The 129,715-nt window shown below is 40.6% G+C and overlaps 3 protein-coding genes across 10 annotated transcripts; 1 reads left to right on the forward strand and 2 right to left on the reverse strand.

The window, feature by feature from the left end:
• Positions 1 to 32,781: 32,781 nt before the first annotated feature.
• tcea2 (transcription elongation factor A (SII), 2) lies at positions 32,782 to 44,231 on the forward strand. Of its 3 annotated transcripts, none has more exons than XM_071477482.1 (10): positions 32,782 to 32,917; positions 36,501 to 36,563; positions 37,237 to 37,342; positions 37,921 to 38,020; positions 38,239 to 38,393; positions 39,017 to 39,071; positions 40,397 to 40,553; positions 40,670 to 40,816; positions 40,951 to 41,022; positions 43,771 to 44,231. In XM_071477482.1, exons 1-10 carry the CDS (start codon positions 32,849 to 32,851, stop codon positions 43,777 to 43,779), a joined length of 933 nt encoding a protein of 310 aa, XP_071333583.1. In that variant the 5' UTR covers positions 32,782 to 32,848; the 3' UTR covers positions 43,780 to 44,231. The 3 variants fall into 3 exon arrangements, with proteins under 3 accessions (XP_071333583.1, XP_071333584.1, XP_071333585.1); XM_071477483.1 differs by having other exon boundaries at positions 38,242 to 38,393; XM_071477484.1 differs by lacking the exon at positions 32,782 to 32,917 and adding an exon at positions 33,299 to 33,453.
• A 5,118-nt stretch (positions 44,232 to 49,349) lies between these two features.
• On the reverse strand, positions 49,350 to 82,555 carry rgs19 (regulator of G protein signaling 19). Of its 5 annotated transcripts, none has more exons than XM_071477488.1 (6): positions 82,234 to 82,555; positions 74,075 to 74,185; positions 59,041 to 59,213; positions 56,790 to 56,876; positions 55,094 to 55,328; positions 49,350 to 53,303 (listed from the first exon to the last, which is right to left on the reverse strand). In XM_071477488.1, exons 2-6 carry the CDS (start codon positions 74,087 to 74,089, stop codon positions 53,115 to 53,117), a joined length of 699 nt encoding a protein of 232 aa, XP_071333589.1. In that variant the 5' UTR covers positions 74,090 to 74,185; positions 82,234 to 82,555; the 3' UTR covers positions 49,350 to 53,114. The 5 variants fall into 5 exon arrangements, with proteins under 5 accessions (XP_071333589.1, XP_071333588.1, XP_071333586.1 ...); XM_071477487.1 differs by having other exon boundaries at positions 56,790 to 56,888; positions 82,234 to 82,522; XM_071477485.1 differs by lacking the exon at positions 74,075 to 74,185 and having other exon boundaries at positions 56,790 to 56,888; positions 82,234 to 82,522.
• Positions 82,556 to 110,476: 27,921 nt separating this feature from the next.
• Positions 110,477 to 115,983, reverse strand: LOC139619951 (Ig-like V-type domain-containing protein FAM187A). Of its 2 annotated transcripts, XM_071475017.1 has the most exons (6): positions 115,612 to 115,983; positions 114,721 to 114,998; positions 113,978 to 114,340; positions 112,551 to 112,789; positions 111,794 to 111,832; positions 111,564 to 111,689 (listed from the first exon to the last, which is right to left on the reverse strand). In XM_071475017.1, the coding sequence occupies exons 1-5, from the start codon at positions 115,804 to 115,806 to the stop codon at positions 111,828 to 111,830; spliced, it is 1,080 nt and encodes a 359-aa protein (XP_071331118.1). In that variant the 5' UTR covers positions 115,807 to 115,983; the 3' UTR covers positions 111,564 to 111,689; positions 111,794 to 111,827. The 2 variants fall into 2 exon arrangements, with proteins under 2 accessions (XP_071331117.1, XP_071331118.1); XM_071475016.1 differs by lacking the exon at positions 111,794 to 111,832 and having other exon boundaries at positions 110,477 to 111,689; positions 115,612 to 115,982.
• Between the last annotated feature and the right edge of the window lie 13,732 nt (positions 115,984 to 129,715).

The following is a 129,715-nucleotide window of genomic DNA, read 5'->3' on the forward strand; positions in this document are numbered from 1 at the left end:
CACACGCACTGACTTTCCTCCCCACGCCCAGCTCCAGGGGAGACTGCTGTGGCGTCTCAGAGCCTCCTGCTCGACCAACCAGGAACAACTCCCACTTACCACTGCTATCCCAGGCTCCCTGTGTGTGTGTGTGTGTGTGTGTGTGTGTGTGTGTGTGTGTCTACTACATCTTTATTTCATTGTTTAAATTGAGTCTCAAGCACCCACTTATAGCTCCTGCACCTGATCTGTCAGCACATATTATATTGTTTTATTGTATAGAGGAACTATTGTAAAATCAGTATCAGTTACAGAGTCATGCAATAGCTGTGCATACACTCAGGGTAAGTAAAGCAATTAAAAAGCACAAACATGAGACAAACATGCAACTGAATTAAAAGTTTGAATATGGTAAAATCATATAAAAACAAAAAGTGGCATCAAACCAGGAATAAATACATTTAAAATAAAAAAAAAGAACAGGTGATCCGATTTCAGCTCCTGAAGTCTGTTCTATCTCAGCGGAGCAAAACATTTAAAGGAGTAGTTCGAAGTTTTGGGAACCCTGCGTTTAGATGCGTTAGATGTCCATGTCTTTTCTGATTATAAAGCAGGTCTAGGTTCTATATTAATGCTGAGAAAGTATCAAAGCAGTCACCGTTCTCAGCCACACCCCAAGTCCCGCCCACCTGGACCAACTATCCGACCTTGCAGGATTTGGTTTCTCTGATTGTTTACCTGAAATTTACTATATATATATATTTTTATTAGATCACTCTGAAAATAGTCGGCCAATCATAAGAGAGACTATGAGCCTGATTGGCTGACCGACCTGTTGTTATGAGAGCTTCAGAGAAAGGCCTGAGAGAGAAGATGTAAAATTACATTGAGATGTGCTCAAAACCACAAATATATCTTCTTATAGATATAAAAACTGGAAAACATGTAAAATATCGGACCTTTAAGAAGATCATGCTCTGGTACCTGTACAGGGACCAGAATAAAACCCAGTGCCCACGACTATCTGCATTCGGCGCTGTAGCCCAGCAGACGGATAAAATAGATGTGAGTATGAACTTTTCCCTAAAACCACAAATATTTAATTGTATGGTTCTGTTTTTGTATGGCTCAAACCAAAAAGATATACAACGGAGGGAAACAGACTAATTGTTTCCAGTCTTTGTGCTAAACTGGACTGTCACCTTCCAGCTTCAGCTCCAGCACGGCCATCCTGAGTCAGGATTTTCAGGGTCGACTCAGAGTCGAACTTCAGTTCAACTTTGGTATTTTAGTTTGTCATGTGCTCGCTTGTGGGTTCATGCTTTTTCTTGCAGATATCTTCAATACGGCTCACCTACACGTCTGAGAAATATATCACTCACTCCCCTGTGTCAGCTCAGCTCACCTGCAGAGCAGCTGCCTCACACGCTGTGGAGCAGCTCTCCCGTGAGGCTGCTGTCAGCGCTGTCAGCCACACACTGTTACACTGGGGTGACAAGGTGTCTTGTCAGAAACTACCATAGCACAAGAGATCATTTCGACCTGTGCCTCATGTAAAGCCAGACCATCAGGTTTTTATTCTCTATGGACCTTGAATCTGTATAAATATCAGCTTTCCTTTATTAGTTCATTTATTTTTGCTTTCACACATTATGGTAACGTAGCCAGTGTGATCTGAGTGAGGAAATGTTGGATTCAGCAGAGGAACATAGATCACCTGACATCCCAGCATTCTTCACCTTCACCTCGTCTGTTATGTTCTTATATCAGGACACCGCAGAGTTCATTATCACTTCACGTCCCATCCACAGTGTGTGTGTGTGTGTGTGTGTGTGTGTGACAGTGTCGTGGCACCACACCTTTGCCACAAAGGAAATTTGGCAGTGACTCCAGACTTTGTGGCGAGAAAGAAAAGAGAGAGAGAGAGAGAAGGGAGGACATGGCAAGAGGGACATTTTTCCTTACAACTTCTGATAATACACACACACACACACACACACACACACACACACACACACACACATACAGACACACACACACACACACACATTTCCTTGCACGCACATACACACACACACAAACACAAACAAACACGCACCCACATTCTGGACAAGAACCCAAGACACAATGGCATCATAATGGGTGTGTTTACTAGCGTGTGTGTGTGTGTGTGTGTGTGAGTGTTTATGTGTGGGAGAGGTCATGTTCACACACCGTTCTATTTTCGAATGCGCTGAAGGAGGGAAGTGTGTGTGATGATGGATGGGAGACACACACATGCACACACACACTGTTAACACGGATCGCTGCGGGAATCCCCCACCTCTATCACCCACTCACACACACACTCACACACACACACACACCCACACACACACACAGTTGCATAATGCACAAACTGCACAAAAGAAACTATAGACACACGCAAATGCATACAACACACATAATTTGTATGACCTTTGACCTTTACAAATTGGACTTTACAAACCTTCATGAACTGAACAAGTAGCACTTTAATTAAAAAACAAAAAAAAAACGAATATTTTCAGGATCATTAATTTTTTCTTTTTGAGTTAAAGTGATACAGACAAAAAATACTTGTGTCAGTTTGTATCTTTACATGCACTTATACAATGGCCTCCAAAAAATCTTGAGATTGGCTTGAAGATGTGGATTAACTTTTGTAACTGAACAAATATGATGCAGGTGTTTGCAGTTATTTTAATTAATGTCCAGTAACTGTGGGCAAAGATAGTAAGACAGGATTTGCTGAAAATAAATAAAAAAATAAAAGATGACTTAGCACAAAACAGAAAGCACAGCTGACACTAATGGGAATGTTGGTTTTTGTGATTATTGGTTTGTAAAGCAAAATACATTTTTGACTTCACAATTGCGCTGTATGGAAAGTTTAGGGATCAGCACCAAATTTCATGGCAATCCATCCAATGGTTGTTGAGACATTCCACAAAAGAAAATGTCATCCTTATGGTGGCACTAAAGAAAAAGTCAGGGATCACCAAAATCAGTAGGATTCATCCTCTGGGAACCATGAATGTCTACACCAAATTTCATGGCAATCCATCCAATGGTTGTTGAGGTATCCAGTCTGGACCAAAGTGATGAACCAACCAAGATGGACTTTGCAGTGGTTGTTCCTTGAGCCATGCTTTAGGGATGCTTCAGCATGGATAAAAAAATGGTTATGGAATAAAAAGTATCACATCTTAAATCGCGCCGCACTGTTGCCTCACAGCAAGAGGGTCCTGGGTTCAAACCCGCCCACCAGCTGGGACCTTTCTGTCTTCCCTGTGCCTGTGTGAGTTTCCTCCAGGTTCTCCGGCTTCCTCCCACAATCCAAAGACATGCAGGGTAGGTTAATTGGTGACTCTAAATTGCCCTTTACTATGAATGTTTATCTCTATATGTCAGCGCTGTGGTAGACTGGCGACCTGTCCAGGGTGTACCCCACCCTCACCCACTGTCAGCTAGGATTAGGTTGCAAACACTGGAAAAAGTACAGAGACGGTCTTTTGGGTGTGTTGATGACAGCGGAGGACCTACATCATGGACACAGCGACATCATTAAACTACATAAAGTTTATTTTTGAAAGCTCTGGTCATTTTATTTTGAGTGTTGAATGTTGCAACCTGCTGACTCTGCACGAATACATCTTGTTATATTGTGTTTTTTGGTAATTATCCTTTTTTCTCTTCAAGTCTTGGCATGCTGAGTGGGCTCCACGACGAGTTTCACAATCCCATGAAACCCATTCAAAACCCACTGTACAATTCAAAAGGTGCTGCCCAATGAGAAAATGAGTCTTGGTTGTTTTGGTATTTTTCTTGTCTTAGATGTCGCCATGGTCATTTATGTGTTTATGTGTGATGTTTTATGATTCAAAAATGCTTGGGTGTGATTGAGAAAATTAACCATTTTTTTCCAAATGTTCCCCTTGAACTGGAGGTTTATACGAAGCTTCACATGCTGGGTTGGTTTCAGGGTCCTGGAGTGTCTGGAAGTCAATCCAAACTCTGATTGAATAATTTCATAAATATCAGCCTATGTGTGAAAATGAGACTGTTTTTCCAAACAGCTGCAAAGGCTGATAATAAATGTTTTATTTTTCCCTTTTGGAGACACAGTAACAATATGAAAACATCTGTTGCTCAGGCTCTCCACAGCTGGAACAAATACTTCTTAAGACTGTCTCGTTGTCTCATTTTCTTTATTTGTAAGAATTAAGCTCTTCGAGAGCATCGAAAGTCTTGTATTTATCTGTCAGATTTGCATTTGAAGAGAATATTTACCTCACGGCATTTAACCTTGAGCTGTCAGAGCAGATATCGCTATTAAAAATACACTCAGGCAACAATTATATGGAAAAACCTGAATAAATAAGTGGAGAAATGAACCATTGGCAGATGGTGCAGATCCATGCGGGGTATAAGGGGTCACTGACTGACTAATCAGACTCAGAAAAAACTTAATTGCCCATCTTAAGAGATGGAATGTGATCTGGATTTGATCTGACTGAGTATGAAAATGATGCAAATTTAGTCCATTTAAAGCAAAAGACTGGGTTGACATTTGTGGTTTTGAGAGGGATGTTAACAACTATTGCATTGATTGCCGTGAAATTTGGTGCGGAGGGTGAAGTTGTTGTTTATATTTCCTCTTGCACTATTCTTAGTTCAATTTTAATTTGTCCAATACTTTGATTTATGACCAAACACCTACAGAATTAATGACAGTCCCATCACTCTCAGCAGTGCTTTGTGAATGGTGCTAAATAGCATGTTAGCATGCTAAAATGCTAACCTAAGATGGTGAAAATGCTAACTTGTCTTTCCCACTTACAATAACTGTCTTGATATTTCAGACCCTGCCACTCCCACCTGCCCTTTAGTAACCCCATCACATCCCATCTTTCCAGTCACCTGTTCCCCACTCCCTGATAGATTTTCACCTGCTCCTTCCCACATTGCCAATCATGCCATCCACAGGTAGCTCCTCAGCCTTTTCCCTGCATGTTATTGGACTCCAGCTGGTTTCCACCTGTCAGCCTGTTACTGACCCCTGCCTGTCTACTGACTCCATCCCTCACACTACAACACACCTTATAATAAAGGTGAACTGCTTGAACTTACCACTGTAGATTGGAATTCAGACTCAAACTCTTGGCCTTGTTTCCGTCATCACTGATCTATATATCAATTTAAAGAACATTGTTGACGTGAAATAACACGTCAAACTAGGTGATTTAGTTTTTACACCTCTCTTACTCCTTTTATTTGAATAACATCTATGGTCTAATAATTACCATAGGTTGGTTCAGTCAATTTTTTCTTGAGGCAAGAAAGACATTGAATGTGTTTCTACCTGCTCACAGTCTCTGAGGACGTCGGGCTGAACGCCTAACACAAGAACACCAGCTCTCTTTCTATCTTGATCTTAAACTGCAACTAACCCAGAGACAGTCAGCATCCGGTTGCACTGTCAGCTATCTGTCTGTCTCTCTGCCTGTCTATTCATAGCCCAGCAGCAGAGCTTATCATTTCTTATCCTGTAATTAATGCACTGCAGCACCGCAGGACAATATACGACCTTTCCCACTGAACACAGCGCCTCTGTTCTCTAGTCGAACACTTGTTTTTGTCTCTCATCACTTGTGTCCCGTTGTCTTCTTTCTCTCACCGCCCCTGTCATTTTCTCTTTTTCTTTAAGTGACTCTCACGCTATTGCTCTCTCTCCCTCTCCGCCCCCCCCCCACCCCCACCCCAAACACACACACTCTGCCTCCTTGACAGAAGTATTCAGATACATATATATATATTTTAAAATCTTCTCAATGCTCAGGAAGTCTCAGGAAATCAGGAAACTCTGCTGCTTTTTCTCAGAGCAGGCAGACACAGGAAGGTGAGCAGCAAGGGTCAGGAGATAAAAGAGATGCATTGTGGGAAAGAGACCAGCAGGCCATGTGATGTCATGATCAGGATTATATGTGTCATCATTTATGACGGGTAGATCAGTGACTCAGTGGTTGGAGCTGTGACCTGAGATAGAAAGCCCCGGGTTCAAGTTTCGGCCGTTGTCCTTTTTGCACTCACAGAGTTTCTGTTTTATTTTTTCTCATTTGCATGAAAGGAAAAAAAAAACTGCACCAATACATACTTTATTTATCAATAAAGTTCAATTCTAAACTGTTCTCTTCCTCTACAGAAATGTAATATTTGCCGTATATGTCATTTATAAGGGAAAATATTATCACATATATACTTCCTCTGGATATATTATATTTATAACATGTATGAAATACCCACAGTAAAATGTGAGTATATTAAAAAATCTTTTTGATGAATTTTTATGTTATAACATGTTGCACATATATGTTAATGATATATATTTAATTGATAAATGCAAGTTTACTGATAATAATCATATGTTTAAACATGTTTTATTATGAATTTTTTTATGAATTTTAAATTAAATGAAGTTGAGTGATTACATTGGAAACAAGAACTGCTCGTGGCTAATGCAACATGACTTTCCCAAATGAAATGTAGGACTCAAAAAGTGCTGGTATTTACCTTAGTGCCCTGGTAGCCAAAGGGTTAAGGTGCATAACGTGTAACCGACATCCATGGCCTGGGAGCTTTGTTGTATTCAAGTGACGACTGTGCTACAACCTTTTAAAAGAATATTTTAAAAGTTTGAATAAAGTTTTTCCAGTTTAAAGTCTGACAAAGTTATACCCACTTTCAAAAGGCAGTGTGTTTCAGGTTCCTGACAAGCCTTTCCCATTATTCTTTATGGGAACACGTATGGCATTTCATCCTATTTTAGTAAAAGTATACATCAGATCTCTGCCAAGAGTCATAGCATACCATTCCTCCTGATTACAATGTAATGTGGCGCCAAAAATGCGGTGGCAACAGGAAACAAATAAAGCAGTCAGATTGCGGGGATACAGTATATATATTTAGTAAATGCTGCTGACATTCTCAACATATAGTAGAGTGTATAGTTAGGAAATAAAGTAAAATATAATGGATTAACATACTTGTGTGACAGTCATGGTGCCTGTTGGTATTCTGTCATCCACAGAAGACACTCGGAGACGTTTCCATGCGTATGATGAGCAGTTTGGACAGACAGGAAGCGTTAGCTCACCAGCGGCTTGAAATTACAAACCTCTGCTGAGCTGCTGAGTTATTCATTAAAGTCTCTTCATGAAGGAAAGTTCTCCTTTAGCAACCGCATCAGCCACATGAGCTTAAGCTCTGTCAGCCGATGTCAAACTCCACCATGCTGCCTAATAACAGGTTAAAGGTTAAAGGTTTGCATCTCTGCACCGTCTGGGAAAATCTGACTGTGTGAAGGAATAATTAACACTCTTCTCTCCCTAATAACCAGCGAGGAGGCCAAAGTTATCACAGGGAAGCGTCCCAGTGGTTTCACTGTGGTTAGACTGACAAGTCTAAGTCTGGCTTCAATATGTGGAATCAGAGTCATAATGACCTGCAAACAAGACAAAGGAACCATGTTTGAACATCCATCCATTATCTACACTGGTTTATGGACTGACAACCAACCACCAACACTCACATCCACATCCACTGGCAATTTCTTTCAAGTGTGCAGAAAGTCAGTAGGGAAATCAAAAATGGGTAAAGTGTGTTAAACATGGATACTGAAAAAGGTCAAAGTGGATACTGGCTGTGTTGAGATGCTTCAAATGTGTGGATGGTGTGACGACCCCGCCTCTTTGGGCTGCTTGCTTTTGTCCTTGTGTAATGTGTTGCAGGTGCCCAGCAGGTGTGGTCAGATCACTGGTTATTGGGAACACCTGGGCCCAGTGTTGTAAATACACATCCCCACCGATGTCATGATAGAGAGAGAAAGTGGCAGGCTAATGCTGCTCCATGCTGTCGGTTTTGGTTTCCCCTTTTAATTTGAAATTGTTGGTGGTTCCTATTTCAAGATGTAAAACTAAAGGGGAAAGAGCTTTTGCAGTCTGGGCACCACAACCTACCTGATGAACTTAGACCTGTAAAATCAGTATCTTCTTTTACATTACTTCTAAAAACAGCTTTTGAATAATGTCTTTTAAATAGACATATTTTTACATAGCTGTTCTTATTTTTATCTTTAATAATTTGTCTGGATGTGATTTTGATAAGTGCTTTATGAATAAACCTTATTCCTATAATTATAATTATTATTATTATTATTTTTACCATCCAAAACTTCACCCAGCATTGTACAATTCATGCACACACTCCCACACCACTGATTTACTGACTGCCACACCTCAGAACGTTTCATTTTTGTTCATTTCTGCTTTAACTCCTTTGTCTGGTCTCTCATTACTTGTCGTGGTTTTTGAGCCAGTTGCACTTCGCAAGTTTTTTTAAAATTTTTTTTTTTTTTACAAGAAATGGTACAGAAGTAGTCGGGTAAGGAATGAATGAAAAAGCTAGAGATGACATCTGATCCTGTGTACTTTCACACCTCCAAACCTCCTCGTGTGTGTGTGTGTGTGTGTGTGTGTGTGTGTGTGTGTTTGTGTGTGTGTGTGTGTGTGTGCGTGCGCGTGCGTGTGTGTGTGGTCTAAAAATGTTTAAAAGTTGTGGTCTCTTTATTGTCTTTCCAAGTGATCAGTTACTTGAAAAAATAGTTGATACACTGATAGTAGTAATATTGATTATCAGGATTCTCAGAATATTGATTAAGTAATTATCTTTAACAACAACGTGGCAACAGGTTACATGAGCAGCCTTTTCATGATCACTGGTGCAACTTGTTTTGTGCTAAGTTGACGACTGGCTCCATGTTAACTCAACACATTCTATACTGTAAATTACTGGCTACATTCAGACTGTTTAGTTGCTCATCATAACAACTTCAGGATGGTAAAATACGCACACTGTCAAGGCTGCAGTAAAATAAAGCACCAACGCTTAAAGAAAAGATGGAACTATGACAATAAAACAGTCGTATTTCACAGGGTTCACCCTGCACACCCAGCATTTCCAAACTATTTTCACACAGACTCTTTAAAATTATGACTCAGAGATGTTTGCAGTGCAATTCTTCGTAACCTCGCTCTGCGTTGAGCCGCATGTTTCTGGCCTCCCTCACACATTCCTTCAGACTGGTATGTGCCACTGACCTGCCAGCAGAACACTTTTTGATTTCTGGACTACACATGTTGTTTGAGTTTTCTGGAGAAATGATTCATGTGTGATAAAGACTGTGAGGTTAGAGTGAATTTTATTCTGTCAATGAACAACAGTATTTTGTGAGACACGTCCCGACATCGCAGGTGGCGAACAAAGTCGAAGGAGAGATAGAAATGGACACAGACACAGTTACTCCAGGGGAACTATGTGAATCAGCTCAGTAAGAATTACAGTCTGAAGGTGTAGTCACATAACATTGTCAAAACATGTTTTTTTCCCTGTGTGTTCAACGATAGTCAGCACAACATCGCTCCACATCTCCTGGTGGAGCCACAAGGCTAATGCTGCTAGCAGTAGACCCTTATGTTTCATTATGTTTAGCTGCATCAGGATGCTGATACTTCACCAAGCGAATATATTTTTTTGTCTGGTTCCTGAAATGAAATGAAGGCAAACTTGGTTTTGACCAAGTATTTTTTTTATTTCTTGCAGTTCAGCAGTTGCCAAGAGGGACTGATTGTGCCCAAAAAGGTCAACACAGTTTGGGGTCAAAGTTGCACAAATTTGAACTTTATCTGTGCCCTTGCCCTGATTGGCAGTGGCGCCGGCAGGATTACATTTCATATTACACACAACAACCACCTGTCCGCTTCTAGGCTACCTTTAGGTTACCCTGTAGGGTTGCCACCAGTGATGTAAAATACGGGATCATCCTGTATTTGAAGATAAAATGCTGCAATACGTCCTGTATCCCATGCTGTAAATAATGTCATGTTAAGTAAAACCAAACTAGTTATGGCCCATATGTGGATTGGAGAAGTTTATCAATGACAAGCTCTGTGTGCTGAGGAAATACCTGTATTTATATATAGAAGTAACCATGTTGTGCTGTGCACCAGGAGCATACCTGGTAGAGTGCAGGTCTCCAAAGTGTTCATATCATCAGCTTTTCTCTCTAATACTAAATAATATACTATACTACAATATACTAAAACTAAATAATCTAATCTAATAGTACACTGGATGTATTTGTTACCCTTGATATGTTTTTGGTGATAAGCACATGAGAGAGTGTGTATCATTTTGGAATCTCTTTCTAAAACAAAACTTTTCGCACAGTGCGTACAGGGTTACAGCTGCCGGCGCCACTGCTGTTTGGGATCTGTGCAACATACGCAGTTACAGCAAGTTTTTTCCTGCAACAATGTGAATACACAATTAAGGGACGAGTAGTGAGAGTATAGATTTTTCTCATCAGCAGATGCAGACTTGTTTACTGTTGGTCTAAGAATCACAACTTTGTCCAAGAAACATTTCCCAGTTGGAGCCTGATGATCAGGTCAGCACTGAGCCCTGCAGCTCCACAACCAGGAGTAACCCCTGTCATCACCGCTGCAGCTTTGAAAACACAAGTGCTGTGTAAACACACAGTATATAACCATTTATTAAGGCTTCGCTCTCCAGTTTGTTCAAAATGTCCTCCTGTCACAGACTGATCGGCTCTGATCAGTGCATGTCCTGCCCATGTTTTTTGCTGTCATTTAGTGCTGTGTTCGCAACCACATCAGTTGTGCGTTTTGTGTTGTGCACTGCTTTGATTTGTTTCCACGTGTTGGGCTCCAAGCAGTTCCAGCTTTAAAGCATATGGAGAAAACTGAACGGCCGCCAGTTTGGATCAGTTTCAGCGTTTTGAAGGGTGGGAGTTGTCACATCATTAACTGCCGCTGTTGCTTTGAGCAAAGCAGTTTAGCACTTTGTAAACTCAGCGTTCGATAAATGCAATGTTATACAGTTTATGATTATTATCGTTATAGATTCAGAGGAATAACATCTTCATAACATCTTTGAAAAATATGTTTTAGCCGATTTAACCTCCCATTTTAATGATGTCCTGCTCTGCATGTAGGTCGAGAGGTTTCCAGCATTGCTTTCACATGTACACACAAAAAGCGAAGCAATGAGTCTGTGCAACATTTCACGTATTCGCTCTTTGTTTCATAAACAGACCAGGGCCTGTTTAGTCTGTACGTTTCCACTTATCTTATTTTCCCATTTTTCTCCCCTTTACTTCTTGCTAACAACAACTTTATGTAAACTCCCCACATTTTTCTGACTCGTGTTCATTTCCGGCAGCAACCGAATATCTGCTGTCTATCAGACGGGATTCTGAACAAGAGAAAGAGGGTGAGAGAGAGAGAGAGAGACTGCAATGCATACGAGAAAGAAATGAAAGGAGGGAGGGGGTGAAACAAGTGGGACTCTGGATTGTTTGGCACAACGAAAGGAGCTGGGTGGGAGATAAAGTGTTTTTTTTTCTTTCTCTTTTTGTGGTGTGCGAGTGAAGTCTATTTTTTTCTTTTGTGGTGTGTGTAAAGTGTGGGGTTTTTTTTTCTTTTGTGGTGAGTCTGTGGGAACTGCTGAATGAGATGGAGTGATTCCTGAAGTCAATGCTATCAGCCTTAGACACACTCAAACACTGGCCCTGGTTCAGAGGGGAGGAGGGGGGGGACGATAAGGACTGGGATGGGGCCGATGGTGGCCCGGGGGTGATAAGGAGTGGGATGGGGTTTGTAAGCTGCATGGAATTTCATCTTGATACCGAACAGACCAATACAAAAGAAAAAGAAAAAAAACAGTCCGAGTTTAGGATCTGACCTGGGTTCAAATCCTGTCACTTGAATGCTGGATTATCTCTTGTTTTCTATTTCTGTTTTACAGTTTCTTTAATTCCTCCAACTTAAATTAGTTCTCACTTCAGAGCTGAATGCCTGATCTCAGGCCTACAAATGCAAAGAAAACCCACAGAAGACCCGTATTCACTTATTTCTGAGGTTTTATTTTCTCTCATGAAATAAAATTAATGAAAGTTGAGTCGATAAAAATTATTAGTCTGAGTGTTGTTTTCTTTCTCCGTTCATGTTGGCACAGTGTTAAGTTAACTAATTAATTGCAAATTAATTATTTGTTGTGACAAGATAAAATTAGCTGGAAAAATACGAAGCTTTGCTTGTCGTGTGAAGACAATAAGCTTATTATGTCGAGATCACAAAACAAAGTTCTTGTGATCGTGAGAAAACAGAACTTTCCACACACTGACATCTGAGACCGAATTTCCATATTGAAAACATCAGCGTGTGGTTGTCACTGAAGTTCACTTTCCTAGGCTTCAAAGCTTTTCAAACATACTACTGTTTTTAAACGTGAACATGAACATGTTCGTCTGTCCATATTTAAAAGAACGGCTATAAAAACTTCAGCTTTCTGACATTGCCGGACAACATATAATACAAACTTTTTTTTTTCTTTCTTTTTTTTCTTTTGAATCTGAGTAGCACTTCTCTTGTGTCCCCATCCTCCAGCTCCTCCTGAGAGGTTCCCATGTGTCCTGCTGAACCACCTCCGCTTGCTTCTTTTAAAATGAAGCAGCAGCATTTCTCCTCTGACCTCTTTCTAAATATCCTCTTCACCCTCTCCCTTAAAAATCAGGGCTGACATCCTTCAAATTTTTGGCTGCTTTAATCCACAATCACATTCTTTTGGTCACATACCTACAGCTCAGGGCTGGAACGTAGATCAACTGGTGAGGCTCGTGAACAAGACCCTGAGAAAACTCCTCCACTAGTTCTCAACCCAAAGGGGGGCAATCCACCATGTTACAGTGGCCTCAGACTTGCGGGGGGCACTCACTCTCTAAAACCACCCCAGGCTGTGCTTGCAGGTCACAGCTCAGTGAATGGAGCTACAGTCCTGCAAACACAACCTCAGTCCTACAGCAGAGCCACTAATTTAAAACTTAAGTAGTATCTTCTTCACCACTATGCACTTACTAAGCCAGTGCTCTGGGCTGCTGTTGTTTTGAGTGTAGCTGGGAGAACAGAGAATGATTTAGCTGCAAAGTGACATAATTATAATGTTTGTTCTAGTCATTTGTGGTTCACCATCATCATTAATTAAAGCAGAGCTGAGCATCTCTGAAGATTAAAAAGAAAACAGTGCTCTTCTCCATGGGACGCCTTTTGTCTGCAAAGCAACACCACCTCCATCCTGTACAGGCGCTGGCGTAAAATCCAGCAGCTCTCAGCAGCAGCTGTTTCACAAGAACAGAAAATGATTTAAGCAGTGATCTCACCTATGGTTTGTTTTCTTTGTCTTTTTTTTTCTTTTTTCTTTTTTCTTTCTTTTGATTTGTTTCATTTATGTTCAACCACACCAATTACAGGTAACTGAGGGTTTGACATGAGTCACCTGACATACAGGAGACGCAACAGACCTGCAACCTTAACAGCACCCTAACCAGTTTATTTGACATAATGACAGTCTATCCCTGACTGTAACCTCACTGTGGAGCTGCGACGCTCAGATACTGTAGAAAGTGAGAATTTAAAAAATGTTGGTTTTCTGAGTGTTCATCCTTCACTGCTGTTTGGGTCACTTCCTTAATTTCTGTCTCCTTAAATCCTAAACACAACAATGACATATTATAACTATGTCATTTGATCTTTTTATTGGAGTAGGGAGTGAACCGAAGTTATGTTGCACACGGCATAAAATAAACAAAGTAAACTATAACGCTCCAAACAGCTGAGGGGAACTGCAGAGTCAGTGCTAATTCTCCGTGGGTCCATCACTACAGGTGACTGCTTTCAAATGGCACAGTCTTTTTTTTTATCATCTTACCATAAAACTCATTGGTTATAGCCACTTTAATTCCATGTCCCATGTATGTTTTGCAAAAAAAAACTAGAATTACCACCTCGTGGCTGCAGACTAGTTTCAGATTACATCCCTGTTTATCCAGAGACATAGAAAATATTTACAGAATTGCGTGGGATTTTGTCATAATTACTGTGTGAAGTCTTGAGTAATAGCTAAACACACTGACCTTGACCTTTGACCACCAAAATGTAATCAGTTCATCCTTGAGTCCAAGTTAAGGTTTGTGCCAAATTTGAAGAACTTCTGTTAAGGTGTTGCTGACATATCGTGTCCATGAGAATGGGACAGAGGCAGAGATCTGGATAAATATCTGGATCTGCACCACACTGTATAAACTGATAGGTCACCGTACATCATGAATATGCCATGATTTTTTTAGATCAAGATTTAAACATTATTCCTTGAGAAACTGATGAAAAATTTCACAAAATTCTCACAATCTTAACAAAATACGGGATCCTGGCCCTTTAACTGGAACCAAACCACTGAATGGGTTCCTTCCTGGCCCATGTCCCATCCCTCCACCAAGTTTGTTGCAAATCAGTTCAGTACTTTCTGTGTAATCCTGCTGACAAACAAACCAACCAACAAGCAAACAGACATAAAACATAACCTCCTTGGCAGTCCTGAGACCACTTTCCCATCCACTTGTCATCATCAACATCCCCCTGATTTGTGACAAGCTTCCTGCATCCTGTTCATGATCCTCACAACATATTAGACATTTTATTGAGGTTCAAAGTTTATTCTTGACCTTGGCAGCGGTTGACAAAACAATCTCACATCACGTCCCATTGTGTAGCTGCTCTGGAGCTTTTAGCCATGTATCATAAATCTTCAGTTTGCTCAGGTGTGGTGTGCGACTGTAGATGTTCAGTCTTTCTACGATTCCTAGCGACTGTAGGACTGCTCATTTATTTTGATGTGAAAAGTCAAAGGAAGCTTTGTCTCCTCACTCGCTCATACACGGTTTTACCGAAGCAAACACAACCTCACAGCTTTTACCGGCGTCTGTTTTCCAGACCGTTGCTTCAGCAGAGCGAACAGACAGATTTAGCCATAAAGTGGGATAATGAGAATGTTTATTTTAGTATTTTTAGTATGCATTTATCATTGTGTTTGAACATGATCATTGTTGAAAACAGGTCAGCACAAACAGTGACCACTGTCTTAACCCAAATACAAGTTTACAAGTGTATAGTTTCATGAGTGCTTTCTCCGCTGGAGCTGTGTGAAAACATCACAAACCACTAATTTCAAAGCTAAACACTAACCATTTTTGGGGCCAGTGTTTTCGGCTGCAGTTGTTTTGAAAGAGAAAGTGATTTAGATATGAAGTGGGATAATGATGATGTTCATTCTGGTAATTTATTCTCTACACAACTTGAGCTCTGCCCTAGTTTTACTCCACGTTGTAATTCGTAGCAGGTTTGCAGAATTAGGAACACTCAAAGATTATTATGGAGGCTAAGTTTGTTTGATTCCTCAGCTGTTGATAGATGTTGCCCCACCATTTCGCTTAGCCACTCACAGCTGGAAAACATTTCAACAAATTGTTGACTGTGGTGAAACTGCTCCTCAGAGATGTGGAAAAGACTAAATAAAGTATTAAATCTTTGGAAAACTGTGTTTCTTTCGCTTTTCTAAACTTTAATATTTGAAAATGATGGTAGCTTAATTGATGGCAGTTGGTGCTCGTCTTCCTCTTAATCCACAACCGTGAAGCAGATTTCTTTCTTGTAGCCTATACCAACTGCTAAAGTAGTTGTGAACGTCCCAGACCCTCCGTCCCACCCAAAACTGCCCGGCCCGGCCATTTGTTAAAACAACACAAACTCATTCCTCCAGTAAAGCCACTAATTTAAAACCTAAGTACTGTTTTACCACTTTCCAGAGGCTGCAGCTGTTTTGAATGCGGTTGAGGGGAGAGAAAGTGATTTAGAGGTGAAATGGGATAATGATGATGTTCATTCTAGTAATTTCTGAGGCAAAAAACATCCTCATTTAAATCAGGACAGACGATCTGTGATTAAAGCGTGGCAGAGGAGGCCAATGCGCTCAGGGCAAATATAATTATAGGTGCTATTGCTGGCATGATTTTGACACTGGTATCTGGTTTTCTGGTGTCGTCTCATAAAAATTAGTCTGGAAACATTTTAACTTTAACTTAATTTCTCTACTAAGTTGTTTTGGTGCTGAATCTGTGTTCATCTACGAAGTCCCAGCAGCTGCAATGGGTCCCGAGAGAAAAACATGTTTGGATTTAAAACATGTTTAGCTGAACAACTGAGATAGACAGAAACAAAAAAGACAGAAAGAAACACAATAGGCTGTCACTGACAATTTTTGCACATGTTGATGTAGATCAAGGTGTGGGGTTGTAGATGTAAGTTTCAAAAACTGAAAATTAATAAGTTAATAATTTTATAAGAACTAGTCATTAATAAATCATACAAAATTTTGACTTAATTTATTCTGTGAGATTGCTACAGAAAAGTGCAGAAGGGCAAACATAGAGGATAAAATGGCATTAGCTTACATGCTAATGCCATAGCTAATGCTATTAGCATGTTAGTGTTTCCATTAGTCTTAGCATGTAGCCTGTCAGTAGCCTGTGGTAGATAATGACAAGCTAAATAAGCATTTGTGGACAGTGATATAAACATCAGTTGTACGTAGCTTGTTGCTAACAGAATTTTAACATGCTTGTAAACACAACTGTGAAAACATTACATATTAGCTTGTTGCTAACAGAATTTTAACATGCTTGTCGCATAACTGTGAGCATATTATACATTAGCATTCACTTGAGTCTAAATGTGAGTTCAGACAAGAAAAAAGCCAGTTTTAGAGGCAGCTGAGGACACAATTTGCAAATGTTTCAGTTTAAGAGTTAAAAAATTTGCACCACATTAGTTCTGTTTGTTGATAGCAAGCTAAAGAGTGCTGCAGGACAATAAACCCAGAAATTAGCTGCATTTTAGCACTTCCCTCGTCCCGAAGTCTATGGGTTTTTGATTAGATGGCTGAAATACAGTAGCTCAAAACTATTTCACGCTTTATTATATGACATACATCAGCAAACACCCAGAGGAAAGGAAAGAGGAAAGGCTTTTGTAGAGGAGGTAAGAGCAAAATGAAACTACAAGCTGGGGGTTGAGTAGTGGTGACATTTAAGTCAAACTTTTGTTTGTCGCAGAACTTATTTTCTGCAGTAATCCAAAAAGCCCATGTAAAAATCCTGTTGAAATGCGTCATCCCTGTTGCACTTTTGTCATTGAAAATCCAGCAATTTTATTTTGGGTGTGAAAGTCATTACAGCATCACAGGGCACTATAATGAGGCTGTAGAATCCAGATCTTTATTCTTTTAGTTTTGTCCTTTGCCTGTTGAGCCCTGTGTCTGTCCAGGGTTCAGTTGTTTGATAAGATTTAGATGTGAAGTGGGATGGAGTGACAGTATTTTGGAGGAGAAGTAACTCAGCAGACGCCCCCCCCCCCCAACTCCCGTCACTGCCGCAGCAGACAGATGGCAGGAATGCATCGACTGATTTTTCTTGGCTGATACTTTTTGTTTTGTATTTATTTGTTCAGTTATGTTTGGTGGATTAAGTCTGTCAGTGTAGCGTGTTGCATAGTTTCCAGTGTGTGGTGGGTCGCCGTAAGGGACCTCAAAGGATTATAGTGGTGTCGTTGCATGTTTTACCTAATTCAATTAAAATGATGTGTACTTTGATTTACTGCTGACCATTTTCCACAGCACAGGCCTACAGTGAGTTTTTATTTTGATTTCCCTCTTTCCAGGCAGTCTGTGGTTTCAGTTCATTTCTATAAAAATCATTTTGTAGAGACTTGAAACTTGCTGCAGACAACTAATCACAGTCAGCATTTATTTTTGTTTTCCAAAGTCTTTTCTGACCGAGCCTTTAGATGATGGCAGGAAGTAGCATCATGTAAGACATATAGACATGTAAGTTAATATCTGTGTTCGTTTTTTGTTTGTCTTGACTTCAGAGCTGGCACATGAATGCACCACCTAAACAGCTCTAAAGGACAGTAGGCTGTTAGCTGCATTGAACATATGATAATAAGAAATGATAATGGATGAAGTGTTCGCTGTCATGGATTACCTACTGTATCTAGTGTCTGTCAGTTGATTTTTATAGTATATTGAAGCAAACTGAAACCATGGATGGATGGATGGTGTCCCATCATGGTCTAAATGATCAGAGGCTGTTTTTGAAAAATCATATTACCACCGTATAATGAGACAAAAACGCTGATATTGCAATTCTGCAAAACCCTGGATCCCATTCAGTTCATTCTTTCTAAAATACCTGCACATGGCATCTACAGTATGGTTAAGTTTAGGGAAAGACCCTCATGTTGAGAAGATGAGAAACATTAATCACAGGTCTGTAATGGGACCTCCTCCTCTGTATAACAGCTGAGGCTGAAACCTGCATCTCTGGGCTTCACATACGTGAACGGCGGCCAGTCGGGGGCATTCACGCACCGATCCACCACCGCAACCTCCACACCCTCACTCTCCACCACGCGCCATCATCTGGGCAGATCAACTCAATGACAGTTAGGTTGAATTGTGCAGCAGACGAAATGTGGCTTTGAACTTTCAGAAAGGTTTTGTGTCAAATATTTGCTCAGTACAAACCTGCTGTCTCTCTGTGTATGAGCTTCATTCATGACTGTATGAGCTGTACTGGAATAACACTGATACACTGATTCTCCCTTACTTTGTGATCAAAACTTGAAATTTCTGACCACAACAACAAGCACTTGTAAAGGATTAATACGTTTCCCAGACTCTTTTATTTGTTTTCGTGATGATTAGGAATTCCTCAAACCCAGATTTCTAAAAGGAAGGGCTGTGAAAGAAGGATGAGGAGTTTGAGGAGGAAAAAAAGGAAGAAAAAGACAAAAAAAATCTGTTGGAAAGCAAGAAATGACAAGGATCAATTCAAGCCGAAAGAAGAAAATAAAATGAGGAAAGGAGTCGACCGGGGACAGATGGAGAGAAAGACATACATCTACAGTATGGAGGTGACAGATGGAGAGGAAGAGGAAGGGATGAGAGGGAGAAAGAAGAGGAGTGATGGTGAACAAACTCAGAGCCTCCAGTTTAAGTCAGCCACAGAAAGTTGGGAAAGTATTCTGTGGTCGCTGCAACTATTCAGAAAATGTTAGAGACGGAGGGAGGGGATCACTGACTGTGTGTGTGTGTGTGAGTGTGAGTGAGAGAGAGAGAGAGAGAGAGATGTTCAATTGAGTGCTTCATGCAAATTCTCTGTGTGAATATCTGAACATGCACAGTTAAGTAATATCAGTGTGTGTGTGTGTGTGTGTGTGTGTGTGTGTGTGTGTGTGTGTGTGTGAGAGAGAGATCGAGAGAGAGAGACTCCACAAACACATGCAGTGCTGTGTAATGCAGTTAGTACTTAAATCAAACTGTGAAATCAAATTTTCTGAGAAGATTGCAACAAAAGTTTGACATGACATCCCTCTTTACACTGTCCCTGACGTGGTTTTGATGCCTGTGACTCACAGAACAGGCGCAGTTCACTTCATCCACAACAATCCACAGTGGCTCTGAGAGACACGTGTCACCGTGCGGCCACTGCAAAAATCAGACGTGTCGGTAGTCGGCAACAGTGAGTACCAGAAACCAGTCTCCAAGAAATGACCTTCATAGCATGTTCAATAATTAATTGCTGGATGAATTATCTTCACAGGCAAGATTTTTTTTTTTTAATGAATGAATGTTCAATCAAGGTGGTGAAAAAAATTATTTCCGTGGAGTTTCTCCTTGATTCTGTTTTCTTTGATTACACACTGACCTGTAGTGACGGGGTCAGATTCATGTAACTTTATGTAGAGAGGGTTGGTGCAATAAGCTCCACCTTTTTTGGCCAATATTGGTCAATTGTGTTTTTGTTTTTTATGTGTTTTCATATGTATGTGGGCGGAAATAAATAATAATTGAAGCTGCAGAGTTGTCAAGCAGCAGGCCTACTAGCTAGCTTAATATTAGCTTGTTGAGGCTATAGTCCCCTCACTAACTAACTAAAAAAAAAAATGCTGGAGACACTACATGTGGAGATTGTGCAAGACTGGATATTCTGGTGGAAAAAATATGTCTGTGATTCCTGTAACAATCAGTGTTGATTTTTGTCACTTCACCAAGTGCATAAATTAACAACACATGTCCATTATGTTAACACAAGATGTAATCCAGTCACATGAATTCCCTTCAAATCATATTTGCTGTTGCAAATTAGTTATATATAAACATAATTTTCAGTAAATAGTACTGTAATAGGTGATCAGAGGGAGAGCTACAGTGGCTGAGAGAGGTCAATGCACAGCAACTTCAGAAAACACATGCAAACAGAGTTATCACATGCAAATTAAGAAAACACCTTCATCAGTTTGACAACACATGAGCTGCAGATACTCGTAACACTTGTTTTCTTAAGCTGCCGTGCATTGAGCCCTCTGGGCCACCGTACAGGGCTCATCCACACAGACCATCAGAAAGCAGCTGACGGTGCGTTCTGTCTGCGGAGGAAAACAAACACAAACAAAAGACACACAGGTTCACAGAAAAGCAAACATACATCCCCTCTGTGTGTGTGTGTGTGTGTGTGTGTGTGTGTGTGTGTGTGTGTGTGTGTTCAGTCATCAGCAGTGTACAGACACACACACACACACACACATAGTGCCATGCCACATTCACCATGTCCCACCATTGTCCCTCTGCACTTAGTTCATACACAATGTAAACACAAGTTGACACACGTGTAAAACGTGCTGTGCTCACTTAAACACACAGCTGATAGGAATCTATAGTGTGTGTGTATCTGTGTGTGTGTGTGTGTGCATGTGTGTCCTGGATGGAGGGCAGTTTCTGGGAATTGTGCTGCTGCCATAGTGGGGAGATGCTGAGAGCAGCAGGAGGGTGTGTGTGTGTGTGTGTGTGTGCGCGCTCTCATTGTTTTCACTTGTAACATGGATAAAGATTAGAGTGCCTTTTCAACACTCAAAATCACACACACACACACACACACACACACACACACACACACACACACAAAGCCATGCATACACCCTAGTCTGACCTATATCTAGCTCTGCATGCAAACACACTCACACACGCACACATGGGCTCACACAGACACACACACACACGCTCAGAATAATGAGGGCAGGCATGCTGAAAGAAGGACAAAGCCTGTTACTTCATGACTATATTGATGGAAAGTGACAGAGACTCATTTACCTTATTCAACCTCTTTCCACCAGTTGGACGTCAACCTGTTGCTTTGAACGTTTCATTCACCAGAGAAGAAGTGGATCCAACAGTATTAAAGGAAAACTGTTGTTTAATGTAACTTGATGTTTGATTGAAAGTTCACTCTTGACTTTGGAAACAGCTCCAAACAACAAACTCAACAAAACTTGAAATAGTTTTTGTCAACTTGGCTTTTATTTTGTAGGTCAGGTGATCGGCTTGATTGGTTATGAAAACACCCCCTGCTGAGGCCACATCCACACTTATATGTTTTAGTTTTAAAACTTTTGCTTGGTTCATACCTGGCATCCACACTACTCCACAGTTTTCGAATTCCTAAAACTGAGACCTGTGGAAACTGTCCATGTTTTAGTTTGAAAACTCCGGGGTGGCGTTTTAGTCTGAATGGGCAGAAAAACTGAGACTTTAGGAAACTATGACGCAGACATCCACGTTCACCTCCTGTGTCTTATCAGCCTCGACTACCAGTGGTGAATGCCGACATGCAAATGCCAAGTTTATGTTAAATGTCATTTGATTTGCATTTCCAGGTGCGTTAGTATGGGCGGAGATTATTTCTGAGCTACATCGCTTGTATGGACTGAGATCATTTTTATTGCAAAATGCCATCGTAAAATGAAAACATATTAGTGTGGACGTAGCCTAAGGTAAAGGCCAACACTCGCAATTTCACAAAAACAAGGCCCTTGGTTTTTACAGTTGTACCGTTACCTGTTGAACTGCTGAACAGCTGAAACCCACTTACATTTAAAAGCGTAATCCTCTGACTCTCTGTCTAATGAATCATATTTACATAATGAACCTTGGGATAGGCTGGGCCACTAAGGATGTGCTTGCTGAATCTTTCGCTGGCCTGGAAAAGAGGGCCACATTTCTGGGCCACATTTGAAGGTCAGTAGCCTTCGAAATGGGACAGCCTCACGCAGCTGTGACGCAATCTGTCTCAAACGGATACAGCCCCTGAATTGGGACGCAGCTGTCTCATCAATACTTTTTTTTGTTAATGAAAGGAAGGAAAAAGGGACATTCCTCTTAAACTTGTTCTTTAACCTACATTTAATGTCGTTGTTAGTGGTGATTGAAGAGTAATGAGCGCACCAGTGTCGAGCCCAAATGAAGACTTTCAGGTACGCTTACATGCTGTTTAATGTGCTGCAGCTGAGCCGCTAATTAGCTGCCTGATGTTAGCAGCTTCCCCGGTGAGTGTTCGTTTGAGAAGCTAACGTCGAGGTGTGTTTATGTTTGTAAGGTGGATGAAAAGGAGAAAAGCTGCTGCGGGTTGTTGTTCAGGGTCTGTGGCTCTTGCGTTGTGCAGCAGGCTGCTGTGTGGCTCAGTGTGACACTGATCTTACTGCTTCGTGCAGATGTAGAGTAAAATAAACTGATTTAATTGGTTGTATGGGAAGAAGTTCTCCATCGGTAACAGTATTCAGACAGCCGAATGCAAAAATGAGGGGCATCATCAAACTATGTAAATGTTTATCTGTCTTTTGTTTCTTCTTCTCAGAGGAGAACAGAACGTGATTTACAGAGCAGGTATGCAGGGAAAATGCTTTTTAATATCAGTTTATTGTTTTCTTTTTTGTTGCAAGTTTTGAAGAAGATTGATTCGACTCTGATGTCTGTACGTCAGGTCTAATTAGGCTTAAATCACATCAGCTGGTTAGCCTAGCTTAGCATAAAGACTGGAGTCAGGGGACACAGCTACTCTGGCTCTGTTCAAAGGCAACAAAATCCACCTACCAGCACCTCCAACGCCCATTGACTGACACGTTACATCTCGTTACTTTAATACATCCAAAAACTGAAGCATAAAAATAACAGCTTGTGGTTTGATTGTGGGTTACATGAAGGCCCACCAGTTGCCTGGCAACCTTATGGTGACATCAAGACTGAGCATGGTATCAATGGTGCGAACTTGCATCAGACTTTATCAGACTTAGACTGAGATGATTCTATTCGAAACCACTGACCTTCACCATCACTGTGATTTAAGCCTAATTAGACCCAAAGACTGAGCTCATGGAGTAGAGCTACGTTGAACTGAAGAACTGGACAGTAAAAACAGACCGAGACAGACAGACTGACTGAGGGACAGATGGGCAGACATTTTAATTCCCATGAGTCCCATTGAGAGGAAGTGGTGGTGGAAGTGGGGGGACAGGAAGAAGAAGCAGGGAGCCAACACTTTCTCAGTTTCACATCGCTGCAGAGACGCAGCTATTCTTCTGTCCTTAACCCCAGAGGAGCAACACACACACACACACACACACACACACACACACACACAACAAGGCAATAAACAGACATGGAGTGTGTGTGTGTGTGTGTGTGTGTTTGTGTATGTTTAGACCTCATACATTTCTTTTATTTTCTTAGATTTTACCAGCCTAGACGTAATTATTCATCACTTTATTCTACACTTGGAATTTTTTGACATTAGGTCATATTTTTCACATATTTTTTACTTATGATGGACAGTTGTTTTTAAATGTATTTCTTTATTTTTAATACACTTGTACATCATTGGTTTCAGTTTTGTAAGGAAAATACTGGTACAGCCGTCAGCCGATAGTGACCCCAGTCTCCTCGGAATAACAATTTTACAGGACTGGTTTTATGTCCAATGCAGATTTTCAATGCCAAAGCAGGAAGTGTTGTGACGTTCATATAGAGCAGCGAAGGACAAGAACCCGGAGGCTTCATTCACCAGCTGATAACATTTGTTTCCGTGTCCTTTTATAGACGTAATCACCCAAAACTCGGCCTGGATATTGTAGGAATTAATTATATTTGATGTGGAGTCAAACACATCAACACAGTGAAAACTTTAATCCAAAAGATGCCAAAAAAGATGCTGAAAGTAGTTATAGATATTTTATAATGCAAAAATACATAAGTGAGTTCACAATAAAGACTTGTGTGTCTGCATACACTATGTAGGGGATGTGACAGGGAAGTGTGTGGGAGTGGGGCTGCCAGGGCCTTCCCACACACACACACACACACACACACACACACACACACACACACATATCATAAAACACTCATAAAAGACACACACACACACACACACACACACACACACACACACACACACACACACACACACATACACATTAATCAGAACAGACACGCACACAGCCCAGGAGCAGACCAGCGGACTTCAGTCCTGCTGTGACCTGGCCAAGAGGAAATATCACACACACAAACACACACACACACACACACACACACAGACATGCAAACACTGTTTAAAGCACTGTCTTCATTCATGAGGACAAATCATCTCACAGTAGAAGCAGATTGGAAGCAGAACGAGAGAGAGGAGAGTGTCTGTGATAGTTTATCCAGAGTCTCTGACAGACATCAACCTGAGTCAACAACAACATTTATCCATGTCACATTAAAGTTTATTATATTGACTCATACTTAACTCAAATCAGATGTGAATTCTGATTATATGGCTGCAGGACATTATTCTTCACATGCATTAAAACTTGCAGAAAGGTTTATGATTTATGTCTAATTTTGTGTTTCTATCAAAGAAGTGAAATTAATTCCTATAACTATTACTAGGTCACAGAGAGGAGTTCAGTGGTTGAAACAACCTTCCAGTGTCAAACTCTGCGCATACATGTTTTTCTGCAGAGTGAAGGTCTAATATCTACATTTACTTTAAGTCAAAGTTGGAGGAACTTCCTTTACCTTTTTACTACTTTATACTTCCACTCCATTACTTCAAGTATTGTGCTTTTTACTGCACTGACACAGTTACTGGTTTCTTTTACATGAGGAAAATGTATATAAATCGTAAATGATAATAAAATACAATGTGCTGTTAAAGATTAAACCAGTAGATTAAGAGTAAACCAGGATGGAAACTATTGGAATAAAGTAACAAGCTGTATAATGAAGTTAAACGAGCTCCACCAGACACAGGAGCCAGAGCTTTTCTGACTTTTAGTGCAGCTTTTCCCTTTAAATTTCCTTTAGTTCGTTTTGTTTGGTTTAAGGAAATCTGAGTCTTTACTCCTCCGCTGAGGTGAAGTAACAACAAACTAAACACATTTTCAAGTGGTAGGAGACTTGAAAGAAAGGCGGACATGTATTGAATATGAAATATGTACTGATGAAGATCCTTCTTTAATGTCAGTAGAAGTCTGTCATGGGTTTTACATTTGAAACTCGTGCTGAACCTGTGTCACGACAGGACTGCCACTCTCATTCTCAGTCCAAGGATGATGACATCATCGTCATCGCCACCTTGTTCCTGACTTCCTGTCTCCTGGTGTGGTCTGCTGGCTGGAATGTTGGCACCCAGCGGGGAAATAAACAAACACACACACACACACACACACACACACACACACACACACACACACACACACACACACACACACACACACCTCATACACCCAGAGAAACTGAGCTCATGAGATATATAAAGGGATGAACATGCAAAAAATGTTAACTGTACTGTGTCAGAGTTATTGCTGATGCATATTCAATGTTTCATCAAAGAGAAGTCAAGTTAATGAAGTAAATTTTCTGGAGGCAGAAACAGCAGCAGGATCAGAGACAGTGAAATCCAAGAAAAAGAAGGAGAAAACTTGCCAATCTCACATTCAAGAATAATATTAATGATCTTAAATAGTTTCCTGTATCACCAATGACACATTCTCCTGTATTGCAGACTGCGAATCCTATATATGAGTTTATTGATAGAGTCAGGAACCACAGATTATTACAAGTCCTCCAACCTGAACAACCATACAGGTCGTTTTTTCAACCCTCAGATACGACTCATAGGAGCGTCTCCTGAAATAATGCCCCTACGGCAGTAGTTGCACAAGGTCTTGGTTGCCGTGGTTACAATAATAAACACACAGACTGTTCTACAAGCGCCGTACGTACCTTTGTTGCCATGGTTTTTATAATAATGGTCATGGCTTGGTTAGTTATAGGAAAAGATGGTGATTTGGGTTAAAATAGGTACTTCCTCAACATTAGACGATCTTTGTTGTCATGGTTACAATAATAACAGCGTGGTTAGCATTGTGGAACAGGCGTAGATAATAGAAATAACGTAACCTGCTGCTTTCACATGGGAATCGAACACCGCTCTCACCCCAAACTCCTCCTGACGTGGACTTTGTCCTGCAAAAAAAAAAGAGCCCATAGATTGAAAATTTATAGAGCGACAGTCTCAGTCGCTGTATTCTGGTGCTGATGAAAGCGTCCTAACCTGCAGTTCTTCTAGTGGCCACCGGGAAACTCTGACTGTATTAAAGTAACAGATGTGGGCCCACACAGCTCAGTCATGTCCGATGTCAGAGAGATTTTAATGCTGCATTCATGTTTCCTCATCCTGTTTCTGGTCCTTTGATGTTTGAAAAATATGAGTCTATTACAGCTGCACTTCCCTGATATAATGATGCCATTGTACAGCTCCAATAACGTCAGTACAAGAGCTGTATGAACATTTTATCACTGAATTATTCTTCCAAAGGTGCTTTGTTGATAATTGTTTTCTTGTGAAAGCCAAAGATTTATCTGTTTCATGCGTGTTAAATTTTAAACAGCAGAACTGGCTCCATATTTTTTGTGGATAATGTGACATCATGTCCTGGTTTTTCCTTCTGCGTCAGTGTTTGCTAACAGAAAAACTGAGATAATGTAAAACATAAAGGATAAACTGTAAAATCATTCAGTCGCAGCAGATGTGCATCAGTGTTTCTTCAAGAATAAACCCATTGTGGACATATTCTAATATGTCCAGTATTGGACTAATGACTAATGTTTGATTTTCAGATTATCAAATTCATAATTTCACAATAATGAATTTTCTAATATTTCTAAGACATGGGTTTGTGCAGATGGTTAGAGGTGGAGCTGTCATGCTGTCTGGTGTTGGGTTTGGAAATTTAGGGCCATGGGGACAGTGTTGATCAGAGCTTTTTGGGATGTTGGAGTGTTTCCCCTTCGGGATTCTTTTGATAATTTTTTGTTGTATTGCAGAGAAAGCAGTGAGAGCAGTTTCATTGTTTTCTTGCTCTAGTGGTTTTCTTGTGTATAAATCCCCCCTGTGGGGTGTAGTTAGCATGAAGACTTTAATGTTTTAATCAGACCTTGGGGATCAACACTGTCCTGTTTACTCTGCTCTTGCTGGCTCTGGTCATGCTCCTTCTGTGGAACCTCTGAATAGACGTGACGCTGATTGATTATCCCGGTGATGATGTAGGAGATAAACGATTAAAGATAACATTAAAAGAGCGCTAAAGGCCACTTCATTGGAAAATAGTGTTACAATACTGAGTCCAAGCGTCAGTGCTGGCGAGTCTAGTTTCTCCTACAGTCGGTTTAACATTTGATGTGTTTTTAGGAGGGAATGTGTTTTGATTTAATATTATTCATCTCCTCTGAGCTCCATGTTGTTACTGGAGATCAATAACTTCATTTCAGGTGCTTTTTTTTATTTATTTATTTTTTTACATTCACAAGAACATTTTACTTCTCAGAGATGTGAGCTTCTTTGGTCAGAACAGACTCAAGATGTAAAGAAAAAGGCAGAATATGAAACACCTGGCTCTTTGGCACGGTGGATGTAATGGCCTGGGAGATTGTCCTTAGCTGAACCGTAATATGACACAGCTGTGTCAGGTGGACGGTGGGGGTACTGGCAGTCTTTTGATTACTTTTTTCTGTCCTTGGTCTTTTGCATTAAATTTTACATCAGGAACTGTTCATTCTACCTGGAGTAGATGTTTGTATCCAGGAAGTGTTTATTCTGTGTATTAGATTAATGAAACCTACTATCAGCAGCTGAATTCAGGAAGTGTCCTCTCCTCTTGATCTATAGACTCATTCAAAGTCACCTCTGACGCCAGGAAGTGTTTCTCTATTTTAACTGGATCTTTGGAGTCTCAGCTATTAACCATCTGTAACAGGAAGTGACCACTCTCCTTGATCCTAAGTTGTTCATTTTGACCCTCAGCACCAGGAAGCGTCCTTTCTACTTACACTAGATCTATGGAGTCACTGTTAGTAACGGCCTCAGACAGGAAGTGTCCTCTTTGCTGGATGGATGGAGCCATTCTTATTTCCTTCAGAAAGCTGGCCAAGTATTGTGTGGTGCTGGCTCCTTCTTCCTCTCTGATGGTAAATGAGTCTGCCGAAAAACTTCGTCAGAACAGAGGCCGAGTTCATTACCTCACATGTGAGCAACACACTGATACAGTTTGTCTGAATAATGTTATCGCTTATAAAACAAACACAGTGCAAAGTTAGACCTGCAAACAAGACGCCCAATAGTCCTGTCAGGCTAAATCACAACAGGCTGCAGCAGAGAGGAGTGAACCATCTCTGGTAATGCGCACCAGCCTGAAAGACTTTTCTTTGTTTGTCAGAGAGAGAAAAAAAAGTCTGCTCAGAAACTTCTAGGTGCAGTGAAACTGGCTTCAAATGATTCTTGCTGTGGATCAGTGGCCAGGTTTCCATCCCGGTTTTGCATAAAAAAATAGAAGTTTCCTTTTTAGAGAAGTCGACAAAACACAATGGCGACCGGTCTGTGGATGTTATGTGAATAAAGTTGGGTTTTCTCATCTCGTGATGTCGTTCCAATGAAATATGGTGACAGATTTCCAGCATCTGCTAATTGTTGGGACATTGCATCAACCACTGTAGTATTTAATTGAAGGAGATGGCATCTGGCCCCCCCCCCCACTGTCCTGAGCAGCGAGGCCCTGGTTCGGCTCTGTTGTTATTTCCCTGCTCTTCACTGGTGCCGTCCAATAAATAAGGGCATCAAATGGCCAAAAAAAAGGACTTCACAAGCGCTGGCTGAAAGTTCTGTTCGCACAGATTAAAATGAACTAGCTCATATTCATTTCTTCTGTTTTTGTTTTAATGAGCTGCTCTGAGCTGTCCTTCTTCAGTAGAGCCTCCCCCTCCTCCCCCTCCTCCTCCTCCTCTGTGAGTATATGTTTTTTCCATTTAAACAACATCTCATAGAGCAGAAGAATTTAAAACAGGTCGGTTTGTAAATGTAATTCATCTCTATGTACATTTCATTATGCAGGAAGTGAAAAAAAAATATTTAAGCTAAATAAAATTTCCATTGTATCCAGAGTAAACCTTCACTGCACCTCTTTCTTCACTCCCTGCACCATAAACCAGAAGAATCAACGTCAGTGGAAGTTGTGGGTTTGTAAAGTAAAAAAAAAAATGTCATCAACAAAAATGAGAAGCAGATTTTTTTTTACCTGATTCTCTACAGAACTTTTTTGTTCAGACTGATACAAGTGATAAATAGACAGAAAGGAGAGGAAAAAGAGGAAAATAAGAAAAACGAGATGAGAGGTCACAGGGGAAGGAGGAAGGAGAAAGGATGAGAGGAGAGAAGGTAAAAGAGACTAGAAATGAGAGAGAAGGGTAGAGGACAGGAAAGATGATGAGAGGAATAACTAGGAGAGAGAAGAATTATGGTAAAGGAGTAGAGGGGAGGAAGAAAGGAAAGAAGAGAGGTGAGAGAAGGAGAAAACAAATCAGAGAAGAGAAAACAGGATGAGAGAAAAGGACAAGAAAGGATGAGATAAGCAGCAAAGAGGGAAGAGGATGAGAGAAGTGAGGGGAGGACAAAGTCGGGGGAAGAGGAAAACAGAAGAGAGGATGATACAGAGAGGGAGGGAAGACAAGGAGGAGAAGGAATGAAACAAGATGAGATAAGGAAGACAGAAAATATGGAAGGGAAAAGAAGGACGAGGGACCTCGGAGCAGGAGGGGTGGGGATAAAGACGAAGGATGGAAAGGATCAGAGATCAGGAGAAAGAAGGAAAAAGAATGAAAGTCAAAAACATATGAGGAGAACGAGAGAGACACAAAGTAAGAAATCTGATGAGCAAAGGATCGAGGGAAGAAGCAAAAAAGAGGGAAGGGTAGAAGAGAAGACGGGGGGATTAGAGGAGGGAGGAAAAGAAAAAAGAAAAGCAGAGGGGGATGATGAAAAGAAGAAAAAAGAAGGAAGAAGAAGCTGCTTTTGTTTCCTTTCAGTCAGCTCTTGGATGAGTTTGTATCCTCTGCATCTTTCTCTCCCTCGCTACATACCTCCGAGCTCTCCAGGTCCTCTCTAGTAAACACACGCACACACACACACACACACACACACACACACACACACACACACACACACACACACACACACACACTCAGACTGGCAGCTATCTCATCCAGCAGCTGTTGATGCCGCTGCCAGCTCTGCTCTGCAGATCCTCAGCTGCAGGAGATTCTTGGCTGCAGACATCAAGCTGCAAGAATTCATGAGACAGGAAAAAAAAAAAAAGTTTCTCCAACAATTATTTACTCGTCTTGAATGTGGGAAGGACAGCCTGATTTAAATTTAGAGGGAGACAGACACACTACAGTGGACTCTCAGTGATTTGTTGCTGGCAGGCAGTGCAGGGGACATTTGTTGAAAAATGTCATCTGTTCTAAATTACATGAAACACATGGGGCCTTTCCGATTATTTTCTGCTCATTCTTGTCACAAATCAATACCCCCTGCATCCTAAACTGATACTAGAAGATAGGTGGACTTGAAACTACGGAAGCTGAGAAAGGTCATAGTCGCAAAGATTTTTTTTATCCTGTTATCTCGAGATAACAAAGCTCATTATCATGAGATAACGAAATAGTAGCAGGAGAAAATGTTTTTTTTTACTTTCTCGTAGTAACGGGATAATTATGCCATTATCTTAACATAACAAAACTCTGTTATCTCAAGATAACGGGATAATATCTCGAGATAATGAACAATCACTTTCTCCTGATAATATCACATTTTATCAGGATAACAAAAAATTCAGTTTCTCCTGATAATATGTCGCTATCTCAAGCTAGCGATCTTTGTTATCTCGAGAAAACCAGATAAAAAAATATTTGGATTATGGCCTTTCTGGGCTTCCGTATAAAACACCTCGTCACAGCTCATGTCTTTAAAGAGCTCTCAGATTCAGCGTTACAACCCTACAACTGATGAAACACAGGGTCAGAATCAGTGAAGCAGAACCAGAGATGTTACTGTTTTTAATTCCATGTTTCTTCTTCATTGCCAGAACTTGGCACCTACATCACCCACAATGCAACTTGACTGCTGACAGTTGGAGATTTGGGTTTGTTTTGCCAGTAGCAACCAGCCTCAAGCCTCTGGCCTCTGGCCTGAAACAAAAGTGAGGGGCAGGCTACAGAGGTCTGGTAATCCCACTGCTTTTTAACTCCATACCACCCGATTTTTTTTCATTTTCAAACTGTATTCTTTAGACCGATCAGGTCCGATCAGAGTCTGAAGTGTGAAATTGCTGACTGATATGTTGATTTGACATTAAAGGGGACCTCCACCGGGAGGTCCCCTTTAATGTCAAATCAAATTCTCTTTTAGTTCTCTTTAATCAAATTTCATGTTTGTTTTTATAATTTGTTGATTTTGAAGTTTCCTCATGTGAAGATTTCTTTTTAACTTGAGTTTGAAGTGTTCTTTAAAGAAAGATTATTGTAAGTACTTTTTAAAACGTTAAAGTGGAAGAAGGCCAAATCTAAGGTGCAATGATGTAGCCAAGCCTTCAGTCACTAACTCATTATTGATGCTTCACCGTTCTGTACATACATGCTTGTGCGGAGCCTTGTTTTCTGCATGTAGAATGAAACTGTTTCCAAAAACTGTGTATTTTAGTCGTAGTTTAACCTCACACACTTACTCTACACTGTTAACAACAGTCCTGCAGGGTCCTCCAAACACAAAATAACTTTACAACACTGACATCTAGTGGAAGGACTCAGTCAATACATGTGTGGATTCGGTAATTGTGGGAACGTCTGTCAGAGTCTATAAAACACACTCGCATCTTCCTCTAGAGGAATTGAAATGGACTTCAGTTATTTAACAAAGTTTTCCAGCCTGCTTGTTTTCATTTTCCTATCAGCTTCTGTTCATAGCACCTTCATTAGAAATAAATAAATCATTGCCTAAATTGCTTTCTGACAAACTACAGATGTGGCTCAGTACCTGGTGAGATGAGACGGATGTGGATAAACAAAGGAAATCCAAGCTCAATGAAGTTTGTCTTTCAAACTATTAAAACAGTCAAAATGAAATAATGTTTACAACATTAATGTTTAATGTTTAGACTTTTAATTGAGTGAATGGAGCAGGGTAGAAAGGCTGAACACATACAGAGGACACTATTTTATATTTTTTACATATTACATACATATTTTTTTTTTACATGGAAAGTAACCAGCAGTCAAATCCTCACAAGCTGTCACACATCTACAACAAGTGAAAGCAATGATCTTCAAACCACTTTTAGTTTCACAATGTTACAGAGGTGGTGAAACATCTCAGTCTCCTCTCAAGGTTTGTCCAGGTTAAATTTGGAGACATCCAAAGAGAAAACTACAAGTCCCAGCATTCCACGGTGTCACACAACAACAAACGAGAGGGAGGCAGCAGCTGGTAGAGAAGGAGACAGCCAGACTGTGCAGAGAGAGAGAGAGAGAGAGACTGGGAGAGTTTTGCTTCCACACCACTGGAGCTTTTCTCCGCTGCAGAGGAGCAGAGCTGTCCGAGAGGAATCCGCGCAAAATGGCTAAAAACCAGGAAGTGGAGCGCATCGCCAAAAAGCTGGATAAAATGGTGCACAAGAAGAATACGGTGAGTGAAACAGCAGTTGCTGCATCTGCAAAAAAACGCGATCAGGTGATGGGCTCTACCTTTAACTGCTGAGAGAGGGAAAATTCTGGAAACACGGTGAGTGTGATTTAACTGTGCAGCAGGGTTCACACACGGAATCTCTATCTGCATGTAACGTGGGCCGGAGGTGTACTCACTGCTGCGGCTGCTTCGGTGATGTTCGGGAATATCTGGTCATAAATCACAGCAGCTTTTGATTGGTCAAAAAGCTGCCAATTCAAACATCCGCACCTGGAGTCAATTATCCTGTCAGTTCACCTCCCTGTATCAGCTGCTGATCCAGAATTCATTCAATTACAAAACGATTGGAAGCAGACTGAAGTGAAAATGGACTTAAAATATATATTTTAAAATGTTTTTAATTGTGTAAGTGTGGTTTTCACACGTTAAAGAAGTTTATTTTGAAATCTGACAGGAGGAACCTTGGAGCAGTGATGGCTACAGGCTGAGAGCTGCGTTGGCTTCAGTTTAGAGTGAAAGAAATGGACATAAATGAGGTCATTAACATGACACTTGAAAATGAGTTCAGTTGAATAATTTTAAACTAAAGTTAAGTTTCAAGAAATGAAACAAAAACAAAACAACTTCCTCTTCCAGCTGAAGTAAAAATACAGATGACAGGATTTAAATACAATTTCTTTTCTCTTGATGTTTGACTGAGTCATAAATGGGTCCTGATCAGCTGTCAACACGTCAACCTGCATTTGGCCATTTTTGACCACAAGGGGAAGAAAGACTCCAAACAAGATAAAACCCCAGACAGATAATAGTATTACATGTTGATATTATTGACAGAACGGGGCAGTAACGAAGTACATTTACTTTTGTACTGTACTTAAGTATATTGTTTGAGTATCTTAACTTTTGAAAGTTATGACTTTTACTCCACTACACTTCAAAGGCAAATGTTGTACTTTTGACTGCACCACAATTCTGTGAAGTAGCTACTCGTTATTTCGAGGCAGAGCTTTTAGTCAGTGAAATGAATTTTATTATTTTACTTTTATTTTTGAAAATGCGATTGACCATACATTTTGTTTGCATGTTATTCTACAAGCTCTTTATTCTACAGGTTCCTCAAGGAAGTCGGTGCTTTCAGTAGCTTGTTTCAGAGTCATTAGGTTCTGTAAATTCACTGTGGAACAATAAGTACTCCAGTACTTTAACTGAACAACTTTCACTTCACCCCAAGTATTTATACTTTGACTCAAGTAACAGAGTTGTGTACTTTGTCCACCTCTGATTAGGGATATTATTATTATATATTAAGTGCTGGTGGTTAAGGTAGAAAATAATTGCCTGTTACACATCCAGCAGACACAGAGCAACGCTCCACATCGTCCCACTGGAGTCATATTTGATGAATGTCAGTTAATTCCCAATATTCACTTTCCTTTTTGCTCTGGTTGTTACTCCACCAACTTATTATTATTATTATTATTATTATTATTATTATTATTATTTATTTATTTTTTTTTATTTATTATTTTTTTTGGTCAAATGTTTTAGTAGCTTCAGCAGCGAGCTGACAGCTGTCTGTCTGCTGCTTGGTGCTGGCCCGGTGCGTGGACTGACTCTGGATGTCTAACTGAGAAAATATGTTTGTGTGATTTGGATGAGTTGGTTGTTCTGGCTCTTATGTGAAGAGGTGCACTCTTAGTTAACGCTAAGAGTAACAGGTGCACGTGAATCGTGTCACTGTTGTTGAATCTGACCAGTGTAACACACATGACTGGGAGTTTGAAACTGCACTAATTTGCTTTACCAGGTCTGAAGACGGTGATGATGTGCAGTTTATTAGTCAAATACATCAATCTTAGGCTAACTGTAGCAGCTAATGCGTAATGTGCAGTGATTACACATGAATGATGACACAGCTTTGGTCTTGAACCTCAGAGTTTTGTGCCTGGGAAGTTACCTTGGAGGAATGAAACATTGTTTGGGGACTTTCGGTCTCATAGTAACGGTTTGCACAGAAATGTAGTGAGGTTATTTGCTTTAAACGTCTCAGTGGGATTCTGGAACAGATGCTACAGTTTGTCACTTGTCTTTGCTTTTCTTCAACAGCCTCTTCTCCTTTGCTGCTTCTCTCTCTCTTCCTCCTCACCTCTCTTTCTCCTGCTCTCCTTCACCTGTCATTCATCTGGCCTGCTCGTTAAAGCCAGATCTACTTTCTGCTGTCTTTGTTTGTCTCTACCATCTCATTTGTTGTATCATGTTGTAATTTCTTTATTTTCTTTTCCCCTGTCTTTGCTCTTTTGTTGTGTCTCACTGACTCTTCTACTCTCTTCTGTTGTACAATGTGTGGCGTCATCATGAAGGATTTCTTGAAAGGTTCCATATTTTACACATTTCCCGTGTTGTATTTGAAGTGTTGATATCCATAAGAGGATATATTTGTGGTTTTAAGAACAAAAACATCTCCTCTCTTAGGCTTCTCTCTGTAGCTCAAGAAACAACAAGTCAGTGAGCCAATCAGAAGAGAGGCTCAGAGCCTCTCCTCTGATTGGCTCACTGTTTTCTTAGTGATTGAAGAGAAAATAGAGCAGATTTCAGGTAACTTTGTGACATCACAAAGTTCGAGAAGACCTGACGGCTGGTTTTAAGGCTCAGTTTCTGAATACAGGCTGTGTGCATTTCTCTGTGGACTGAGGCTTTGATACTTTCACAGTATTAATATAGAACCCAGACCTGCTTTATAATCCAAAAATACATGGACATCTACCTTTAGACTATATGGGACCTGTAAAATAAACCTACTGTATCACCTTTTCTCCAACCTAAATTGCAGCACAGAAGCTGTTGCAAAGATCCCATCTAATAACACTGACTTGTGTATCTGTTGGGTTTAATTTGCCAAAATAAAATGTCCTGGTTTTCATTTATGGAAATGCTACCATTAAAAGCAGCAGTTCCTGTTTGCATTGCACTCATGGATGCACAGGCAGCTATCACTGGATTACTTTGATACTGAAGAAATCTTAAAATTGTGATAACTCTGAGGGAAGTTATAAAGAGCTTCTTTTTTATGATTTCAAAGTGGATTTATGGACAAAAGAGATAATGATATAACCGGATAGTGGATGAAAAGATGTGTATGTTATGTTTGTGTGTTTAGATTTGACTGAGGTATGGCTCAGAGGAGGGGCGTGATTTTCGATGCAAATTACAGCAAGCAGGCGCTAAGTGTTTTTAAAGTATTTTAATTGCCTCAATGAACTCTATAGTCACTGCTGACTGCCCCCAGCATGCACCTGTTCCTTTCCTGTTCCTGTTCACCCTCCCACCATACACACAGTTTAGAAACTCTGGAGTAAATTTATGATTTCCACTGAAACACATCTGTCACCTTGAAATGTTTCGGCTCTTTAAACAGACACAGATCTGGCAGAGACTGTTATAATTCCTGTATAACAGAGGTACATCATTGGAAAAGGTTAAATAATGTGACTCATCCTCCCCAATGTTCATCCACTGAGGTTGGGCGAGTAGGCCGCACATTCACTGGGTAAGAAGTTAACATGTGTTGTTGTCGTTTCTACAGGACGGTGCTCTCGACCTGTTGAGGGAACTGAAGAACATCAAGATGTCTCTGGAGACCCTGCAGGTAATAAACTCCAACCACCTGCCAAGTCACCATAGGTCAGACACAACCTGATGTGGATCAGTTATCATTGCTGTTTCCAACACTAGCACTCTTACTAGTAAACCACAAGCAGTGATGCTGCTAAAGCAAGACAGGGACGTCCAGCAACACCAGCAGTGGCTTAACTTGTCCCCTGGCTGCAGTGATGTAGAAGCGGACTCCAGGGTGCGTCCACACACTGTGACATCACTGCTGGGTGTGGGTACAAACACAACAACAGAACACACACAGTGACACAAAGATCAAAATTGTCGGTGTTTAGATGTAAATAATGCACCAGGTACTTATTCACATCCAGGTTAACGTCAGTTCACAGGATCAGCTCTGTGCTCTGCTTCATCTTTTAAATCCCATGTTTGTGTGTCCTTGTGCTCACTTGTCAGTGAGTGTCTGTGCACAGGGCGTGCAGCTGCTTGCACCGCTTGGTGCAGCAGAACGGCTGTGGGAACGGTGGAGCTGTTTGTGTTGGAGCTAAAGACCAAATCTTTTGACTCCTCCATGTCTGCGTGTACATTTAAACAGACTAGATACCGAACTCTCACCTCCAGAGTTCAACAGATGGAAAACGTTTCTACCGTGTGTTTTCTCTTTCCCTCTGTCTGTTTCTGATCTCTCTCTTCTTCTCTGTCTGTAGTCCACCAGAGTCGGGATGTCGGTGAACGCGGTGAGGAAACAGAGTTCAGACGAAGATGTCCAGACTCTGGCCAAAGCTCTCATCAAGTCCTGGAAGAAACTGCTGGGTGTGTGTGTGTGCGTGTGCGTGTGTGTGTGTTCGTTCTTTTACTTCTCCTCTTTTAGTTGTTATTATGAATGCAGAAGTATAACTGTGTGTGAATTAGCAATTGAATTAAATTATTATTTTTTTTAATTATCAGTTTAATCTGTAAATTATGATCAATTCATTATTATTCTCTGACATTGTGACATGATGCCTTTGCTGAACACAGTAAGCAGACTGTCATGATACAAGTGAACCTGCTCACATAATAACTCACAGTTTAATTCATCCTTTGACTTGAGTGTCCTTCAAGCTTCTGCTGATCAGTGTGTGTCTGTGTGAGGCTAATGTGAAGTAATGATGTTAGAGAAATTGTGCTGTGATGTGGGCGTTTGCATATTATAAATCAATATTTAATCGCTGTGTGTAATAACCTGTTCTTTGTACCTACTTGCCTGCCTGTCTAACTTCATTGTACCTGCTGTGTGTGTGTGTGTGTGTGTGTGTGTGTGTGTGTGTGTGTGTGTGTGTGTGTGTGTGTGTGTGTGTGTGTGTGTGTGTGTGTGTGTGTGTGTGTGTGTGTGTGTTATTGTCCCACAGATGGATCAGAGGGGAAGTCGGAGGAGAGGGAGAAGAAGAAGGAAGGCTCTCCTGTGAGGTCATCGTCCACCTCCAAGGACTGTGGCAGCAGTGAGAAAAGGTCAGTCGCACAGTGATGACACCTCCTGTCGCACACTGATGACACCTCCTGTCGCACAGTGATGACACTGTCTGCAGCAGGAGGGGGTCATTGATGAAGACTCACTGCTTCTCATTCTCTTTTCCGTTTCACTGTGTCGTCAACATGAGAAGAGCAGAGCGGAGTTTGTCTCGCCAAACTAAACTTCTCTCCTCATCGTGTCTCCTCCTCCGTCTCAGCAGTAAGAAGTCTGGGGAGACCCCCACCACCCCCACCTCTCCCACCACTCCCACCCTTCCCTCACGGGTCACCTCCTTCCCCCCCGCCCCTGTCACCACCGACAGCGTCCGGAACAAGTGTCGAGAGCTGCTGGTGGCCGCACTGCAGACTGACGGTGAGGAGATACAGTGTTTTCACAATGAAAAAATGTTAAGACCCAGATGTTCTTATAATCCCCCAGAGAATAAATGATAAAAAAAGATTTGACAGCAGCTTGCACAGAGGTTTAATGTCAGTTTGATGTTTGATTTCTCCAGACTGGAGCTGCAGACAAGACAGTTTAATGTAGATTTTCTGCATCTTCTACACAGATCAACAAGATCAAAGATTCAGCAGTATTCTAACTGTCTTCCTCAGCAAATAGGAACTGTTCAGACAACGTCATATGAGCCAAGTATGGGGAAAAAAAATGATTTGAAGAATGAATAACCCATGCTCCTGTGATGTGTTGATTGACTCTAAACCAATCAAATAAATAGGTTTTCCATCAGTCTCAGATGAGGATTTTATTAATGTTAATTGACTTACTGGCAGTCAGTGTGTGTAAATGTGTTACAAGTTTGGTAAAAAGGTCCCAACTTCAGTCTTTTTATTTTGCTTTGCAGTTTTGCAAAACACCAGCTAATTAGTATCTAAAACTTTTAAAGTGCACTGAGCTAAACGTGTGTGTGTGTGTGTGTGTGTGTGTGTGGGGGGGGGGGGGTTGTGTGTGGGGTTGTGTGTGGGTGTGTGTTCCAGATGACCACAAGACCATCGGTGTCGACTGCGAGCACCTTGCAGCACAGATTGAGGAACATATCCTTTTCCCGACACCAGCGCTGTAACACACTGTGACTTGTATCTCACAGGATACACATGAACAAACAGAGCAGGACTGCACACCTAATCTGGATGTGTTGACAGGGTGTGTTTCACTTTGTTAGATCAACACTCGAGCTGTGTTAGCAGTGTGGCAACTGTGTGATGGAGCCGCTCAACACTTTGGTCCAGAGTGAGAAATCTTACCAAGTGCTGGATGTACAGTCATTATATTCAACACAGACATTAATTGTTACCAGAGGATGAATCAGGATGACTTTGGTGATCCCTGATTTTTAATCTAGTGCTACCAAAAGGTGGAAACTTGCACATTTCCAACACTTCATAAAAGAATACCTCTGAAACTAACAGAAGCTGCTAAAACGCTGTTATTGCTGCATTTAACTCAACACAAAGCAAGTGTGAAGAGTCACACAAGAGAACATCATCATTTCTCAAAGTAAACTGTTTTTTATTCATGTTCATCCCACAGTTGTGTGTTTTTAATTCATGATGAACATTACAGCGTCACAGTTGTGCCTACAGGCATTTAATCCTCCCTGAATTGTGCTTGAAGCGAAATATTTTTGCAAGATTATCTGTGTTAATATTTCACATATATGCAGACTCAGCATGCTTCTTGCTTGATCGAACGTTTCATACAGATCCAGCCTGCAGAGGGCAGCCAGGAGGACTTGGACTGGAGCTAAGCTGTTCAAGTTTGTTCACCTTTCACTTCAAGAAAGTGCGAATTTCTGCCTCATATGTTCAGAGCGAGGTGGAACATATGAGGCAGCATCACATCTCTAACAAGCCCAAAACACTAAAGCAGGCCTTTCTTCATATTTTAAATAATTTAAATTTTGTCTAGTTTTTTACTGAAAAACTTATTTCAGATGATTTTAGTACAACATTTAAATCAGAAAGTAACTGAATATTAGTACATTTTTAATGTGTGCACATGTGTAGATGTATGTTTATTTATTCTGAATCCACATCAGCTGTTACAGCACAACGGCTTCTCTTCCTGGGGTCCATAGGGAAAAAAAACACTATTTATGTGGTTTATCTGATCAAGTAAATAAAAGTAAGTAAAAATACTACAACCCACAGGTGCATATACATATACACATATAGTACATGTCTATAGTGAGCACAGTTGGGGTCCAAAAGTCTTTATTACCTAAAAAGGTTATTTCAATCAGAAAGTAACAACATCAGTGAGATGTTCGATGATGCAGTGAGGTCTCAAGCTTTTGCTGTTTGATTCTGTACATGTCAGTTGTGTGTCCGTTGTGTCCTTGACTGCTCGTCGTGCTCACAGATCTTCCAGGAGTTTAAGTCTACAGACATAAAATATAAGACTCGTCTACGAAGCCGCATCTCAAACCTGAAGGACCAGAAGAATCCCGACCTGCGGCGCAACGTCCTGTGTGGAAACATCTCCCCTCAACGCATCGCCAGCATGACAGCTGAGGTCAGTCCCGCAGACGTCCTGTGTCGTGCTCGCTTTCAGTGCTCAGACTTGGTTTGGGGTTGTGGTAACACGTAGCCTGGCTCTGTGTGTGTGTGTGTTTGTGTGTGGGTGTGTAGGACATGGCGAGTGCAGAGCTGAAACAGATGAGAGAGGCTTTGACTAAAGAGTCCATCAGAGAACATCAGCTGTCGAAGGTCGGAGGAAGTGAGACGGACATGTTCATCTGCAACAAGTGTCATGGAAAGAGCTGCACGTACACACAGGTATGCAGACAGACACACACACACACACACACACACACACACACACACACACACACACACAAGCAGATAAAGACTATGTCTGGCCACAGTTTAGACTAAGATCCTTCCCCTGTGTCTCCGTGTGTGTGTTGAAGGTGCAGACTCGCAGCGCTGATGAGCCCATGACGACTTTTGTGTTGTGTAACAGCTGTGGCAACCGATGGAAGGTAAAGAAATACTATTATTAACCATTAAATATTTGATAATGACTGAGGCCAAATATACTGAAATAAATGAATGAAAACTTGTCAGGGAGACGGCATCTACCTTTAAAGAATAAGTGCACAGATGATCCATATGCTATGCAGCAGTGGTCCATTTTGATGCTCCAGTTTTTTACCATGGATGTAATCTTTTATTGCACAATCACACTGAAGTAGCAAATAAATATAAAATGTGGTCTGGCAGCGACAGTATAAAAGTTCCTATCATTGGCTTATCACAGTGTTCGGCCCTAATATGAGAAAAAAGTGTTTTTTAAGAGTTCTTAAAACATCATTACAATTAAAAACATATTTTAATTTTATTTTTTTTATTTGTAATTCCTTCGTGGCCCACAAGCTGGGAACCGCAGTCTTTGCATGTATGTGCATGTCTACAAATAAAGAACGTGTCCTCCCACCACCATCTTCTGTGAATAAACAGTGACACCTTCAAAATAAGTAAATAAGAAACAAAAGCTCAAAATGTACATGAAAGATTTCTGCCTGCTTACAAACCAAATTCACTCAAAATCTGTTGGTTTTAGGAAATGTGTGAAAACTTTCAACACAAAAGCTGAACACTTCCCATCATCCCTCCAGCTGAAAGGCACTGTGGGAAATGTAGGACTTACTAAAGTACAAATGTACGAGGGCGGTTGAGGGAAACAGCCTCACCAAATAAGTCAAGTTTCTTCAAAGTGTTATGGAGGGAAAATCAGTGTCAGTAACACACGTTCACCACGAGATGGCAGCAGAGACCGCACAGTTTCCTCCTCCTCCTCACAGCCCTTCCTCTTTACTCACCTTCAGTTAGAACTCCTGCTTCCTTTTCATGTCCTCGTCAACCTACTCCTTTTTCACATTTTTTTATTTTTGTTTCTTACCCTCTTTGTCTCCATGTCCCTCCTTTTTGTCTTTCACTTATACTCTTTCTCCACTCTCGCCCTTCCACTCCCTCCTGTCTTGTTTATATCTTACACCTCATTCGTCGTCCTTTTCACCCTCCTCCCTGCATCTTTTCCCTCTCCTTTCCTCTCCATATTTACTCCTTCCTCCTCCTCCTCTGGTCCCTCCCTCCCTTATTTAGCCCCTGGCTGTAGGTCAAGGTGAAGCAGCTAATTTGAGAAGCTGATGGTTTATGGGTAATTTGTTTTGTTAGTTCAACACGTTGAGACGCTGAAGAGACTAAAAGATGGTGGGAGGTTGCAGCATTTTAAACAGAAACAGGTCAGTGTAATAAAGACACATTAACTTTCATGACCTTTGAATCCATAGGAGCTCTAATCTTTTCAAACGAGGCAGTTTGTTCTCAGGAGTGATGATGTTTTTGTTTCTGATAGATGGGAAAGTTTACATTTTGCTGGAGATGCGGGGGTTTAACAACAAACAAAACACATTGGAATAAAACCCTGTTTTATTTAGATTGAAAGCTAATCAAGGAGCAAATTTATGGTAAAATATCAATAGATTCAAGTGACCAGAGCTGAGGTGCTTAATCTACTATAAATTTAAAGCTGCACTGATTTTATATTTTTTTATTTTCCCCCCGTTATTTATTTTCTATATTTTATTTTCTACAAGCTGAAAACAGAACGCTGACATACAGTATTACCACCATATGAAGTTGTTTTTGTGAATGTGTTCACTTTATGAATATAAATCCACTTTTCACTCTTTTTTAGCTCTGGTTGGGTCTCCACCAACTCTAGAGAGAAATGTCTTTACCTGCTAGATGTTCCACTTTTTTCACTTCTAGTCTTTAAGTTTTTCTGTCGTGCATTTGGAGCTGAACATGTACTATAGAGAGAGTTTAGCTGAAAACAGTTGTGGGTTGCTACTGAATGTGGGGTCGATGAGCCCTGCAACTGAATCAAACAGTGCATGTGCCATGAAATCAAAACAGGCTCAAAGGCGCCATAGACCCACAGAGTTGGTGATGATTGCTTTTAAATTCATCACTCCACGCAACACCTGTCAAATCACAAATATACTTGATCTTTGTTAATATATGAAATTATTGATTGGTGCAACTTTAATCTCGGAAAGTTCTCTCAGTTTGGCAAATGTTAGATAAATATTTTAAATAAAATATGTAAAAGTGGTTCATCCCACCTCAGCTCCGCTCAGGCTCTGCAGCTTTGATCCAACAAAGACATTCTACCAGGAAATGAAGCTTAAAGGTTCTCTGTGGAGTCTTCGACCACTAGTAGGCCTATGCAGCAATGTTTGAACAAGTGGGTCACCATTTTGTTTGTTTTGTGCGTATGCTTGTTTGTGTCGTGCATTTTACACATGCATGAGTGCAGCGTGATTCACATCCTGCTGTTGGTTTCCTGCTTATCCGCTGATGGTAACCCGCCAACAAATGTAACAGTGTGCCAACAAAGATGCAGAAGAAGAAGACTGCTAGCAAGTAAACATGGATGTAAATGATGCAGGAATTGAAATATTTAAATACAAACAGTTTTGCTAATGTTCTGAGGAAGGACATGTGGATTCACACCTCAAGGATACAAACGATGAGTTTGGTGAGTAATGCTGAATTTAAACATTAGCTGTCTGATTATGACAAAACTCCACAGGGCACCTTTTAAGTCCAGGGTTTCAGCTTTTTTCAAAGTTGTCCAGTGGATGTTGCTGCAGATTGACCTCTGAGTTTTTACTGATCAAGTTTTCAAGAGTTTAATCACAACCTTTCTTTCTGTCTTTCAGTTCTGCTGAAGAGGACGTGTGTGTATACATTATTCCATCATGAAGCAAACTAACGTGAATTGAATTTGGATTTAAAAAATGAGTTTAGTTTTTTTATTTTTTATTTTTGTATAATTTCCTTTTTATATATTATATATATATATATATATATATATATATATATATATATATATATATATATATATATATATATATATATATATATATATATATATATATATATAAACTAAAAGCTGTAATATATTTGGAGAAAATATGCCAGTTCATGTTGTCTATTGGTTTCATTTGTTTTGTATGGAAAACTTAAGAGTTTATTTCTTATGCTAGATGAAGCTTTAAGCCAAATTTAAATCACACTTATGCCTTGTGGAAACAGTGGATGTGCCTTTCTTTGCCATGTTTGCTGCCACATATTTTGCCCTTAACATTTCTATTAAAGTTGCTCTTGGATGAAAACCAAATCACCAATCACTGTATTTCTTTTATTCTTTTTGGTTGGTTTGGTTTTTATAGTTGGGCGAAAGTAGAAGACAGATTTTGCAGATTTGTTGGCTTATTTCAGATATCAGTATCTCTGCAGGTATTTGTGTCACAGAGACGCTTGTGTGATTACAGAGTCGGTCGTGTGGGGATTAAAATACCATGCAGTGACAATATAACACTATCTGTTCAACTTGGGTTTGATTACACTGATTGTTGGACGTTGGCCCGTGTGATGTATTTTTCCTGATGTGACTTCCAAGTTATGAAAGATGTCAGAAAAATCTGAGTCTCCCAGTTGTAAGTACAACTTGTAAGTTAATGTGAATGCATGTTAATAGTGTAATTGTGAAAACTCCAATATGGCATGAACACAACATTTGAAGTAGTGTCACCATTACATAATTTCAAAGTTGTTCCATTACAAAGTTGGGATTATTTATTGTGTTAAAGTTGACTTTTCAGCTGCAAAATGTCTTGGTGAGTACACGTCTTTGTCGTTGTATTTAAGGGCTGATTATACATTTTTATGTTTTTAAAACAAACATAGGTATATCAGCTGAGATAGTGTATTGTTGTTAGATTTAAAAAAACAATATTGGCTTAAAAAAACAGTATTGATTAGATTATTAAAAAGACAAGGAGCAAGTGATTTGATTTTGATGCAAATCCAGTAACTTCTCAGTTTTTTTTGTCTTGCAGTTGTGAGATTTTAACAATACTGTAGATATTTATTCTCTCTTGAACTTAATACTAAGTCTGAATGTAAAATAATCTGAGGCATGTATTCTTGCTGTCAGTGACTGTGTATTTTAATACAGATTTGGATCCAGATACCGATTTTCTATCATTGAAATAACATTGTAGAGGATAGTTCAGCTTGACCGAGTTATGAGCCCTCGGATTGTTTTTTATTTCGCAATATAGAATTTGATTGCTTTGGAAAAAACTCCTGTATTTGGTAGTTTCCTGTTACTAAGTCTAACCTTTCACATCTTGAGTTTTGTTTCCATATGATTCAGGCGTGACACAGCAGCCACATACTGTAACTTTCAGAGGTTGTCTGAATTTAGTGTGGCACTTCTACTCACCCTGCTTTACTTTACATCCACTTCTGGTGCTCACAAGGAAATAATGCTCAGTTTACCTTCTCAATCTTTAGAAACGGTGGCTGGATACAGCAGATCAGTTTTCACTGCCCTCTGTGGCTGAAAGTTTCAGGATCTGTTTAACCTCGACCACAACTCAGCGAACATCCGCAGTGATGTCTGACACACACTGGAATTCACTGTAAGTCACTGCAGTAAGCTCAGTAGTTGAAGCAGTGGTTCTCAAACTTTCTCACATCAAAGGCCCCTAAACTGACAGAAATTAGGCCACGGACCCCCATTTCATAAGAGTTTTGTTTTTAGGGGGTTTTATTAACAGAAAGTGTTTGAAACCCATGACCAACAAAATTGTCAAAATTCTGTCATTGTGTTACTTATGGATGGAATTATAGTGAAAACAAATTATTCCCCTTCTTGCTGGGGAACCTCAGGAACCCCCTCAAGTTCCTGGACCCCACTTTGAGAACCACTGGTTAAAGCACCAGAGGTCAAAAGATTTTACGTTGCATTTTATGGCCTCTGCAGTTAATATTTTACAGCTTCACATTAATGTCTACTGCCTTAGATCATTCTTAGGAGAAGTGAGAAGTGTCTCCAACTTAACTGTGGACAATATCTTATTTTGCCAAATGACATCCAGATGTACATGTTCAGAGTTTACATGAGTTCAGGCAACGCTTTAGTTCAGTAAATGACATTTCCTGACATTTTCTTAATTTGAACTGTGGTAGTAAGTAATCAAATGAAAATGTGGGAGATTCCAGCATCATAACTAAGTTTGAGGTTGAATACACAGATCATGTAAACACGATCACTGGTGATGAAATTCATCATTGGGATGACAACAGAAATGCCTGTGTCACCTGAGCCTGATTTACAGCTGAAAGAATAAATAAAATAAATCACAACTGACCTGAGAAGGAAAAGAAACAACAAAAAAAACAGAGTGGTTGACTCAGTTTTCCAAATGATGCTGGTGGTGCGAGTGTTGACAGAGGTGATGAAAAGTGGTGAGAAAGCAGAGCAGAGAAAGCTCCTGTTGTGTTTGTTGTGGAAACACTGCTGAGCTCTTTCCATACATGAGCATGGGAGGGAGAGAGGGAGGGGGGGGGGGGGGGGGGGTGGAGGGGGTGGAGGGTGGAGAGACACTTGGAAGGCTTGAGGTCTGTGTGATACCAGGTTCTGTTAGGTCTCCTCTTCCTGGATGGAAAACAGACTGAGGTCATGTGGTTTAGACAGAACACAGGGTGGCTGGATGCCTGGAGAGAAATATGGTCACTTGGTGAACTGGCAAACTACAAACTGACCGGGTCGTCTTTGATTTTTGCCCAAATTTGGCATCCAACATATATGGTTAGGGTGAGAAATCATATCTGAAGGATGCCATAACTGATGGTAAATTAAACCTTCCAAAAATTAAAGATAAATTCTGGTTTAATAGGACTTTCATCTTACTTTCATGTCTATCACTCATATTAACATCGAACTTATCAAGTTAATTATCAGGCTTTGCACTGTAGTAGCAATATCATCAATATATTGGTGATTTCAGTAATTTGGTGAACATTGTTGGCATAACTGATAAAAACAATTGTCAAAAAATATGAAACTAGAGAACAGGAGGCTAGCAAAAGTAGTCACTGTTGCTAGTTAAACTTAAAGGTCCCATATTTAACACTTGCTCTGTGTTTTTTTTTTTTTTTTTTTAGTATCCATGAAAAGAAATATCTGTGGTTTTAAAAACCATCTCAATGTAGTTTTACATTTCCTCTCTCAAGCTTCCCTCTGGGCTGGACTTGGGGCATGACTGAGAAAAGTGACTGCATTATTGTGACATCACAAAGTTATGGCAGTCCTGACGGCTCGTTGGCTTAGTGCATTCCTCTGTGGACTGAGGCTTTGATACTTTCACAGTATTAATATAGAACCTAGACCTGCTTTATAATCAAAAAAAGACATAGACAGCTACCTTTATACAATACGGGACCTTTAAAAAAAGTTCAAACACTACAGCAGCTGATATTGGGGGGGGGGGGGTATAAATTGTTTTTAATGGGAGAATGCTGTGAAAAAAAAATATATATATATATATAAAAAAATAAACATGGATGGAGAGGAAAGAATTGTCACTGAGTGTGGGAGTGTGTGTTTGAGTGTGAATATGGAGGTATGAGTAAGTATGAGATCGTGCGTGTGTGTGTGTGTGTACTGCATGTATGTAGGTATGTGTGAGTCTGTGTCACTTGGAGAATTAATCCCAAACACAAACAGATCATGTTACAGTCAACTGTGGAAAAAGACCAGACACACAGACACACAAACTACAAAAACACAGTTTCACAGGTTGTGTGTGTGTGTGTGTGTGTGTGTGTGTGTGTGAGAGAGTGTGTGTGTGTGTTGGTTTCCTTGAGGAACTGACTGTTGGGAGTATCAACACTGAAAGTCAACTGCAATAGCTCTGTCTGCTTCTTCTCAGTTCATGTTCACTTTCAGTTTCAAACCATCAACTCAAACAGCAGTTCCATGTTTGAGGTCACTGCTTCCCAACCTTTCTATCAGCACTGGGACTTTGTCTGAGGAGACCACTAAACCCTAAATTTAGACATAGTGTCGACATAAGATTGTTGATAAAGGAGCAATACTGAGAAAAATACATAAATAAAATCTGAAAATCAAACCAGGTGGTAATAAGATGCGAGAGAAAATGGATGGGAAGCCTGTGAGGGATCATATTCTCATCACTGCAATAGGAATGCCTGCTAGTTAACAATGACTATAAAGAGCAAAATACGTAAATGACAACTGATCAGTTTGAGGTCTGTCATTTTATGCTCTTTAAGGATCTGCCTGAAGATTTGACACCGTTTTCTAACCTCGAGGCAGCGGTGAGTCACTGGTGATTTCCCATGAAGTTATTTGCCGGTTTGTTAACCTGATATATCTGTGTTAAGTTTTGCTTTGCCAGTGGGAGATGTGTGTACATTTTGAGTGTGTGATCTTTGTCTGACTAATGCTCTGACCACTGTTTATGTTCCCCTAGTGACACAGCGGTTACAGTGTGAGGAGCTGCAGATGGGGTTAACCTCAAACCTCCAGCACACACAATCAAGGTAAGAGAAACCTCTTCCTGCTCCACCCCCAACAACCGCCTGCTTCCTTAAAGGACTATTGTGTCCAATTCTGGGCCACGATTCGGTTGAGTCTAGAAACACAAGCGTCAGATAAAATGGAAAGAAGCCAGAAGTTTTAGCTGGATGATCCGAACCAATTTATTTGAAGGTAAAACTAAAAGTGAGTGCACATGAAACGTTGCTAATACTTCATCGCTGCACAGGATGAAGACTGTGTGTACACAATTGCGCTAAGGATGGGAGGTCAAAGTCAAACCAGGAAGTGGTTTTATAAACTGTGATTGATGTTTACAACAGTAAACATTTTACTATTCATGTTTGTTTCCTCATTTATTATCTGACTGCTCATGTTTCTTGCCCTGTTGGATGTCTGTTTAGTAATGCAATCCTTTGGTATGTTATCCTTATTATAGGAAATAAGTAGAGCCATCAGCTTATATTAGTATAATTTATGTCGGCCGATAAGTGACAAGAAATAGCAGAAACTAGGTTTGTTTTCCCATCAAAAAGTTTATCTTCACAAAAAAGCCTAAGCTCCATGTCAATATTGTTTATATTCCACATCTATGTTAAAACATTTTTAGAAAACTTTATCTTCCGATATGTCGTCATCAGATTTTTCTTAAAAATTTTGATATCAGTCTGAAAAATCTGTTATCGGTGGGGAAATAAAAATGAGACCCAATCTTCTAAAACCTGTATAATATCAAATGCAGGGTAGGGAAAGGCAAGAGTGAGGGTTTGATTCCCTGTCGAGCCGCTCTTAAAAAAAACCAAATGGACTCGAGCTGCTGTAACGAACTTCAGATTAAAGAAAAATCACTTGGACACAAACACCAAACAAACGAAGCTGCTCCTCTTTGGATGTTCAAGGGTTTCCGTTTATGTATGTACAATTAAAATCACAGTTTTAACAAAATATAAAATAAATAACATTAACAATACTAAGATAAATGCATTCTGAGTGACCAGTCTGGTTAAGACCTAGGCATCTCTTTTTTTTGTTTGTTTTCTTTTTAAATCTGTTGTCTCTGCTTCTGCAGAAAACTACAAACATTTGTTTTCCTCAAACTACATTTCCCATGAAGCCCTGGGTGTAAGCATCCCAGCTCACATAATAGGTATCTTCTTTTTATTTCTCTATATATTTTTTATTAGATGTTTCTCATTAATATATCTATATATTTTTTTGCACCTGGGATTTCCTCCCACTCCCCTTCCTGAATCGACCAACCACAGATCAGCCCTGCGGCCTCCTGCTGCCAATCAGGAGCAGGCGTCCCGAGAGGGTGACGGACAGTGGTGAGGTCAAAGGTGAGAGGTCACAAAGGCAGAGGTCAGCAGCAGCAGTGCCCAGGTAGGCCACCCTGGTGTGTGTGTGTGTGTGTGTGTGTGTGTGTGTGTGTGTGTGTGTGTGTGTGTGTGTGTGTGTGTGTGTATTACTATACTTATTAGGACAACTTAGACTTTTAAGTTTACAACACTTATTAACAAATATTGGAGATTTCATTGAATTTTTTTTTCCATATTTATAAAATTCATTTTTTCATTTCCAACTACAAAATGGTCTGAACAGTGTTTTCAAGTGTGAAACATGAACATCCAAATGAACACAGCATAAATTTCATTCTATTTGTAGCTGGAGGAAAATAAAGGAAACTTGATACATTTTATTTTCTAAAGAAAATGTATCATAGTTTGAGTCAAATTTTCATCCCCGTCTCCATACGGAAAAAATGCCTCAGGGCTCTTTCTTCTCTGTTTGTGTTTTGAGTAGATGAGGCATCAGAAGTTTTACAATCAAATTTTTGCCTGGTGCAGCTTTAAGTTGAGAGCTGATGCCTGAAGTAAAAAAAAAAAAAAGTTGACTGATATATGGCTGCAAGTAAAATCTATTTTTATTTTTTGATTTTTCAGTCTATAGAATAAAAAAAAAGATTACAAGATTAGAGAGCCCAAAGTGACATCTTCAGATTGTTTTGCTTATGAGTCCAAATCCCAAACATTTGAGACACTGTCGATCAACTAATCAATTTATCGACCAACTGTTTTAGTGCTGTTACAATTTCAAATCTCAAAAAACAGACTAATGGATCTAAAATTAAAGAAGAAGAGTACAAGATATACCATAAAGTTTACATTTCAAGGGTATATTGCAATATGGTGCAAATAAATAAATAAATAAACAATTTCTATATTTTAAATAAGTGTCCACTGTGGTTTGAAAAGCACTGTGTGGGGTCTAATAACATCAGCAGAGTGCATTCATTTTTACAACTGCGTGGTGCAGAGTGAATTATCGCTTTATTACTGACAAATGTTTCACAGGACAGATTAACTTTTACTTTTTGTTTTGCTAATTTGGTCGACAAATCTTGCAAATGATTAATGGGTTTTGATGGGAAGGAATTGCACTAATAGGTTATTGAAAGTTGCCCGGAAGTATAGTAACACAAATTCTGTAAATGTGTGCATGTGCTTGTATTATACATGTGTGTAGTTTTTCTGAACTCCAGTGTTTTATTGCAGTGTCTGTGGTGTTGCTTCGGGTGGGGATCAGTACAGCCTCAGAGGAATTCTCCTCTTCTTGCAAAACATCCAGGAACGGGAGAGAATAGGAGAAACCAAAAAAAAAACAAAAACAAAATCAACATAATTGAAATGTTCCACATAGTTTTCTTTTAAAAAATAGACGTCTTGTCTGTTTGTAAATCAGTAGTTGGAAGGAAGTGACATCCATCCATTCGTCCGTTTGTTTATCACAGGAGTGAAATGATTCATCCAGCAAATGAGGCGGGAGAAATAAACAACAAAAAGAAGAAAAAGTTTTTTGTCCATGTAGCGGGAGCACCCTGTGTTTTCCAGTTGAAAGAGAGAAAAAGAAAGAAAAGGAATGAGCCACAATCAATCTCTTTATTTTGCCTTCCGCTGGTCCTGAAGTCGAGGCAACCAAAGGATGGAAAACAAGGCAAGGAGGTGGGTGGAGATCAGTGACGTCCACCTTTAATTGGCTCTTAAAGGTGACTGGAGGGGAGGGGCAAACTGGTAAAAATCCACTAAGAATCCATGGCACAGAAGAATATTTCTCCCCTTTGAAATGCATTAAAATCTCCCAAAGTAATACGTACATCTCCACGTAACAGTAGATGATATCCCAAAGAAATACTTTCACATCCCAGATTCACTTCCTTCTCCATTCAGGTGTCGTTGTCGAGGCGAAAAACAGGAAGAAGTTAGTAAACAGGAGGAAGGTGAGGGAGGAGAAGAGACTCTAAAGATAGAAAAACACTGGAGGGAAGGATGAATAGAAGCAGTGACGTCAGAATTACGGAGAAGAGAAAAACTGATTTGAGGACCGAGATCAGAGGAGGTTTATGAATCTTAAGGACGAGTTGAAAACTGAAAATCAAACTGAACTGCATGGCCAGTAGAGACATGACAGATTTATTCTCAACTCTGTAAATACCTCAGTTACATCTCATTGACAAAATAAAAAAAAAAAAAAAAAAAAAGATAATAACAGCCACTGAGGAACGCTGTGAGATGTGGTTGACAGCTTTGGATAAGTCAGTAAGTGGACCTTGTTACATTGTTAAACATTAAAAAAAAATAAAAGAAAGTCCACCTGTTAGCTTTAGCTTTCACCCACATCCAGCAGTCTTCCTCAGCAGATGGAGTTTGCTCAAACCTTTTAAACTGTGCAAACAGCATCTGTGGAGGATGACTGTGAGAAGCAATTAAAAGCTCTAAAAAAAGCAAATAAAAAAAAAAAAAGTAATTGGACATTCAGGTACGACCTTTTTTTTTCAAACTGATCAAAATTGTTTTATCTTAATATCCACTATCTGTCATTACAGCATCACTGCCTTTATTCAACTGTAAAATAATAAAATCTGCCTTTTAAAAATGCAGCATTGCATTGCATATAAATTTCATGATTTTACTATGGTTTCACTGGTGTTTTTTTCTCATCAAATCAAACTGTGGAGATAAGTTTTTATGGGTATATAATAGAAAATTTTAGATTTCAAAATACTGTCCGAATTACAAAAACTTGAACCCATGTCCCAACATTGTTTTTTAATTTAATTCAACTGCTTTTTCTTCCTCTTTTCACAAAACTTGCAGGACAGATATTTTATATTCAATACTTTTGGGTTTTTAAATGTTAAACATTTAATTTAATATACTTTTAATAACACTTTTATAATATTTAAAAAAAATCCTTTTTTGTTTTCTTGTTTTTGAAGGCCATGACACTAAACTGGAGAGTGAAAAGAAGATTTAAGTTGAAGGAAGAGAGAAGAGATGGAGTACAGAAAAGAGGAGTCAACTGGAGAGAAGAGATTAGAGGAGGAGAAAGGAGACGAGAGGAGGTGTTCGCAACAGTACTGAAAGTTTAGGATATGAGGGGAAAGAGAAACGAAAAAGAGAAGAAAGTCTTGGCAGTAATTGGAGAGATTTGGGATTCTGAGAAAAGGAGAAGTGAACTGAGGAGGAGTCTGATCATTTTTTGGAAAGTTCTGGACCTGGAGGAGTGTGCGAGAGAAGCGATGAAATGGTCTGGCATCGATCCTGTAAGTGCAGGACCAGGAGAAGAGGATGAGGGGGAGGCGGTGTGGGACTAGGATTCAGAGGAGGTACGTGAGCCGCCGTGAACGAGCGACTTGTAGATGTTGGAGGAGAGGAATCGTGGGTAGGAGTCCCTGTGCATCAGCGTGTAGATCTGCAGCTGAGCGTCTTCAAACGTGTGAGGCGTTGGGTCCTGCATCTTCCTGTTGATCACCTCTCGAACCCGGGCATCCAGACTCACCTGGAGGGAACGTGAAGACAGAAGACGAAGCATTAAAAGGACAAAGTGCAGGGTTTTCATGGTATGATTTTTTGTTGAGGAGAAAAATAGAAATGATTAAATAGTTGCTGATTAATTTTCTGTCCACTGACTGATCGTTTCACTTTCCGTACCTTAGACAAAAGAGTCCTCAGAACGTGAGAACATCTGTGAGAGCTGGTTTAAAACAGAAGCACATCTGGATTCTGTAATTAAAACGTGTGCTGCACCTATAACTCTGTCTTTGTGCCCTTAGATCTGGATTCACAGGCTTAGTTTTGTCAGTAACAAAACTTCCATAGAGGCATGGCTACACACAGTTACCAGCTCTGGACACACACACACACACACACACACACACACACACACACACACACACACACACACCGAGTGGCCCCACAACCACAGCATCAGCAGATATTTATAGAATGACAAGCTTTCTCTTATGTTTTCCCTCTGCTCTCATTTAGGAAACACACACACACACACACACACAGAATGAGAGATAGGCATCGTACCAAGGTCAGACATGCAACCAGACAGTCAGGCATGAATCTCCTCTGCCAAACTCACACGCCTGGATATCTCTGTATTTTAGTGTGTCTGTGTCTATAAAAAGCCTCTACTGCTAGACGGTGATGAGAGCAGCAATTTATAGCTTCCCTTAAACATGTTATACGCGCATGTGCGCACACATGCACGCACGCGCACACACGCACACACACACACACCTGCAGACAACTGTAAACACACCAGTGTCTAAACATGCCAACACACACACTAGTGATGGAGCCTGACAAGCCTCCAGCACTAAATAAAGCAACTACACACACACACACACACACACACACACACACACACACACACACACACACACACACACACACACACACACACACACAGAGTTAAAAATAGCAGTTAAGCAGACAATGCGTCCCTCATTTCTCAGCAGAAAGTTGAATTACCGCCTCTTGGTTTTATGCCTTCACCAACCACTCCAGTTACTGTAAATTAACCTGTGTTGTGTGGTGACTGTGACCTTTGACCTTTATACCACCAAATTCTGATCAGCTCATGTTTCAGTCCAAGTGGACGTTTGTGCCCAATTTGATGGGATTCCCCCGAGACGGTCCTGAGAGGTTGCGTTCACAAGGCCAAAGTCATGTTTTGTGGGATCACAGTGACCGTGACCTTTGACCTTTGACTGCCAAATTCTAATCTGTTCTAACCAGTATAGGTGAATGTTTGCTCCACATGTAATGAGATTCCATCTGGGTGTTCCAGATATATCTCGTTCACGAGAATGCGAGGACGCCATAACCTTGACCACCAGAATCTAATCTCACTCTCATCGACTCATTCACTTCTCCCTACACACTAGTAGGGTGTAGTGAATGAGTTCTGTGCAGAGGACTACAGAGTGAGCTCACTGGGAAAAAACACTTTCGGACACGACTGGTGTCAGTTTGTCTTGGTGTCAGCATGGTTACCATCAGTTGTGCACTACTTTTCACAATGCATTGTGGGATACTAAGAGGTATAATAATTCTCACTACATGTTGTAGTGCTGTCCAAATATATAAACAGCCCTTTATCATACAATCCAATTAAATCTATAAAACAAAAAATCTGAACAGGGACAATATTATCAAAAAAAAAAAAAAAGAAGAAGTCACATAAAATGATTACAGCAGCAGATCTCACAATAGATAATAATAATTATGTCAGGAGGGTTTCAACCGGATAACTTTCTGTCACATGGTGTAACCTACCTCTTTTGGCGACAATATGGAAATGTAGTCCTCGTAGATGGAGCGCGCTTTCTCCTCGATGGCGCTCTTGTTGATTTCCTGTTTGAGGTCTTCGCAGGCCAACCAGAACAGCATGTTCTCCTCGCTGTACTCCGTCCGCAGGAACTCCCGGAAAACATTCCGGCCCGCCGGGTTCCTCATCAGCTTGTCGAAGGACTGGGACCAGAGCCGGATCTCTTCCGCTGAGGGTTTGGTGCTGAGGAGGGAAGAGTGGAAAGATGGATCTCGATTTGTTCGTGTACACGTTGAATGACTTGAAACTAACTCATGAGAAATAAAAAATCGCATCCGAGTTTGTTTCATTTTTGATTGAAGTAATGCTTTGGACACTGTTTTTGTCTTACTTACACACCACAACTACATCAAGTAACACTTTCTGGTACACTGATACACCTGTACGTCTCCATGTTTAATTTAAACCAGTTAGGTCCCAAGCATGGAGAGGTTGGTCTGGAACCTCCCATGAGGTTCTGTACAGACATTCATGGTCCTCAGATGATGAATCCTAATGACTGTGCTGATCTACCACCACCAAGATGTCAAATTTGCTGACATATACATGCAAACAGTAGCAACATTAACATGCTGAATGTTAAAATTGGAACCATGGTACTGGTATTCATTTATAAAAGGTAAGTCTGATGATGTTCTGTATTTTACTTATTGTTGAGAAATCCCATAAAAGACCGAAACCAACAATGAGTTGATCCTAATAACAGCATTGTCTCTGCAACATAGAGCTCCATTGTCAATGAGCCACACTGTTGCACTGGACAACATGTTTGTATATAGTCATGAACACAGCAAATGTAGTTTGACCCAAACCTTCATGCTGCTGAATACTCATCTGAGAAACAAATGAAAACAGTCCCAAATACATAACCTACTCCTGTTTCAGTAACACCTGCTAAAAACTACAGTGCCCATCTGTTATAAGAAATTACCCAGCCTTTTTTTTTTTTTTTCTTTTTTTTTTTTTTTTTTTTAAATAAAACTATATATTTGTGACCTGTTTTTTAAGATTTACATTTTCAGTAGGAACCAATGTGCTGTGTGCCACAGACAGGGTGGAGAAGCAGGGAATATAACAGATGAACACATTGTCTATAAGAGAAATACTGAATATCACATATATTTTAATTTACTGGATGCTAAATATAAGATACTTAATGTTAGCAAAACAAACAATTACATGGTAATCTATTCTAATCTCATTTCCACTTTAACCATTCAACAATCCTAACTAACCCTAAACCAAATTAGATTAAAATTAGTTTACACATTTTCAAGATCCCCTGCTCACAAAGAGACTAGACTGAAACACAGACTTCTCTGCAGAGGGTCAAACCAGCCAGAGAGCACATTTAAACCTCTGGCCTAACATATGCCTACATCCCCAGCCCAAATCCGGCTCATATATTTCCACATCTGGGCAGATTCCAGCTGTTGTCCTGTAGTATCGTCTGACAGCTGCAAGATTTTTTGTGTGTGTGCCACAATGGGTCCGGATGTGGAAGTAGCAGCTGACAGTCCTGCTGTGTATGGGCCAGATTTGGGCCATGGAACTGAACGTATCCTGGGCCAAAAGAAAACAAGCATGTGGCCCAAGTCTGGGCCGGATTTACGTGGGATTTATGTGTTAGCTCTGCAGACTCACCAAGCTTCACAGTTTGGTATGGTTTCCATCTTGGTGTCCTGTGATATTCTCTTCCTCCTCCTCTGCCTCCGTCGCTCCTCTTCATTCCTGACGGTGAGACTGACATGATAAAACGGCTTTCAGACAGGAAACACACACACACACACACACACACACACACACACACACACACACACACACACACACACACACACACACACACACACACACACACACACACACACCACCGCTGACACAAGAGTAATTACTCAGAGCTATAAACACATGCACAATCGCACACAACAATGTCACTACCCCATTTAATGACAACACTAACCACAGTTATGTTAACAGGACAGTAAAGCTACAGGTGTCTACACCTTCTCTGTGTGTGTGTGTGTGTGTGTGTGTGTGTGTGTGTGTGTGTGTGTGTGTGTGTGTGTGTGTGTGTGTGTGTGTGTGTGTAACACAGAAAGACAGAGAGCGCTATAAATAATTAGTTCCCCTGTGGGAACTAAAGAGACCTAATCACTGTATAGCCCCTGGCTCAGTGTGTGTGATTATGAGCAGCTCTGTCCTGTGTATTCCTGTGTGTGTATAAACTGGGATTACAAAAGAAATGGCTGTGAAGTTCTTTACTTTAGGTCCATTTATGCTCTTAATACATATCAATAAACTATCATATAAACTAAAGGGTGAGCTCTGTTAACACTGTTCTGAAGCATATGAACGAGATATATATATATATATATATATATATATATATATATATATATATATATATATATATATATTGTGGGGTCGTGAAATCATAATGTAGTCGGAAAGATGAAAAAACAACGTTCTGTTAAACAAATTCCTGTTCACTTTTTGCACTTTTCTCTCATAGTTTTGTGAAATGTTGAATAATTTCACCTCTTAAGGTCATGAACAGGTGAAACGTGAATATATATATATGTGTTAAAGCTACAGCAGGTGAGAGAACAGCCAAGTGAAGACCACAAGAAGCGTGACTGGTCAGCGCGAGCTGCTTGTGCTTCCTCCTACATGTTTCTGATGCTGGTAGAGATTGTTGCGAGAGAAGACAAGATCAGGCCACTGAATGAAAGCCTTTAATGTTACTCCTTCTGGGTAACATTACACCGCCGCTGACAGTAACATTAACCATTCTGTGATACAGAAAACGCAGCTGAGGCTGTAAACGTTCTGCTCCCTATGATGACAGAGGAAATATTCGGGAGGGAATTAAAGAATATAAACATGACGACATCACAGCTGTTGGCCTCTGTTCAGTAATGATTCACGACAGATCTTCCCTTGTTGCTCTATGTAACAAAGTGAGAGAAGCATTTAAACAAGACTACTTTGGGTTTATAATGAGTCCCTGACATGGTCTGATACTGAATGGGTGAAATGTTACAAAAGAAAAGATTCTTTCTTTCAGTAGAGTCTTCTACAGCTGAACAACTAAAACCTCATTCAGAGACATTAATCTGCCTTAAAGGTCCCATATTTGAGACTTTTCCAGTGTTTTATTTGAGGTGTTGATATCATAAGAAGATATATAAATAAATATATATAAAACCATCTCAGTGTAGTTTTACATCTCCTCTCTCAGGCTCCTCTCTGGAGCTCTATCAACAAGAAGTCAGTGAGCAAATCAGAAGAGAGGCTCTGAGGCTCTCTTCTGATTGGCTGAGTGATCAAATAAAAATATAGTAGATTTCAGGTAAACACTCAGAGAAACCAAAATCTGCAAGGCTGGATGTTGGGTCCAGGTGGGCGGGGCTTGGGGCACGGCTGAGAGCGGTGACTGTTTTGTTGTGACATCACAAAGTTGCAGAAGTCCTGACAGATGGTTTTAAGGCTCAGTTTCTGAATACAGGCTGTGTGCATTTCTCTGTGGACTGAGGCTTTGATACTTTCACAGTGTTAATATAGAACCTAGACCTGCTTTATAATCACAAACACATGGACATCTACCTTTAGACTATATGGGACCTTTAAACAGAAACTAAAACATAACTTTATTAGGTCCTTTGTTCAATTGTTGTTGCTTGATAAATTTTAAACAAGTTGCATCGTCAATTACATTACAACAATGAGAAGGTAGCATTGTGTTGTGTCTTTTTCAGCTGTGTTGACAGTGCTGTCAGAGAGCCAGTGTGTGCTCGCTTACATTAGAGGTGCACATGTGCAAGGCTTGGTTTGTGTGTATTTGTCTCTGTAAAGACAGTGTGTGTGTGTGTGTGTGTGTGTGTGTGTGTCCTACCATGAGCAGCTGCAACAGCAGCACCAGCAGAAGCAGCAGGCATTGGGCCGTTGGGAATTCTGGGTAGTGGTCACGCCCCGCCCCCCTCCAGTCCCGCTCAGTGCCGAGGTCTCGCTGCGACCTCCCCCCATGGCCAGCTCGCCCCCTCGCTCGGCCGGGATCGGACCTGTGTACTGCACAGAGAGAGAGAGAGAAAGAGACTGTGATCTCTTACAAACTGTTACAGCAGCGGAAGTAAAAGCACCAAGACCACAATGTAAAAATACTGCATTACAAGTTAAAGTCCTACATTCAAACACATTATTGTGTTGTTTTACTGTCACAGCTGACTGAGGTGGAGCCACTGTAGTTTGAACTACCTTATATAGTTATAACTAGTTCAGTAGTTCCCACAGTGTGGGTCAAGCCCCTTCCAAGAGGTCACAAGATAAATCTGGGGGGTCGTGAAATCATAATGTAGTCGGAAAGATGAAAAAACAACGTTCTGTTAAACAAATTCCTGTTCACTTTTTGCACTTTTCTCTCATAGTTTTGTGAAATGTTGAATAATTTCACCTCTTTAGGTCATGAACAGGTGAAACGTGAAACTGTCTGAGAAGTTTAGAGTGGAAATTGTTTATCTATTTTTAGTTTTTGTATTTTTATTGTCATCTGTATTTTTATGTAAGATCATTTGAACCAGAACTGTAGATGTAAAATTATAATGTAGTGGAATCAAGAACATGGTAATCTTCTCTGAAATGTACTGGAGTAAAATAAAGCAGGAAATACAATACAAGAAAAGTAAAATACAAGTATTTCTCAAGTACTGGAGTCCAGATACCTCAGAAACTTCTAAATGACTGAAGGTGTAACATCTTTTAGCACCACTCAGGCAATCCTCAATTCATTTTAAGACATTAGTACAATTTTATGAGCCCGACAAGAGACAAGAGAAAACAAAAACACGAGGGGAAAACTTTTCAGATTTTTAACTTAACAGCATTAAGAAAGAACTTTTGACATGTTCAAAGAGAAAAGTGTGCGAATATGGAGAAACCTGAGCTGGAACAACACCACTGGTGTTAGACTGAGGCTAAAAATTGTCTTCACGTGATCATGTTTGCTTACAGTAATCACACTGAGATAGCACAGTTAATATGGCAATCTGTGTGTGCGTGTGTGTATGTATGTGTGTGTGTGTGTGTGTGTGTGTGTGTGTGTGTGTGTGTGTGTGTACACTTGTACTTGCTACATAGTAAGGACCAAAAAAAGTATTTTACTAACAGAGTGAGGACATTTTGGCCGGTCCTCACATTTTGAGACACCTTCAAATCACATGTTGAGGGTTAAGACTTGGTTTTAGAGTTATGGTTAGAATCAGGTTTAGGTTAAGGTCAGGGTCAGGGTTAGGGTTAGGCACTCAGTTGTGATGGTTAAGGTTAGGGTAAGGGGCTGGGGAATGCATTATGTCAATGAGAGTCCTCACAAAGATAGAAGTACAAGTGTGTGTGTGTGTGTGTGTGTGTGTGTGTCTCAGTGTTGTCTTTATAGAGGGGGGGTGATTATAACTTCACAGTAAAAGACACATTTAAAGTCAAATGATCAATATCCTCAGCAAGATCTGAATCACTGGATTATAACGTGTAGACTGTGGCAGCGTTAGCTTCAGTCCTGCCAGACCGTTCTTTACACTCCGTGTCTCTGTGTGTCACACATGCTAATAATAATCTCTTAACTGTGTGTGTTGAGGTGGGAGGAGGAGGAGAAGTGCAGAGTAGAGAAGAAAAAAAAAAAAGATCTGTCAGTGAGATGAAGCAGCAAATCTCAGTGACCTGAAGCCACAGTGAGAAGCGCCTCTGCTCGGAGGTTTCCTGAAGAGACGGAGCACAAAACTGTTTACATGAACTCACTTTATACACAAATGATTCCGGCCTGAACACATTCTAGTTTTCTTCACAAATAGAGAGAGAGGGGGAGAGATAGTGATGGAAAAAAAAAACAAGAGAGGGAGGTTAAATTATGATGTGACAGGCAGTGAGAAAAAGAGAGAGAATAAATAGAGACAGAGACGGACGACAAGGACGTTATGGAGTAAAGAGGAAGGGAAAAACGAACAAATTCCAAACCCTGTCTACCAACTTTATACAAGGTATGGAAGAAAAGAGAGAGAGAGGGAGAGAGAGACCATGTAGAATAGAGGAAGTGAAAGAGAGCGGGTATGGAGACAGACCGGCCAATGTGATGCATCATGTGATTGAGCTGTGATCGCACAAACACACACAAAGATAATCACACACACACACACACACACACACACACACACACACACACACACACACACAGGTTCCTCTCCTTTGGGTTCTAGACAAAGAAACCTGAATCCCTGGATCGTTGGATTTGCAGATGTTGCTGCAGATTCCTAGGGTCAACATTTGTTTTTTTAAAAACAATTAAAATAGAACCATATTTGTACACATTCGACGTTTCCTCAACGATGTTGTAACAGGGCGAAAAATATGTGACACGACTCAGAGCTCAGATACAAGTCATGGGGCCAGACAGAGTGAAACACGGCCATAGGGGCAAATATACACACAGTCTATTGTCACACACAGTAACTCATGTATGAGCACCATGTACACACACACACACACACACACACACACACACACACACACACACACACACAATTCCATGCTGATTCTATCATCATTACATTGGATGCATTTGTTATTTTTAAATTTCTCTAAAATGCTCAAACAGCAGCTCAGCTAACATCAGCCTCCAGCTGTCGACTCTGTCTGTGTATCTGCCAGCCGCTGACCTGTATGTGTGTGTGTGTGTGTGTGTGATCCCACCAGACTGCAGGTCAATGGGACAGAATGGTCAGTGATGCTGTGAAATCAGAAACTGTGCCATAAAATGAGCCGTCAAGACTTCTGTAATTTTGGGACCCAAATGTACAGACCCCGCCCTCAGAGACACCCCCAGCATAATGCATCTTCTTTTAACTTTACTAACAACACAACACCAAGCAGTCTCTCTGTCGCTGAGCTGGAACACACATTTAATTAGCATTAGCATTAGCATTTCCTAAGATGTAGTCTGGAAAATGTCATGTGCACAAAAATACATTTTCAGGAAAGACTTTCTTGAAAGTTTCACAAACTTTTTAACTGCCCAGTTTTTACCAGTTGTGCTGCCAACGGTTTCACAGATGTTTCTCTTATAATGGCTGTCTATGGCAAAAACGTGTGTCTGGCTTGCAGTACCACAGCTGGCCACTAGGAAAATTGGAAACAAGGCTCATATTACACCCATGGAGGGTGATGTTATATAATCACCTTCATACAGCTCTTGACAAAACAAGGTTACAAAGTGGTTTCCATGGTTTTCAGCAGGATTATTATTATGAATATGCACTAAAACTCTAAATTTAAAGTAAAAACAAAATAAAACTGTGTAAAATACCCAAAATATGAGCTAAAACAATAAAACAAACAGACGCTGGTTGATCAAAGGTTAATTAAGAAAGAGGAAGTGAGGGCTTCAGGTCTGTATGTGACCGTAACGCTCAAGGGAAGACGACCAACTTCAATTTGAACTTATATCGTCCTCTGTTAATGTGTGTTTGAGCAAAGCAGCCAACGGTGGAGATGCTGACAGGTGTACAGTGTGTGTGAGTGTACTCACTGCTAAACACACACAAATTACACACACACACATACACATACACACACACACACAGCACTGATGTCACCGTTTACCTAGCCTGTCAGAGCAAAGACAGAGGAACACTCCCTTCCTCTCTTTTATCACCCGCACTATCTTTTATAACACACAGTTATCAGATTTCTGCCTTTGCATGTGTATGTGTGTGTGTGTGTGTGTGTGTGTGTGTGTGTGTGTGTGAGTGAGAGAGAGAGAGAGAGAGAGAGAGAGAGAGAGAAAAAAGAAAGAAAGAAAGACACTTAAGTGTACACTTCCTTTTCAGCAAATGTCTCACTTCCTCTTTTATGCCACGTGTTTTTCTGTGTGTGTGTGTGTGTGTGTGTGTGTGTTTAACAGGATTTGAGTTGGAGTGTTAATCTGATTAAACTAGATGACATTAGAAAGACTTAGAAATTACTCTCTCTCTCACACACACACACACACACACACACTAGGTAGATCACTTCCTTATCATCTAGACTTCATCTCTGTAAATATTTTTTTTATCTTTATTTATCTTGGGGAGGTTTAATGAGCAACACCCTACCACTTCAAATGAACCAGTTAGGAGTGTAAATGCCTTGCTTAAGGGCACAGGCCATCTACCACTAAAGAGAAGAACAAGCAGTCAGTTTCTTATTGAATTTCCTTAGTGTCATTGTTCTATGGAGAAATTAAAACTGGAAACCTCTTAGATGCCAGAATACTACACACACTCATACTGTGTCCAACCATTTCACCAACTTTCCTAAAGATAGTTGCACTCACTTCACAGCGTGATTGGCCGGGAGTGCAGAGGTGAAAAAGGAACTAGATTTTGAACTTGCCCAAACACCCCCATATTTCAGTGATATCGTGTGTCTCTACAATGGACAGTTTGCAGTTTTCATTCAAAACAGCTATAAACTATTTTGATTTGCCACATTGTCGAACAACACATCGTACAAACTAGTTATTTTCTGGCACAACCCAACCCTGACAGTTCTTTTAGACAGGTCAAGTACATTTTTATTTATATAGCACCAAATCACAATTGAAGTTATCTCAAGACACTTTTCAAATATAGGTCAGGTCTAGAATAATATATATAATACTGATTATGGAGACCCAACAATTCCCACCATGAGCAGCACTTGGCACATTCTCTGGGTCTTCCTGGAAGCTTTGTGATGTAGTGTCTATTTACAGGTCTTTCTGTAACGATAAACCCGCTAAGACCCGCTAACATCTGGCATTTGTGGACAATGGGAAAAGGTACAGTCGGCATTCACACCCAGGTCAAATGACTCTGTAGTAGACGCGGGTATTACTCCAGCTCCAATTGGCATTGATGTTAACACAACAACCAGGTGAACATGCTAATTTTTACTCCTCTTCCGTGCTCTGACACCTTTCAGAGCAAACACTGTAAACACACCTGTCGCCTGTCCTGCTGTAAAACCAGTTACACTGCGCTCAGGGATGGAAGAGTGCGCACAGCCCTGAAATAAGTTTCAAAAACACAGACCGAAGCATCTCACACGGAGGCTCCATCACAAAGAAAATGGCTAATACCAATTATTTTTGGTGTTAAAGGGGTATTAGTGTTTCCTTGCTTTAATCAATCACTGTGGAAATTTGTTTGGGTTTCTGTCCATATTCTGTTCTGTCCATAACGGACTGGAGAGTAAACATTGACAAATAAGCAAACTGAGAGTTATCTCATGCATACTCTTGTTAAGATGAATGTATTAATGAAATTACCAAATTCATACAATATATTTAAGGGCACATAAATGAAGTTGTGATCACACTATAATCCAATCAAAATCTATTGGTTAGTTTTTTATAACCTCAGTGTGATCACTGTCTTCGTACTGCACTGGTGTTTTCAGCAGCTCTGCATGTTTTGGCAGCACAGATGGACTCACATACCATGCCAATAAAGCAAGGTGAAATTTAAATTCAGAGAGAGACACCGCCAGGGCTTTTATGTGCTGCATGTACAGTACATCTACCAACACACACACACGCAGCTGCGCCTGCCAGCAGGGTTTAAGTAATTAAGCGCTCACTTGAAGTATTAATCTGAGAGATTACTGCTTCATAATCTCACCACCTGATCACCAACAGCCCTCCCTGTGTGTGTGTGTGTGTGTGTGTGTGTGTGTGTGTGTGAGACAGAGGTGAGGGTCACAATGACAGATCAAGAGACAGAGAGATGAAATGATAGAGAGAGGCGGCGTATGCGAGAAAAACTAGTTCTATATTTCTATCCATTTTTTAAAAAACGTGTTTGTACTTTGTGTGTTTTAGTTAAACTGAACTGAAGTGAAAGTTCAGCAAGAAGAGGGCGACAGAAAATTAAGAGTCAGGAGATTTAAGAGTCTGAAGTCAGGACGTTTTAACAGTCAGGAGGTTATGAAACTTTTGCCTGGCTGCGATTTACCAGAGCAGACTGAGGATGGTAATTATCTGCTAGTTGTCAGTTCTTCCAATTCTTAATCCAGAGCAAGATATTTTTTAAGGAGTTCTATCATGAAATTGGCCTTGGGGCTAATTGCGCCGAGAGGATGATTCAGACTCTGGTGACCTCCTGAACCTTCCTCTGGGGTCAGAAAAAAAAGTGATGAACAGAGAGGCAGCAGTAGCAGCAGTTTGACCTGTGTGATGTAGATGTGCCAACGTGCAAAGCAAAAGCGCTGCAGATCTGATACATGTGCCACCTGCAGACAACGAGCGCAGCAACCACTGCTTCTGTACACAGCTGTTGCTTCTCTGTGCACAGCTATATGTGTGTGTTTGAGGTTTAATATTTGACATTATAGACGCCTAAAAAAAAGGTTTTGTTAACTGTTGCATATTTTTTTGCTGAATACTGGAAAGAGTCCAGAGTTCACTCTGCAGTGAGTGTCACAGAGGACACAGGACAGAGGGTGGGAGAGGATCCTCACCACATTTCAAGCTGTTTGAAGAAATGAATGGGAGTTGGTAAGATGCTAAAAGGACAAACGTCAATGGAGACCCACTCCTAGCACTAGAGCTTAATATTTAAAATGTCGACATGTTAATTTTCAGGTCTTTAAAGATAGAATCAACACTTCCTGAAGGTTCACTCGTCTGTGTCGAGTGACTGTCTAATTTTACAGAGGTAAATACATTGTCTTCATTTTCTTTACTAGTATCATTATTGTTAAGATTGAATTTAACTTCAGACTATGACCCTCTACCCTTAAAGGGACTATTTGCAAGTTTTCTCTGCTGTTATACAGTCAGGAGCATGTGGTGGGGATTGTTTTTTTTTTGACAAGCGCTGCAGTCATAGCTGTGTCAGGCCAGGGCTAGCTGGTTAGCATGCTAATGTCAACAGAAGAAAGGACATGATAGGAGACAAGAGTTAACTTTGGTTTCCACTGCTGAGGACAGTTGTTAGCAAGAAAAGGAATAAAGTTTGTTGATGACCTTGCAATGCTAATGCTAACACTGGGGCTATGTAGCGATAGCTAAACTAACAAAAAAAGCTCCTTTAAGAATATAAAAGATATCTATACTTTACTATATCTGATTTATTGTTAGAATTCTACATGATCAAATAAAAAGCTGCAGTTAAGGTGGAATTTTTTCCCCTGATTTTCCTGGAAAAAATTCACTATTTTCTCTGGATTCCCAGAATTTCTCTTCAGAAATTTTACGGTCTGACTCGTTCACTTAATGCTAAATATATTTAGTCTCCCAGCTGAATTGCAAATTGCTATTTAAACATGAAAACAACTATCAGAACTACACAGAAGAAACACACGAGTACGTCCATGCTAAAAATCCTGGGACCCTCCTTGGGGAAAAGCACCTTATTTTGGTGAGAACTCCCTAACAACACCAGGATCTGGATTCCCTAATCCCAGTCCCAAACCTGCTGATCAAATCATCATCCCTACTTCACGCAATCATGGATAAAGATCTTTTCCTCAGCCTCCAGTGGTGAATCTAGTTTTTTTTTTTTTATTCACACATTTCCCACAAATTTGACTTATGCAACACCATGTGTCTGCAACTAAGGAATTTAAACAAGCAGCAGTGTACTTCCTTACACCTTCAGGCATTATTTCCTCAAAAGTGGGTGGTTTGTTTCTCACTAACTTTCTGTCATGTTCTCTTGTGTTATGGCAGTGATTTTAAATTGTGGGTGCGACCACAGTGACGTAAACACTTGAAAAAGCCCTCAGCTGAGTCTGTCTCATCCTGACAAAAGAAGACTTTGAGTTTGACTCCAACTCCTGAATTAAGAGCCTTGAGGTTGGGCAGAAATGAGCTGCAAAACAAGAACCATAAAACAGAAAACATTTCAACTAAAGCTGCAAAACACAAAGATTTTAATTATTAACCAACTGCCAGATTGTTAAGTGTATGACAGTCCAAACAGCCCAAAGATTTTTAATGTGAAATGATAAAAAACCTAAAATTCACATTTGAGATGCTGGAACCAGAGAATATTTGGCATTTTTGTTTGAATAAACTCTAAAGATGAAGTAATTATCAACATGTTGCCGATTAATTTTCTACATTCAACTGATCTGAACTGTTTCACTTTATAGCCCATAACAAAACACATCCACATGAACTCAGTCTTCTTTACACTGCTTAGTTCTCTCATCAGGCCTCTTAATTTCACCATTACTGATACAAAATCTTATTCTCAGCACTAGATAACTGGGTGTAAAATGATTTAAATCTTAAATTCCCCGGCTGTAGTTAGTGTGAACTTGGCTGTTGTAAAGGCTGGATAAAATCAGTGTAGTTTATTTTCTGGTTGCCTCCCAGATCAGTGGTACAGGTGGATTTCAGTGAGTCAGACCCCAGATCCAGCTCAGGAGAAAAGAGGAAATGTTTTATGGAGCAGAGGAGCTCTTCCAAACTCCTGCCCTGACATGTTGAACACCGCTAAAGCTGCGCACACACACACACACACACACACACACACACACACACACACACACACACACACACACACACACACACACACACACACACACAAGCTTCATACAGTTTGCTTCACTCCACTCCTCCTGCTCTTGATCTGTCTCTCTTCATTTACTCTTTCTTAGAAAATGTCACACACATTCCCTCGCTTTCACACTAAAACTCCCTCTTACTTTACAACAGTCACACACACACACACACACAGAGTAAGTGGGTCTATAAATCCAGCCTAACAGCGCTGTGGTGACAGATTCAAGGTTTTTCACCAGAGGGCTGCACCGACAAACCATATCAGCTCCTAAATTCATCTCCTCTCCTCTCCTTATATGGACAAGGTTGTCTTAACACACACATACATACATACATACACACACACACACACAGAGAGAGGCTAAATAAACACAATCAAGCTACAACTACTTAGAGATGTGTTCAAAGTTATACTACACTAACACACTATCATGCCCGCACAATCAGAACTACTGACACATTGACTTACAATCACATCACAACCACCCACACACACCACTACAACTATATACAAGCTGCAACGCGCCCATTTCAAGAGGATGTTGACATCCAACTAACTCAAAAAAAAAAAAAACACTTAATGTGACGACAGTGTCTCTGTTCACAGAAAGGTTTCAGGACAGACTTGTTGGAGGTGAGCTCTTCAGAAAGCTTTTTTTCAAGGCTTTGATCACCACAAAAGAAATTCTATTCACCTTTGTTGCAGTAGATGCAGAGACACAAATCTCAGAGACAAATACAGATCTCCATGACTGGATACCACTAAAGGTGGTAATTTTTTTTAATCACTGGGGCGGACTGACCCTTTAAATATAAGTACAATGGCAGGTATGAGTTTTGGCTCCAAATTCACGAGTGATGCCAACGTGTCAGACAAGTCACACACTGACAGTCCTCAACCGGGCAAAGACACAGGGAACTACAAACAGGACTGGATGATTTCTATAACCATAATTCAGCAACTTCTACGTCTCAGCAGGAAATATTCTCTCACTTTGACGACTCAGGGACTTTGTGCCCGTCACTGTCTGTCCTCTGTTGAACCGACATGCAACATCCCCTGCTGTAGGCTATATCATTCTCTCATCCAACATCTCCATGACTGTCACGTCCCCATGACCACCTCTCATATTAGTCACGGACTGCTTTGCTTTACAAAGATGTTTTTAACATCTCACTTCACACCATCCCCTCTTTATTTGTGTCACAGCTCTGCTCTGATGACGCATCGTCATTAGCTGTATGATTAATATTTTCCAGTTGTTTCCAATCCCCTGATAAGACTCTTCACATAACTATTTTTTTTATTATTATTTTTTTTTACTTTAAAGTTTTTGTCTGAGCTCTACAGTGTGACATTCTACTTTTTACTCTTTTAACTCTTCGTCTGCTATGACATTATCATGGTCACCTATAATGCAAAATCTCAGCAACACGTACCTCAACATGAACGGTTGCCATTCATCAAGTCGCAAGATATGATTTATGACAAGTTTGTTCAGTTTATGAATCCGAACTGGAGCAAACCTACTTTCTGTAGATGCTTCAGCATCAGCTGAAGCTGAACTCAAAATAATGGCAGCATTAGATCACTCCTCTACCATCGCTCCACAACATTGTCCACTAGCAACAAACTTAACAACATTCACATGTTGGTACCAGCAGTCTACTGACTACAAACTGCCCTAACATTACATTACACCAAACCATTTTCCATTGGTATCAGCCACTGGTATCATTTTACCTTAGTACCAATACCTTCGCTGTCACCTGAAACCCGGTGAATGATTAGTGCTCTCATCATGTTGTAATGTTGTTGACTGCTACCAAGATTATTATTATTAGAATATCAGACCCAGAAGCCATTCAGTTAGCCAGAGCTGAAACACATAGCTTATTTTAGCTTAGCTAACAAACTGTATTTGGGTTTTAGACAAAGGAAGGAACCAGATGCTGTCACCTTGGGTTTTAGAAAACAGTGATGGGTGACTCTTTGGTAACTGGTAATGAAAATAATCGTTAGCTGCAGCCTTACAATGAGCAAAGATGAACATGGAAACAAAAAAAAAAGTTCTTGCATTTCTTGTTGCCAAATCTGACTCTTCTCAGATTTCGGAGCATCCTTGAATGCACCAGAACTCCCTTCTGGCATCTGCAGTACAGGTATGTTAGGTTTCATGGTGTTCCTGAACCTGTTTCCAAAATGATTTCTTGTGTTGGATAAAATGGATATAGTTATTTGTAGCATGTAAATAAGTGTAAACATTTGCTAATTCTACCATTTTTTTTTTTTTTTTTATAAAGATGTTGTTGCCAAGGTAACAAAAGGGGCAATCGAATAAACTAAAAGCCTGGAAAGAAAGAAATCCATCTGAAACCTTCTGATTTGAAACATGTAAAATACGCAGATTATTTGTCATTATTCAGCCAAAACATGCAAAACTACACATCCCCAAGACGTCTCCTTTTCAGGAACTGAGAGAAACAGCCTGGTTTAAAGCTTGATGACAATGCAATTTCAAGTTTATCTAACAGGGTGTTGAAAGAGTTTCATCAGAGAGACCAGAGAGAATTTCCACAGAAACACCCAGAGGGGTCATTAACTCGCATAAATTTGAGTAATGAAGCGACACTCAGTTTGGCAGACACTCTCACTGACAGTACAGCATAGGCAGCCACAGAGGACATCCAAGCACCAACACTGCTACTGATCCATTGAGCTAGAAAGTCCCAACTTTTTAGAGTTCACAAAATGAGCAAACCCTGTTCAATAACCTTTGCGCAGCAGCGAACCTCACCAGAGACGAGACGATTCAATGGCGGGTCAGCGATGGACGAATGAATGAAAGAACAGACGGCTCCTTCTTTTGCTAATAGCTATGATGATTCCATCAATCAACGCTCCTTCACTCCAGTGAAGGAGGAAGAGAGACGAAAGGCAGTCCAGGGAGAGGAAGAGAGGGGGAGAGAGAGAGAGAGAGAGAGAGAGAGAGAGAGAGAGAGAGAGAGAGAGAGCGAGCGAGCGAGCGGGGAGGAAACAGAGTCAGAGCTATTGTGACACACAGGGCTTCTTCGTTTCTTTCTGAAACTTGATGAATCAGACCTGGTGTCTACACACACACACACACACACACACACACACACAAACGCCCACACACACACACACCAACCCAACCCAATCATGACTGCATAGGCCTATTCATGCCATTATGGCTTAAAGGGAAAATCTGCTAAAAACCAGCACTTACATTCCTTCTTTCTGTGAACTTAGACACGACTGGAGTCCAGTCTAGACTTGTCAAAGTCGCTCTCTTTTTCACGGGAACACCAAACTCCAAAAGTCTGACTGTGTTTCCCTCTGGCTACACAAATGCTCCAAGCATCCACACATCAGATAGAAACATCTCTTAACAACTTTGCCTTGTCTGTCTCCTTGTTCTTTGGCAGTGAGAAAGAAAGAGAGGGCAGCTGTTGAGAGTAGGTTTTTTTCTTCTGATTGACGGAGCTGTAAAGGCCCCTCGGTTCCAAAGAAGGGAAACCTTAACATTACAATGACATTGCAGAGAGTAGCAGCTTCAAACTTTGTACCGACAGTTTGGGGAAGGGCCTTTTCCTGTTTCAACATGACTGTACCCACTTTCCTACTTTGACATGGAAGAACTTGATTCATCTGCACATATGCACATATAAGCCTGACCTGAACCGCATGAAGCTCCACTGAGAACAGTCAACTCTCGTCTCTTATCACCCAACATCAGCGTTGGACCTTCACTTATGCTCCTGCAGCTCTCTCAGAAGAACGGAGGCTTGTGTAGCAGCCGCCCATGATTTTACAATGAGATGTTCAACGATCAGATATGGGCCACGGTTTCCTGCTGCATATAAAAATGGAGGTGCTGCAAAAAAAACAAAGGCACCTCCAATAATGTGGTGATGAAATAACAATTTTCTGAAATATAACACTTGTTAAGGTTCTGGGGAAAACAAGCAGCCGTCTATTTAATGAGCGAGCCAATTGTTTAACCTGATAACTTGGATAGCTAGATGATTTTACGTTTGCTTCGCATGCATTCATCAGAGCAGTGTGTCGTAATGTCAGAAAACAGGAAACCTCGTGAGGTTGGGAAAAGTTGAAACAAACAGCCCAAAAAGTCACAATCAGGTGGTGAAATGTGAGGAAAAACATGTATTACAGCTCAGTTATTTTTACAATCATCATCTAGTTGCAAGTTTTATGACACAGAATTAGAGTGAAGTTGGACTGGACATTCTGTATCCCCTTTTCAATTCGTTTTATTGAACTTATTTGACACAGACACACAGGAATCTCCTGGATAATGTAACACAGACTTTCTTATCAAAAGAACCGGATATTTTGTAACATGGTTGTTAATCATTTGGACTAATGATTGAACCAGGAGAGTTTCACCTTGATCCAAGTTGAAGAAAATGAATAGGACTTTTTGATTCCTCCTACTAGAGTCTGCATCAAGTTGAAGTTAGTTTTACGAAATGGCCTCATCAGATACTTTTATACCACTTACTACTTTTGCATTTTGCATATTTACATTGAAAAAATTCTACCATTTGCCTCCGTTAACCAGTTTCCTGGTTTGATTATTTCAGTGAACTTCTTACTGCTGAGTTGCCATCAAGCAATGAGCCACATGACACTGCTGCACTGTGCTGCAGAGCCTGCATCGAGCCCTAACAGCAACTCTGCATAAGGAAACATTCAAATGAAGGATGATAGGAATGTAAAAAAAAAAAAAAAGAGAGAGAGATGGTGAGATGAAGAGGGTAAATGGGTGAGAGGCAAACATACTGAGAGAAAAAAGAGTGAAGGGAATGGGAAGAATGGGGGAGAGCAAGATAAGAAAATGAGAGAGCGAACGAGAGAGTTAGAGGAAAGGATCGAAGACAGACAGAAAGAGAGAGGGAGGGGGGAAATGACAAGCAGATAGGAGGGAGACAAGCTGACAGCAGTTATATATAGTCGACAGTGGCGGTGACATGTGGAAATTATATGACAGTTTAATTTAGGAAAATGATGGAGAGCAGGAGAGGAGAGAGAAAACATTCAAATGAAAAGCAGAGTACAGTAGAGGTAAAATCTATGATAAGGACGCACCGGCCGACACATATCGGTTTGATTAAGCAAACTAAATCAAACTATCAGTCAGAAGCAAGAAAGTTAGGCTTTATATTGTTCGCTCTCAGTTCTCTGATCACAGCCACCATGCAGCCAGGGACTCACACGGGTCTTTGAGGGGGTTCCTGGTGGTCCCCAGCAAAAAGGGGAATCATATATTTTCACTATACTTCCATCCATAAGAAACACAGTGACAGAACGTGTGACTATTTTGGTCGTGGGTTTAAACACTTTCTGTAATAAAACAAAAATGTTATCAGATGGGAACCCTGGGATAGAATCTTATCAGATCGGGGTCCTTAATGTGGAAAAACTTTGAGAACTGCTGCTCTGGTGGACACTTGAAATGTCATCATTCATGGTCCAACTAATGTGTTGTGGGCCAAGGATTCTTTGGGAGCCGACTTGTGTGTGGACATCCCAGCAACTTGCTTGCGAAAGCTGCCCTGTGAAGTTTTCATATGAACAAACAAAGGTCATTTTTACATTTAATGTGTCTTTACCAAAATACATCATTTGTATTCTTCCTTCATAAAACCTTTGCCAAGACAAGTTTTGAATATTTAAAATTAAGTTTGAGCTGATAGTCGATAATGTCGAATATTTATATTACATATTATATATTATATTTCCATAGGCAATATTTTTTTATAATATTGAAAAGCATATTATGAAATTAACACAATAATATCATATAGTATTTGAGCTGAATTGTAGTGAGATGTTGAATTTCAGATGTATATTGTTTACATCCATGTTTGCTGCCTTGAAATCTTTTTTATTGCCTTTGTTGGTGCAAGGATAAATTTTTTGGCGCATTACCGCCACCAGTCCTACCAACCTATGGCACCGTTTCTCTATCAGTGAGCTTTATTTATGGCTACTCACAGTCCAACCAATGGCAGCACACCATTCCACTGATCTACAGGTGGAGGGTAAAATGTCAGGATATACAGCAATGCACCAACTGATTTGTCTAATCTGTTGCAAGTACTCAGTTTATTGTAGTAATCTTTACTGAGAAGAGCCAGTTATTAATTACTTATCCTGCTTCTTTGCCAGCAGATGGGTGTTTTAGTTACAAAAACATTAACTGGACAGTGAAACAAAGAAATAGAGAGAGAGATAAAAAAAGATGAACACAGAGAAGATCAGTACAAAAACAGCATCTGGGAGAGAGAGGAAGAGGTGCAGTTGGTTTACCAGTACGTCCGTCATGTTGTGAGGGCGGGCAGTCAGTTAGTGTGCGAGTCGTCAACGATGTTAGCAGGCCGGACACATGCATGTCATCCCCCCTTCTGCCTCGGACCTCTCCTTTATAAATATATACACATACATACATACATACATACACACACACACACACACACACACACACACACACACAAAGGGGAATGCACAAACGTACGTGCAAACGTGCAGTCACGCAAATATGCCACACAGAAGCACACAATACAAATGCATCTCCAAAAAAAAAAAAAAAAAAAACATTCATACATATATATGTGTGAAATCCCATGCAGTCATGGACCAAAGACGCAATTTACACACACAAAAAAAAGCACACACAGCAAACACAGCATGTAACACCCACAAAATGCACCGAAAATCCCAGGGGAAAGACATTTATCCACAAAAACATGGGTGTATACAGGCAACACACACACACACACACACACACACACACACACACACACACACACACACACAAGGAGAGAAAAAAAGGCCATAGTGAGTGTGTGTGAACCAGTCATCCACCTGTCACCCTAAGGAGTTTCCATCAATGGTGGATCCTCTGTGTATTACATAATAGAGTGAGAAAGACATACATTTCAAAATAAAATCTGATAACCACGAAATAAGTTTCCATTCTTACAATCCTCAAATTTTTGGCAGCTTTCCAAAGATTCATTGAAAGAACAAGTGAACCAGAACCTGCATCCATGAACTTCCCCTGTGCAAGCGTTCAGAGAATGTCCTAACAAGATTATCTAATGGAGAGATGCAGAAAGTCGTCTCTGAGAACATCACGGTGTGTCATCGCTATTCCCCATGTAAGATGACGTGTGTCTTACATGAAAACTCCATTAAAGCAATGATCAGTACACACACTGAATCAGCTGCCTCCCTGTGGTGTGAAAATCCACTGAATCTGTATCAGCACTGATGCTGACTTCATTGAGCAAACTGGGTTACAGTCATGATGTGACCAATCCACATAACGTGCAGACGCCTTATGGATGTTATCGTTACATTCTGCTTTTTGTCTCTCAGTTAAATTCATTGACTGATGGTTGGCTGCAGTCTCGGTGAGTTCCATGCAGGGGGGTATAACGATTTGGGTAAAAGAGACTTGGTATCGCATCAGTACTCAGCATTGGCTATCGATCCCTGGATGGAGTTCATATTGGACCAACCTCAGTCTAAAACAGAGAGAATATTACATCAAACCAAAAAAACAAGAAAAAAAATTGCAGGATGTCAAAGACTGTTATTTTTTTGACCAGCAATTGAGAAAGCAGTAGAGAAAAAAAAAAGCTAAAGAGCCTGGAGTTGTAAGGTATTTAAACAGCAGCTGCCCTCTGGAAATCTACCTCTAGGGTTCATTTTACTTTGAAATCTGCCTCAAATGGGTAACTTGAATTCTACATTGAAATCATGAGACAGAGATTAGTGGTAAGGTTGTTGCTCATCATGCCAATTAGCTTCAATAAGGAAAGCTAATGATGCTAAGAAGTTATCTTGGGGAAACAGAAGGACCAATTTAGGAACTCCAACCTGACAATTATGGCTATCAAACAAGACTAAACAAGACTTCAAGACTTCACAAGCAGAGATTTACCGTTACTGTTATACACATTCATATATACATACATATACATCATCATAAGCAACATATGACAAGGTCACTTAGACCACTATGAGGGTACCTTCCTTGTAGTATTTGGATTTGATGATTGCAATGGTGAACTTGAATTTTGAAAACCTCATTACCTAGAAATCCAGTCAAGTGATGACAATGCCTAAAGCTAAATTTGCACCGCCTGGTAAAAGTGACCCTTTTTTTTTTTGCCTTCATTCTAAGTCAACAGCGAGGAGAGAAGACAGGAAACAAGGCCGTAGATTCGGATGTGAGATGCAACAAAACTACCGGTCGTAGCTACATGGGTGCTCTCAGTTGACCCATTTCTGAATTTTCGTTGACCTGCATCACAGATCAGATATGTATCATGAACACATAAGCAAAGATAACACGTGGAAGGCAGTGACGGCTGATTTTTGAGGTTCTAATATTTAAGATCTGTTATGTGCCACAAAGAAATATCATTCTGATATCTGCTAAAATAACTTCCGCGGAGCAAGTAAAGTAAATCTTAAAATTTTAATTTAGTGGGGAAAGAACAATCTTCTCTGTTGCAGTCATGGCTTGATTTAACTACAGCTGAAACAATTTATTTTAACTATTTTCTGCCATTTTCTTGGCCAAAAGAATAATTAAGAAAATAATTAAAGGTCCCATATTGTACATATTGTACAATTTTCCCAAGTTTTGATATCCAGAGGGAAATGTGTTTGGCTATAGGAAGCAAAAACCATCTCAACGTAGTGAGATTTCTCTCAGCTCGGCTGAGTGATTGAAAAAAAAAAAATTGAAAAAAAATATATCAGATTCCAGGTAAACATTCAGAGAAACCAAATCCTGCAAGGTTGGATGGTGGTTCCAGGTCAGCTGGGTTTGGGGTATGGCTGAGAGTGGTGATTGCTTTGTTGTGACATCACAAAGTTCCAGAAGTCCTGACGGCTCATTTTAAGGCTCAGTTTCTGAATACAGGCTGTGTGCATTTCTCTGTGGACTGAGGCTTTGATACTTTCACAGTGTTAATATAGAACTTAGACCTGCTTTATAATAAAATAAAAAAAAAACACATAGACATCTTACTTTATACAATATGGGACCTTTAACAAATGAATCAATGATGAAACTAACTTTGAGATGAAGCCCTATATTTAACTAAAAACATCTTGCAGCTTTGTTTCACAGCCACAGAAACAGAATATCAGTTTTAACTCCACTTTTGGAGCCTTTTTGCTGAGTTTGTTTTACTTGAAGAATGGTCCTCTATGGGCTGAGAAAACACGTTGACCTCTTGATGGGAGCCTTTCAAAATCCCACTGGATAACCCTTAAAAAATGTGTGGTGGTTAAACTAAAAATAGGGAAGTTTTCTTTTAGGTCCTGAACAAACATGAGAGCTTCAGTTTTTAATCTGATATCAATGAAGACATGGGAACGCTGGTTTGGATGTTCATAGACTTAAAGGTCCCCTATTGTATACAGTCAGATTACTGTGTTTTTTTTTTTAAATATAAAGCAATTCTAGGTTCTATATTAATACTATCAAAGTATCAAAGTCTCAGTGCACAGAGAAATGCACACAGCCTGTATTCAGAAACTGAGCCTTCAAATGAGCTATCAAGACTTCTGGAACTTTGTGATGTCATGACAAACCAGTCCCTGCTCTCAGCAAAGCCCCAAGCTCATCCCACCTGGACCCACCATGCAACCTCGCAGGATTTGGTTTCTCTGAGTGTTTACCTGAAATCTGATATATTTTTATTCAAACACTCAGAAAACAGTCAGCCAGCCAATCAGAAGAGAGCCTCAGATCCTCTCTTCTGATTGGCTCACTGACCTGTTGTTACTAGAGCTCCAGAGAGCAGCCTGAGAGAGGAGATGTGAAACTACATGTGAGATGGTTTTTGGTTCATAAAACCACAAATATATCTTCTTATGGAGATCAACACTTCAGACAAAACACTGGGAAAATTTCAAATATGGGACCTTTAAACATCTAACCAGCAACGTAGAGCGACCAGTAGAACTGCCAGACACTAATTAGACAAGATGATAATGAAGACACACAGTTTTGAAAGAATGGCAACCACACACATAGACACATTTCACTTACGTAAAGATGGACAGACAAAGAATAACAGACACTAACATGGAGATAGAAATAATGAGAGAGAGACTCAGGAAAGAAAGGTGATGACCAGCTTGAAAAAAAGAGGAAGCAAGCAACAGACACAATGAAGAAAGAGGCAGGAAGAGGAAGTGTGTACCAACTGGCAACACGAAGAAGGAAAAACACTTGTAGACTTCTGATTGGGCGTAAGTCAGTATCTGAGATGTGGTGTTTCTTTATCTCAGGGTTGGGAACCCAAAATTAGCCACAGACCTCGATTTCTGAGAGCTGATATTGTTTATCCTGGTTTCCATGGTGACGCAGTATTCAACTGCTGCTTTGGGCGAACTCCCAAAATAAATGACAGATCATATAGAGGAGGAATGTGGATGCATCTGAGTTCTGAATGCTTCTGAAGCTGCTAAATAAAGTTTTCCTCCTTGCGCTCGTTTTATTTAGGCAGATGAGAACAAAGTTTTTACACCAATGAACCGAAAACAAATCTCACTTCTCTTTCAGGAGGATTTTTTTTTTACCAAGTAAGTGTGTAATTCAAACCCTCTACCCCGACCCCAAAACAGGAGGATTTATGAGGATAAAAGGAGCTGGATGTTGACATTTGATAGCCTGCAGTTCCACATGCTTGGACACACCAAACTTAAAAAAAAAAAAAAAAAAAAAAAAAAAAAAAAAAAAAACAGGGAAGAAAAAAAATTCAAAGAGCTGTACTTTCAAAACCTGACATGTCTGTCACTTCCTTCCACCTTTACTTCTGATTTCAAAAGCACCTTCCTGTGCAATACCTTCACCCGCAGCTGTCCTGTGTGATTCATGAAGGCAGAGGCATTTACCACACAATGAAGGGATGAGGAAAATGACAGAAATTAAAGGAGGGATTAGTTGTATAATACCATCTATCCTCAAACTAAGTGGACTTAAATACAGCAACACATTCATTTCTGCTTTTGTTGTGTCTCTTCCTCTTAAAGTGCCTGACCAGAGGCTGCACCTTATATGGTCATAAATAGGAATAATACCACAATCCTAAAAGTCCCAATAGGAATATTAAAGTTTTAGTTTATGCTGAAGTTGTGCTACACAGGATGATGTATACAATGAGGCTACCACTGGACTGCTGTATGTAGGTACTTCACAGTGTCAGTTTATACATAAACATACCATTGAGTACAGCAAGGTCACTATAAACTCACAAACCAGAGACACTGTAGGAAACGTAAAGAGACACTGGTGATTTTTTTTCCCCCACATATCAGCTGATGGAGCTCTTTAACACATGTCCTGGCGAAAACTCTTAATTATCACTTTTTCTGTTGAAGAAACTTGTGACATCACAATAACATTCACTGTAATTTTCTGGAGGGACTGAAAGTGTCAAACTCAGATCCAGAGAAAAAAATAAAACACTTCCTCTGTCATCAGGATGACATTCAAAGTCAAGCCCATCATCATAATGTTACAACACATCATGCATCCTTTTAATACAGAAATCCCGCTACACTGCCATTAAGAAGACCTCTCATCCTGCCGCCTTTACTTGTTTACACTGAACCAAACAAAGATGCCACAGTGCCGCTCCAGTGTGTGTTTAGATAGGACACCGACAGGTATCATGACAGCGTCAGCATCCCGCCATGCTGGCTATCCCTTTTACACATATGTCAATCCGCCTCGGTGGCTACCTCCTCTGCCTGCATAAAGGCAGAACAAAAGTGGTCCCCCCATTCAATATTTGTACCTTTTATGCAAAACAGCAAGGCGGAATAAAGGCGCAACATTCCCACCTTGAACAGGGTGTGTAAAATCCTCCCACTCTACAACTTCAATGCTGATAATGGAGGAATATTAAAGGGGCACTCCAATCATGATGAGCAGTTTTTAAAAAAAAATCTTAACATTAAAAACCCTGCGTCTACATTAACCACAATGCAACTTGACCATTGAAAATTCAGACCGCTGAGATTCTGTGTGTTATGCTGGTACCGCCTTGTGTTGCCTCAAGTCGCTGGGCTCAGGCAGAAATGAGGAGCAGGTTACAGGGGTCTGGTAAGTTCTCCTCTTTCTAACTCCACACTCTCATGTTTTTTTTCTTTTTCCAACATGTAGTCCTAAGTCTGGAGCCTTTTGTGGCACCAGACTTTGCACAGCTCGCTCTGGAGCCACAAAAGGCTTCATACAACTTTTTACACATATGCGGAAGTACTGCCCAAGACCTTTAAACAGACTTAGTTGTGTTAAATCAGTGTTCTCCTTTAATATTACGCCATTGAATATAGTGCTTCAAATTGGCCAAGAAAGGGCAATAGTTGAAAATTACATCTACCTCCACTAACTGATGTATTCCTCCTATCAAATAATTCTGCCAACAAGTCTCAGCTACACAATGGTAAACCAACATGAGTTTCATGGCCTACAATAGAAGAACCAAAGCCAATTAGCTGAATCAGAATCTGCGATGACACTGGCTTTTTTTTTTTTAAAGGGGAACTATTATGCTCATTTCCAGCTTTATATTTTTATTCTGGGACTCGAGCTTTGCATGATTCATAGTTCAAAATTCTCCTTGTTTAACTGAAACAGCCTGATATGCAGCCCCTCAAAGAGAATTCTTTCTGCATTTGCAGGCTAAAACTAACCGAACTCTTCCCAGCTTCCGCTGTTACTGCCTTTGTTTGAGGGCGCGCCAAACTTGCAGGTAGGTGAGCGTCATGTGAATGTGTTATATAATGACATAGATAAGTTACGGAAGAAAAGCCTGGAATACATAGCTCCCTTTACTGTGGACTTTGTAATCGTTGGATTGGCGGAAATTGGCAATTGATTGGAGAATAATGAGGCATTAGAGTCAAGTCATTCCTGAAACAAACAGCCAAGATTCCACTGGCATCTCTGAGGTTAGCGCTCAGAAACAGAAGCTACCAACATTGCTGGTTAACGAGCTAGCAAACTCATCAACTAAAAACGAAAAATCATTCTGCCAAAGAAGAACTACTGAATCATAAACGGAAATCGCTGAAGCTAGGATAGTGTTCTTCATTTTTTTTTTTTTTTTTTTTTTAAATCCACCTTGCCACATCATTCTCAGACCTAAACACTGTAAAGACAATTTGCTATTGGTTGTTGGAGAAAAACTGACGTGTCAAAGTAAATCGAAATGGAAGTAAAAACAAGAACTCATCGCAGACATATCCCTTTTCCAAGACATGGCTCGACTCGACTCGACTTGCTTTTCCTGGTTTTCCATCGGGCAAAAGTTGTGGATAGTACCTGGTACTTCTTTTGTCTCACCTCCGCAGAGGTTCCTGGCGAGCTGAGGCGATACCAAAAGGTGACGTGAAAACACTGCAGACTGCCGATGGAGAACTGTCACTGTCGCGTTATCATTGCGCAAGATGGGAGCCACCAGTTCTAAACAGCCAAGCAACAGTAAACTGCTCGCTGTAGCGCGTTACTTTCCTTTAGTTTTCATATAGTCTTAGTCAGGCTAACCACAAAACCACGCCGTGGTCAACTGAGGAGGCGCAAATGTTTCTCTGTTTGGCATCTCTTCAGTGTGTTCCGCTGAAGACGCCATCACAACAGTTATGTTCATCATCACTAAAGTAAAAATGCTGGGGTGGGGGTGGGGTGGGGGGCACCATCTGCAGTACAAATAGAAGTACCTGGTACCAAAAGCAAGTAAAGTTGAGTTGAATCGTTAAAAAACCCTATTAATGTGCCACCACAAACAAATATACAAAGACTGCAAAGATTCTACTGGAATGAATGAAGTTTGGTCCAAACTTTAACTGTCATACATCCCATTGGAGCTGGGCCTTGTCCCCTGTGAAGCGTGCCTCTGACTGTCCCAGGGCTCTCAGTCACTGACCTCTGAGACATGACAACTGACAAGGGAAAGAAAGAAAACGGGATAAAACAAAGGTACAGTGAGAAATGCCTTCTGTCCTCTTCCTCAGTTCTCTGGCAGCGAGCTGTCGGCGTGTTTTGTGCGTCCTGCTTCATGTTAGAGAGAAAAAGAAGAAGAAGAAGAGCTGAAGACGGAGCACTGGTCTGAAACACCCCCGCCGGTGTCACTGTCGGTGAGGAAACCGTTTAAAAGAAACGGGAAAAGACGGAAAGGGGCTCTTCTTCTCTGTGCCCCCGCTGACTGCACGCCTGCTGCCCGTTCCGTAGAAGGAACCAAGGAGGTAAGAAAGGAAAGAAGGAAAGGGAGGGAGGGGGTGAGGGGAGGGGAGAGAAGGAATCACGGAGACCGACCTTTTCCTCAACACCGCGGAGCGAGGAAAAGCCCCGCCGCTGACTGGAGACCAGGGCAGGGGAAATTAAACCGACCCCCCCCCCTGTTCCAGCTGCTCTCTGCAGCCGCTCAGATACTCACAATCTTGGCATTAATAAGGTCCGGAGGGCGGTATCCGCTGCGCTTTCGGAGGCACATCCGTGTGCTGTCCCCGCTCCCCCTGCCGCTCCGCACCGGGGGGGTTTGGTGCGCGGATTTTTTTGATTTATTTTTTCTAAATATCCTGCCGCCGCCGCCGCCGCTGTATCGGAAGAAGAAGAAGAAGAAGAAGGAGTCCTCCTCCTCCTCCCCCCTTCTGCTGCTTTCCTCCTGCTCGGGTTTTTCCCAGAGAGAGAGAGAGAGTGATAGAGAGACTGACAGAAAGAGTGTGTGTGAGAGAGAGGGAGAGAGATCACCGCCCTGGCGGACTGAGGCGGCAGAGCGCATGCGCGGATTTATACGTTCATCCAAGCGGGAGGAGACCCGGAGTTCTCTATAATAAAACTTTATATATAACAATTTTTATGTGTTGGTGCCTACATGTTATTGCACATAATAAAACACCACGGGGAGTCATCTAAATACTAGACCAGGGTCTTTATTGATAAATCTGTCTTTATTATCTACTTTTATGCACTCTCTTATTTTTATATAGATTTCATAGATAGATAATTTTTTTAAACATATTTTTTTATATAAAGAACGATCAAATCAATTGGTTGTAACTTCACACATGCATTAGTCATTTTATTTTTAATGTAAAAAACGTATGGACATAGGTGTAGCCTATGTTTTCTGTGTGGAAAACTATTTTAATAGTCTGCCGATGTTCATTTATAGATCATTTAGATACAATAATAAACATGATAAAGGTACCACACCTGCAGTTTTTAATGAGAAAACTATAATTTGAATGTCATATGTGCTCATACTTCATCAGATTATTTCCACAATATTTGAAATTCCCTAATAGTATAGATGCAGCACATGGAGATATCGATGAAATGACAATTAGAGAAGTCAAGTGACCACAAACAAAAGTTTTCAGCAATATCCTGCTTCGCATGTGCACCACAGATCTACATTATACTTCTGACCTCACATTCAAACCACTGAGCCTCCAACTTCTCTTCTCTTCTCTTCTCTTCTCTTCTCTTCTCTTCCTATTCAATCTTAGTTTGTCGGATTGGTTGGATTAACGACATAACAATCGTCTTAACAGGACTCTGCAAGGCTCTCGTCGAATCGATCAAAGATCCATTGTGCGGTGAGTGGCTGATAAGAAAAACACACATACCTAGAAAGAGAGAGGAAAAACAACTGCAGGCTTCCTCCAGGAGCTACAGCTCCTTTCCAGGAATCACAAGGTTTACATGTCCTCAAACACATGTTGAGAATCAGTGTAATTAACGATGGCAGCCACCACTACTGCTATTGTGCAGCTGTTTATTCTAAAGCTGGTCCTTCTCTCTCTCTCTCTCTCTCTCTCTCTCTCTCTCTCTCTCTCTCTCTCTCTCTCTCTGTAGCTCCATCCATTCATTCATCCATATTAGCATGTAAGGAGATAATGTTGCATGTGGAATTCTTGCTTATTAAAAGAACAATTATGACTGTGTTCTGTTTCTTTCGTTCACCTCTAAGACTGGCTGTGCAGGCTCTGGTCTGACACTCAGTGAGTCTAACAGAGGAGTAATTTGGAGGTGGCTGAAGCTCAATATCCACTTGTCATGTTTGGTTCCTCAGGTTTCTTAATGGGTTCACGATTTTTGTCTTGATTTTTTTTCATGTTGCCTCTTGGTCTGGGTTGAAAATGCTGCAACTCTGGAACAACTGAAGGACAAAGACATTAACCCATTTATCCATTAAATCACTGGCTCAGAGGCTGTTGCTGTGGTTCTACTTTCTCCTCTAGATAATTTCTTTCTTTATTTGGTTGTTTCATCACAAGCAAAAAATATTTAAATGTACAATTAGCTGAGTTTTAACAGGAGGCAGATGATGATGTTTGGTGAGTGACTGCTTCATATGATGTGAATGGACCAACAGCAACAGGAGGGGGCGCCATACACCAAGAAGAGAGAGAGAGAGAGAGAGAGAATCAAGCAAACAAATTATAAAAACAAGAACATTTTTTAAGAATACATGACCGAAATTTGCATTTCAGCCTCTGAAAATGAACTGAATACCACGTCCTCTTGCAGAATGGCACTTCCTGCATCGGTGTAAGTACCTGATACTGCCAAGTGAAAATGTCCAGTGAAGCCAGTTGTTGTTTACTTTTTTATGCCTGACTTTTTGAACAGTTAAGTGTGCCCTGCCTCATATATGAGTCCTGAATAAGGGAGAATATGTCTTTTAAAAATCAGTTTACTAAAAATCTGCCTGGTCACTGAATCACTTGCCTTTCACCTTCACCTTAAATCCATCTGATGTCACTGTCAAATACTCTCCTTTTCATTCCTTTCCTAAGGCTCATCATGGCTCTTAAATTATGATCCTAGGATCACAGAAACACTGTCAGGACACCACAACATCTGGGTAAAATCTGTCTGCAGTCCAGCGCACCCTGCTGAAGTCCTGCTGCTGACACTGGCCTCCAGTCTCCACCAGCGTCTGTTATCAGAGGTTAACCTTTGATCGGTGATACAATTCTGAATCATATCTAGCAGCACAAATCTCTCTTATCAAATGCATTTCCACTGCCTGAAGCATATCTGCTGCTTTGTGTGTAGGTGACATGAAAACACTCAGAAAGGCCTTGATTTGTTATAAAACTGACTAATATAACACCACAGGGCAAAAAACATAAAGCATGATGGGGCTCAAGATCAAATCTAAATAATATCTCAGGCGTTAATGAGCAACATGTGCTTAAATGGTGTACTGACTTCAAACTATGTAAACATGAGTGAGTCTTTGATATAATTCAACACTGAAATACACTGAGCCTGCCACTTGTTGAATGTGCTTTGCAGTGCTCTCTGTCACCACAGGGGGGCACTAAAGCTGCATATCACGCTGCTGATCTGTTGAGCATTTGGAGGTTATGCAGATGGGCTTGTTTTCTGCAGACAGATATTGACCAACAGTTTCATTCAGGATGCATTTGCTCCCTCTGCTCCACATATTTGATTCATCCTCACAGAACCTGAGCTACAACTGCAGTTTGTGTTGTTTTGTTGTTGTTTTATCTGAGTGAGGTCCACCCTCAACCTGTGCTATTTTTTTTATTTTTTTTTTACAAGGAATAACAACCTGAGTCCTGGCTGCACAAGTATATAATCTTATAGTGATTAGTTTTATAGTGATGGAGGAATCATTATAAATAAAGTTATTTTTCAAGGGAAGGCTGAGTATTTCTCATTGAGTTTCTTGTCAAGTTAATTTCCCTCTTCATCACATGCGTGTCTCAAAGGATGTCACACAAAAAAAAAACCAACAGAGATCTGACTGATTAATAAAACAACATGACTGAGTAGATTTTGCAGCAGAGTGAAACAAGGAAGGAAACACAAACTGCCAGGGTGATTCTTTAAAGGTCCCATATTTACTGTTTTACAGTGTTTTCTTATAAGTGTTGATATCTATAAGAAGATATATTTGTTGGTTTGATGTACCAAGAATAATCTCTATGTAGATTCACATCTCCTATCTCTGGCCTCTCTCTGGAGCTCTAGCAACAACAGGTCAGTGAACCAATCAGAAGAGAGGCTCTGAGGCTCTCTTCTGATTGGCTGACTGTTTTATAGCAGTTTTCGGGTAAACACTCAGAGAAACCAAATCCTGCAAGGTTCGGTGGCAGGTCCAGGTCAGCTGAGAGCAGTGACTTTGCTGTGACATCACAAAGTTCCAGAAGTCTTGACGGCTGGTTTTAAGGCTCAGTTTCTGAATACAGGCTGTGTGCATTTCTCTGTGGACTGAGGCTTTTATACTTTCACACTATTAATATAGAACCTAGACCTGCTTTAGTATCAACAAAGACAGTGCATTTTAAAGAAGGGTTTCCAGCAGAGGCAGAGTGTTTCAGTACTCTGAGACAAACATGATGAGGCAGAAACATGAAGCTTCAGACGACAGCAGCAGATGTGAAATAGCATGATTCACCTCTCTTTACCTCATTGGTTTACAATAAAAACAAAAGTGTGTCAGTGTTCCTGTGTCACATCACTAGACCTGTAAATGGATTTGCTTAAATCGACTGTCCTGTTAATGTGTCAGGTCAAGCCATCCTCTTCTCAGTTTCAAAATACAGGAGCTATTGTTTTACCTTTTCCGGCATGAAACTGTCTTTACAGGGCTTAACTACGGAGATGGGATATGAGTCATGTGATGTGTTTCTGTAACTTTACAACAACTTGCTTATATTCCACAGATACTGTTCAGGTCAAATTGAGAAGAACAAAAAAAATATCAAATTTTCACTTTCAAATCTGAGGCCAGTGTCAGAGAAATTGAGTTCAACTATGCACAGAGAGCTTGTCTTCTCTAGTTTTTTTCTACCTGCAGATTTTGTCAGGTTGAAGTTGGGCTGGAGAGCAGGAAGTGAAACCTCCACCCATGGCTGCAAAACAGGAAACATGAACACACACACCCACACACTTACTTACTTGCAGTTTTATCTCCACGTGTTCATACGTCTTCACTGCTCACTGAAAACAGCACTTTTGCACATTTGTTTTCCTGTCTGGTTCCTAATTCCTTTTTACCTTAACAACTGTGTTTCTCTGTTCTTCTTGTTCCTGAACAGCAGATTACTGAGAAGTATTCTCACTCAAAGCAGGCACCTACACACACAAACACACACTGCAGACTGAGAGTGTAATAACACAGACAGACCAAGAGTTCCCAATGGGAGCAGACTTAATTCTCTAACTTCTACTACAGTCTTGTGTGTCCAGTCAGACCCCAGGAAGCAGTTTCTTCTGATCGTTTGCTTGCTCAGCTTTTCTTTAATAACATATCATTTAGTGAGACAAACAGACATATTTAGCAACTAGCTGGGGAAGAAAGACGAGAAGAGTCAAATATTCTCCCCAGGAGCTGGTGGAGACCAAAGCAGATCAAAAAAGACGTAACACTGGACTTGAATTCATCAGGTGGACACAACATGGCAAATTACTGATGTTACCGATGTTGCTCTATCTGCCCAAACTGTAACTTGCTTGAAAAAGTAGCTAAGAACTGTTCTTTTCTCTACTGCTTTCATTTAATCATTTAATCTTGCACTTTAATTAGTTATTACCAGTTTTTAGTTCTATGTTTTATGCCTATTTTATTTCTGTTAAGGACCTTAAATGAGCTCTGTGTATGATAATGTGCTTTGACTTGCCTCATTTCCACATCTGTCAGTTTGTTGTGGAGTTTACCCTCTAGTGGCCAAAAACTCATTCATGCTACTTTTGAAGAAAGAAGCAACACAGCTATACTAAATCACAATTATAATCCTTCTAAACTCCCCTGGTAAAAGGAGGCTACCTAACTGCTGTAGTATATTAATAGACTGTATGTGGTGTAAACCTGCTAAACACAGCACAAGGAAGATAATGCTGCATTCAGTGCTGATCTTAGTGCTTTAAATTCAAAGTTTTCACTTCACTCACTCACACACACAACACACACACACACACACACACACACACTCGCTCAGCCACACACATGCCTGTGGAGAACAGACATGTTAAAGACATGTAGCTGCATGTCTTAACGGTCACATATGTAAGAATAAGAAATATTATGACTCCAGAGAGTCATTGATGACAATACATCACAGATATTTTCAAAGGATACACACATGCCCATGAACATACAGTACAGTACTTTAGGCTAACAGATGACAAACAGCCATACAGTAATATATATATATATATATATATATATATATATATATATATATATATATATATATATATATATATATATATATATATATATATATATATAGACACACACACACACACACACACACACACACACACACACACACACACACACAGAGTCATGTACAGTAGATGCACAGAGGCACATATACTCTAATACACTAATTATAAGATGTTTTTTGATCATGCAGATGAAAGACTGACGACCTCTAATGTGAATTCTCCTCACAACTAAAACACTTTGATTCTCTGACTGAATTTATGCAAAAGAAATGGAAATACAGAGTTTGTCTGTCTGAGCCTATTTGATGGCTTCCTCAGGATAATAAAAATCAGCTGTCAGTCTGTAGCGGTGTGGGATAACCTGCATTTTCTGAACATGCATAACAGATGCAAGATGTCTTGCAAGGGGTACAGGTCTCTTATTATTATGCTTAGATATATATCATCCACACTAGATGTTGGTAGGGGATTTTTAATGGTCAATGTAATAATAATAGTTGGATTATTTGGTAAACAGTTGAACAGTTTCTTTTTCCTCCCAGACCATATTCAAAAACTGTGTCTTAAAATGAGCCATCAGGACATTGTGATGTCACAACAAAACCGTCAACACCCTCAGCCAGGCCCAGAGCCTCTCTTCTGATTGGCTCACCAACCTGTTGTTACTACAGCTCCAGAGAGAAGCCTGAGAGAGGGGATGTAAAAACTACACTGAGGTGGTTTTTGGTTCTTAAAACCACAAATATATCTTCTGGTGGGTAACAAGACTTAAAAATAAAACAATGGAAAAGTGTAAAATATGGGACCTTTAAAATGCAGGATAAAGAAAGACACACCTTATCATGTATTACTCACAACAGCCTTAACATGGAGAGCCATGCTAAGCTAAGTGCTATCAGTGTGACTCACTCAGACCAAACCTCCCTGAGTATGCGTGTGTGGGTGTGTGTGTGTGTAAGTCTCCGCTCTAAATCAATGTCAGTCCTTCACGATCCTCCATCCTCCATTATCTCTTCCAGTTTCTGTCTCAGGGGGAAGAGAGAGCGAGAGAGAAGGCGGGTATATGATGGTGGGATGGAAAAAGAGAGAGAGAGAGAGAGAGGGAGAGAGAAAGCAGAGACAGAGAGAGAAAGTGAGAAAGTTAATTACCGTGGCAAACGGGGCTCACATTGACAGACAGTGCAGTTGGCTGCCAGAAGTGGAAGCTCTTAATGGACGTCTAGACAAAGCCTCAATGCAACATTCTTCAGTGCTGTGATCAAATCAACTCCCACGGATCAGATTTGGCACAGCTAGTGTTTTAAAATAATTGTCAGCGTTTGATTTATTGTACTTGTTAAGGGTACAGCTATTTTCAAATTTAAAAACTTTCAGCCACAGGTAGTAAAGTCAAGTCCATTGTGTCTATATGGCGAGATAATTCAACCCTTTAAAAAATAAGCAGTAAAATCAATTTTAAAACTCACAGGTCACCTGTGAAGGGTGGCGAGGATCGGTGCGATGTGATCGCAGCTCTTAGAACGTGTCAAAAGCCTGGAAGCGGTGTTTTGTTTCAGCTGTGGTCTCTGGATGTTCTGCCTGCTGATAGCAGAATAAAAAATGTTGCAATTGTCGAATGTGGAGGAGATGAAAGCGTGGATGACCTTTTCTGCACCTGCAGATTGGAATTGCCAGCACCAGTCAGAACATCGGTGGGGCAGAGAGAAACTCACTCGCTCTGGCTCCGAACAGGAGTCCACAGCAGTGAAACATCAGAGAGTCCAGCCGAGGAATAGAAACTTACTGATGAAGGCTCAGGAATTTGTTTGGTTTTCAGTCACTTTCATATATTAATACCAAGCTAGATATATCAGCCCAGATAGCAAAATGAATCCTCTAGTCCAGTATACACTCTGTTACCACATCCATACACTTCCACATCTGGGGAGATTTAGACTGTTATCCGCCAGTGATGACTGGCAGCTGGAAGATTTTCTGAGTGTGCGCCAGAAATGGTCCAGATGTAGAAGCAGCATCTGACAATCATGCTGTACATGGGCCAGACATGGGCCCTGGAACCAGTGGCCCAAGTGTAGGCCAGATGTATCGTGCTGGGAGAACTTTCAGAAAAATTCATGTTTCCCTGTCACAATTATGACTTGGAAGTGAACTATTTACCAGTTGGAAACACGTAATAACGATATTCCATATGACACGACTCTGGCATTAGTCTCTAGTATACGTCAAACTCCAAAAACTCTTGACCCTACACTTACCAGCATCTTTTTGTTAGACCTCTGTTACTAATAAATAATAATCTCTTTTCAAACTCCCTGTTGACAGTAACAGACTTTCTGTCAAAAAGCCGAAACCATGGTAATTTTGAGTTTTACATGGCTGTTCATTTATCATTACCTACAGTTAACATCAACGTTTTAACCTTATCTAAGTCATTTTTTTTCTAAACCTAACCACATTTTAACCATGGTGGCAGCAGATCTGAAAACACCCAGTTTTGTAATGTCCTATGTGTTCTGAAAAGCACGAAGGAATGATGTTGTCGTTTATCGTGAGGTCTGGATGACCTGCTTTAATGGAGGATGGATGGAGGAGTGTCGTATGTCTGGATCCAAAAGCACGTGTTCCACAAATACTTGGATGCAAAGTCTGAAAGCAGGGGAGGAGGGAAGAAGCTGAGATTTCTGACACCACATCAATAAAGTACAGACACCAAGACGCCAGAAATTCAGTAAATAAAACCCAAACTCTCCGCAGGACTACACGTTACAGGGACCGTGGTAAAACCTGCAGCCTGAGCAGTGGATCGACTGAGGAACTCAACAACTGACAGGCTGGTTGGTGACGAGAAACAAGTCTAGGCAAAATGGTCCGTCAGGACGTGTTCATCACACCATCATCATCCTGTAACACTGTCAGTCTGTCTCCATCTTACACTCAGCAGGAGTTTCGCTCTTATTCACACTCAGTCTAGTGACAAGATAATGATATGGCATGACAAACCCTGTGTGTGTGTGTGTGTGTGTGTGTGTGTGTGAGAGACCAACAGTTTGCTGCAGAGGCTTCGCTTAAATTGGTTGAGGAAGTCATGCCACAGCGTCCTCGCTTCTTCTTCTTCTTCTCTGTCAGTTAAACATGTTGTTATCGATCTATGTGGCACAGAGGAAGATGGGATGGACCAAGTCACAGAGGTGAAGGTGAAGCAGATGAGGAGAGGTGGTAAGGAGTGAAAGACAGAGAGAGAGTGAGATAAGGTGCAGAGAGAGAGAGAGAGAGAGAGAGAGAGAGAGAGAGAGAGAGAGAGAGAGAGAGAGAGAGAGAGAGAGAGAGAGAGAGAGAGAGAGAGAGAGTCAGAGCAGGTCCTCTGACACGGTGATGATTGGATGGATAACGCTGCCTTCAGCCACGTATCAATCTATCTGCCACCTCTCCTCCTTCTCCCACTCTGCCCTTGATGTCTCTTATTAACCCTCTCACTTCTCTTGTCTTCTTTTCTTTTTATCATGAGAAATTTTAACACTTGCTTCCCTCACATGTCCTGTGCTCACAGTTAAGGCAAAAGTAAAGGTCTGAATTAAAAATGATTCTTATTTAGTTAAGTCTTGAGATCTTTGTAGCTTTGAGTGTTCCTCATAACACAAATCCATTACACTCATCCCCTCTCCTCCCTTTGCCTCCATCACCTTCCTGCCCTCTCATCTCCTCCCCTCCTCTGGCTCTAACCTCCTCGACCTCCCAGTTCCTCCTCTGCTTCTTACGTTATCTCCCCTCCTCCTGCAGCCTAATCCTCTGCAGCATTATGCTACATAAAACATTAATGATATATCTTTATGTAACAGAAACCCTGTTATCCAACAGGCACAAAACGGTAGTCATTTTTCACCGCTGGCTCATTAACCGCAGATGCTTGGCGAAAGGTTAGTTGGGTTTTTTTTCTAATCAGTGTTTTACAGTAGCGACCTATTTCTGAGCTGGAGATCGGTTAAGTAAAGGTCTGTCTTAAACCACATTTATTTGACTTATTTAGTTTAGTCTCGAGATTGTGTAGTTTTGAGTGTTTTGGTGATACAAATCCACACATGGCACAGAAACTGATCGATTTTTTTATTCACAGCTTTTTTTATAGCTTTGCTTTATATTATCACATGTTTGTTTTCATTTTATTTCTTAATGTTTTTGTGGCATTTGTCCAGTGTTCTGTCCACTTGGACATTTTTTTTGTAATGCTCAAATTTTTGATGCAGGATGCTAATTTGTTGGCTCATTTCCTGGTTTCTCAGTAACTGTTTTTACATATTTTAAGAACTTGATAATGAGCTATCTGTAGTAAGGGCTTTTGTATGATCAATTAACAACAAATATTTCCTTACTTTGGAAGTTTGTGGTTTTTTTAATACATGTAAATTCTTACAATTCCCTTATGCAACTTTTAATTCTTTGTAGAGTTTCACAAACACAAAATTGTACAGTAGATACATAGTAAAAGTGCTGCCAGTGCTGCACAGCTGACTGCGTGGCTCCATGAAACCTGGACCCAGGTGTGTGATGTGTCCAGCCAGAAATTTACAGGCAAAAATTAGCCTTGTGATGTTCATGCAAATCAAATAACTTGACAGTCTGTATTAATCTGCCTGATTTACCTATGGCAACGATGTTAGCTGTATATAAGTATATATATATATATATATATATATATATATATATATATATATATATATATATATATATATATATATATATTTTTTTTTTTTTTTATTTTAATGTTTTTCATTTAGCTCTAATTACTTTGTCCTTGATGCAGAAGTGTCAAGGTGACGTCTCAAATTCTTAAAATCGGGCTGGACAGTCATGACGTAGGGCGACTGGAGGGTGGCAGGAACATGAACGTTCACTACCACCGTGGTGATGGATGTTTAAAATCTGTGACTTATATTGTTAAGGTCTGTCTGAAATGAGACGCAGCATCTGTCTGCCCTAGAAATGACCCTGATGCCGCAGCGGTGTGACGGCAAAACACGTCCCCTTAATATAACGTGACTGTGACATCGGACCGGCGCAAACATAACATGTGTCCTCCTGCACATTAAACCCTGGAACCAAGGACAGGGGAATGTCAGCTGTGTGTGTGTGTGTGTGTGTGTGTGTGTGTGTGTGTGTGTGTGTGTGTGTGTGTGTGTGTGTGTGTGTGTGTTTGTGTGTGGATATGTGGCTGCATGTCTATATCTATTTGTTCGTTTAATTTGCAGCCTATGTTAGAAAAGATAAGTCATTACCACTAGAACTTGAAACCTGTGTGTGTGTCTGTGTGTGTGTGATTGAGTGTGAGCTGACAGATGTGACTGAGGGGAATACTAAACAGGGTGCGACAGAGCACTGTGACTGACAGAGGAAGATAAGGGCAAAGAGACGTGGAAAGACAGACAGCGAGGCAGATGGAGGGATGAAGAGAAACATGGCAAGAGAGCAAATGAGAGGGTCGAGGGAGGTAGAGAACGTCGAGCATGAGAGAGCGACACCTGTCAGGACTAACCTGTCAGCTTGTGAACATAAAGTGAGATCTCTGCAGAGTCATAAACCGACATTTAGCTGGTGTTTTTGTTGGTTGCTGGAGGTCATTTTGTTATTGTGTTTTCCAGGCAGAGAGCAGAGTGAGCCGGACCAGGTAAAGTGAAAACATTCAAAACTGGACAAAACAGATCCCGACCAGGTCAGAACAAAGTGACAACCTCCATGGCTGAAAAATGAGGCCAACATGAAAGTCCCAAAAAGGTACAGTTCCTCCAGTGGCCACTAGGGTCTGGCTTCAAAAGTGAGTCAGTCCCTATAGACTCCCATGTTAAAATGTCCAGCTGAAAAGCAGAAATAAACATGTTTACAGCCTGGTACAAAAACCAGGTTTGGTCTCTAGAGCTAGTTTCCTCCTTCATGACAACTGTATGGGGGTGAATTATAATATAACTCTCCTGTTTAAATTTGATTGAGGCTTAAGGTTCTGCATAATTGAGGCTGTGGCTGCTTTGAGTGACAGGTGGGTCAGTGTATCAGCTCCACACACGCCCCACCTCTTTGTCCATTTTTGGATTAACCGAGAGTTAGGCGGCGTCGGATGTCAGCCAAGATGGCGAAGGCGGAGCAGCTCACTCTTAGCCTACGTCCATCTTTATTTAGAGTCTTTGGTCAGAACAGACCTAGACCAGGTCAGACAGAGCAGAACAGATGTTTCCTGCAGCTAAACGCAGATTAAACGTTGGTATTTAACTTCTCATCACACGAGGGAGTGAGTAAGTGCTCATCCCAAATGTTGAACTATTCGTTAACTTGGCCTGATCTGAGGGCAAGGCGAGTTTATTCATACAGCACCATTCACACACAAGGCAAACACAAAGTGCTTTACAGAGGCATGGAAATACATTGAAAATAGAACATTAAGATGACATTCAAATAGCATTTAAAAATTATAAAAACAAAACAAATTTGAATAAATAAAATAAAAATATTGACTAAGTCTGTACATCATTAATCAACTGACTTCCTCTGGTATTGACGGTAATTGTGATATTTGAAAAAATAAATATTGATATTGTGTTAATAATACATATATGATAATATCATGACGGCAGATTTTAGGCCTTGTTTTATTCATCCGTTCATCTGGTTTCCTTTACACTGTCCATCGAGTGTAATTGTTCTTTTTGTAGCTCCTCCCCACACTTGTATTTGATTCTGCTTCATTTACCAAAAAAGAGACAAAACACACAACAAACACAGTTAAAGATGAATTTGACTGATATTATTATATTCCAATTTTTATTATTATCATTATTATTAATATTATGATTATTTAAAATTTTCTACAGATATTTTTATTGTGAATTTTTTTAGCCATGATAATCGTGTGGTGAAAATCTGATATTGTGACAGCCCTAATGTGAATGTGAATGAAGGATGTCCAACCATCCATTTCCGTCCCCAGGGCCCCAAGGCTCTGGAAATCAGCCTGAGGAAGTCAGGTCGGCTGAATTCTTTTAAATCTCTTGTTGAAACTTTCTCTTTTATCAAGGAACCATTTACTGATTTCATTTAAGTTTTTAATTTTCTAAAATGTTCTTCTTTTATCACACTGTGCACCAATTTGATCTGTTTTTAAATTTAATCTGACTTACTGCAGCACCGTGCCTTTGTGAGGCATGATATAATAAAATGCTCTATAAATAAAGATTTTTATAATAACATCAAATTTTATTGCAAAACTGTCCAATAGTTGTCGAAAGAAGACTTTTTATTAAAAATAATCTGTACGCTGAAAAGATGAGCTCAACTTCAGGTCATGGAGTGGAAAATCATTTCAGACTGTAATGAAAGACGTCCCTCTGAATCCATTAGTCGCTAAATTCTTTTAAGATTGAGCTTTTCTTTAAAAGGTCTATAGTTGACCTACAACCTTCAGCTGTCAGTCAATAAAAAACAAATAAACATGGTCTTGTGTGTGTGAGAGAGAGAGCAGGAGTTATAGGGGATAATTGGCTTGGGAAATAAAAGGTGTGTGTGTGTGTGTGTGTGTGTGTTTGTGTGTGTGTGTGTGTGTGTGTGTGTGTGTTCGTGTTCAAATGTGTTCCTTTATTCAGTGCTGGTAAATAAATGGGCCAATTTAACTGTGTATCGATTTGAGAAATTGACTGAAACATTGTAAAACATTGTTAAACACAACCACCCACACACACACACACACACACACACACACACACTTTTCATTCCCTGAGACAATCACTATCTATTATGTGTGTTGCTGTCACACATCACACATCACACTTCCTCTTACACTGTGCACTCAATACATGTCTTTACACTCACCACAACACTCTGAATTTGATCCTGAAAAACTATTCTGATACAGCTGTGAGTATGAAACTCTGATCACATGATAACAGATGATCTCACACTGAGAAGAGATCATGATGGTGCCGGGTCTCAGTCTTTGAATAGAAGCATTTTCGTATTAAAGGGATTCAGCAAATCAAATGGTAAAAACATCCACAGAGAAGCAACAGAGACAAAGAGCAGTTTTCCCTCTAAGCCTCTGCTCTGCCTGTTCAATAACTCCATCAAATAACAGAAGCATAATCAATGACTGCCTCGTGCTCTGTTACTCATCAGGACCTTTAATTTAGATGCAAATTGTCAGGAAGGATAAGACAATATTTACCAGAGGGATCACTTAAATACCACTGAGATGATGCCCACGGGGGACGGAAACAACAATAAAAAAATTATATATATATATATATATATATATATATATATATATATATATATATATATATATATATATATATATATAGGGCTGAGGAGAAGAGAAGAGATGTGTTTGATGGATTGGTTTCATAAACTGGACTTTGAGTCAAGTAAGAAGAACGAATGAGCTGAGTGTCTGCAGGCAGGAGGAGAAAAAAGAAGAGAGTGATGGAGATAAAATGACAGAATGAAGAGATGGTAGAGGCCGGGAAAGAAGTAAGACAACAACACAGACGGAAATAAAGTGACACAGCGAAGGAATGAGAGAAAAATGGATGAAAAATTGGATTGAATATGATCCGGAGAGAAAATACAGTGACAGAAAAACACAATAAATTTAATAAATAGACAGGAGGAACAGATTTATGACCTGTTAAAATATCTTCAAGCCTGAAAGAAAGTATTACAGTAAACAGTAGAAAAAAGCAAATAATGGAGAACAGAAAGCTTGAAAATGTGTTTAATTTTTAATTGGATTGTTTTATCCCAGTGTGAAAGAAGACCGCAGTATCTTCCTCCTTCAGTCATTTATCTCCTTACTTTGTAAGGATTGTTGTTTGACTCAGCTCTGCATTGTGCAGGGAGAGAGCTGCCTGAGAAAAGATGATTAATTACAGAGAATTATATGCAAATAGAATGAATCATAGAAAAGAGCGAGGGACCTTAAATTAATTATCCCAACGCACCTACTTTAGTAACACAGGAATTCCACAGCAATAAGAACAAGCAAAAATTTATACATCATAATTATGCTGAAATATTAGAATGTCAGAAAGAAAAGTTATATAAAACCTATTTATTTTTTTTATTTTAAGTTGGTGAAACACTTTGTCAGTCTGCTGGAACTTTTGTATTGTGCCCGTAAATATATTTTTTTGTGATAATACTGACCCCAGAATCTAAACAGGACAAAACAGGTGATTCTTCAGTATCAAAATGAAATGTAACGAGACATTTTCTCTGTAGCAGCTCAACCTGCTAATGTAGATGCATGTGTTTTGTCTGATAATGCTCCATGTTGCAGCCTAATTGTTGCATGGTGGCATTTATTTCCACAGTGGACTCAGCACAGAAAAAGTTCATAATTGATCTCATCTAAGTTTTTTTTTCCTCCTTTTTAATGACATAGATGAGAAGTTCAAGTTCTAATTCATTTATAATGCACATTTCTGTCATGGATCTTATCTCTAAGTGCTGCAACTCAAACTTAGGTGCATATTAAACAGTATGCCTGACACCAACCCCTGGGATTGGATCGGATGTCCCTGGTGTAAACTGTTATAAAACTGCTTTGTTTGTAATAGAGAAAACATTAGGGACCATGGACTACATGACATGCAGATCTTAGCATTTCACACAACCAATCACCAACCAGATCTGTGGCTGTGAAACCAGCAAATGATTGGTTACTGTGTTACCGTTACCGCTGTGAAATTGACACAGACACTTGATGACAGCAATCCAGACTAAATTCTGCCTTAATGGAACTACTAGTAAGTTTTGCTACTGCTCCATAGCCAGCATTAGCATTAACAACTGTTTAGTTACCAGTCTAGGACAGAAGTTAGAAGTTCAGCATCAAACTTCCCTCCTTTGCTTTCCGCTGCTGGAGACAGCTCTTGTTGAGTAATCCTCTTGTTTCGCTTCTATCACTTCTTTTCTTGTACTGAAGTTAGCATGCTCACCAGCTAATCCTGGCCGGGCTGGACCGTCTTTTCACTTTCCGATACTGAGTCACTGTAGTGTCCAGTCTTCCCTGAAGAAGTAGCGCTTCTCAGAGGACATATTATAACCTCTTGTCTTGAAAACACAACGATGGCTCCAGCAAAACTGAAGTAAACCGATGTTAATGCTAACGATGGCTATGTAGTGTTACGGGTCCCGTGGACGGGGACTGGGTGACAAATATGTTTCCTGTAAAAGCAGGTGAAGAGCGGACTAATGAAGACACGATGCTTCTCTGTTTCCTCCAGAGTGTGTCTGAGTTTGATTTATTTAACAAAAATCAAAGATATGTAAACACAAAACATCAGTCTTCCTTATGCAATTCAGCTGTTTTTTGTTCACATCATAGAAAGGGGAAACTCTTCCCCTTTCTAGCGCGTTTTACCTGTAAATAACTTGGCAAACCACCTTCAACTCTCTTGTTTACATTAGAGTTCATAAAGGGCGATAACATAAAACAACATTTTGCAGTTCACACACTGTTCACCAACCTGTAAAAGCAGGTGAAGAGCGGAGAAATGAAGACACGATGCTTCTCTGTTTCCTCCAGAGTGTGTCTGAGGGAGCGATGGAAGGTGGGGCTCCTTCCCTTACTGTACCCCCCGAACACCTAGAGTGACCACAAACGTTCCGCCCCACCGCTTTCAAAATAAAATGACCCCCTTAATATGGTTCATTACTTTTCAGTGAAAATGCATATATACATGAATGAAAATCGTCCCATAAACACACATTATTTACACTAAACAACATTAATGTGGTCATTCCCTTTTAGGGGTGCCGCAGTAGCAATAGCAAAACTTACAAATAGCTCATTTAAACTTCCTCAAAAACTACTGCCTACTGATATGAGGGTGAAGCATGGATCAGAAATAGATCACGGGATAATCACCTTCAAATGACAAAGAGAAACTTCATGATGACACAAAGATGTGGACAAGAAGGGGAGAAGAAAGTGAGTAAAGGAGACACCAAAGTAGAGAAGAAGGAAATAGATAAAGGTTGGGTGGTGAAATAACAAAGGAAATAAAAAAAGCAGAGGAGAGAAATGCTAATCCACAAAAAAAAAAAAAAAATACACAAAACAGAATGGACAAGGAAATATTGTCTAGATAAAAGGTACAATAAAGTATTGGCAGCAACAGACAGGAAATGCAAATGTTAAAAGGTTAAATGAAGGGAGAGAGTGTGAATGACAGACAGGAAATTAAAGGTGTTGACAATCAGATTGGGATTAATGAAACAGGAAGGGTGAAGCCTCTGGTGAGATTTTAATAGAACGCTCCTTCAGATAAGCTTGAAGGTCATTTAAGGATGAAAGATTCATTCTGATTGCAGTAAGATCAGACCAGGTAAGACGTCGGTGTCTCTGCAGGTTTCAGAGGGTTTATTAAGCATCGGCTGCTTGGCAGGCAAATTTATTTATTTAGCTACTTATTACATGCATGCCTCAGAGGGTTTTTCCACATGTCAAACACCAGAGTTGATTTTTACCAATTACTCATCATTGTGCACCTCATTGTATATGCATGAGGAAAACTGGGAAAAGATAAATGATAAAAATATGTGCCAAAACTAGAAATAAAATGTATCAATAAAATAAAATGAGCTTGTGAATTTTTAATATATTTTATCAGCTAGTGAAGGTAAAAGTATCGGGGATAAAAGACTGAGCTGCAGCCTCAAAATAAGTTTTAAAAACACACAATCACCAATCAAACTTTACTGGCATTGGCATTTATTAGTGGGTTTACCCATGTTTAAAAATCCTGCTTATACCTGCAAATTTTGGTTTAAAAAGGCTACCAGCCTCTACCACTCTGGGCCAAAACACAACCTTTATCTCCTAATTTAAGGCAATATTTTTTTCTGGAAATTAAGCTTGAAAAACGTAGGGATGGTCTTCCATTTGAGGGCGAGTCAATTATGTCTTCATTACATCAAATGTTCTTTTTGAATGGAGATACTGAAAAGTGTAACTCAGTCCTTCACAGTGTTTTATTATTGTTTGTTTGTAGCCTTAATGTTGCTAAGCTCATTTTGACGTCTATTTATAGAGTCTTTCAGAGTCAGTCAGCCCTAAATGTGTTTTGTTACTCCAGTTCAACCTGCAGGAGATTCTGAAGGCTGTTGTAACATGTTTTGCTGCCACAGAGGAAATAAAATCCATGACAAGTGAAAATGAGCTCATGGTGTCTCCTGACGTCTTCAGTGCAGAAAAGAACAAAAGAGAAAATCTATCAAACAGCCAAGAATTACAACTGCCACAGATGATGATGAGTTCAAAGAGTATGAAAAATGCAAACTGTCAGAGAAAATGATTCTGAGAGAGAAATGAGAGTTGGAGAGAGGAATCGACTGGCTGCAGTAACTCAGTCAGCTGGCCAGAGGCTGTGGTTCCCAGAGTTAGTAAGAGTAGAATGGGGGGCAGAGCCTTCAGCTATCAGGCTCCTCTCCTGTGGAACCAGCTCCCAGTGTGGGTTCGGGAGGCAGACACCCTCTCTACCTTTAAGATCAGGCTTAAAACTGTCTTGTTTAGTAAAGCTTATAGTTAGGGCTGGCTCGGGTATGTCCTGACCCATCCCTTAGTTATGCTGCTATAGAGCTAGACTGCTGGGGGATTCCCATGATTCACTGGGCGCTCTCTCTCTATTTCTGTCTCTCTCCCTCTCTCTCTCTCAATGACTTCATGCCATTAACTTTGTTTTTTTTCTCTCCCGTAGTTTTGTGCTTCTCCTCTCTCTCCCTCTCTCTGTCCTCATTCTGCAGGTATCTCTGCCTCGGGAGCAGCAGGATCCAGATCCACCACTACTCATCTTTACTATTACTATTACCTGTCTTTATTATTAATAACGCCATTACCGACACAGCTGTTCCTGGTCTCTCTCTCTTCTCTCCCCTCTCCTCCCCCTCCCCCTCTTTCTATCTTCCCCTAAACCCAACCGGTCGAGGCAGACGGCCGCCCACCCTGAGCCCGGTTCTGTTGGAGGTTTCTTCCTGTTAAAAGGGAGTTTTTCCTCCCCCCTGTCGCCAAGCGCTTGCTCGTTGTGGGAACTGTTGGGTTTTTCTCTGTAACAAAGTAAGGTCTTGACCTTACCCTGTAAAGTGCCTTGAGATAATGTATATTATGATTTGGCGCTATACAAATAAATTGAATTGAAATTGAATTCACTGAGAGAGTGACCAGCCCACAGATCAGTCCGTCTGAACAGAAATGAGCCCAAACACCGTTACACTCTCAAATGGCTATGGGAGGATGAGAAAATCACAGTTAAATCAATTCACTATAAGCCTTGTTTTACCAGTGTTATTTTGTACGGTTCACAGTGTAATGATTCATGAAAATGTGATGGATTACTTGAAGACATATCTCTTTATCAGTGAGCTCATTTGTTTATCTTCTTGCTAACGCTTCAGTGTACTATGACAGAAAACAACCTGTGTTGCTGCTGTTTTAATATAAATACTGTAATGATACTGGTCATGAACTGTCCAAATAATTTGTACGCTACTCTTTGGCTCTTAAGCGTCCATTTAAACAGATATTAGATTGTTTCGATGAGTGTCTTTTAAAAGTATCTAAAACATGATTTTTCTGCACAACAGCACATCTCTCTGCTGCTGTGCTGTGTTGCCTTCTCCCTTTCCCAACAGGCAGCGCGCTGATCTGAATTGACTGCAGGTAATGCACTGACTATGCATGACTACCTCACACAATACCCATGTCAAATAACCCAAACTGTTCCTTTAACAAAGGCTACGTTCCTCACACTATTTGGGATAAGACAGGTGATCGTCAAAATGATATTCATGGAAAAAAAAAAATTAAATTGATTCTTGCTCTTATCACTAAAGAACGTTTCTTGAAACTGAAGCTTTTTATACATTTACATTAACTTGACTTCACTTCCTGCTTTGGAAGAAGAGAAACGAAGCCTAAAGAGCATTTTTTGTGATAATCTTCTTAATTAGTAGAACACAGTGTGGTTAAACATGTGTCTGAGATCCCTGCTTAAAAAAACATATTGTGTGGTGAAGCTGCAGTAGAAAGTTTTAACATACAATACAACTGCTAAATAATGACTAAAATATGAATGATGGGAAACTAAACTTCTCTATTGCATTAGGTCTCCAGGTTTTTAAACCTGTTTATAGCCTTTGGGACACCCCCCCCCCCCACCACACACACACACACACACCAGAGAGAGACATGCTATATTTACTGCTATGTACTGCATCAGCAAATCACTGCGCTGCCTGTGATCTATGGCCTGTGTTTGCGTGTGCTGTCTGAATGTTCAGGCAGGCATCAAACTCTACATCACTTCCTTGTCACCTCAGGAACAAACGCTAAGGAGGCGTAAATCTACACCACTCTGTCAGGGGGCAAGCTGAACAAAGTTGGCGCTGAGTTTGTGCACACGTCACAAACGCACGCACACACAATTAGTTTGTAGATGTTTCTCTGTTACCCTGGTAACAGAGATTTGTCCTTGATGTCCTGACACCTCCAAAAATTTGTACTTGACCTGAAAATAACCGTGAAACCAGGGCGTGAACGGGCTCCTGTTGATAAGAAACGAGCCCTCATGAGAGCACAACTGGTGAAATATTTGGTGGGCGTCTAAATTACTGACAGTATGCTGTATTTTACCATCATGGATCATGTGGAAAATTAGGTGATTATTGATGTTTGATAGTCTGGTTCAGAGCTGGTAACTATCCTTTAGTGCATAGGTGTGAAACACCTTTGACATCTATGCACTAAAGGATAGTGAGACAATAACAAATGACTACTAGAGCTGGCCCGCCGGTATTATACAGCGCATGTATCGCTAATAATACCGCCATGCTCTGGGGCAAATGCCTTGCGAGCGGAGTGCAGTACGACACGATAACTACAAATCCCAGAATGCTCTGCTGGTGTTTCGGCGCGTCAATCGGGACAACACCCATAAACACCCTCTCCTCTGTTGACAGCAGTCATAGCGACCTCATGCTACTACTGGCACCGTGCTACCCCTCCCAAAAATGGTGAAAAGAAAGGCAGAAAACAGGAGTAACATTATTATTAGTTAATTGATTTATTATTGTTACCAACTAAAACAGAACAAAGAAAAAGTAACAATCTCCTCAGTTACGGACTCCACTGGGAAAACAACTCAGGTCCCAGAGGAGATAAATAAAACTTTTAGGGATTTCTGTAAAAACTTATATTCATCCAACATTAACCCATCAAAGTCTGAAATAGAGGAGTTTTTGAGCAATATCAATCTGCCAAAACTAAACAAAGAGCAAATTATGGCTCTGGAGTCACCTCTCTCAATTGCAGAACTCCATGATGCCCTCCAACGTATGCCTAACAGAAAAGCCCCAGGTCCAGATGGCTTTCCGGCAGAATTCTACAAAACATTCTGGCCTATGCTGGCACCAGTATTTCATAGAATGGTTATAGAAATTAATGAAACGATCAGACTTCCTCCAAACATGAACTGTACAAATATTAATCTCCTTAAACCAGACAAAGACCCTGCACTTCCATCTAGTTATCGTCCAATATCACTCATAAATGCAGATCTTAAAATCATCAGCAAGGCGCTAGCTAGTCGGATTGAAAAAGTAACACCTTACATAATAGACCCAGATGAAAATGGGTTTATTAAAGGCCGTCGGTCCACTGACAACACACGGAGACTAATTGACCTAATAGACTTCTGCAACATCCAAAATAAGAAAGCTATAATTGTCCCACTGGACGCAGAAAAGGCTTTTGACAGGGTGAACTGGAAATTTCTTTTTGCAACCTTACAGAAATTTGGATTTGGTGATAACTTCTTATCTTGGATTAAAACATTATACAGCTCACCTAGCGCTTGTGTCAAAACAAATGATCAAACTTCTCCACGCTTCAATCTCAAAAGAGGCAGCAGACAAGGTTGTCCACTCTCTCCCTCTTTGTTTGCCATATTTATAGGACCACTGGCAGCTGCAATTCGGCAAAATAATAATATTAAAAGGGATTCAAACAGTAAATTTGATCCATAAAATCAGCCTTTACGCTGACGATGTATTACTTTTTCTCCAAGACGCACATGCCTCTCTTTCTGAGACTATAACAATCATAGATAAATTCTCATCCATCTCAGATTACTCTATTAATTGGAACAAATCGACTGTCTTTCCCATAGCTTTTGACCTCCAGTTCAACCCAACTATTCCACTACAACCTGGTGCAAACAACAGATACCTGGGCATCAACATTTCCACCAAGCTATCAGACCTGACATGGTTAAATCACATTCCCCTACTCAAAAAAAATAGAGGATGACCTCACTCAGTGGAGTACTCTGCCCATATCACTTATGGGAACAGTAGCAACAATCAAAATGATGATGCCAAAAATCAACTGGATCAACAGGATTTGTGAAGACCTATCGACACACCTCGGACATCCCATCCCTGTCTCCCTCTCACTTTGCCTGCTCGGTGACCTCCCTAACATTAATATGGACACAAAAAAATCTTGCATGCTTCTCAGGGGGCGTGGGGGGTGGCCCTGCCTCTCCGCCGGGTCGACCTGCTTGGCCGGACCGGCTCCCTGTTCGTCGGCGGGTCTGGATGTCCCATCCTGGGCACCTGACTGGGGTCTCGCCATGCGCAGTGGGTCTGTGCCCCTCCAGCTTGTGCCTGCAGGGGTGGTGGCCCTACCGCTTGGGCCGCCTGAAGGCATCTCTGGGCACCCCGGTTCGGCTCCCCACTGGCTGGGCGGCGCAGGGATGGAGAACATATTGGGGCCAGTCAGGTGAGGCATGTACCCCCCCAGAGCCCTTGTTGCTCCACTGTACCACATTCCACATGATAGTAGGGCCTCTGAGGGGTGGTGTGGGGACGAGGCAGGTTGGTGGGCAGGACTGCCCACCGGCCCTGCTATTGTTGTTGTGCTGCTCCTCAATTTTAATTGCACATTAGATATCACATGACACTAGGAAGAGTATCCCACACTCCTCCTTGGCAGAGTAAATCTGCCCCAACAACACAAGGCATCCAGACCACTCATACTGCTTGCCACTGAGATTGGGACAGGACAAAACACACACACACACACACACACACACACACACACACACACACACACACACACACACACACAACATCATCACAAATGGGCTGTGGGATGTTCTCTGCCGGAGCTGTAGGAGCACAGATCACAAGATTTTTTTTCCCTTCTTCTTTTCCTCTCTCTCTGTACTCATGAAAACCACTCAGGTATGTCATGAAAATACATTTATCCATTTTAAAATTCAACAGCCGACCGTCTCTCCAAAAAAATCTCCAGTTTCTCTGGATGTTCCACAGACGTCACCGCTCAGTTTTTAATGGGAACTACTTATTAACCGAAAAAATACAGTCATCCCCATGGAAACTGTTAACAGAGTGTTTGGTGGATTATCCGGCCCTCAAGACACATCGCTGTCCAACTTGTCATTTTTAAAATGCTGTGAGCACAAACTCAATTAGATTTACCTCCATAGTGTTGGAGTGGAGCCAGAAAAAAAAAATCACCAGGTTATTTTGGATGGATGGACACCACTGGGGGTAGCAGAGAAAACACTGTATACTTCGTCATATGTATTATCATCAAATGCCTAAGTCCTCAAAGGCATGGGCCGTGAGCATTTACATGTGCAAGACTGGAAAATAGTGTCTCATTCTGTAAAAAGCACCAGGGGAATGAACCAGTATGGCACACCGCAGACCATAAAGATACTGTTATTTTCTCTTCTCTTATGTTTCCTCCTCGCTACCTGGGGAAATCTCCACAGGAGATCCGCACATCGACTCAGAATTCTTGGCTTTGACAATCATGTCTATGTTGTTTCAGTTTCACAACACCAGCCTTAAAGATTTACTTTAGTCCTCTTCCCCCCCTTTTCCCCTTAATGTCTCCCATTCTACTCAAACCCTGCCTTTGTGCTTTTTCCATTTAAATGTGATAGCTGTAAAGAATCACAGCCTTCCATTTAAAAAAAAAAAAGTTGATGTGACAAAATAAAGAATGGTTCTACAAAAGCAGCTCCATCAACCTGATTCAAGTATCACTGGGAAAAAAAAAATCCACATCCTCATGTGGGGAATCAGACGTCAGACGTCGATGTTGATGCATCTGAAAGAGACTGAGTTTGTTTTTTTTTCTCCTGTCATATACTGTCCTCCGTCTTTCCTATATCAGAGTCATAGCTTTTATTGGTTTCCTTATATCCATGACAGAATCATCATGATATGTAAGGATATTATTGCCTTAAAAGGTCCCCTATTGTATAAAGTGAACCCCACACAAACACACACACACACACACACACACACAACTGTTCACATGCCATCTCTTACCAACTGTCAACAGTCCACCTGAAGGGACGTGCACATGCATCTGCGTTTGTAGAACAGCCAATAGGAACGCTCCCACTCTCTTGAAAAGACATGTGTTTGGCCAGAGTCTCCAGTCACTGGCTACATTTCCAAAAGCCTGAAAACAGAGCCAAGAGGAAGTGCAGATGTTTAACCCTTTAACTGATTAGTTTTTGTTGCCTGAAGTGAATCAAACCTTAACCACAGTGGTGACAGATCATTTTTGAAGGTGGTGTCCTTCTGCCAATAGGGGCATCACATCATATGTTAAAAAAGTACAAGATGAATATTAATGTTGCAGGAAAAAAAAAAAAAAAAAAAAAATTATATATATATATATATATATATATATATATATATATATATATATATATATATATATATATTTTAACAGCTTCTCTAATTTCACCCAAACCCTCCACAGGGAGTGTCCTGTAATTATTTCCTGGGGCCAAACTGGAAGCACTCCCTGCTTACTGAACAGTACACAGAGTGCTACAGTGAGTGGTGCTCACATTTTTGCCAAATACTTCAATCAACAAGATGGCAGCAAATGAGAAATAACTGGAATTATTTCTCATCGATCCTGTGGGGCAGTGCAGCAGAGGGCAGGTAGCGCTGCTGCAGAAAGCTTTAAATATTCTGTCTGTATTCCTGAGGCAAAAAACAAGGTTAAGACACCAGTCTCCATTCATTTATCTTCCAACAGACAGCCAGCATGCTACATCGCTGGCCTGGATGTGCTAACAAGTTGATTAATGGCTGTGGTGTGTGGTCTAAATTTCTTTCCCTCACCTTCTCCATTCTCATCTGTCAGCTGCAATCAGCTCGGCATCAGGGGGAAAGTTAGTTAACGGGGCAAATAAGCAGTGCGGTGCTTCTGTCCCCTCAGAAGACACAAACGAGCAGTAATATTTCTTTGGTATACAGTCTCTATCTGCCGTTTGCCCAAGGACGTGTGGCAAGAATGGACTATAATGTTAAAGCTTCTGGAGCATTCTCCGTTTGCAGCGTTTCCTGTTTCCCTCAGTGAACACAAACAATTACTGTGACCTTTCTGCAGACCGTTAGTGGCTGAAATGACGTCTGAAGTACAGTAAAGATGAGGAAAAAAATAAATAAATAAATAAAATAAAAACATCCATGAACTGTGCTGCTGATCTCATCATCATTAAAGCGTAAACAGCAGGGTAGCTGATCAACTGACCAGACAAATCTTTCACAAGCTGTGACTGAATGTGTTGCTGTGAAAGTAATTCAACAGCAACCGATGTTGAGATAGCTTTGTGTGAAACAGATCCGGTTTGAACAGACTCTACTGGCACCCTTAGCCACACAGGTAGCAAGTGGCTACTCAGAGCACATACAGACAGCTCAGTAGAGGACAAACTCCTTTATTCTAATGACTGTTCGGTTAGCTCCACCCTTCCCAAACTAACCTGGTGCATGCTTGATGATACCTCTACCACACCTTGTGTGCGGTGGTTCTCACATACCCCTTTTTCCACCAGACTGGTTCCAGGGCTGGTTCGGAGCTAGAGCCAGACTTAGCACCAGTTCTTTGGTTTTCCACAGACAAAGCACCGGTTCCTGGCTCTCAAAACCGGTGCTAGGCAAGCACCAACTCCTTGCTGGGCCAGTAGAAAGAACCACGTTATGTTGGGGGCTTCGGGCTTACGTCAGCGAGCGGGGGCGGGATTATTGACCGTCTTCTCGAGCGTGATTGCTGTTCGTTGCATAATCGTCGAGCAGTATTTACTTGCTGGATCGCCAAATTTTGCTCCCCAAGAAAGGCTCGAAAAGCCAACAGCAACACTTGAACCGCAACGTAGTCCTCCATCTTTGTTGTGGTGATTGAATTTGGCGCTTGTTCTATTGAGGAAATGACATGACGTATACATATACATTGACGTGATGACGTGGCTCTCTGGCTGGCACCCGCCTGTGGAAAAGCAAACCGGTTCGTAGTTGAACCAACCACGAACCAGCTCTAGCACCAGCCCTGGAACCAGTTTGGTGGAAAAGGGGTAACAGTGGTCTCACTCCTCACAGCCAGTAACCGGTGTTCCTCTTTCAACCCTGTCGTAAATCAGTTCCTGATTGATTGTGAGGCTACAGCATGATTCACAGTCCTGGAGGAAGAGAGGCGAGGAGGATTGTTGAGCAGAAAAATGCCAGAATTGATTGTGGGAACAGAATTGAAAAGATAAGATAAGATAAGATTGCCTTTATTAGTCCCACAGTGTGAAATTTAAAAATGAGAGCCAGAGGAGGAGATCTGACAAAGGTATCAATCAGCACTTTCTAAAAAGAAACATTCACATGTGGAATGAGGAAGAAAAAAAAATCTGATTAGATCTTTGAGAAAATTCAGTGTCTGGATTCCCAGTGAAACAGTAATTTCACTATAAACTGATGACTAACCTTTGGTCAAACAGTCACAGGGGAGGAGAAACATGTTGAACTGAATTCTGTCTTTTAAGAGCACCTGTATTAACAGAATTATTCATAGAATTCATAGGGTTAATTAGTTGATACAGTCTCATCATCAGCAATGTAGTCTGAAAAAAAAAAAAAAAAATCAATTAATACTACAATAAATGCTCTGCAATTGCATTGTGCTCTGACATTGATATTTTATACCTTCACTGACATGTGATGTGGTTGAATGGTTGACACCTGATGTCTTACTCAACAGAAAGTCTTTTAAATGCTGTGAATTAGATTGTAACAGCTACAGAAACTTGATGAAGACTGTGTCATGGGGGTGAAGGTTCAGATGAAGACAGAAAGTGGTCCTTGAGTTAGGATCTTTTTGTAGGTTGAAGAATGAACTGTGATGCATAACTGATATATTTTTTTGAATATTTTAACACATGTGGGGTGTGGGTGTGGGATGCTGCTGACCTTGGGTTAGTGAGTTATAAAACTTCCAGCCCACAAAGAGGCTACTCTTACACAGGCTTATGTCAAAAAAGAAGAAGAAGAAGAAGAAGAAGAAGAAGAAGAAGAAGAAGAATCCTTTTCACACCACTTACAGTGACCCTAAAAAGGGAATCATTGCTCTCATAACCAAAGTTTTAAATGATCAATTATCAAAGCGTTAAACACCTTCAAAATAAACTGTCTACTCTTCTTCTTATGCCCAAGTCACACTAACACTTATGTCTGGCCATTACCATTTTTTCAGTGCACAGACACACACACACACACACACCAGTTTATTCACACATTATATTCACACTTCAGCTCAATCAGACATTATATGGACCGTGGAGCTGGCAGGCTGATTTGTTCTCACATACAGCTCCTCTAATGTTGAGAATTTCAGTGCAAACAGCTAAGCTCAGTTTTTTTCTTAAAGACTGTTTATTTCCACAAATGAATCTAATATTACACTTGGTGTAAAAGACCAAAAACAGCCAAAGGCCTTTGTTTTCTTTGTTGAATTCTGGTCTGTCAGTGAATCTACAGTCTCTTTACTGGAGTCGACTGAGAGCTGCTGAGGCAGAAGGAAGAAGAGAGGAAGGTGGAAAGGGAAAAGTAGAGGGATGAGAGGGACTGAAGAGGAGGCCACAGCTGGAGGAACAAGCATCTGTATGTTCATCCCTCTGCCTCTCAGGGTTGGAGAGGCACCTAAATGAGGACGGACATCTGTCAGAGGAGACAGCAAGCAGCCAGATATCTCTGTTTCTCTCTCCGCTGCTCTTCATCAGCCACACCAAAGCTTTCAAGAGACACTTTAGCACCTGCAGGTGCTACAACACTCCAGGTGTGACACGTCGGTACATACACATCAAGCCTGCTGTCTGTTGAACTGCCCAGATTTAATGTGAAAGAAAAAAAAAAAAAAAAAAATTAAAAAAAATAAATAAATCCAAAAAATCTTTTCCCACATTTATTTCATGTATAAAATTGATGTTAATATACACGATATGTAGAAAAATCAGAAGATCATTTTTAGACGGTTAAAAAGGTCCCATACTGTATAAATACTGTACAACCTGATTATAAGGCAATTCTAGTTGCTATGATTATACCGTGAAAGTACAAAAGGGTGGAATCCACGGACACAATGCACACAGCCCACTCCCTTAAAAAACGAGCCGTCAGGACTTAGGCAATTTTGTGATGTCACAACAAAACTATGCCCCTGGACCCACCGTCCAAGCTTGCAGGATTTGGTTTCTCTAAGTGTTTAGCTGACATTTGCTATATTTTTTATATGATTACCCAGAAAACAATCAGCCAATCAGAGGAGAGGCTCAGACCTGTTGTCACTAAAGCTTCAGAGAGAGAAGCCTGAGAGGGGAGATGTAAAAACTACACTGAGATGGTTTTTGGTTCTTAAAACCACAAATATACCTTCAATAATGGAAACGTTGACAGTACAAAAATACTTGAATACAAACTTCAGATTGAGGAAATAATAGAAAATCTGAATTTCTGTCTTGTGAGCAGATCTAATTTGAAAAGAATTAACTGGATTGGAAACACTCACCGATCTCTTCCCCTATTCATCAACTCACCTGATTTTCCATTTCTTATTTTTCCATCTGCGCTCGAGCTTGACTCATTTTATTTCTCTTCTCTCTATTTTCCCTCCATCTGAGCGTCATTATCTCTCTGTGCTCTCTCTCACTGGCTTTCCTTGTTTCACTGAGTCTATTTCACTCTCTTGGCTCTTACTGTGAGAAGCTGCGCACCTGAGAGCACTTCACACTCAGCTGTAGAGGCTGCATCAGGTGGGAATAGACATCTTACGATTTCCCCAAACACACAAACAAAAGCAGACAAATATTGTATTTTTTTCTGCACTTTCAAAATGCTGCAGAAATCACAAATATACAAAACAAATTCAAATGTTTTAACACCTTTTCAAATTTTTCCAAGCATCAGATTCAAATACTTTTGTTTACATCATCAAAAACGGAAAATATTCCTAATTGTGTAACTGTGGTATCTTACCACAACGTCATTATTAATATGGTGGTTGAGAGTAACTACACAACCTCAGAGTACTTAAAGGAGTTTAATCCACACGTGTTTGTGCAGTGTCTCTGAGGTGTCTGACTCCAGCTCTGCCAAACAGCAGCAGGCAGAACACAGCCGTCATGGCAGCATATGACTTTAACACAGTATCGACAGCTGCCTGGAATTCAGGATGTGAGGTCACCGACCGACCCCGTCCCAAATGGACGTAGACAAGTAGACGTATCTCAGCAGCCCGCCGGCCCTGCAGCCAGCAGTAGTAGACACCTGAATATGGAGGATAATTTTTCATCAAATTAAACAAAGACATTTCAGTGATTGCTGTTTACTTTGTTGTTTACGCTGCGTATTATTTGGGAACGGCCTCTCACCCTTAATCAGAGCCAGAGGAAGTGCCCTCCACCTTTAGCCTATATATTTAAATAACATGTAGAGATAACAAAATCATAGTTAGGCAAAGGTCAGGTGATTCAGTGGTTGCCTGGCAAGAATTAAAACAAACAAACAAAACAAAAAAAAAAAAAAAAACACCACAGCACTGTTTTTTTTTGGACAGACTTCAACAAAAGTGTGATGCAGTGTGATGCACTCTGTCTGATCGAGGCCTAATGGAACATGGAAAAAGCAACTGGTAGCTGCCCCCTTCCTCTGTGGGCAAAGGTGAAGAAACAATGCCAAAGGTGGTGCAACAATGCAACATGAGAGAACAAGCAATCAGAGGAAATGGATTTACAACCAGAACCCGCTACAACCCCAACATGGCATAGATGATCTAACACAGTATGAGTGCAGGGTGGCTGCTATATAGGCACTGCACCTAATGTGGTGATGAGAGACAGCTGTGCAGCCAGGTGAAAGGATCAGATGATGGACTGAGGCACTGGCAGGAGAGGGCGTCCTTGTGGTGAACACAAGGGCCATTTTGTGCCAGCATGGTGCCGTTTCACTTCAGTAATGTTTGGAACACACGCTGCCATGAGTAACTTATTCTGACCTGACCTGGCAGGTAAACTAAATACTACTTAAAGGCCAGCAGCATAATGAAATATAAATAGAGATTGATGAACACAAATCATTTACAGTACACCTGATAAACACAGGTGGACTTTGGTAAACAGGACTCTGTACCTGAGTCCTGACTTGTCGCAGGTTTAAACACCAGGTGGTGTCCGGTGTCTATCAGCAGCCTGGGGGGTGTGGCGCTGCTGTTACTACCCGCCAAGTGTTCAGATCTGTAAATGGGTTCAGATCCTCGGTCCCAGGCCACGGCCATGTTAGGTCGCGCCCCAGGACAACCTAGGGTCAGGACACGGTCCGCTGGGTGGTTCAGGTAGAACACTGGAACCTCTACTGGCAGTGAGGCAGAACTACAACAGAGAAACAGAGACTCATCACATTAGAGATGGATTACTGCTGCTGCAAACTAAAAAACAAGAGTGAGTGCAACAAAAAAATATCTTAATTATTTTCTGAACAAATACTGACAAATGGTCAGTACAGGCTTTGGGTGGTAGATTCTGTATTCCAAATCATAGTTTGAGGAAAAAACTTTTCAGAAATTAATATAATTTTGGACCTGCTGGCAGCAATCGTCTATGACACTGCCGGCAGCAAATTTGTCAGTCAAACAAAAAGGGCCTGAACAAAATATCTCAGCTATTTCTATCCAGATTCATAATCCACTGAGGATAAAACCTGTTGACTTTGGTGTCTCAATGACCTTGTCTTTAGTAACAGGTCAAATTTCAATTTGAACAACTCTTAGGTCCATGACAAATTATCTTGAAAATGAGTGGCTGGATTTTGCTGTGGGTGTTCATATTCCTCAGAGGTTGAATCCTAATGTTTTTGACCCACTAACCTTTTCTCTAGCACTAACATTGATTAGGCCACCAGAAATATCAAAATCAAATGATCAGATTCTCATAACTGAGGGAAAATTTTCACTCAGGTATATGCCCTTTCCATGTTAGGTTTCCTCATGCATGAGTTTAGAGAGAATAGTCATACTCCAAAAGGGATAACTCCTGGATTTACATTTTCAATCACACCAGTGTGCCCAAATCCTCAGAGAGCTTTATGTATGGCTGTAGAGTCTCAGTTATGTTAAGACAAACTTTACATTTTCAGCCTATTGTCACAACAGTAAAACCCTCAGTACAAGGTTTGTTCTCTGCAGCACTTTTGCATGATGTTGTTGGTACAATGAATTCTGTCCGTGATGCTAATAGGTCTTACAACATTTGAGCTGGAACATTAAAAATACTTCACTGTACAACATTATGAATCTGTTTGTGTCAGAATCTTTCTGCCAATTAGTTCAGAATCAGAATCTGAATCAGAATCAGAATCAGGTTTATTGCCAAGTATGTTTTCACGTACAAGGAATTTGTTCTAGTGAATGGTGCAGAGCGCACCAAAACACCGAGGCAGCCATCTGCGGCGCCATTTAAAAAGGAGGAGGAATGGGGAAAAACAAGTGGAAAGGAGAGGAGAAAAAATAATAATAATAATAGTTATCACATGTACCTCTATATACTTATCTGTATGCATACCTGTACCCAAGAAACGCCATCAGAGCAAGAAGTTTTGATGAGGGAGGAGCTTGAGCTGGGCAAGTCACCTGACAGCTTTCGACCTCCAACTTGGCCCCGACTCTGCTTTTCTTCAGAAGGCCGAAAGCCCTGGGCACCGCCCCAGAGCCACATGAAGCGACTGTCTGATTGGCCCACCTGTAGCGTATGTGGAGGAAGTTGGAGTGGACATAGCAGAGTCCCACGCGAACCTGTTCCCCTCGTATTCCACAGCGATCACACACTGACCACGGCTGGAAGCTGGTGAAGACCCGATACAGAGACCGAGCAGAGCTGAGTCGTTTTCTGTCTTTCAGTGTCTTGCTCATTCTTTGTGGAGTTTTCCTAGGACCATTAAACCAGTGGATCATTATAGGATAGATATTTGATATTTGATTTTTCCTTTCAACTGTTTCATTACAAAACATTCATATAGCAGCACCAGTGGTACAAAATGTTTATGTGTAGCCTTGAGTTGAAAACACGCAACTGACCACCAAGTGTTCCACAATGGTATGGTAAGTGTATAATCATATAAAATCAAATGTTGAGCATATCTCCAGTTATGATGGGATGTCTCTATAATGTTTGAACAGCAACAAATTAATGGTAGTCATCGGCAAAAAAACACATTTATCATCATCATCCTCATCAGTGTCAAAATTTGACAGCTGTAATGATTTCCCACAAAGTCACAGTCATTGACCCACAATCTTCCTTGGTACCTCGGCGTGATGCTGAGCACACGTGCCTCCTGGATGTCCAGGTCGTAACCATAGAAGAAGTCTTTATGGGCAGAGCCGCAGATGTAGATGCCGGAGTCATCGGGCCCCCCTCTGAAGATTAACAGACTGAAGAGACGGATGGAGAATCGACTCCGCAGGTCGCCACTGTGAGGGACCTGACTGGTGTCCAGCAGCTTGTTGCCATGGTGATCGGTCAGGGCTCTGGTCTCTTCGGAGCTGCCCAGATGTTTCCTAAAGAACCACACAACCGATTGGACCTGAAACAAAATGACCAAAATATATCTGCTGGTGGTTGATAAGATTGTTCAGCAGATCAGTACCAGAGGTTACATTAGCAGATGCTGAGATTTAAAATGCATTCGCTCTTTTCTCTCCTGTCATTTCCAGATCCATTTAAATCATTTACATCTGCCTTCTTCAAATCACACTTTCTGAATGCACAACTTTTTTTTATTTTACATTTTGGTAAGGTTTTACCTCATTGAAAAAATATATTTATTTAAAAATATATTACTACATCTACATTTTTATATTATGACCACAAATGCATTCAAATGGAAGAAATAAACAATAAACATTGAAATCATCTTATTATAACCCTGAAAAATATAAAGTCATAATTTATAAATATTAAAACATAATAAATAAATATATCCAGTAAAATAAAAATGTAAAACACTTTCTATCTCAGTCTGAAAGCTGCAAACTCCATGACTTCACTGATGCTTCCATTTACAGAGCTACACTGTATATTGGTTTTATTTTGGGATGGAATAAACATGGGAATAAAAAGTAGACAGATGTAAATTTTATCAACAAAATTAATTTAATTTAAAATTTTTCACATGTGGTCAGCCGTGTTACTCATACCTGTTGTGGTTTGCAGTGACAGGGCAGTTCCACGGTGACTCCAGCCAGGTAGGCAGCGTTGGTGAAGGTCAGAAAAGCAGGACAGGCTCTTCTTGCAAACACATCCTCCTTATCCTCCGGAGCCTCGTAGCTCCACACCTCAGGACACAGGAGGAGGAGGAGGAGGAGGAGGGGGGAGGAGGCTGTACAAGGCATTAAGCCTCTGTGAGGATGAAGGTTCTTACAATTTACAATGGTCACGACACAATCTCAGAGAAACCTGCTGTGCATTAATTTTGCATTATTTCAAATCTGGAGAATGAAACTTGAACAAAGTTACTTTCAAAACACAACAGCAGTGATGGAATCTGTCCTCTGTTGTCAACGCAAACATCTTCAAGTCCAAGACCAGATCTGACATTTTTCTGACATTAATACAAACATCTTTGTTCCTGTATCTAAAGTTTTCAAAGATTTATGTTGCTATTATGTGTGCATGGGTGCATCCACATTCATTAAAGTGCTGTTGACCTGCTGCTGTCCTAGCAGGCCGGCAGCAAACAGTGACACTAAAACTACCAATGACACTCCTCCAACAGCCTCTGACCTCTCCCTACTGTTGCAGACCAGCAGTCATGAAAACACTAATCTGCTACATCACCATGAAAAAAACACCAAAACAAAACAACAACAACAAAACAAAAAAAAACCTACTTTGTCTTAGCTGGAAGCCATAATCCACACTTCAGGGTTTGTTGGTGTGAGAGGAGCTACGATTCATACACTTAATTCATCCTGCACTTCCTCACAACCGTGCTGCAGGCAGTGGTTGCTATAATATTATAAAGTAGAAATAAATGAGTGCAATGAAGCAGCTTCCTGCTGAGCTGCAGGTCTGAGTGTATCATCAGGTCCTCCAGCACAATGAGTCCAAAGACCAGCTTCACCCCCCGGAGACACAAACAAGACTCGGCTGCTGTAACCTGGCAGCTCCAGATGAAGGCATGCACTGAAAGATGATTGCACTTTGTGTGTGTGTGTGTGTGTGTGTGTGTGTGTGCCTGTAATCATTTTGGAGCAATACAGAAGGTGTGAGGGCAGCAGGATGACTAACTGTGTGTTCAGAAGGATGAATGCAACACTTCAGATGACACCTCCCTGTTTTAGTTCATTTTCAAAACACCTCATGTTCATTTTAGCAAACAAATGTCACATGACCATGGGCATTAAACGCAGTGTGTTTTTGATGATCACATGCTTCGTTTGGCAATCATCATCTTTTTTTGTTTTCAAGTTGTGGACTCAGTTACACAACAACACAAGAACAAGTTCCTGTAGGAAACCCAGTCACTACCAGCAGGCTAATATTTACCTGATACTGCCTGTAAGGAAATGTTTGAACATCTTTGTATAAGAATATTAAAACACAACATACACAGATAACAATAAACTGATAAAACTAAAACAAATACTATCCAAGTGTTACATATTAATGTAATCTCACATTTTCACAGGCTGCTGTCTAATTACAGACTGCATCTGAACAACAAACAGTACAATTAACTATTTTTTGTTTGTTTTCATACTGTCTGACACATTTCTAATAATGAGTGACTTTTATTTTTTCCTCCTTTTGAAGCTGTTGGATCTTCATATATTTCCTGTGCGAGTGATTGCACAAATGTATTTTTACCATTTTTCTCCTGTAAACACAATGGTTTTTGTCACTTGTGGGGACTTTGTGTTTCCTTGAGGTTTAACCATAACACTCTCTACACCGTAACTTGGTGTAATAGAGACACTGCGGACATAAGGTCAGAATTTTGTTTGTAGCATTTTTTTTAACTAAGGTAATATAGATGTTAAGAAATGAAAAAAGATGTTTGCAGATCAGAAACATCCTTTCATTATCACTCTCTGAACACTATCCATGGTTATCAGCACACCACACAACAGGCAAGTCTTACATTTTTTTTGTCTCCACAGATTATGACAGACTATGGGCACACACAGAGACACACATCTCTGTATGTCTGTATAACTTGTGAGCACCATCACTGCCACTATGCAGGGTTTTTTCAAAGTCTGTTGCTGTGGAGTCATCCACAGTTATCTGTCAAAATGACAACATTTGCTAAATTAGCTATGAGCTCTTCCTGTGTGGATTAAACCGACTGATGTGTGAACCACCATCCCTGGAGGACTTTGATCCTGTAGAAAACTTAAAAACTTGATGATTCTTGAGTCATATGGGTTGTCTTTTCTTCTAGGATTTCTCGGCAGATATTTAATTGCAGTGGACATCAGAGATAGTTACATATTTTACATGAGTAAGTACAAGTCTCATCAAAGAGGGAGTGCCATTTTTGAAGTTTGAAGTTGTGGTGGTCAGGCACCATGGGTTTTAAAGTAACTGGTCCAAATCCATAAAAAAAACACAACAACTACCTTCCAGTTGTTTTTAGGACTGTTTCATGCACCTAACCCTTTAGCTTTACATAGTTTCCTTGCCTCATGTCTCTCTCTCTCTCCTCTTCAACTTCCCCACAGGCAAGTCTCTCTTTCTTCCTCCAAACATCGCCTATTTGAACTCTCCTCCTCCTCTTTCTTCTCTGTTGCTTTTCTTTATCCCACCTGCCTGTTAGCTGCAGCATTACACCATTTACCATCCACTCTGGGGCACCTGAGGTGAAACCCTCTGTGCCTCATCAGTCTCCATCTCACCCTCTCATCCACTACATTTCACAAGCTGGAGCCTGATCTCACAACCCAGCCCTCCTGCCCGCTCTTCCAAGCATCCATTAAATTAACCCCCCGGTCCGGTGAAACAGCGAACCAGCCCCTTGATTCAGCTCCTGGTATCTTTCCCAACAACCTTTTCTTCACCGTTTTCATCATCTGTCACTGCCCTCTCTTGCTCCTCTTTCTCCTCCTCCTCTTCTACTTATCGACTCCACCTAATAGCATCCATTCTGAGGCTGGATGTTGAATACCACCCACTCCTCCAACGTTTATCCCACTGTTATTATCATCCTCTCACAAAGGTCAATAAATGTGCCATTTAAACTGTTTTAATTAAAGACGGTCTATCCATTAGTCTGTCAGTCCAACACTTTGATCCAGAGAAGGCAGTTCGGAGGTTTTAGAGGTGGGCACTGCAACCCTCCCTCCTTCGGTCCCACTCAAGCTCTCTTTTTCCTTCCAAAGCAAAAACCTAGCAAGCCCATGTCTCTATAACGCCTCTTACATGACTACTTGACATGAAGAAGCAGTCAATCTTCTTCTTTCTTTTTCCTTGTCCTCATATCTTCCATTGCAAAGAACAATGAGAATGTTGAACAGTGTCAAACTCATTGGACGTCTCTAGAAAATTTTCACTAAAGCTAGCATGTACCAGTGCTATCAAGCTAGCCAACATTGCTCCAGGCCTACTAATTAGTAGCCCCTCCTCCAGCTCCAAACAGGATCTTTGGATCTCAGCCAGTGTGACCGTTAGGTTCTTAGTTACCTTTTTTTTTAAGCGATGCACCATGTCAGGTCACGTGATCTGATCTCACCTGAAGCAGATGTAAACAAAAATGGAGGCTGTGGTGCAACAACTTTTAACGTTCGGCAAACTTTGCAGTCAGACAAAAAGAAAAGCAGAGGGCTGCCCCAGTCTGGAGGAGAAAATGTTTGAAGAGACATGGTGAAGGTTGTTAATTCTTCAGCGAGAAATCAAGGCGAGATTTTAACTGTCAGTTTTAATATCTGTCAAAACTATGCTAGTTAACAGTACACTGTTCACTGTTGCTTGGCAACACCAGCAGCTGCTCTTGGACTGATGTAATCAGAATTGTAAACATTTGAATTTTAACTCCTAAATATCAAACTTGTTTTATATTTATCAGACGGCCTCTACGAGCAGTTTGGGAGATTTAAGACTGGATCTGTAAAGTGATCACATTAGCACATCATTTGGGCTATACATGAGTAGCCGCCAAGGTTCAGTGCCAGATTTCTTCTACAAATGTGGGGAGGGGTTAAGTAGGGCCGAACTGTAGTCTGAGCCTGATGGAGGCCATTATGCTCTTAAGAACCTTTCATAAATCAGAGATTTTTTTTGTAGCCTTTCCCAGATTGCTACCTCAACACAACCCTGTTTGGCCTATAACACTGCCAGCAACCAGCTCTAAGCCTATTTGCTTACAGGTTATGGTCAGGTCTCAGCTTACATTAGAGATAATTGTGGTGTTTGTGAAGGACACCTACAGCCTTAAATTCAAGGACTGCTGCTGTACTATAATATGCTGTTTCTTCTTCTTCTGAATTACTTCAATTGCAGCAGAGTCTCATATAAATGAAAAACAGGGTCGGTGTAACCACAGTATCTTTATTAAGCCTGAAACATTGAAATTTTCCATTTTCAAATCTACTAACTGTTCCCCAGTTCTCTCGCTCTCCCTCCGACCCCTCCTTCTCTTTTAAATCTAAATATTCTCCTCCTCCTATCATCTCATCCATGAAATCACAGTATTCACCGAAGCATCAAATACATTTCACTCCTTCACCCCCAGTTTTCTTCTTTCCCTTCCTATATTTATCTTCCCCTAAACTTCTTCCTCTTCTGCACTTTGCTGTGCCCTGTGAATGCCCTGTGCAGCCATCCCCTGTTAAGACTAAACTTACAGCACAACCATTTTATCAAGTCCATTTTCCAAATCTTTTCACACCCTAAAGACATATTTATATAACTGACATTTATACTGTTAAAGTTTAATCTAATTACATCTAATATGCAACCCTCTCCTACTGGCCCCTGTTTCTCTGCCCTGCTGGAATTCCCAATTAAATGAAATGTCATTTTAGCCAAAAAAAAAAAAAAAAATTATGTAAGAATTATTTCTGGTCACTTTTAAGTCACACCACTAGGTTTTGTCAATCAGCCACTGACTTCATTTAATTTCTATGACAATTAATTAGCAGATGCACCAAAATTCACCAGTAGTGGTGGAAAAGTATTATTACACTGACAAATGAAGGTTTTAGAGCAAGTTTAAACAAGCAGGAAGAAAATTGTCAGCGAGTCTAATTCTGCCATCATCCTGAGGCTCCACCTCTCGACTATTATCCAATGATAATGCAACTTTTGAGTTTGGGGCTCATGGTATTGGTTAAATTTACTACACCGTTAAGCTTAGGATGCCTTCGCAGAGGTCGAAGGCCAAACCGAAATGAGACTTTGCGTCACCCACTGCATCACAAAGTCCTACTCTTGTTGCCTAGCAACTTGATAACATGTAACTTTTTTGTTTTACAAAAACTTGCGGTTTTAAGGGCCTTTGGTTTTTTAACAGTTGTACTGTTAGCTGTTAAACTGAGCTAAAACCCAATGCTTACGTTTAAAAGCGTGTTCCTCAGGCTCTCTGTCAGTGCTGTTGCTACCATATTATTTTTATTACTGGGTTGCAGTGATTCTTGATCAACAGGTAAATTGCGAAGCCCATAAAGATCAAGAACCCATGTTTACCAGACTTATTTCTGCTCAAGTGGACATTTGATGAACTGCAGTTCTTGGCACAGTGTTGGCTTCATTTTTTAGCCCCAGAGGTTGCAGCTAACCTACAGTCTATATGATCTTGTGATAGTTAAAACATCTCCATGACAGCTGAGCAACCCTTCTCCTGAGGAAAGCCACGAGACCACATAAGCTGGACCTTGTATAGAGAAAGTTTCTGTCCAGCTCCTACTACTTTCATCATTCTTTTCATCTTCATTTTTCTGTAGAAAAGTTAATATCACTTCGTCATCTTCTTCACATCGTTTGGCTTGAGAGGATGATGAAGTCTCTCAAGCAGCTTTCAAATGTCCGTCAGATAAGTTTCACAGCTTTCTGAAATGAACCAAAACCCACAGCTGCACTGAGAGTGGGAATCAATTTAGAAATATAACTGGTAGGATCCTTCAACTGTTATCTAGGGAGGAAAAGGAAACTTTTCTCTGAAAATCAGAAAACATAACCATCTGTCTTCCTCTCCTTGTAAATTAAAATCTTCAGAGCTCTCATCTTACTTGAAATATGATCCTTCAAAAAATAAGAATCAAAATGGATGCACTTGATTTATCGTTCGAAGTTGCCCTGCTACTGTGCGACTAATATTTTATTCATGACAGTGTTTGCGTAAAAACACACTCACCTGTCTGTCTGCATTAAGGGCAGGCCTCGATAAGACTTTAGATTGTACCAAGAGACTTTATTTATTGATCTGACCTCCCACTAGCTTTAATTTATTACCTCCAGCTGTTCTTCAAGATTCAATGAAGGGAGTCTGGAGACAAACAGCAGGCATTAGACACAATCAGGTACAATACTGCATTAACTTTAAAGCTGCACTACTCCCAGAGCCACTAATGGAGGACTCAGTTTGCTGAATTTAAACTCTGGTGTTGGGAATGGATGGGCAGGACATCTGATCAGCATGCAAACACAGATCACTTGAATGTTAAAGATCAATACAAGTGTTCTTCTAGCATAAGCGAAACATGGATGAATCAATAATAGAAGTTTTTCCACAGTCATCCCTTTGGTGTAATCACATTTCCTGGCTCGCTTTTGTTCCCCTCACCTCTGAAACTTTGTTCCATCAGTCTGAAAACCTAAAACATGTTTGTGGAGCAAATTTCTCTTTAGATGAAAAATTACACCAAAACTTGACACTGTATCATTTAAACCAGACTAATATACTAATGTAGCAATTACTTTATTATCCATTTATTATAAATGTGGAGCGCTAACAACACATGATAATTACATTGTCTCTTATCCTGCACTTATATGTGATTATTTCATCTTTTGTCTCTATTTCGGTCCAGAAGCTGAATCGACCAATCAGCTCACTTTTCTTTTCCACGCACAATGCCTTGTTGAGATTTAGTAGGTGTTCATGTATGTTCCTCTGCAAAACTCAGCTCCTTTCTCTGCATAAGGCTACAGAGACGTTTTACATACATCTTTGGGAAAGTATATTTAGCAATACAAATGAGTTTGATAGTTCACTCTTTGTGAAATTCAAAACAATGAGATTCTGATTTCAAACTCACCTAAAATATAAAATAAATTGTCTTAGGTGATTAGTGGTCACTTACTTTTTGACACCTCTGCCCAACACACTGAAATAATGCAGATACAACTGTACTTTTCATTCTCTATGAGACGCATGCTTGGTGAAAAAGGCAGGAAACAGCCCTGAGACTGACAGTGACAGTTCAGCTGGAACACACAGACACATCAGATTCAGATTTTCCATTTCAAATGAGCCACAGTAGTTTGGAATAACTGAATTACCTGCAGCAGCAGAGCCAAAACTCCCACCCAGGGCTTTTCTCCTGTGAGAGCACACTGTTGAATTAGATCAATCTGCTGCTGCCACGCTAAACATAGTTTTTGCTCTGTTTTCAACCTCTCTCCGTCAACAGAATGCCAACTGAGGAAACAGACTCCTTTCAGCAACACCCTCCTTCATATTCACATCGCTGCCCAGGCCCAAGCACAGCCCTCCACTGTTGGCCACAGAGCCACTCTACTCGAACAGTTGACTGCTGAGCTGCTTCGATCAACGGGCGCTGAAGAGGAGCTGGTGAAGGAGGAGGAGGAGGTGTTACTCATCCATTCGCCACATTTAGCGTTTCCCAGCTGGTCCTGTGAAGCCTGCTCCTCAGGGGATTTTTATTTTTCACCGCAGAGCCTGAGGACAGCGAGGTTTGTAGATCAGCTGGTCTGTCTGTGCAAAAATTTGACTTGGTGCCTGATCGCGACACTTTTGGATCAACTGCCATGAAATGCTCTGTGGATATTTATGGTCCCCAGCAATGCATCCTAATGATTTTGGTTACTAAGGCTGATCTTTCCTTTGGTGCGAATGGGCAGGCTGCAATATGCCAGTGCTGCAATATGACTATGGGTGTTTTCAGTAACCAATCAGATTTCGCTAATCCCATTGTCACTGTCTCCCTCCTCCACCCTGTTTGCTTCCAGTCTTCATGCCAGGTCGAGCCCATCAGAGTCCACTCCTCATCACATCCAGATTGACATTTTACATCGTAGTAAACGATGTGGACAAAATAAGACAAATACCAAGACACAAACTACATCCTTCAAAAAGTTGAACACCTCTCAAACAGTTTCAACAAAATCTGGACATTATAACCTTCATGAGGGAGGATTTGTTGCAGGACTGATGTATTAGACTCCTTTTTTTTTCTGTATCAGAAATCGGATCACTGTGCTCTCAGAAAAGTGAGACCCACTCATCTCCTGCTATCATCAAAACACCAAATCTCTGTAATGAACGTTGTTCACCACTGTAATGGAGTGAAAAAGCACCGGCACTGCTGCAGAGGCCTGCGGTGCCACAGCACATTACTGAGACACTTGATTATTGTTTTTTTTTTCCTTTGATTTACCACCTTTCTGCACATCAAGATATGAAGAACATTGCAGTCCTCAGACGATGTCAGGAAGTGTTTCAGCCTCTTTATTGGAGCATTTCCCTTCTTCACACTGTGTACCACACACAGACACAGTAAAAAAACAAAAAAACATTTTCCTTTCTGCTTTTGAACACATTCCCTCATTAACACCCTCAAAGACAGACGAGCTTTGGAAACCATTTGCCATTTGGGCAGTGCTAATGGACTCAGTGACAGACAGCAGGACACTGTGGTTATACCGGGAAGCTCCTAAATGAGTGAGCAGCAGGGAGTGAGAACACTCCTCTTGCAAATCTTTCCTGGACAAATAAAGACATGAACTGCAGCTCCAATACACGTTTATCTGTATTCTAGCTGCAGACCAGACCAGAGAGCTTTATGGTTTCATCATCAAAGTCTTGTTCATTTTCACTGCTTTTTATGGAGGGCAGATGCATTTTGGGAAATTCCACAAGTGCTCATCTGCTGGCTGCATTGCTTTGCGAGGACGAAGCCTCGATATGAGGTCATTACAAGATTCTGCAGCCATTAGATCTGATGGAGTCCTGAAGAGCACGGCTTAATAGTGGAGGGAATATGGATACAAATCTAAGTGTTTTTCTCCAATACACAGCAAAGATTTCATTAACTCTGGGTTTATAGAAATGTTTTCCCCCCACTCCTGCCCACACACACACACACACACACACACACACACACACACACAAACACACACACAAGCTTGAGGAAAGTAAAGAATCAATACTATTTTTGTATCTATTAATTCCCACATTGGTTCTCCACCGTCTTGGAAGTGTTGTTGTCATCACGTGCATCTGTTAAATCCCGACACCTGCACACCTGACTCAACATAAGATATCGATTAGATATTGATTAGTCATTCCAAGCACATCAGAGCTGTGAGAGAGAACCGCTTACTGCAACAAATACTGAAGATAAAGGAAATGTGATTTATGCCATGCATAGTTTGGATTAATCATTGTGTTTAGATGAAGTATTTATAGCATCAAGCCTTAATGTTGTCTGTATTAAAGGAGCACTCCTCTAATTTTAACCTTCATGACGTCAGGGTGATTGAGACAAAATGCTCAGACAAAAAAAGAAAAAGATAAGAAAAAAAATAAAGAGAACAGTTAAAAAAAACAACTTTTTTAAGATTTACTACACAGCAGAACTTAATGAACATCAGATGAAATCGTATGGGTTAATATTATCTATGACCAATGAGACTAGAGGAAGGGAAATAAGGTGATGTTTGCATCAGCGCTGTTTGTGACAGTTCTGAACAGTGGTTCAAAAATTCAACCAGAATCTCACTCGAGATGAGTCTGTGTGAGTTTGTCCAACTGGATTCTGCTCACACACTCACACTCACACACAGACTGCGGCAAAGGTCAGTGAAAATACTGACCAAACATAACAGCAGCGAGAGCAGGCACACGTCCGGGGCTGTAACCAACGGGTGTTTTCTCAGGGACTCTTACTGCGGCTTGTCAAAAAGGGACAAATACAAGCTCCCTGAAATGGACAAAATGATGTGAATTTTTCACTGGATACAGCTCAATGGGTAAACGAAGGGTTAAGTGTGTGTGTATACTGTGGATGAAAATTACTGGAGGATGTGTGGATCCAGGTCTGGGCTCGGGGCTGGGCTGAGCTGTAGCCCAAAGGGCCTCATCCCGTGCTGCATCTCAAGCTCTGCCTGGGGGAACCCAAGGCCTCCCAAGGCCTGATGGGTAATGTGATGTATAATCATTCCATCATGTTCTAGGTCCGCTCCAGCATCTCCTCCGCGTTAAAGGTGCTGAAATACCTCCACAGGGAGGCATCCTAATCAGATGCATGGACCACCTGAACCGGCGCCTCTCAACATAAAGGAGCAGCAGCTCTGCTGTGAGCTCCTTCCAGATGTGTGAGCTCAACACCTTGCCTCTAACACGGTGTCCAGTCACCCTGCAGTGGAGACTCATTCCACCCACTCGTACCTACAAACCTGTTGTTTCAGTCGTTACCCAAAGCTCGTGACCAGAGGTAAGGATAGAAGAGTAGAATGAATGGATACATCAAGATCTTCACCCTCTGCTTCACAACAACAACACTCTGGCTCTTGATCTTGTGTTTTATCTTTCCCTCCATCTCCCCCTCAACCCTCAAGATACTTGAATTTTTTTAATGTTTTCAAACAATGACCAATAGAAGAACTTTATTAAAAAAGGACCACTATAGGAAATGTTATTTTAATCTATTCTTCTTTAGTCATCTCCATGAAATTCACCCTTCATTCATCAAGCCTCAGCCTACTGAACCTAAAACCAAGTCTTAACCCTCAAACAGCCATTTAAAGGTGGGGTCCAGTAATTTGGTCTCCAAAAAGCTGTTGGACTCCACAAGTATATTGGGCTCCAGCTTTTCGGACCTTACAAATGTATTAAACAAGCTACACACACACACACACACACACATACACACACACACACACACACACACACACACACACACACACACACAGACTATATATTATCACCAGGTAACATAAATGTCACTTTGAGAAAGGTCAGCAGGCATTCTCCTCCTCTGCAGCTCTCACTGAGGAGAGAGAATGAAGAGGTCAGTGGTTGGACGGGTGTCGATGCTTCAGGGCAGACTGAGGTCTCTGCAGCTGACTCTGTTCGTCTGGTTGAGTTGTCACTCCATGTCGTTCCTTTCATCTTCAGCTGTCTGACTGTGGCATATGGGAGTAAAGTGTCTGATCCTGAACTTTTCTCAGCTGCATATATACAAAGGTTGATGTTAAGAGACAAAAGTCATGTACAACCTCATAAAATTGACCCTGTCATGTGTGGAGTGTTGTTAGGACCAGTGTGTCAGGGTAGTTATTTTACTGTGTCAGAAATAATGTCAGTACAGCTGAAGCAGACAGGACTTCAAAGAGACACATCAAGGAATTTAACCATCTGCAGGATGTTTCGTTGCGTTCTGGACCTTGCTTGTCATAATTACAGTAATAAACACTCGGACTGTACTGAGAGAGGTGTACCTACCTTCATCACCATGGATACTAATAATGGTAATGGGTTGGTTAGGCACAAAAACCACTTGTTAGGTTTAGGAAAGTTAGTGGTTTTGGTTAAAATAAGTACTTCCTCAATGTCATATTTGTTTTCATGGTTACAATAATAATGATGTGTTCTGTTGACCCATCCATCCACCCCAACCTCCTCCTGACGTGGACTTTGTCGCTCTATAAACTACATCACTGCATTTTTCCCTGCCCCTGTCATCATTACTACGGCCACTAGATGTCATCTAGTAACAAAACATAACTCGTGCTAAAGGTACCCTGTGATATTTCTGACCACTGGCAGGGCTATGAAGCAGTGTTTTCCCATTTTGCTTGTTTTGTGCACTCATGTGAGCCCATGGATGACATGGTACACGTTGTCAGGTTAAACGCAGCAACGTGCCAACGATGGCGCTAAAGAAGGAAAGTCCTGGTAGGTTAAGCTCTCACCTTGGTCCCTGCATTTGGCAACCTGTGGCCTCCCTTTTTCTCATCTCGTCAAATTTTGTGCTGGCTGAAACGGCATAAAATAATTACAAATTCAGCTTTGTATAAATTTTTTATTGAAAGATACTGAAAACATACAGTACAAACATAAATTTTGTTCACAAGAAACACCATTAAGGCTGGGGTAAGCTTGAGAGAAAGTACTTTGTATTAAGTGTCTTTGCTCCATCTAAAAGCAAAGCTGTTCCGAATGACCACACTCAAAACCCTGGCAAGAACCCTGTTATCATAAAGAAGGGCAAGATGCTAAGATTGTACAAAATGAGGACAAGGGCCAACACCAGTATCTGCTTGAAGATTGCACTCACTGATAGAAACAATAAAGACTCTTTGTTGTTGTTGTTGTTTTTGAGCGAGCTAATTGTTCTTACTGCTCCAGGCTACTGTGCTAATGTGGCAATATTAGAAACTCAATTTTCCCTTGACAAATAATGTTTAATAAAAGAATGGTTATATTACAATGGCAGACAAATAATGATGCTGGCTGCAGTGAAGCCAGCAAAGCATAAAATGAATAGTGCTGTCTGTCTCCATCTGTCTCTCCTTCTGCCTCCTCCCATTTTGTCTTTAATCGTTAATTCTCCCTCTGCTTCTAATTGTTGTTCATTACTCATAGCCGCTCCTATTTCTAGACCTGCTAACAGCATGGTTACTAATTGGTTACTGATACATATGTGTATGCATTAATGTATGTGACTGCATGAAGTCACACTCATGAATGATGTATGTTGATACATCGGTTACATCAATACAAATATCTGTTCATGATTTCTGTTTAAGTTTCAAGATCTGTGCGATGGCAATGCTGATGATTATGTGTGTATGTATTCTTGTGTGTGTGTGTGTGTGTGTGTGCAGGGTTGGATGAATGAGTGACCTCTCTCCTCCACTGCCTGGAAATGATTTCAGTGTAATTGTGTTGTTGTAATTGCTTCATGGCGTCAACTTTGCTTTCCCATTATTGTTCTCAAACACAGCCAGGGTCATGTGATGTTGTAGGCAGAATTACATGTACAACCTTTCTGTGTTTGCTCTTGGGAAGCCAACGTGTACAAGAACAAAGCAAATACATAGCCAGTAGCACTTTTGCACTTAAGTGCATTAAAATACTTTTTTGGTTGTCACATTTATCTAATCAGTCCTTATTTCTCTTTATGTTTCTGTAGTTTGTTTGGCCTTTCCTCTGATTTTCCTCAACTGTACGAGATATTTTTATTTGTCTTTTTAGGTATGTGTTTTGACCAACATATACATTAGAGTTGCAATTATTGAATGTCTATTTATCTCAGGTGTTTGTGTGATTTAACCCCTTTTCTGGCTACATGCTACACACAAAGCTAAAGTGTAAATGCTGTTTCTCACCTTTCTTACAGGTCGCCTATGCATTAGATGAATATTGTTAAAATTTTATATTAAGTTTCATTTACTGCAAAACTAGTGAAGAGTAAAGGAAGAATCCTCTGTCAAATACCTTTACCCTGCTAGCTGAGCAAGCTGATAGCATAGACACTGCAATAACATGCAACAGTAAAACCATTATTAAAAAAGCCCAATTAAGACCCTTTAATAATTTCTAATTTCCTGCCACTCTCCAATATTCCACCCGTCACTAAACACATTCATAAGCAATTGGTAGACCACCTGACACTCAACAACAATAGTAAAGTTTCTGTGCTGGTATTATTATATTTGAGTGTAATGTTTGAACCAACCATAACATCAAGATTGACAGGCTTTAGAAGTGGGAAGGACTTTCTGGTTCATATCCTGTTGTGATGACAATTTCTTTGTCTCTTGGGACCTTTGTCTCTAAAAACAACAACATTGTGCATGGAGTCCCCCCCGGGGGTCAGTGCTTGGTTCATTGCTCTTTGGTCTGGACAGCCTGCTGACCACAAATACAAGATATGCCACCATCATTATGCTGATGACACACAGTTATACCTGTCTCTCTCCCCAGGATACTTCAGATATCTGCCCTTTGAAAATCACTTTCCAGCCCTAATGTCACAAGCGCTACTTAAAGTGATGATCCCACGGTGGTTTCCAGAGCAAACACAGGCACTGACACAGCAGCTTGTGATGAAC

The sequence above is a fragment of the Trachinotus anak genome, unplaced genomic scaffold (genome assembly GCF_046630095.1).
Source record: "Trachinotus anak isolate AG129_WGS33_773 ecotype Australia unplaced genomic scaffold, CSIRO_AGI_Tana_v1 ptg000004l, whole genome shotgun sequence".
NCBI classification, from domain to species: domain Eukaryota; kingdom Metazoa; phylum Chordata; class Actinopteri; order Carangiformes; family Carangidae; genus Trachinotus; species Trachinotus anak.

Bases quoted from the DNA above. Each gene is read 5' to 3' on its own strand.
- tcea2 (XM_071477482.1), top strand. From the start codon at position 32,849: ATGGCTAAAAACCAGGAAGTGGAGCGCATCGCCAAAAAGCTGGATAAA. The intron at 38,394-39,016 runs GTGAGGAGATAC...TGTGTGTTCCAG, and splicing joins GGCCGCACTGCAGACTGACG to ATGACCACAAGACCATCGGT. The intron at 40,554-40,669 runs GTCAGTCCCGCA...GTGGGTGTGTAG, and splicing joins TCGCCAGCATGACAGCTGAG to GACATGGCGAGTGCAGAGCT.
- rgs19 (XM_071477485.1), bottom strand. From the start codon at position 82,290: ATGTGCCTCCGAAAGCGCAGCGGATACCGCCCTCCGGACCTTATTAAT. The intron at 59,214-82,233 runs GTGAGTATCTGA...CTCTCTGTGCAG, and splicing joins ACCTTATTAATGCCAAGATT to TACACAGGTCCGATCCCGGC. The intron at 55,329-56,789 runs GTGAGTCTGCAG...TTCCCTCCTCAG, and splicing joins ATACCAAACTGTGAAGCTTG to CACCAAACCCTCAGCGGAAG.
- LOC139619951 (XM_071475016.1), bottom strand. From the start codon at position 115,806: ATGCCTTGTACAGCCTCCTCCCCCCTCCTCCTCCTCCTCCTCCTCCTG. The intron at 114,999-115,611 runs GTATGAGTAACA...ATTTTGTTTCAG, and splicing joins GTCACTGCAAACCACAACAG to GTCCAATCGGTTGTGTGGTT. The intron at 114,341-114,720 runs GTACCAAGGAAG...TAATGGTCCTAG, and splicing joins GTGCTCAGCATCACGCCGAG to GAAAACTCCACAAAGAATGA.